The sequence below is a fragment of the Brassica rapa genome, chromosome A09 (genome assembly GCF_000309985.2).
Source record: "Brassica rapa cultivar Chiifu-401-42 chromosome A09, CAAS_Brap_v3.01, whole genome shotgun sequence".
Classification (NCBI taxonomy): domain Eukaryota; kingdom Viridiplantae; phylum Streptophyta; class Magnoliopsida; order Brassicales; family Brassicaceae; genus Brassica; species Brassica rapa.
The window spans coordinates 27,356,574-27,460,411 of NC_024803.2; the positions used below are offsets into that span (position 1 = coordinate 27,356,574).

Consider the following 103,838-nt stretch of genomic DNA (forward strand, 5'->3'; position numbering starts at 1 on the left):
ATTATTTAATTAAACACTTCATAAAACCAAATCAAACTTGAAAAGTGTTTACTATACACAGAAATAAACACATATAGGTGAAAACTAATTTTTGAAAAAAACATTTTAGTTTTCCAAAATCTAACCCTAACAATACATACAATACTACAACATATGTTTGCCAAACTCCTAAACCAAAGTATTTCATGATTCACTATTTCCACTCATCTATCTTCAAAACAAATCAATTTTATCATATCTTAATTTATATCTCTTAAAACTGTTTATAATTACTTGATTTTTATTTTTCACGCATCAAAATATTTTTTTACAAGATTTAAAAATTATTTTTAAAATAAACTGGTACCAGACGACTTACACTTCAGTCGTCCAGACGACTTCCAACATCTCAGACGACTCAGACGATTTACTGAGGCTATATTCGTAAAAATGGCTTCTATTTTTTTGTTTGGTCACAAGGGGCTGAGCTGTAATTTCACTAGGTTTTTAGGTTAGTTTTGCATTTGATTCAAATTTGGGTATAAGTTTGGGACTAAAATCAAGTTGTGGGTTAGTTTTGGCAAAAACCCCTAAATGTGACATGGACAATTTCATTTAATTTTTATTTATATTTCTCGTAAACCTTTTAGAATATGATAGTAAATTATGCATCACCAACAAATTAAATCTACTCAAATATGATATTAAATAATATGATAAAATATATAATAATAGTATACCAATTTCTAATTATTATTTATTTCTATTTTTTTATAATTATAATTACTAAAAAATAGTTTTCAGTATTTTTACAATTTAAAAAAAATAATCGGAATATTATTAGCTTCTTGTACTTTTTTATAATTATACAAATTTTATATCAACTTTTTATTAATTTTATACAGGCTGATTTAATATATTTTCTCCAAAAGAAATAGATAAAAATTTATCTGAGATTATAATTTTAAATCTATACATATCTGTTTTCAAATATAAGTTTAAATAAATAATTTGTTTATTTTATTTAAATTTATGTTCAATTATATCAAAATTTATATTAAAATATTAGAAAGAAAGTAATAAAATATAAATTAATTATAAAATTTTATTTTAAAATATAATTTAAATTTAAAAAAAAATTGCTGCACATTGTGCAGGAAAATACTTAATTTATAGAGAAATAAATAACATTCCTCTATTTTTATTCTATATTTTGATATTGCTATTTTATAAAAATACATTGAAGCAAATTACATTTTTAATATATAAGAAAGATGGTCTATTAAAGAAAGTTAGCAAAAAATATTAAAGATGGTCTATGAGGAGACATTGTTATTTTTTTTTAACACAAAGAGAAGACATTGTTAATCAATTGATGTTGATGACTTGTTCAGTTTCAAACGTTTTAATGGAAGTAATGGTAACAACCCAAAATCAATTCCAGTTCAATTGGTGACAGCTTGTCCTGTGGAAGAGTTGTTAAACGGTGATGTTTTGGGTTCGAAGAACGCCAAACACACCAACAACCTAACTATAGGGTCAATGAAGGCTCATAAATAAGAGATTGGAGTCGATGCCCTGCATGATCAGCCTGGGATCCATAGGACGGGTAGTTCCCACGAGACGGATTGTTATAGTAATATGTTCTACGGAACAAGTGTAATATACACGGATATAAGAAGTGGAATAAAGATTTAAAATATAACTTATATAAATAAAACCAGTAAAACTCGATAATGTTTTTGTATTTGATGTTAAATCAACCCATCTCATTGCCTATCACCTTAAACTTGTAACGATTGCATTATCAAATATCATCTGAGTGTCCTTCCGAAAATATTGTACTAGTGTCCTCAAGTAAATTCAACTTCGTCCAACAGAAAACAATATAACTATATTGATCTGATTTTGCGAACCTCCAAGACCTCTCTTATCGTCGAGAGATGATGATAGATCATAGAATTTGGGAACCTTCAAGAGATGATGATAATGAATCATATATAGAAATGAATCATATCACAAAAAAAAAATCTTCATAAAAAAATGAATCATATATATAGAAGATAGAAAAACAACTTCGGATTTATTATGACGTATACATGTATATATTACACAGTGAAGCACGTGTATGATGCGAGTGTGTGTGGGAGCACAAAGGTAAATGCGTGTAGCTATGGAACACCGTAAGTACTGTGAAAGCGACCAATGGAAGTAGCCCTACTGATATATGAAATGGCATGTCCTATCAACTCATGTAGGTCCTTCTTACGTTTTTGATCTAACGGCCGTAATTGGTTCCTTGGTTTCATAACCTATCATCGTACACCGCTCACTTCCGACTCCTACCCTTTTCTGTATACACTGCCATCTTTCTTCTTCCTTTCCATCTCCCTATGCATTTAATAATAATAATATAGATGTGTTTAGTATATACAGTATGTATATAAATAGTATTTATTCTTGTCGACATTGAAAATCTTTCCTATACGATCCCACTGTATATATCGCCGACAGAAAAAAATATGATATACAGTATTTATACTAAATACATATGCCGGCTGTAGAAATAGAGGTATCGCTTTTAAGACTCTTGTGACCATTTCAAAAGCGCATATATATATGTTTTGTGCCCGAGTTTAAAAAAGAATGTTCATACACAAATTAATTTTAGTTTCGATTCCCATTGCAAGTGTGTGTGACTGAATAAAAAGCATACGACATCCTTTCGTAATTTCTAAAACTCGATATCAATAGATATAAAATATGAAACATTAATAAGTTTTGTCATGCCATACTTTCAGCAGATGGTTCATCGACTCACTCTACGAATAAAATCTTCAACAATACATGTTTATTATAGGTTATCTTAAACAGTTCTGTATGTACGTGAACGAAAGAACCAAATGAAAACGAATTAAACACGTCAGCGGATAACTGCAGTACATATTTGACGCAGATAGCACACACAAATATAAGAGGAGATACAGGTTGATACCCGACGCTGTCCCGAATGCACAAACTAATAGGTTACATATATAAAACTAGCTAGCCACTAAATTAACAAACTCAAATTACTAGTAATCCTAGAAATTTGATTGTATATCGTTTGTAACTTTGGAGTGATCAAAAGAATAATATGTCGGCGAACTATATCCAAAAGGACTTCTAATCAACAATTAAGACAATAGGTTTTATTGAATAATATACCATAAGCTATATAATCTCGTATACGAATTTATTTTTCCTTCTATGTTTATTTTCTCTTAGGACATATGATTTTCGCAAACTGTGATATAAAACCACGTAATGTTTTCTTAATCCCACATAGCCGGGATTTTCTAGCAGCTGAGTCCCATGTTACTAAAAAAAATTCAATAATGCACCTATAATCGAAGCAAAGAAAAAGGAAGAAAAATCCCAAAAGAAAAGACGACGGTACTAATCTATTTTTTTTTTACTAATCTATTTTTGTATAAGTGTACTGATGTTGTCGTTTCCAACGTTACCCTCGTTAGATAATGCACGTGTTTTCTCGCTTACCAGGTTACTATTATCATTTTCCTCTAGATATAAGATTACAATATATATTTACTGTTTGTGAAAAAAATTTCCTCATTAAAAACACTTCGAAAGATCAACAAATTTGGTATGCAGTAATTTTCGGGTGAAAAGGTTCTTCCAATTCTAAAAAAAAGGTTCATTTCTAATTTTAATTTGTTAATCGTTTATATAAAACACAGATAATAAAAAACGTAAACCACAAACAAACACGTATTATTCCTTATTACAATTTATAGCTGAACAAAAACAGAATCACAATTTTCCAAAGGAGGAAGTGAATGTCAGTTCGAAAATTATATAGAGGTGTGTATATTGCCCTTTTTACCCTCTCCGATATGCAATTCCAGCTATATATATCAATAAATAAAATACAGCAGAATCAGAAAGCCCTAAAAGCGCGTCCTGTCATTTTTATCAGGTGATTTCACTGTCTACCTTGACGTATTATCATTACTCAATCTAATAATGAGGCTAAAGAATATACACAAGGGGAAAAAGAACACTTAATTAAGAGGAACTTACGCGCGCCACAGCTGACTGATATTTAGTGATACGAAGTAGTATACTATTAGGCGATTCTTTCTAATAAATTATTAAATTTGAATTTTATAAAAAATAATTTTATTAATGAAATGTCAAACAAAAATATTATCATTTTACATAAACTAATACTAATACAATAAACATAATTTTATTTTGAAGTTTACCGTTTAGAAATATTAATTAGTATTTTAACATGTTTACCAAAAAAAAAATTAATTAGTAAAATAATTTAAACTTTTTGAAATTATTTTACATAATTTTTTAAACATTTGTTTTATTGAAAAGAAGTAGTATATTATTAGGCGATTCTTCCTTTTTTTTTTTGAAAACCTCAAACATTTATTACTAGGTGTTCTGCCCGCGCATGCGGGCATAGTATTTTTATTGATATTTATTTGTTTATAACTATTAAATCAAAACTAACATAAAAAATTATTAATTATATTTTTTAAAAGATAAATCAAACATTAAACTTTATATTTTATAATAAAAATATTATTTCAGATGAAACACAACATTATCTTATGTTTTAAAAATATATTTTATTTTTGAGAATTTTATTATATTTACTTATAGTCAATAATCAAATATAACATATAAATAAAATTTTATTAATATATATTCATTAGCTTTTATCAAAGTATAAATATATGCTTATTATTGTGTTAAATTTTAAAAACATTCACATATATTTTAGAAAATATATTTGTTTGTTTGATTAGCATTTAATTATAAATTTTTTTATATCTAACTATAGCTTTTATAATAAAATATTATTTTCAGATAACAACAGAATATATCTAAGAATTATCTTATGTTTTAAAACATGTTTTTATTTTTGAAAATTTTATAATATTTATGTATAGTCAATTATCTAATATAATATATAAATATAATATTATTAATAGAAATTCGTGTTAAATTATTTATATTTTATATAATTCTTATTATTAATTTTAATCATTTATTTAATCAGATATATTTTAAATTCATTTTTATTTTTGACTAATTTATATAATTTATTCATTAAGAGTATAAACGTTTTGATATAAATTTTAATCACTTTTTAATAAGATAGATTTGAAATTCGTTTTTATTTTTTGACTAATTTATATAATTATTCATTAAGGGTATAAACGATATTAACCGGTCTAACTTTTAACGTGAGAGCTCTGTTACAAAATTTTTTTAATCAGATATATTTTAAATTCATTTTTATTTTTGACTAATTTATATAATTTATTCATTAAGAGTATAAACGTTTTGTTATAAATTTTAATCACTTTTTAATAAGATAGATTTGAAATTCGTTTTTATTTTTTGACTAATTTATATAATTATTCATTAAGGGTATAAACGATATTAACCGGTCTAACTTTTAACGTGAGAGCTCTGTTACAAAAATTTACTTCGCAAATAATAGTATAGATAAGATTTTTTTTTTTTTTTAAAGCTTCTAAGTGAATTTATAAGACCTTTTAAATATACCACCTCATACTATAATATTTTTTGGCTTTGAAAATATGGGACTTTTTTTCTTTTTGATAATTGATAATGTGGGAAAATTTCATAAGATATTTACCATTTGAGCTGCCCTAAAATCTAGTTTATACAATACACAGATATAAGTTTGTCTATAAGACGTGTAGAATATAAAAATATGTTCGTATTTCATACGGTAATCTGACACTAATAAACTGGATGGTCAATTTAATGGAGTGTCATTTAGTAAAAAATACTATAGTTCTGTTTTCAGATTTGTTGGACAATAACAACGTACTAGATTTTGACCCGCGCTTTTAAAGCGCGGGTTTTTTTTTTAATTGATAAATATTTAGTAAATGTCATATTTTATATATTTGTGTTTTATTTTATAAAAGACTTAAATTTTTTATTTATATTTATCGTATTTCATTTTAAATGACTATTTATGTTTAAAAAATTAAACTTTATTTCTTTAATGAATTAAGTTGGTATAACTCTGATAAATTAATTTTATTATCTGGTTAATATTTTAATAAAAAAAATTATATACTTTTAATAAAGATTTATACTTTTCAATGAAAAAATCAATTTTTTAATGAATGCTTAAATTATACTAGGTGTTTCGCCCGCACGTGCGGGCATAGAGATTTATAACTACTTATTAATACATGTATTACTAATTAAAAACTAATTTTAAATTGTAATTTATGTTTTCATTGAAAATTCTTATGTATTAAAAATTTTTAAAATTCCTTTGTGCACTATATTTATTTTTAATAAATAATATATAAATCTTAGAGATCACTTGATATTCTCTTTCAATTATATAAAAAAATAATAATTTTACTTAATATTTAGTTATGTATTTCTGTTTTTAAACTTTTAACCATTTTATTAAAATATATATTTTTGCATAACAACACAATATTGTTCCAAAAAAGGATAACAACACAATATATATAGGAATTATCTTTTTATTTTAAATATATTTCTAAGTTATGGATAATTTTTATTTTTATCAATTGTAAACACTTATCTAATCAAATAAACACTAAATTCGTTTTTTATTTTATCTAATTTATTTATTAAGGGTATAAATGATATTAACTGTGCTAACTTTTAACTTTTAAATTTTAATATAAATAAAAATTCGTTTTTAATTATATTTATAACTGAAAATATGTTTTAAGATAACAACACAATGTAAAAAATTATCTTTTTGAAAAAAATATATTATTATTAAAAATTCGTTTTTAATTATATTTATAACTGAAAAATATGTTTTAAGATAACAACACAATGTAAAAATTTATCTTTTTGAAAAAAAAAATATTATAAATAAAAATTCATTTTTAATTATATAGTTAATTATAGATTAATTCATTAAGGGTAGTATATATATTAACCGCTCTAACTTTTAATGTGAGAGCTCCGTTGCTAAAATTTACTTTGCAAATATTTATTTAATTTATTTATTAAGGGTATAAATGATATTAAATGTGCTAACTTTTAACTTTTAATATAAATAAAAATTCGTTTTTAGTTATATTTATAACTGAAAAATATATTTTAAGATAACAACACAATGTAAAAATTATATTTTTGAAAAAAAAAATATTATTATTAAAAATTCGTTTTTAATTATATTTATAACTGAAAAATATGTTTTAAGATAACAACACAATGTAAAAATTATCTTTTTGAAAAAAATAATAATATTATAAATAAAAATTCGTTTTTGATTATATAGTTAATTATAGATAAATTTATTAAGGGTAGTATATATATTAACCGCTCTAACTTTTAACGTGAGAGTTCCGTTGCTAAAATTTACTTCGCAAATAATAGTATAGATAAGAAAATAAAAAAAATAATAATTAAGAATAGTTGAAAAAAAATTATTTGAACTTCGACTCAATGGCTCCAAAGAAAAAAAATGTGAGAATTGGATCTGATTTTTTAATCAGTCCAAATGGCTCAAGAGAGATCTGATGTGGGCAGGATCCAAAAAAATGACCCAATATAAATGTGTTATTAATATTACTTGATTGCACTTAATGAAACATGCAATGTTAGTAAAAAAAAGAACATGCTAAGGTAAAAAAAAGGATCCTGCTTTAATAGTATAGATGGTCGTAATACAAAATTCGTAAATTAATAAAATAATGATTAAATCCTTTTTAAAATTAGTAACAATATTTGGTAACATATTCTAACAATAGTGAGGAAAACGTGGTTATTATAAAATTTATCCGATTTCTTAAAGACAGACTTTAACTTTGATAGATGAGAATGAAATAATAAAAGATGGACTGGATATATAACTATTTAAGCACTAATGTTTTGGCAGATTGAGAATGAATGTGTTATTTCATTAAGGTTAGTAGTATAATCTGCTCTCTCAATTGAATGAGAGTATTGACAATTTGACATCTTGTCGTTTGGGTCTAAAATGATTTTATCATTGTACAAACCGATGAATAACGTAATCATTTACTCAATGAATGAACCATATAATAGTGTATTAGTGTCTTGTGTATAACATGTATTGTGTTCTACTTTATCGTGTAGAACATGTTTTGGTCTGTCAAATATAAAGTTGGTATATTAGTGGTTTATATGTGGCGAAATAAATATAGTTAGGTAAACATACGGTTATAATAGTTAGCTAAACATACGGTTATAATTTGTTATAATTTGTTATTGGGCTAATAGATGGTAAGACCAAATAAGTGTTACTTAAATGAAAGGGTGCAGTAACCTTGTATAGGTAGATTTTTTTCATAATGTTTCTCTTTTAATAGAATAGATTGTATCAAGTGGTAAACTGACAAATGGATTTTATTTTTTCCGAACAAAAAGTATTTAACCATTCTTATTTGGCCAGTCAAAATGCTATCATTTTTAAAATCTATTAATTTTTTAAAAAATACAACAGATGTATGTTTTGGAGTTTTTACACATAATTAAGAAACATATTAAATTTTGATTATAAATGTATTATTATTGTGATTAATTATTTCCAATAATTGAACCAATTAAAATTCAATAAACACCATTATTTTTTTGAAATTTACAATTGACCAATATTAAATACATTGAAAACATAAAAATATATATTTTTATTAAACATTTTTTTTCCTAAAACATGGATCATTTTAAAACGGATGGAGTGTGTTATTGATGACTAAATTCTCTATAAGAAGATGGTAAAAGTCCATATGAAACACTAAACAATTCATATGCATGGGAGTAAATTTAACTCAATTGATACCTATGTATTGATTATCGGTTTTGAATAATTTAAAGCAGTTTTGAGACAACATGGCCACTATGGGTTTGGGAGGAACACTGGTATTTTTTCTTATGACGGTTTTGGGAGAAACATTACTGAACTTAAGGAAGAAAAATGTGGTTAAGTATTGGGGGCAGTTAAAAGTGACCAGTCTGATATCTAGGTGAGATGAATAATTAATATATAAATACAAATATCTTTTCAGATAGGGGCTGAAGAACTTCATGGCTGATACAGTAAGACAAACTAAATCCAAATCTTGTAAATCATGAATGGAAGAGATGATAGAATCTCCGACATAATGTATAAATGCCTTTCAGCATGAATTATGAAAGGTATGTGTGTGTGTTTGTAGGGTACTTATCCATAACATGCGTTTATGATTTATTTTCTCTAGTTTTATCTTTCTATCTCCTGTTAATGCTAGACGTGGTGGACGAATATTTATAGAAACTTTATGATCTAAGTCGTGGGATCGAGTTTTGAGTACCGGGATCGAATCGCTCTAGCTAGTTGTATAGGATCTTAGGTAGGGTTAGGCAAAATATTTTGATTCGTTAATTATCCATTTCGATTCAAACAAAAAAAATCTGTATATCCGTAACTATATGAAACAAAACAAATACTAATGTATAATATTTGTAAAAGACGGATCAAATCACGAATACTAACATTTTTAGGAACAAATATTGGATCTGATATGTTATATACATATATTATAATTATTATATTTTATTTAAGTTTTATGATATTTTATTTATTAAACTAATTATTTTAGTTATTAAAGCTTTTAAAATAAATGGATTTTTTATTTTTATAATAAAATATTACTATTCTATATTATTTTTGGACTTTTTGTATTTTTTTAGTTTTTAAGACTTTTATTTTATTTATAAGGATCAAATTAGATATATAGACACTCAAATATCCGGATAGATGTGAAGCGGATCAAATCAGATAATTGATTATTCGGATGAAACATATCTGATTACGAATACTTCTGAAAACCCGGATTTTTGATTTGTGTCCACCTATTATGGACCATCATGGCTGACCTAGAGGGTAAGCCACCCAAGCGATCGCTTAGGACATATAGTTTTAGAAGACATATTTTTATTTTATTTTATTTTATTTTATGTTTTTCATATTAAGAATTTTTTGTTAGTATTTGTAGTAAATAACAGATTTTTCTTTGCAGGTTTCATATATAAATGGGTCAAATGTTTGTAAGTTCGTGTTTTATATCAATACTATTAAAAGGGAAGGAGTTTTAAAAAATCTACCTATCAAAGTTGTTTGGACCCTTTTATTTAACTCATTATTTTTTGGTCTTATCTTAAACTTAGACTAACAATATGTTAACATATATTTCTCTAACAATAATTTATTCAATTCCATTATTTATTCAAATACCACTCCTAAATCTTAATCATTACTATTACTATATTTACCATTTTGACTTTTAATTGTAAAAGCATTGAAACTAATGTTTTATATTATCACTTTTATCATATAATATATAATTTAAAGCAAAAGAAGTTACACAATATATATGTGTACATTTTAACTTCCTCTTTCTTTTATAATAACGTAATCATATCATATATAAATTTTCCCACTAAAATCTCATATTATATACTAAACTTTCAATCGTCTATATTTTGATAGATATTTTCATATTTAAAAATGAGTTTTCTAAAAATATTTCATCAACCATGTTTTTCTACAATAACGTTAAAAATCTATATCAAAAGGTTGTTGGACCCGATATGGATGTAATAGGTCCACATCTATTCGGGTATTTAGGATCCTAAAAAGATTCGAAAAATCTGAAAAATATCTGAAACACGAAAATTACTTGAAACTTCAAACAAATACCCAAAAAATTCAAATACCTAAAAATTCAAAATCTTATTCAAAATCTGACACTGAACTGAAAATACACAAAATTTTATCCAAATACACAATTTTTTTTTAATTTGAAAACTTACCTGAAATCAAAAACTATAATCGTAAACCAAAAACCTAAAAAAATATCCATAATGCCGGAAATATATTCGATATATCCAAATATACCTAATAAACACAACATATTTATGATCGGATCTAGGGTAGGACCGGACTCAAACAAAGACATGTGGGTCCAAAAAAAACCCCACTAGGTTATCTTCTCTCGATCTGAACTAAACCTATATTTCTGGGTCGGTTAGGTTTTTTTTTTGATCCGGATATAATTCTCATGCCTAAAAAAACTTACGTAAAAGTGTACCTATAAAATATCAAATAAACTAATTCATAGATTATATAACTGTTAAAAAATATATTTTTTGATATAATAAGACTTTGTATTATAATATAATCCAAAAAACCCGCGCTTTTCAAGTGCGGGTCAAAATCTAGTATACTATTAAACTTTCATTCAAAATACGAAAAAGCATTTGGAGTTCAACGGTTTAGAAAGTTGTTCATGTTTTTCATATGGTAACAATATTCTCCTCTTTGAATTCTAAAACTCGGCCGAGTCACCGGTTTTGAAGCCGGAAAAACGCGTAACAGAGGCCACCCGACGCCATTTTGGTTACTCGCCACAATAAATCAGTAAAGATTTAAACGGTCGATTTAACATAACTAAACGCTATTCCTGGGATTAATAACCGAAGAATAACAAAAAAAAATTGTGTAAGCCCAATCAAAAAGATAGACTTTTGGTTTATTACAGCCCATTAGATTTTACTCAAGCAAAAAAATCATATTATATTTATAGTAATCATTTTTGTTGATGAGTTTAACAAAGTTTCGATGTGGAAAGTTTACACTTCGTAAATATAAAAATCTTAAATATTATTAATGCGTAAACAATTATAGAGATTTTTCGTATAAATTATTTCCTTTAAACTCAAGAATACATAATATTCTAAATCTTGTTAGACCCCTAAAATCTTGCTAACCACGATTTACATTATATTGTATATTTTAAAAATTATTAATAAGAAAACAAATAACAAAATTTAGAATATTATGTTTTCAAATGTCCAAAATATCGTTAATAAATGACACAATTTTAATTGAAAAGTAAGGAATTTTAGGGAAAAAATATGTGTAACATGTTTTAATAGTATATATAACTTTTAACTCTTTCAATAATCATGACATTTGTGAAAAAAAATCGTAGTTTATAGAATTTTTACTGGTAAATATATTGAAAACGTGTGTTATTAATAATCCTTATTTTCAATTTGTGAAATTTTTTTATTAACAAACTACTTTTCTAAAATTATGATTGACTATAGTGAAATGATTATTAATTAATATTGCTATGTAGTTAATTTGATAAAATTATGTTTACTAGTAGTCATTTAGAATTGAATTAGTCATTTAGAACTGAATTCTTAGCTTCGGCTAAGGGACGGTTTTTAGTTTTTCTTAGATTTTTACTAAGAAAAACTAAGAACCATCTCTTAGATAAGAGATATAAGAGCACCATTAACCAAGGGTGCTTGTAGGGTGCTTAGACTTTTTTTAATTAAAAAAAAAGGAAAGAGATGAAGAAGAAGAAAGAGGAATGCTTAATTAGGCATCAAAAGTACATGTTGCTTGCACTATGCGCAGAATGCTAGGGTTAATGGTGCCTTTAAGAGCTGTCTTTTAGCCGAAAAATATAAAAAAAAAACAAAAAAAAATGTCAAATCATGAGTTAAAAACCCTAAGAGCATTTCTAACCCATTGCTATTTTCACCTCTATAATAGCATTTAGAGGTGAAATTGCTCCAACCCATCTCTATTTCTTCCTCTATAATAGAGATTTCTATTTTTTCCTCTATTTATAGAGGAAGAAATAGCATTCCTCTATTTTTTACTCTATATTTTAGAGATTGCTATTTTAGGGGAATACATTGAAGCATATCTCACTTCTATTATAGAGTTCCCCTATTTTAAAGATGAAAATACCAAAATACATTGGAGATGGTCTAACTAAGAGACTTGGGTTAATCATGCCCTAAAGAACGTAAGAAAGGAACCGCTTCTTGTTCCTTTGGTTGTCGCATCTGTTATGTATCAAAAAGAAAAAAAAAACCTAAGAAAGAAAGAAAAACCTAAGAAAACAAAACCGTACAACATGCATGATGAGGTAAACTAACCTGTATAACACAACTTCTAAAAGGTTAAATAGTTACTAGAATCTATTGCATACTAGTATCATCCTAAAAGTCAAATACATCACGGATGACCAATAAAATAATTTGAAGCTGTACATTATGTTGACAATGAAATCATCATTAATTAATGATTAATAATTTAATATTGTTATTATTTTTAAAAGAATTTGAATGGTAAAAGATAACGAATGCGACGTTAGTAGCTAGCACAGGATATATCTAATCTGATATATGGAATATGAGTGATATGACCATGAATGTGTATATAAAATAGTACAGCGGATTTTAAATATCAATTATCTACCATATGGGTTGGATGTATAATATTATAAAAATGGAAAATGTACTGATATAAATAGTTTAGTTACATGGAGGACGCAACGAAGTTTCGAAACTCGGGAGGAGCAGCAAGCAATACATATTAAAGTAGGGCACGAGTCCCCAACGGTAATAAAAACATAAATCAGGGGTAAAATAGTAAATGAATCGTGTACTTTTTGGAAGAACAAGTTGCTTTAAAAATGTTAAGCGAAAATAAAAAGACCCGCTACGTTCGGGTTCGGGTCAAAACAGCCATTGTCGTTCTTTTATTTCCTTTCGTTCCGATTCAAATAAGAGAGAGAGAAGTAAGTTTCGAGCAGAGAATAACAATAATAGTATTAGCAGAAGCTCAGCTCCGCCACCGCCACCGGAGAAATCATTCTCAGTTCCAAACAAACAAATAAAAAAAAACCCGTCTGTATCTTTCTTTCTTGGGTAGACATGTTGTGCAACAGTTGAGAGCAGTTGCATGCCCCTCCCCACCCATAACTTCCTTTCTCATTTCCCGATCTTCGCATTAATCATACTCCTGGGAGATCTCACGACACCAAAACCCAGCTTAAAAGAAGAAGAAGAAGAAGAAGATCTACTTGTTCCAAACGACACCTTCTCCTGTCGTTTTAGTTAACGCCGCTCGAGATCTGTGTCTCCTTCTTGGCTTTTGAGCTATTGGCGGTGCTGGGTTTTCTCTGGAAAAATCTTTTTTTTTTATATATAAAATTTCTAATGGGAGTTAAGGGTGGGATAAGTGGATAGTTTACAAAGTAATGAAGGAGTGGAAGATTAGGAGAAGCGGCTTTGAGGTCGGCGAGACAAAGATTGCGAGCTTATTTGGCTGATGTGTGTTCTGTAAGGAAAAAGAAGTAGTAGAAGAAGAAATCTGTTTTTTTTTTTTTTTTTTTAATTAGGGTTTTTGGATTTGTGAAAAGATTTGGTGGGTGGTGGGGAGAGTAACAATTTAAAAAAAAAGAAGGTTAGAGCTTTTTTGGTGTTTCCTCGTCATAATTACATTTGGGAATCTTGGATCTTTGAAGAAACAAAGTTGGAAAGAAAGATGAGATTGTCTACTGCTGGGTTTAATCCTCAACCTCATGAAGGTACTACTTATTAATCTCTCTCTCTCTCTACTTGCAAATGTAGAAACTTTGGATTTTTAACTTAATTTGGTGTTTGTGTGTAGTTACAGGGGAGAAGAGAGTTCTAAATTCTGAGCTGTGGCATGCTTGTGCTGGTCCTCTTGTCTCCTTACCTCCTGTTGGATCCAGAGTTGTGTATTTCCCTCAAGGTCACAGTGAACAGGTCTTTCTCTCTTCTCTTCTTTTCCTGCTTTGGATTCTTTTTGGTTTTGTTAACATTTTGTGGTTTTTTTCAGGTGGCTGCTTCGACCAACAAAGAAGTGGATGCTCATATACCAAACTACCCAAGCTTGCATCCTCAGCTTATCTGTCAGCTTCACAATGTCACAATGCATGTGAGACACTTGTTCCATGAGATGCTTCTTCGACTGTGTTTATTCTGTTAACCAAGAACCTGATTCCTTCTATTTCAGGCTGATGTGGAGACTGATGAAGTCTACGCACAAATGACTTTGCAACCATTGAACGCTGTATGAGACTTTTTTTACATGACTTTAACTTCTTTTTTTTTGTGTCGGTGTTGTGAACTGTTTTTACTTGGTTTGAATACAGCAAGAACAAAAAGATCCATACCTTCCCGCGGAGTTAGGTGTCCCGAGTAGACAGCCTACAAACTATTTCTGCAAAACTCTGACTGCTAGTGATACCAGCACTCACGGTGGTTTCTCTGTGCCTCGCCGAGCTGCTGAGAAAGTCTTCCCTCCCTTGGTAATAGCTCATCTTCTCCTTACTCTCAACTTTTCTTTTTACTTCTTTCTAACCTTTTGAATTTCTGTTGTTCTTACTTCAGGATTACTCTCAGCAGCCTCCAGCTCAAGAGTTGATGGCGAGAGATCTGCACGATAACGAGTGGAAGTTCAGGCATATTTTCAGAGGTTAGCTTTCACTTAATGTCCACTAACTGAAGAACAAAGAGGTTTTATTGACTCTGCTTTTGTTTCTCCCCGTTTCAGGCCAACCTAAAAGACACCTCCTTACTACTGGTTGGAGCGTATTTGTGAGTGCTAAAAGACTTGTCGCTGGTGACTCTGTTCTTTTCATCTGGTTAGAATCACTTTTTTTTTCAGATGCTATAATGTAACTTATGAAAAAATGGCTGATGTCCTTTTGTTGTTAACGCCAGGAACGATAAGAATCAGTTACTTCTTGGTATAAGACGAGCCAATCGTCCACAGACTGTCATGCCTTCGTCTGTTTTGTCAAGTGACAGTATGCATTTAGGCCTTCTTGCTGCTGCTGCTCATGCTGCCGCTACTAATAGTCGCTTCACCATCTTCTATAACCCAAGGTACAGGTTCTTGATCCCATATGAATGCTGCAGCTAAGCGTTCTTTCTTTTGCATTTTTTTTTAAAATAAAAGTTGTGTTCAGGGCAAGTCCTTCAGAGTTTGTGATACCACTGGCTAAGTACGTGAAAGCGGTTTATCACACTCGCGTCTCTGTTGGCATGCGGTTTAGGATGCTGTTTGAAACCGAGGAATCAAGTGTTCGTCGGTATGTGAATTTCATCAGACTTCCTATTTTTTTTAATCTGTATTCATCAGTCTCCTTCTCAAGAACATCCGTTTGTTGTCAGGTACATGGGTACAATAACTGGCATTTGTGATCTAGATCCTACTCGTTGGGCTAATTCTCACTGGCGGTCCGTTAAGGTTCAGTTCAAACACCAAAACTATCTTTGCTTTCTCGTATATACATATGTCATCATCATCTTGATAATGTTGCAGGTTGGATGGGATGAGTCAACTGCAGGAGAGAGGCAACCGAGAGTTTCCTTGTGGGAGATTGAGCCTTTGACGACATTCCCTATGTATCCGTCTCCTTTTCCTCTCAGGCTTAAACGTCCATGGCCTCCAGGTCTCCCATCTTTTCATGGTATTGTTAAAATTTCAACACTTTGATTCATAACCCTTAAAAGTCTTTTATATCTTCTAATCTTGTTGCCTCTCTCCTTTTGTTTATTGTAGGACTTAAAGAAGACGATATGAGTATGGGTATGGGTATGAGTTCGCCGCTTATGTGGGACAGAGGACTTCAGTCTCTAAACTTTCAAGGAATGGGAGTAAACCCGTGGATGCAGCCTAGACTTGATGCTTCTGGCTTGCTTGGTATGCAGAATGATGTTTACCAAGCAATGGCTGCAGCTGCTCTTCAAGACATGAGAGGCATTGATCCTGCTAAAGCTGCTTCACTTCTTCAGTTCCAAAACCCCTCGGGCTTCTCAATGCAACCCCCTTCCTTAATGCAGCCACAGATGCTACAGCAGCAACTCTCTCAGCAGCAGCAGCAGCAGCAACAACTCTCTCAACAGCAGCAGCAACAGTCTTATCTGCCCGTTCCTGAAACCCACCAGCCTCAATCTCAGTCAAACACTCTTCTCTCTCAGCAGCAGCAGCAGCAGCAAGTGGTGGATAATCATAATCAGTCAGCCTCCACTGCTGCTGCTGTTTCTGCTATGTCTCAGTTTGGTTCTGCTTCTCAGTCCATGACGTCTCTGTGTCAGCAACAAAGCTTCTTAGACACCAACGGAGGAAACAACAATCCTATGTCTCCGCTCCACACTCTTCTCAGTAACTTCTCTCAAGACGAGTCATCTCAACTGCTCAACCTCACTAGAACAACAAACTCTGCTGCAATGACTTCTTCCGGTTGGCCATCAAAGCGTCCTGCAGTTGATTTATCATCGTTCGGCAACAACAGCAACACTCAATCCGTAATTGAGCAACTGGGACAGTCCCACAGCACAAGCAACGTTCCTCCAAACGCTGTCTCGTTGCCTCCATTCCCCGGTGGTGGTAGAGAGTGCTCAATAGAGCAAGAAGGAGGAAGCCCCTCAGACCCACATAGCCATCTTCTCTTTGGAGTCAACATAGATTCATCTTCCCTCTTGATGCCAAACGGAATGTCAAACCTTAGAAGCATTGGCATTGAAGGTGGGGACTCCACCACTCTTCCTTTCACAACATCTAACTTCAACAACGACTTCTCCGGTGGTAATCTTGCAATGACCACACCTTCTAGTTGTCTAGACGAACCAGGGTTTCTACAGTCCTCTGAAAACCTCGGTTCTGAGAACCAACAATCCAATAATACCTTTGTGAAGGTTAACTAAAGTTTCTTTTCCGTTTCCTTTTCTCCCCAAAGTGTGTGCATGTGAGCTAATGATGGGGGATGTTCTTTGCAGGTGTACAAGTCAGGGTCTTTTGGACGATCACTAGATATAACGAAGTTTAGCAGCTACCACGAGCTGCGAAGCGAGCTTGCTCGCATGTTTGGCCTAGAAGGCCAGTTAGAAGACCCTGTGAGATCAGGCTGGCAGCTTGTATTTGTCGACCGAGAGAACGATGTTCTTCTCCTCGGCGATGACCCTTGGCCGTAAGTTAATTACTTCCTTTATTATCCACTTTGATCTCATCACCCTCCCACTCATCTAACTTTGTGGTTGACTATAGGGAGTTTGTGAGCAGTGTGTGGTGCATAAAGATACTGTCACCACAAGAAGTGCAGCAGATGGGGAAAAGAGGCCTTGAGCTTCTCAACTCAGCTCCTCCATCCTCGAACAACAACGTCGTCGAGAAGCTCCCGAGCAATAACGGGAACTGCGATGACTTTGGGAACCGGTCAGACCCGAGGAACCTTGGTAACGGTATTGCATCCGTTGGGGGTTCGTTCAACTACTAGAGAAGAAAAACCCCTTTTCTTGGTAATCAAGTTATTATGTTTTATCAAAAATAGTATTTGATCTTCTTAGTTTTAATTACTAGTAAGCTAAACTGTCTTTATTACTTACAAAAAGGGAGCTTTGCGTTGGCCTTTGTGGAGACAAAAAAAAACTAAAACTATGTAATAGCTCTTATCTTTTATGTCGTAATACTGTAATTATAAGATCTTTTTGGTCTTTTTCTTATATGAATATTTTTTTTATGTCATTATCTTTACTCACTACTTCTTCAATCAATATCTGATAGTGAAGTGCTGTTTTTTGGAGCTATGTTAAGACTTTGTCTGACTAAGTGGCCCACATGGAAAGTGATATGGGTCCCAGCTCCCTTATTGGTTTTGTGTGAAACACTGAAATATTCCGACCCGCTATTTAGGGCTTTACCCTAAAATTAGATCTTGTTTTGCGTCAGCACTAAGCTTTTCCTCATGACACGTATCGATCCCTAGTTCGTACTCGTAGGCTTAGTTACTAGGTCATTAATAATATATGCCCTAACGGTTATAGGCAAACGATTTGGTAGTAGGTAGGTACGTAGTTGAAATATAAGGAATATGAAAAGAATGATATTGTAACATGAATACGTTAACACGAATAACTTCAAATAAACAATGGAAATTACGGACGTTTTAATATCCAATCAAAATTGTAGTGAATTTGAAGATATCTTGTTTTTGTTTGTTTCTGATTATTGGAATGGATGTTTGGTTAACTATGAATAAAGCATCATTGGAATAATTGAAGAACTTATGATTTGGGTTGGTGTTTGATTGTCCATTAGGAGAATGTAGTGATCATTTAATGAGAGAGCATGCTTTTAAGTCAAATAAATAACAAATCTGATAAAGAGATATTTGTAAGTATATGGTTTTGATGTGTGGTGTATGAATGTGATTCACATAATATCTTTAGTGGTGTGACGATATATTCTAAGTAAGAAATTGAGAATGGTTGAAAATAATGTTGGGTGCATGTGGTAGGGACATATGACATAAGTTAGGGCACTTTCATGAGCCCTAATTAAATAGTGTATGGTGACCCATCATTTTGAAAGTTCTCACCTATTCTTTTCTTTTTGACCCATTTTTAAAATGAATTTTCTTATTCTTTTAAAAGTTGTTTCTTTCCTCTTACAAAATCAACTATTAGTTTTATCTTTTCACAGGATGTTGTAGCCATTCATTAGGATGTAAAGAATAGATTCAAATGTAGATCTAAGAACATGTTGCATGTAGCTTTTGCCTATATACACATAGAATCATTATATATGTCATAACTATATATTGTCAGTGTTACTGGAATTTTCACGTTGCTATATTGATTTCATGGTATAATCAATTCTTGTATTCTTTATAAAAGTGGATCAATCTATAATTGATATTAGTGGAAGCCCGTTTATTCAAGTAGTTTTGCTAAGAATTCATTAATGTTGTTACATTATGAAATCTGAATTTGGGACTCTAAAGCGGGTTACTAAAACTCCACATTAATAAAAAAGTTTATATGAAATTTTTGGCATGGTAGTAAAACAATCATGCATGAATCTTATAAGACATCTTATAGTGATGCATTCAAATGTGAATTAGTTGTATAGGAAGCTATATACTATTTTTATTATTAATAATTCTATAATAAATAATTGCCATGAAAATTAACAAATTTAAGCCGGAATTTGAAATTCCAAAAGCATTTTAACACTTGAGCTTTTTGTAAATGAAATAATATTTTTGCTCAGTAGAAAAATACCGTACACAAAGTCTATAAATAACAAGATCAAGTAATATTATATGCAATGGTTTTGTGTCTAAAAGACCATTTACTTTGACCCAAAAACTATTTAATAATTGAAAAAGTTCATAAAAACTGTATCACTGTATCTTACATCTATTTGTTGACTAGGTGTAATGTATTAGAATTAGATTGCCAAATTTGAATTGAAGAAATCCAATTGGATCACATGTTTGAAATATGAGATAAAGAAGGATGTAGAAATTGATAAAACAAAGTTCAGAATAAAAGTACCCCGTAGTCAAATGGAAGTATTCTAATAAAATATATAAAATATAGACGATATTAAAAAATAAAAAAGAGTATAATCAAAATAAGCTTTTAGCAGTAAGTGTGTGACTTTTGAGTGGATTATGTAAGTTGTTCTTGTGCGACTAGTTTTCTCATTTATCTCCATTTAAAACGACGAACATAAAACGTCAAATGTGATATTATTGATGGACGAAGTACTTTTTGAACAAAGTAATAAAGGAACTTTTTGAGTCATACGAAAATAAATTCTATGTACCATCCTAAGTTGTTATGATGGGATTTATGCGATGGAGAGATTATTAATAATCAATATAAAACTTATCTGATTATCAAAATTAATAATGTAAAAAATATGAACTGGTCTGTTGGACTTTAGAGAGACGTTTTGAATAATTTGAGTGACGGGTTTAATCATTGATGGAAAACCAAAGACATAATCATCCAAGTTTCAATTTTATTGTTTTTACTGATTAAGAGGTTTTGGTTTGTAGTCTAGCCATATCGTAAGAGTATCTTCAACTTCATTTGTCATTATCTGATAAAGTAAAACATTAAAATAATTTATTTATTTTTGTTATTTATGTTACTTTTTATTTTAAAATGAAGGATTGAAATAAAATTCAATTTCATTATAGAATTATTCCATTAAAAACATTAGAAAGCATCTTCAGTGCATTTATTTCATTGTACTCTCCAACTCTATTTTTTAATAAATACAAAAACAAATGAACTATATATACTATTAAAATAGAATCCATCACAGAATTATGTCCTTATTTTTGAAGATAATTAATTACCATGGCAGATAGGTCTTTACTAGGCATCAAAGTCTCAAATCGAGTCCCCGCTGTAAATCATATACTATTCGCTGATGATTTACTTTTCTTCTCTTTGGCTAATGTGAAAGAGCAAAAAAACTGGAAGAGATTTTCACGACTTATGAAGCGGTATCAGGGCAAGTAATCAATCGTAGTAAGTCATCAATTACTTTTGGAAAAAGGGTCTCTCCTGAGATTAGAAGCCTAACATTCATAGTAGGAGATGGATCAACAACTAATATGTGGACTGATCCGTGGATCCCTAATCGTCCACTGAGACCTTGTTCTGAAGGTATTCAAGAAGAAAAGCTCAACGCTTATTTTAATGCAATGGGAAGTGATTAGAATGAGGCAAGACTCAAACAATATATGGTTCCAGAAGATGTAGACCAAATATTAGCTCTCAATATAAGTTCAAAAATAGTTAATGATCTAGTTGGTTGGCATTATAATGAAGATGGGATATATATGGTGAAGTCAGGCTATTGGTTGGGAACACACCTTCCTGATAATAACATTCCAGAACCGATACCAGGGGATCCTCAACTAAAGCATAAGATTTGGAGGACAAAGTTACCAGCGAATATAAAACATTTTCTCTGGAGGATCCTCTCAAAAAGTCTTGCAACATGAAGTGATCTTAAAAGAAGACATGTGATACAAGAGGATCAGTGTAGGAGATGTTGTCAAATTGAAGAAACAGAAGATAATCTTTTCTTTGACTGCGATTATGCTAAACGTATCTGGAGAGCTTCAGGCTTTATGAATTTGGCAGTTATGGGATAGCATGCAACACTGGAAGAAAAGATAGAGGCATGTCTATCAAGCTGTTCATCCATAAGATTAACTAATTTTCAAGAACTCCCTACATGGATTCTATGGAGACTATGGAAGAGCCGCAACGTCCTTGTCTTCCAGCAGAAGCAATTGAATTTGAAGTCTGTTATGGAATATGCCTGTAATGATGCTTCAGAATGGAGACCGACGGGTGCAACACATATAACTCAAGGAGGTCAGAACAGTAAAAGACAAGGCTTACGATGAGAAGGTAAATGGATAGGACCCCCGAAGGACTGGATCAAGTGTAACACATATGGATCCTTTATGAATATAGGAATACAGAGTACTGTTGGATGGATCATCAGAGATGAGAATGGTGTGTATAAAGGACCAGCTCAAGGTACTGATAAAGGGGTTAGGAACCCGCTAGAGAGTGAGCTACAAGGTATACTAATGGCTCTACCACATTGTTGGGAATTGGGATTTCGTAAAATCGTACTGGAAAATGATTGCAGCAAAGCAATTGGTATAGTCAAAGGTAAAACATTACATTTCAGTTTCTATAACTGGATCAGAGAGATAAGATGGTGGGTAATGAGATTTGATGTAGTATATTTCCAATGGACATCAAAAGAAGCAAATAAGTGTGCTTATAAACTTGCGAGAAGTAGACTTCCACAAAACGGAGTTTTTGTGTTTCATAACTGTACCAATGATTTTATCAAATCTTTTATATGAAGATTATGTAAACTCAAGTTTTAATTAATAATAAATCAAGATGTTATAAAAAAAAATTTACCATGCCGCTGCTTTTTAGAATATCTATACTATTATTTGCGAAGTAAATTTTTGGAATCGAGCTCTCACGTTAAAAGTTAGAGTGGTTAATATCGTTTATACCCTTAATGAATAAAATCTATAAATTAACTAAAACATAAAAACGAATTTAAAACTATTTGGTTAGATAATTTATTATTAATAATAAAAAAACTTATCCAAAATCTGAAAGATATATTTTAAAATAAAAGATAATTCCTATATATTTTGTGTTGTTATCCGAAAACATATTTTAATAAAAATTTAAATACTAAAAAATTAAAACTAAAAACACACAGAAAACATATAACTTAATATTATTCAAATAATATTAATCATATTTTATACTCAATTATTAATTTTAATAAATAATGTTTTGATAATTTTTATTACATGTCAATATAAAAAAAATTTAGTTGAGAGGTTTTAACGTTAAAACCCCATAAATCTTCTATCTTTTACTATATTATATTAAAATAAATATAAATTCATGTATATAGTTTTATGTATATTTTTATGTATTTATAAATTTTTTGAGGATTATTTTACATAATAATAGATATTTTATTAAAATAAAAAACTTTAGCGCATATAGAAAATTTAATATTAAATTAATTATTAAATATTTAAAAAACATGAAAATAACTTATTCAAATTTTTTAATTGATAATATATTTCTTTATAAAATTTTATAAAATTATTAAGCCCGCAAGTACGGGCAAAACACCTAGATTTTTAATTAATTGTGGCAACTATAATTTCAACCAATGGAAAATGAGAGTTTTAAAACCAATCAAAGTCCAGCAAATATTATCAGTCTCGACCAATGTCAAGGCCCATCGAAGCCCTATATTATATGAAGGTCACTAGGCCATGCTTGTGTATAATCGATTAATACATACTTTTACCAGCGAGGCCCAATTATTATTGTGTTTTCGTCAGAGTTTTGGATATTTTTTTCTGGCAAACAATTATGTTCTCTTTTTTTGCAAAAAAATATTTTGGTTGTTAATTATTTGTAAAAAAAAAAAAACTTAATCTGCTATATGATTTTGTCATATCTCTATATAAAAATTGGTTTTTCAAAGTTGCTAATCAACATGATCGCGACACATGACAAATATATATTTTAAAATTGTGACATGTATTAATCTATCTCATAATTAAAAATATATATACTAAAAACTAACAAAAACAAATTTTATTAGCTGGCAAGTTTTAAAAATCTTATTATATAAAGCTTGGTTCTTCAAAGTTGCTAATTAACATGATCACGATACATGACAATTATATATTTTAAAATTATGACATGTATTAATCTATCACTTAATTAAAAATATAAATATACTAAAATATCAAAAAAAACAAATTTTATTAACTGGCAACTTTTAAAAATAGTTAATATTAACTGAAAATAATTATTTGATAGAAATTTTATTTTTCTAAATCCTAGACAACATATAATTGTAAAATATTATGTAATATTAATTTTCTTTTCTAAAATCCTAAGAAACTGTAAAAGTATATTTGATAGTTGTTTGACCAAAAAAAAGTATATTTAATAGTTGTTTTCCTTTTTTTATAAAAACAAATCCTAAACAAAAGAAATTTGTATCATATTTTTAAGTCCTAACCAAAAAAGAATTGAAAAAATTTATTTGATAATATTTTTAAGAGAGTACTAGAACTTGATCCGCACGCCCGTGCGGGTGTTTGATTTAATTTAAGTGTTTAGTAATTAATATTTTTAATAGTTCACTAAGGTATATTGGACCAATTATCTCTATATTAAAAGGTTTGTATGACTTTTAAACTAAAAATGAATAATTAAATTCTTGTTTTTCAATTTATTGTTATAAACCATAGTTTTATTATATATTTGTCTTACTAATTTTTTATTTGATTATTAGATAATGAATATATATGTGAAACAACACATATAAATATTAAATTGTATTAAAACTTAAATATTCACATGTATACTTTACATTTGAATTAAATAATTATTAATATATTAAGTTGATTTTAAAATTTTTAAAAAATTAATGTAAAAAAATATTTAAATATTTTTTATTATTTTTTATGTGTATGATAAAATAGACTATACATTCAAAACAAAAACGTCTAACGTGATTTTAGTATGTTTTTGAAGTTTGGTTATTAAAGCATAATTATATATAAATATATATATTAGTTTAAATATCTAAATTGGAAGTAGGGTTTACTGTTCTGCATAAATATACAAATGTACATAGATACTTACACCAAATTGATCTTCACATTCATGGTTAGTGTTATGGTTAAACATATATTTTATAAATATTCGAAATGTACACAAATAATTGGGGAAATTTTATGTTTACCGTTTTCAAGCTACCACTTTTCATCTTTACCATCATTAAAAAGATATTTTCAAAAGTATATTCTTCAATAAGTGGCAAAAGACTCTTATATCCTTGTTATTTATATATATAATAAATCATTATTTAAATAAAAAATTAAAATCATAGAAATTTTTTTTTATGTTTTCGAATTATACTTTTTCAAATTCGAACATTTTTATAATTTTTTTTTGAATTATTTTTTTGATTTTTTTTTCGAAAACTTTTTTTTTATTTTTTTTCAAATTTCTTTTTGAAAATCGAAAATTATGTTTGAAACTTTTTTTTTAAATTTTTAATATTTTTAAGTATTTATTTATAGATTTATTAAAATCCTAAATTTCAAATTCCAAAAACCCTACTACCTCTCAATTCTAAAACCTACGTCTAAATTAGTTAATTTTAAGGGTATAAGTGTCTTTTACCCTTCATGATAAGTGAAGGTAAAAATGGTTATTGTAAACATGAAAAGTAGTATTATGAATGTGATATTTATGGCAATTTCCCTAAATAATTACACCAAATTTGTGGGCCATAATCTGTAAGAAATAGTTAGTAAATTTCATCATGTGTACAATTTAGACTTAGTATAATTTAGAGTTTTTGGTATATTATTAAAGTGAAATAGTCCTTGAAAAGCAATCAGATTTAATTATGTAAAAGAAAAAATCGGTTTTTTTGTTTACTTATCACATGGCTATTATGGGTATGGTAAAAATAAACAAATTATTTGTTTTATTTGTCATAAAGCTAATAATTGTTATGATGGGTAAAAAGGAATAAAAAAGTTGTGGATATATTATTATTCTAAGTAATTAATGATGAAATTACGAAGAGTGGAAAAATAAAAAAAATGTAATAAAATTGTTCAAAAGAAAGTTTGTTCTATTTCATATTTCAGTTTTAATAAAATTGATATTTTTTATATTTCTAAATTTTAGTGTAGATAAGAAAAGGTGATACTGATACAAATACAAAATCACTGGATTACTTAAACCAGAAAAAACGTATGAATCAAATATATAAACACTAAAACAGAACCGGTTGTCTATATGCACCAAGGTACTTACAACCAAATTAGTAAATATATAAAATGTGCATATGGACAAAGAGGTCGTGTATTGTTGTAATATCTTGTATATTAAAACAAAAATCATGACTTTGTTAATGTGTGATTTTTTTTTGTTTGGACCATCATCTCAAAATTTTATCAATTTTTACATAACTTAATCATCATATCTTTTTCTTTTATTTAAAATACAAATAAATATTGTTTAAAAAAATTCTAAGAAAATCTTTTCGAAATCAGGATAAATTTATTTTCGAAAATTAATTAACTTAAATTTTAATTAACATAAATATAATTAGAATTCAAATTCAATTTATTTTATTGATGAACGAAAATTAAATCATATAAATATTGTAATTATATTTTAATGATAATAAAAATTTGAATTGATTAATTTTCAAAATATATTTTATAAAGATTTTGTTAGAAAGAAATATCATTTCTGTTTCAAATAAAAATATTTACTACAAAATTAGTTTGTAAGCACAATATATTATAGTTTCTCTTTTAAAAATATTTTTTGTTGTTCTTAACAGTTTCTCAAAATATTTGTTCTCTATTATGTAGGTCCAATTTAATTTAATTTTCATATAAAAATTTCAAATTTAGAAATAAAACCAGAAATTATGTTGGTAAGTTCCATATTGAGAAATTCCCTAGGATAGCCATTTTTATTTTTTTTTGTCACAAAAATAGCCTTCAATGAGAAAAAATAACCAAAAGAAGTTCACTACAAGAAAACACAAGTTTTACGAGGGCAGTTTTCTTCGTGACTTCGTCGTAAAAGCAGTGTTACGAGGAATTAGCGAGGAAACCCGTTTCGTCGTTATACGTTTGTCGTAACGCATATATCCTTGCTAATTCGTCGTAACGTAGCGAGGAAATAATTCCGTCGTAAAAGCGAAGAAGAATATTTCGTCGTAAAGACCACGTAAAGTTTCCACGTAAGGACGTCGCTAAATTTCCTCGTAAATACCTCGAAAGCTATTCCTCGTTAAAGCCACGTAAATAACTCGAAAGTAAATACTCGTAAAGTAAACGTAAATACCTTGATAGCTTTCTTCGTAAAGACCACGTGAATTTTCCACGTCATTTCCTTGTAAACATTTCCTCGTAAAAACCTCGTTAAGCTTCCACGTAAAGAAGTCGCAAAATAGCTACGAATTTACTTCGTTTCGTTATAATTATAATTAAAAAAATTATAATTAAAAAAATTATAATTAAAAAAATAATTTAAATAATTTAAATTATTAATAAAATTAAAATTCTAAAAAATCAAAACCAAAATATTTTATATATAAATAAGTTTTGAATTCATAATACAAGAACCGAAATTAAAAAAGAACTAAGGGTCGTTAATCGCCCGGTAGAATTCATCACTCCTCGCCATTACATCCGCCTCGGCATGTGAGTCGTCGGTTGGTGACTACCCGGCTCACTGAACATCTCTCTGTAATGGGCAGTAAGTCTACCTTTTCGAACCTGAGAAAAAAATTTAATTTTTTAAATTTTCGTCAACAGTATATTTTCCAACATTATCCACCTAATCAACACTAAATAACATAAGATCCGTAAACTTATCTAAATTCCCTATACTAACCACCTAATCTACCTAAACTAACCAAATTATAGAGGAATTAGAGAGGCTTACCATTGCAACGAAACAGGGAGGAAGTGGAGAGGAAGTAGAGAGGAAAGAAAGAGTAAGCGCTCGGGGTGTATATATAAGATTACGTTACGTCGTAAATTCCTCGTAATTTTACGACGAATTACAGAGGCCCGTGTTTTTTTTACGACGAAACATCGAAAGATTACAAAGGCCCGCGTTTTATTATACGAGGAAGTTACGAGGAATTACAAAGGCCCGTGTTTTTTAGGTACGAGGACGTTACGACGATTTTGCTTACGTGGAATTACCGAGGAAAGCTTCCCTATAAATATACCCGTAACTCTCCTTCTCAACCCACACCCAAACTCCCAAATCACACCCTATCTCACTTCATACTCTCAAATCCAATCCTATTCAAATTATAAAAATTTGAGAAAAAAGGAAGAGAAGAAGATATTGGAATTTATGTTGGTGAGACTTAAGTAATATAATTGCTGGAAGTCTTGCCACATGTAAATCCAGTATATTTCTTCTTTTTTTTTTTTCTAGTTTTTACGGTACGAGGTGTTTACGACGATTTTGGTTACGAGGTGTTTACGACGATTCCGTCCTACGTGGAATTAAAGTGGGCCGCGTTCATCATTTACTTTACGTGGTATTTATGACGAATCTCTCCTACGTGGTATTTACGACGAATCTGTCCTACGTGGTATTTACGAGGAATTCGTCGTAAGTTCGACGTTAACATACGAGGAATTAACGAGTATTCCGTTTAAATCCCTAAAATCCGAAACCCCAAACCCCAAACTCCATATTCCTTATCTTCTACTTCATATATTCCAAACTCTATCTTTATTTTCATTCCAAACCACAATTCCTTATTTTCATTCACTCAGAGAGTCTTACGTGGAATTAGCGTGCCCCGCTTTCTTTATTTTTTTTAATTTCGTCGTAAACTCCTTGTGGCCTTACGACAACCTTACGACGATTTTGGCTTGCGTGGAATTAGCGTGCCCCGCTTTCTTTATTTTTTTTAATTTCGTCGTAAACTCCTCGTGGCCTTACGACAACTTACGACGATTTTGGCTTACGAGGAATTAACGAGTATTACGTTTAAATCCCTAAAATCCGAAACCCCAAACCCCATCTTCCTTATCTTCTACTTCATATATTCCAAACCCCAAACCCATCTACCCTTGAACCTCAATCTATTCTTTCACCTCAAACCTTATTTATAATATATTCCAAACCCCAAACCACAAGTCCTTATTCATAATTAAAATAAACTTTCACATTACCTTATTCATAAATCAAACTCCCACATTATCTTATTCATAAAACAAACTACATAAAATCAAATACATCAATCGGATACATCAACATTCTCGTCATCACTAGAAACATCATCATTTTCATTAAACTCGTCTTCAACAGCTTCGTCTGTGGCATCGTCGGTAAGATCTTCGTACTCGTGATTATACGGATCAATGAGAAGGATGTCATCAATTTCTTGTTCAGGTTCCTCGACTTCATTTATCTGTTCTTCTTGCAATGGTGGTTCTTCTCCACTGATAATTCGTCCTCGAGGTGTAGCTTTGATCACAGCTAACCAATTTATACCTGAATCTCTCATTCGAGGGTATGGAAGGAAGCTAACTTGGTCTGCTTGTGAAGCTAAGATGAAAGGCTCGAATTTGTTGTACCTTCGTCCACCGTTGACATCAACTACACCGAATTTGTTAGACCGAACACCTCTGTTGACGACGGGATCGAACCATTCACATTTGAAGAGGACGCATTTCAGCTTCAATATCCCTGGAAATTCGACTTCAATAATCTCCGTCAAGATCCCGTAGAAATCTATTTCCCCTTTCACACATATTCCATAGTTACTGGTCGCCCGCTGTCTACCATACTCATATGTGTGAAAAGTATAGTCTCGTGTGAAATTACGACGAAAATTAATTGGATGGCCAAAAAAAAACGTGAGCTACCTACCAAGTTGGTGGATTCAAAATTTCCTCGTTAAGTACACGTAAAGTATTTCGTCGTAAAGAACTCGCGAAGTTTACTTGGTATTTACGAGGAAATAGTGTTTCCTCGTAAAAGCCACGTCAATTTACATCGTCTTTACGACGAAATTGTTTTGTCGTTACCTTACGACGAAATAACGATGCTTCTCTTTTTCCACGTACTTTCCTCGCAAAATCAACGTACTTTTACGAGGATTATTTTTCCACGTTAATTATCCTCGTTAAACTTACGTTTTCTTGTAGTGGTTTTATAAAAAAGGTAAAACTACATTTTTACCTTAAGGTTAACTAATATAAACTTAAGGTTTAGAGTTAAGGGGCGGGTTTTTCGGAATATGGTTTCAAATCTTTATAAATAAAAAATAAATATTAAAAATTTCAAAATAAAAATGGGCTATTTTGTCATTTTTATGGCTATTTTGTGACAAAAACTTAAAAAAGACTATTTGAGAGAATTTCACTTCCATATATTCACTAAAGCTAATAATATAAAATCTTTGTAACTATTTTAATAATGATATAGTTTAATTTTAAATAAAATTATTATTATGAATTGATATATATTCAGTTATCGTTTATAAAATGAAAAATAAAAATTCTATTTTATTTTTATATATTTTATAATAATAATAAATCATGTTAAAATAAACTATTATATTGAACTAAATGCGATAAATTAAATTAAATTGATAAATTTATAAATTTATTTTCCTACATATAAATATTTATTTTAAAAATATAATATGTTGACAGAACGGCTTAATATTCGCAAACTATATAATACATGTATAAAAATTTTATATATCTAATTTTTTTGTATATACAATAATATATTATCTAAAATGAATGAACATAAAAAATATTTGTAAAAGAAAATCCAGTTTTGAAAGACGGTGAGTCAGAATTTAGTATAAATTAAACACAAAATAATTTTCAGATATGTTGTTTCATGCATATATTAATTTTTTCAGTAACTAAATGCAAACACAATAAGATAAATATATAATAAGAAGCTATAAATGCATGTGACGATTTTAAACAATTGATTAATTATGACATATAAACTATAAAATTATTGTATTTGAAATAGTTATGTAAATATTTATATATATGATTAACGTTAAAAATGTATACCACCAATGATCTCAAACGACATATATAAAAAAATCTCAAACGACATATATAAAAAAAATCATAAAACTATAATAAAATGATTTATTATTTTATGGTTTTTCTTAAATTAAAACATCAAACAAAACCCGTTGCAACGCAATGAGCTCATATCTTGTAAAAAATATTATAAACTAAGAGGAGAAATTTATAAAATTTTCACAATATAATGGTTAGGTGAATTAAAAATTAAAATTTTCAAACTATAAGAAAATATTTATTTTTAAAATTTATACGAGGACAAATATATAACTTTGTAAATAATTTTCAACATCTAATAATATTTTTAAAACACAAACAATCAACAAAGTTGTAACTATAATAGATAATTTATACTATAAAAACAACATCCTTTATAATTACAAAATATTTGTCATATTAAAAGCAATAAATTTCGCACTTTTAAAGTACATATCAAAATTTAGTATATATTATTAAAGCAAAAAGCCAGTAGGGATTATGCCCCCGTGTTTTCAAGTTGTTTACAAGTTTCTGCCATTGCCTTTTTCCTTTGAAAAATAATTTTCTTCCTTATTAATTCGACCAATCAGAATTAATTGCGCTTTTATGACATATCCACAGCAAGAACAATTTAAACCCAAACAAATTAGGCCCAGTTTCGAGTAAGCTCATGTGTTTTTAAAGCCAATAAAAATGGATGTTCAACCCATCCAAAGCATCTTGATAATCAATAACCCTGAAGACAAATAAAGGATGGTAAGTATAATAACAAAATTAACCGTTAAACAACATACTAATATATTCTTTCATACAAAATTTTAAAAATAAAAAGATAATTTAAAATAATTTTTTTTTTAAAAGTAAATAGATTCTCGAATACAAACCTTCAGAGTTTTGATATTATTTAAGTCTATCGATAGTGGAACATCATTTGAATGTTTTTTCCATTGCTTTTCTCAATCGATTTCTCAAGGCCGGATTTTCAATGCTTCAATTCTTATTCGTTCACTTAGAATCGTTATAATCTCGTAGGATTTCACATGCAAAACAAAAGAGAAAAAAATAGATCTCGATAGTTAGTTCTAAAAAAAATAAGATTTAAAGGTTAACTATTAATCAAAAAGGAAGACATAATATTATATCTACCATTTTGTTGTCTTTTGAAAATTCTTATGACTTTGTTGTATAGATCGGAAAGGTGAAGTCAATAACTGATGAGTCTCGTATTTGTTGGTTTTTATCATTTGTTTATAGTCATTTTAGTGTCCAAGAAGTGGATTTAGGGGTCATTAGGTGTTGCATATGTATATTTTGCATGTAAATAGGCTTGGATGCACAATTAGAAGTATTGGGGAAAAAATGAGGTTTAATATGCACATTCAGAAGTTTCGGGGCCAAAGTAGAAGTTCACAAAACCACAGTGATCAAACGTGCAAAACCATAGAAGATGGGTCTTGGAGCAACGAGGAAGACGAAGTGTTCGATGGGTGTCTTCCAGCTTGCTCGTTCTGACGTCCACGGTCCCGAGCCTCGATCCCCGAACCGACCAGCACGAATCGAGGGCTTGAGACGAACAGACACTCGCTGTATGAAGAACAGCTCTCTCGATTCCACCTTCTCGGCTCGTGCGACGACTTCAACGGAGGAGACAGCTAATCCCAGAGCTCCTGTGAACGCGGCTGACGACGGCGATGCAGCAACAATCTCCGGTGGTTCCGACGAGCCGCAGCAGCCGCCATTGATGAAGCTCGAACTCGAGCTTGAAGAAGATGAAGCAAACGCGTTTTGGTTCAAACACTGCGTCTCAAAACGCAGTCGCGGAAAATGGTGTTTTTCGTTTTATCTTTGGCATTTTTTTTTTTTTTTTTTTTTTTGGCTCAACAACGACTTTCATTATCCAAATTGTGATTACAAACATTTTAACCTCATAGAAATTTAAACTTCACATACAATACCAAGATCTAGTACCACCTAAAAACACTTAGATGGATCCTACGCTACCTAATCTCGAAAGACATTGTATTTTTCACCACGATGAGAACAAATTCACCTCACGACTCGAGATAAACCGTCTGTTAAACCACCTAATTCTACCACTAAAACAAGATAACAAAGCCATTCATAAGCCGTTAAGAGATCCTCATAGTCAAGAAAAACAAATGAAGACCAAACCATTGGTACCAAGAGATCGGAGTGTGGTGCATGCCAACGACAGCAACACCAGATGGCGCATGCTCCCAATATGAGAACTCTGAGTGACACAGAATGTGATGCTTTGTAACCTTGCTGGGGGGAGGGGTCGAAACAGCATCAACCGGAGCTCCTAAACAAGGGCAAACCAGCCAATTTGAAGCAAACGCCCATCCCCAAAAAAGCCGGGTTGAAACTTCTACAAACCCGCAATCCAGCAACTCTAAACAGGCATAGGAGGAAGCAAATCTACCAGATTTGACACTGAATCGATACTGCAAATAATTTGCTTCGAAACATGTACGCCACCAAGACCCTAACTCTCCCGTTGACCAGTCGAAGAAAGCTACGGTTTTTACACGTCCTGCCTCCGAGAACCGGAGGAAAGCCTTTCCCGGGAGTGCCTTCACGCCGGTTACAACTCTGCTCGTCCAACTAAAGCTTCTATTCTCCAACCGCCAGTTAGGCCATAGACGACCTTCCACAGTTGTTGGATCCTGAGTAGCACGTGAAAATCAGAGCCAGTTCAGTCAACACCCATCAACTGTATGCACTATGTTCACGCCGTCGAGAGAAGAATCCCTCTACGTTCATTTGGCGGTAATAGAGACGATGATGATGCAAACACCGACATTGCACCACGGCCCCTACACGTGCCTCACACCTTTTGGATCTGAACTTCAAGCCATCTCAACAGGACCAGCCTCTAGATCTGCCGGTGGGATGACGAGACACAAAGTCACGCGCCTCCATCTCCAGGAAAGAACCACCAATTTGAAAGGGAAAACCATCGGCAAGTTCCAACCAAGCCCTAAAAACGCCGACCCATCCTGCAACCTCCTTAGTACCAGAGAGACGTCTTCCACCTGCCTAGCCGTGCTCCGCCGCGGTCAGAACTGAGTTAGGAGTCTCAGCCGCGCTCCAGGATCATTCGCATATCGTCAGGGTCATAGAAGCTCGCAAGGAGGGCAAATAGAAAAGAAGAGTAAAGGAGAGAGACACCTCCGACGCCGGAAGAGGTTACCGGACGCCGGCGGACTGCGATGAATTTTTTGTTTGTTTGTGGTGGCTGAGAGAGGGAGTCGAGAGAAACTAGGGTTTATCAGTTTCCAGCCGCATTTGATCTAATTTTTAAGAACCTATATATATATATATATATATATATATATATATAATATGTTTTCATAAGCCAAAAACCTTCTATTTTTATCATCTATCTTAGAGCACCTCCCACGGCTCTCTGCTCAGGATCACGTCTCGTCGGCTCTTATGGCAGAGGCCCTAGCAGTAAGAAGCGCTCTCCTCCACGCGATTGATCTCAACTTCAACTCCATCTGGCTCCAATCAAATTCTCAAGTGTTCGTTGCAGCGTTATCATCAGGACGACATCCGACTGAGCTCTACAGAGTGCTCTCGGATATCGCCACGATCTCCTGTTCGTCCTTCTGTTTCTGTCGCTTCACTTTCATCAAGAGAGAATTTAATGGGCTTGCGGACTCATATGCTAAGGTCTGCTTACATTCTGGTCCAAGCCATTGTAATTCTTGAACTCTTTTTCTAATTAATGCAATTTAGTTGTCCAAAAAAAAATCTTAGACCACCTCCAGTGGGGTTCTTCCCATTGGAGTTATTAATATATGAGTTATATATATATGTATAAGTAATTGTGGAGTACACAATTTTTGTGGAACCCCATAGGTAAGGGTTCTTAAAAGAGGGTTTTAAGAATCCTTAAGAACATCATTATCGAGGGTTTCTTAGGAAAGAGTTCTTAGGAGAATATAAGAAACTGTTTCTTATATTTCCCTAAAAACTCTTTCTTAAGAAACCATGGATAATAATGCTCTAAAAACCTTTATTTATGGGATTCCACAATAATTGTGGATCCACAATTATTTACAGGTATATAATATATACATACATATATATACATAATATATATTAAGAATCTCAATGGGAAGATCTCCCATTAAAGATGGTCTTAACTTTTTTAGTTTTCTTAGTTTTATAGCAGACTTTAACTTTCAGAAAAATCTTTTGAACTCTGTGATCGTTTTGTATATAATCATATTTTCGTTTTTTTTTTTTTTTTCAATGCTGAGTAGATGTGCAATTGGTTTTTAGAGTTTCAAAGGGAACTCATGGCTTGTTGACTTAAGATTGTTAGATTTAGAGATTTATCTAATGGTTCTTCATCTATTGGTGTTCTTAATGCTGAAATTAGAGTCATGAACTAGTTTATGAACTTAGGTTATTTAACGGAACGAATGTGTTTAACTAAATGCTTGAAAGAACTTTAGATGAGCAAAGTGTCCTTAACCAACGGAAGTTAATGTTATTGCGCTTTGTGAACATATCAAACCTAAACTTATTGCTTGTTTAGAATCTGAAACTCAACGGAAGTTAGTGTGGAGGTTTCTATAACATAGAGAGTTAGCGCTAAGAAAGTAAGTTGATTATATTATCGTGTTTGAGTTCGAGACATTTCTTAATATTTTCCCTTACTAGCATAAAGAATTAGTGCTACGGAAGTAGGTTGATTATATCCATGTCTGCTTGCTTAAATCCCTGCGATTTCCTCTTGCCCAATGCTTCTCTTACATTGTCACTTTCTGCATATTTACATCATTTTGCATTGTTTCATTTCTGCTTAGTTTTATAAACCAATACCCTTTTTCCTTTTTAGTCTTAGCCTTACTCTTATCTCATATACTCGTCGTGTAACCACTGGTCTCTGTGGATTCGATCCTGAAGTGCTACATCAACATACCATTCGATTGTGATAGTGTGCACATCATGTTAATTGGTGTGTGGTAAAATGCATAAATCAATAACCTTCTCCGACTAATCGTTTTTAACACAGATGGCTTCAGATTCGACATGCAAACATTACTGAAATGAAAATGTTTTGATATCCATCGATGACATAGATTTGTAAAAATAGAACTACTTAGTCTATATAATCATAAATAAAAGTAAGAGAAGATTACTTGGTACAGATCGGAGAAAGTAGGTTGTCGATGAATTTAGAACTCTCAATCGTCTTTTTTAGTTTTGCAGAGAGATTTTTGGTTTTTTTTTTCATCGAAGCATTTTGTTTTTACAAAAATCAATATGCTCATGTTGCCAGTAAACAAAAACTCCATCTTGACTTAAATGGACTCATCGTTTATCCACTAGGCCCATTTTGTATAGAATATATTTTTTTAAAATCCATTAAAAAGCATGCTTTCTTTTTTAAGTATAGATGTTACATTTAAGAATTTAACAAATTAATATAATAAATATTACTAATAACAAATAAATTATATTATAATTTATAAGAATAAAATTTTGTTATTTTAAAACTGATAACACAAGAGTATACATATCATGTCCAACATATACATATATTACTATAACATAAAAATCAACAAAATTATAAATAGATTAGATCATTTTAAATAAAAATACATAATCTTATAATTAACAAAATTTAACGAAAATTTATTTAAAAAGAAATAAATTATGCGCTTTAAAAGCACGGATCAAATCTAGTTTCATTTATAGATTAAATTTATTTTTTACTTCACTGTGAAGTGGAGAATGAAGAGAAATTGAACCTTTCCTTAACATCTAAGAGAAATCTCTTTATGAGCTCTAAGATTTATATTAGCTAGATATAATTGTAACCGCTATGCTAGTTCATAGTTGGTGATGCGATCTACTGTTTATTATAAACAGATCTAACTATTTTCAAATGGATCATTTAATCTGCAACACATAGAATTATGATGAATGATCTTTTCTTAAGTTTGTCGGATCATTTAATCTGCAACACAAATGGTTACAGCAAATGCTTCATCACATCTAATAACGTTGATCACTGGGTTAACAAGACCAGAGGTACTCATGGACTTTCTAAAGGCCCATAAGTCAAATCCCAAATATATCAGTGTATATAAGGCCAGAGCCCCAATGTTGTTTGGTTTGCGTAATCTGTCCTACATAGTTTGTGTATCAGTTCTGATTTCATTTGTTACTCCAGGCAATAGCAAGACCTAACGTAAGACACAATCTTTCCATTATCTTTTGAAACCTATGAAACACAAAATACATCATTATATATATCATACAAAGAGATTCTGAGAATCCAATCCTGGTTTACTCAAATAGACAGAAAAGCATGACTCATCATGAGAGCCAACCACAACATATCTTGTAACTTGAAGCCGGTATTTGACCGGTTTCCCGGATATATTCAGCTTCAGCTGCTGCCTTCTCGGCGTCACGGGCCTTTCTAGCTTCCGCAGCAGCCCGTTTCTCTTCTGATCTTTGCTTAGCCATTGCGATTTTCTTCACTATCTTTGCTTCAGCTTCAGCTTTCATCTGCTGCACTTTAGCCTACCAACATACCAATGCTTTTAGCAGTAGTGACATATAGTGTGAGTGATCAAGACATTAAGATTTATCCGAAAACGTATCACACAAACCTCAATACGTCGCATCTCTGCTTCAAGTTTGGCTTTCTCCTGACTCTCCCAAGCTTGGATCCTGATCTCCTCACGCTTATACCTAAAAAACAAAATGTTTTTAGGTCTTTTTACTTTATGTTTCTTCACAGACAAGCTACTATTAAGGTCGTAAGAATGCAAACAGACCTTGCATTATGTTTTGATTTCTCTGCTTCTTCCCATGCACTCGCTCGCTTACCAAACTCAACCCTCTGAGTCTCCTCTGCATCCACATTGTTGTTGTTGTTGTTATTCTCCTCTTCCTCTTTACTTGCCCAAGCTGCGATGTTTGTCTTCCCAAGCTGAACTCCGAGAGCTACAATCTCTCTTCTCGTCCTCGCTTTCATTTCCTCCTCAGATAAGTCTCTTCTTGTGTTCTTAGACGGCCCTTGTGACACAGAAGACTCTACTTGTTTGCCTCCTCTAGGAGTAGACGGCAGAGAAGAAGTAGGGCTGCGAAGAGGAGTCGTTGCATCAACTGGTGTGACAGATCTTGAAGGTTCTTGACTCGGTATTGGCGTCATTTCAGTCCCCATATCTCTCATACATACAGAAGCAGGACCAGCTGCACACATTACAACACTTGTCAAAATCAGTTAGAGCCATCAATCTTAACAAAAACTAGCTAATTTTATTACCTGTTGTGTTATCATGTGATGAAGCCTTTGTTAGAATTGGATGTGGTGCCGTGGGAACCAAGTTAGGGAACTTCTCGAACCCTTCAGCTTGTGAGGATTGGCACGGATCCATCCTAGACTTGGTATGCTCGTAGCCTGTATTATCAGGCACAACCCTCACAGGCATCCGGTTCCCTTGACCGTTCTTCCTCAAAACCATGTTCTGTCTGCTCAATATCCACTTCTCAGCATCACTCCATTTGGACGGCACTTGTCTCGAAGGGTATGCTCTTGAGGCATGGCTCTGAGTGGAGCGCTCTCCTCCACGAACACCACCGTGAAACTCGAAGCTTGAAGAGCTAGCGTTACTGTCATAATCAAGATTTTCATCTTCTTGTGGTCTCAGAGTAATACTCAAGTCAGCCTTTTTAAGTTGATGTGGTCTTGGTTGATCAGTTTCTCTCATACCACCTTGATTACTGCTCTCGGTTAGGTCCAAAACTGGCGCATTCCGTAGTTTAGCTACTTCTATATCTGTAGTTGAAGCCGCCACTAGAAGCCACACAACAAGAACAGAGCAAAGACACAAACTTTTAGTCAAGTAATGAAACAGACTAGCCAATTAAAGACTTAAAATTGAAAGAAAGAGCATAGAGATGAAACAAGAACAGGGCAAAAAGACAGGCTTTAGCCAAGAACAGAGCAAAAAACAGAGACTTTTGGTGTTTCTTGGACTAAAGAAAAGGATTAAACTATAAAACTGAGACATGGAAGACGAGAGAACAAACCATGATCATCTTCGTCTGAGTCGGACTTGGAAGCTAACAAGCTGTTCTTGGAGAATTCTGTGTCATCTGAAACCTGAAGACGAACAGGAGATGTTCTTGATGAGTTATTGCTAGATCCTTCTTTCTTCTTGTTATTGTGGGGACCCATTAGCTTCATTCTCAGCTTCGTTGGCGAGATCATGCTCTTCTGCAAGATATATATAAATGAAAATTTTCTTGATTTCTTGAACTTGAATTCAAATAGTTTAAAAGGAGAAACAAATTAACTTTATTTTGATAAACTACTTCACTTAATGGAGGCGAAAAAGGGTGAAAATATCTGAAATTTAACAGTAAACACACAAACACACACAAAAGTTATCTCTTTTCTCCCAGGAATTCTTCTATAGAGGAATCTCAATGTAACATAATGGATGCTAAATCCTAATGCATATCCAGTATTTTCAGTGAAGGGAAATAAAAACATAAAAGTAAGAGTGCAATATTGATAACAAGAATACAGACAAGTACAAAAGAAAAGAAGATTGAAGACCAGAGAAGTGTTGTACTTGAGAAAGAGAGAGATAGATATGAGTTAATTAATTTACCTGCACCTTCTCTATCCTCTCGTACTCCATTGCCAATGCCAAGTCCTCTCAGTCTATCTCTCTATCTTTTTATATTGTTATACTGATATGTATGAAGCTGAAGACAAGACGAGCCTTCTTCTCACTCTACTCCCTCTCTCCTCTCGAGTATTAATTAGAAGAAGAAGAAGAAGAAGAAGAGAGACAAATGAGTGTTTTCTAGCTTATTTTTATTATTTTTAATGATTGATTTTCTTGTATTTAATATTGGGAATTGTTTTGTTGTATTTTTGTTAGAAAAAAAAAACAAAAGAAGTGAGAAAAGGCGACTGTGCACGCCGGTCCACATTTTTCATTTCATCATCATACACCGTTTTGATCTTGACACGTCACCTAACTCATCTTTGTATTTTTAATTACAGAATATTTTTGAGTACTTTTGTTCTCTTCTCATCCACGAATACATTTTTTTTTTGTTTCTACCAAATTTAAATCTGGAAAACGACTTCAATTAATTTTCTTATATTTGATTTTCTTAAAAACCAGTATATAACAAAGTTTCTTATGATGAGTAAGAAAAATAAGTAGTGGATTTATGATAAATCGAGTATATAACAATGTTTCTTATGGTGAGTAATAAAAATAAGTAAACGATTTGGATTTTTAGGTGCAATTTTCTCATTGTAATGATTTTTTTTTGAGATACAGATATAACAAACGAGAAAATTTTGAGATACTACATGCCAAAAAGAAAAAAAATTATGATATCTGAAAAGCCTAGGAGTAGATTAGTGAAAGTGGATTTATTATTTACATCTGTCGATCTCGTCACTAGCCATAATGAACTTAATCATTTCTTTTTCACTGTGAGCTTTATTATTTTTGGGGTCACTGACTTACTAGCTGTGAACTTAATAATTAAAAATACAGAAGCCCAAATTTGAAGAAAGAACAAATTATTTGTATATATCTGGTTAGGGTAAGTGGAATAAAATTCCAAGAAACATAAAATGAGCCAGCCAAAAAAAGCTTAGCATTCCATCTAAAATGTGGTTACAAACTTACAACACTTTTTTGAGCATCCAACGCTGGAAACTCAAAATTAGTATATGAATCATAAAAGACTATCAATTTATTTAATTCAAAACTTTTGTAGAATGAACAAAATATTATTTTATAGACTCTAAAATTCGAACCAGTGTTTTATTTTTCTTTGTATTAGTATATTGAATACTTAAAACTTTTGGAATGATGTGTTTTACATTCTGTGTACTATTGTGATAGTTACTTTAGGAGTAATAACAGTAGATACTATATCTTTTATTGAGTTAGTAATTATGATAGTGACAAAAAAATATCAGAGCAAGCTATTATGATTTCTCTGTTATTTTTTTATATTTTATTTTTTGGCTTAAAAAGAAACCGAAGAAGTGGTTGTGCGTAACAAAGAAGAGAGGTATCACAGTTTTGTAAGAGAAATTGCACCCAATAACTAAGAAAAAAACCAAAATTCACTATCTAACTAAAATCCCATCTTTTCTTCTCTTTTCTCTTCCTATCTCTCTCTAAAAATCTAATTTCTCTTTTTTTTTTGGTTATTCCCTAAATAAGCCCGTTTTTTAAAGGTTTAAAGTTAGAGAGAAGAGAGAAGTTAGATCTGCTTTGGTTTCCGGCGTTCGGTCGGCGCGCGTCCGTGCCGGCGCCGGAGTCCTTTTCGTTTGTCGTTTGTCGTTCTCCTTCGTTCCTTCTTCGCCGTCCTGGTAACGATCGCCTTGTCCAAGCTCTGGTACCGGCTCCTTTTTTAACGGTGGGGCGGTTTTGAAGTAACGACGCGGTCGTTGGGAAGTCTTCGGTGGAGAGAGAGAGCGGCTTGCATGTTCAGAGGTGGTGTTTTTCCGGGAGGTGGAGGCTTCCGCAGATCCACCGTCGCATCTTCTAGCTTCCGGGAAGGGAGTCTCCTTTAGATTCGCCTTCGCGGGCTTTTGGTTACGGAGAGCGGAGGCTAGCAAAGCTCCGCGCTGCCGTTTAGGAACCCGGTGTTCTTTGGGTAAAGGTTACTAGGTTCGATTGGTATCAAGTTTGGTGTGGTTGTCGTCAAAGGTGAGGTTGGGTCACGGCGGTTGAGATCCCGGTAGAGGATGAAGCTTTCCGGCGAGGTGACGACTCTCAAGGAAAGAAAGAGATGGTTTCCCGCTCGCGTGTCTAGGGTTTGAAGTCTGTAAAGTCGGAGGAGATCTCGAGTTTCGATGGATCCCTCAGGCGTGATGACATTGCGGTGAAGAGAGGCTATGGGTTCGTTGGAGGCTTGTCGGGGTCAGAACTCCGACGAACGAAGATTTCGATGGTGTTTATTCTGGCGGCTTTCTGGCGGGGCGGTCAAGTTGAGGTGGTGATGCCGCGTGAAGCGTGAAAGGAGCAGATCCCTCCACGTGGCGAGCCAGTCTCCTCGACGCGCTGGCTGTCTGGGTCGCGCGGTTTCTAAGTTTGGACCGAGGGCCCGTTTAATCTTTGCCTTTTGCCCGTTCTCGTTTGGGCTTATAGTAGTTTTTTATGTAAGCGGGCTTCTGCCGTTGTCTGGACCCGGCCCATTGATTTAATATTAAAAAAAACATTGACGGAAAAGAAAAAAAAAAGAAGTGGTTGTGTGTAGAATTCTACGTTGCACGGAAGCTTCATCGGATGTCCGCTTCCCGCTTCGGAACCGGAATCGGAACCTTGTGGAAGCTTACGGAATCTCGCTTCCAAAACGCTTCTAAAATATTCTCTTTAAAAACATATTGGAAGCTTACGATTCCGTTTTGGAATCACGCTTCCATTTTTTTTTTAAAACACAATGTCTTATATCAATAAGAATATAAAATTATAGTTTTTAATTTATATATAATCTAAATTTTAATAGTATTGAATAGAGAGAATAGAAATATACAAATATTAAAACTAATACTATAAATTATCTTTATGCATTGAGGTTTTTATTAAAGATAAATCATATATTCAAATATATTATGTCAATTAATTATAAAGAATTACAAAAATATAATATTATTTATTTTATTTAATTTATGTGTATTTTCACAGTTTAAATATGAAGTTATTTCAAAATTATTATAAATGAATAAATGCTTTATTTTAAATTTAAATCATATAATTTTTAGTTTTAGATTTTTAAAAATAATCTTACATATGTATATATATTCCAATTTTTAATTTTTAGTCTTACATATATATATATATATATGGATACGCTTCCAACACGTATCCACTTCCTAATTTTTTAAAAAATCTCGCTTCTACGCTTCCATACGCTTCCGCTTCCACGTACCCGATTCCGTTTCCACGTAACATAGGTGTAGATTCTCAAGGCAATGTAAATGATACAAGATCGGTACTGAAACGTAAAAAAATCGAACTGACACTTTCTCCACTTTAGGGCATTACGTTTCTCTGTCACTTTGACCGTTGACCACCTCGTTTCTTATTCTTTTTCATGAACTTATGTATTTTTTCATTATGGAAGTTTTGATTAGGATAATATTCCAGTGGCAATTATTATGTAACCAGAACCGATATATTCCGTTGACCACCTCTGTCTCACTACATTTAACTTTAGGTTAAATATTCATTGGTATTTTTCTTTTTAACTCAAAAAATTATTTCATTCATGAAAATATACAAAATAAAATACATAAATCGACGAAATATGAATAAATCTCTAAAACTAATAGTCCAAAAAAAATATAATACTAACCAAAACAACCAGTGCCGTGCGAAGGTTTTCGGAGGCCCGAGGCGAGTTCAAAAATATATTTTACATGATATATTTTTAATAATATATATATATACATAACACTCAAAAGTTTTGAATTATTACATAAACGTTTTCTAAATTTTCTTCACCAAAATTTTATAAAATAAAATTTTTAAATCATGAACAAAAAATATGAATTTGTAATATAAATACAAAGATATAAATTTTTGATTGAAATGTTGGTAGTTGTCAAAAATGTAAATCTTAGCATTTAAATTAACTATAATAACTAATATATTGAAAATATTATATTTTCTTTATCAAATTCTCATAAATATGTAAAATAAATCTAACTCATAGCATATAAAAGAAAAGACCAATGTGATCAAATATTTACAGTTTTTTAGAAGTAGAATCTTTATAGTTTTATTTAAAATATAGCAAAAATGATTACCAACCTAGTTACTTTAAACAGAAGTCCAATTTAAATTCAAATAAAAATAAAAATCTAACTAATAGAATATGTTAACTACCATGTAAAAATATTTTTTTTTGTAATTTGGGGCCCTAAAATTTCTACAAAATTTGGGGGCCCTAGGCGAATGCCTTTTTCAAATGCCTCTAAGCACGGCTCTGAAAACAACCAATAGATTTTAAAATAGTAGATAAGTAATATATAGAAAAATAATAGAACCTAGAGCTGTGACTGATATGATGATCCAATTTATTCACCACCTTTCCATAGAACAATAAAACACTGAAGCTAAATTAAGGAGGAGAAGTCTTGAGCGATCCCAACCCTGAAAGGAACATCACCAAGTCAAACTAGAACATCAACATCAAAAATAATCGCAAGGTCGAATCTACAACAACTCCAGCAACTACTATCCATTTGAAACTTGCATGACCGAAATTCTTCACCAAAACTAAAGTACAAAGACCGAAAAACTTGAAACTTGAAAAAACGTCAAAAAAGACCACCAGCTCTTACACGCAGACACTCGCAAGACAATTAAGTGACCTACAGAACAAAGACTGTTCACCTCCTCGCAAGAAAAGAACTGTGAAAAGAACTGAAGAACAAGTCAACTACTTCGTCTAGAAACCATATCCCATATTCACAAAAGAGCAAGAAAATATATAGTAGATACCTCCACAGCGAACACAAATCACAAAAACGAATCCAAATAACGAGCTTCGGTTGAGACGAAGAGACCATGACAGCAAGAATCAAACATAAGAAACAGTCCCACGACTTCAAGCTAATACCAACTTGTCACAAAATACTTTCACCCACACTTAACGACACCAAGAGAAGGGAAAAAATCCCACCATTAATCTAGTAGATCCGGATCTCTGGTTTCAACATAGGAAAAGAGACGGTCAGATCTGAAACCATACACCTCACCAGTATCTGAGATGCTTCAAATCTACAGCTGAAACTATGAAGAGTATAAACCCAAGTAAAAATCGCATACACAAAAATAGAACAGACGAGAATGAAAAGAGGAGAAACCGACGCTGATGCTGACAGAGCCATAGAAACCGATCTCCAACAAACGATACGATATGGCAGATACTTGCTCTCGACGACTAGGGTTTCACAGCAGATCACGTAGTTTTAAAATGATGGATGTATTTGTGTGTATCCATTGGTATCTAAAATTTTACCATGAAATAAAAACTATTAAACGTTATTTTATACTCCTACCGAGCAATGGAAGTGGATCTGTGCTCTACCGAGCAGCAGTACAACTCACTGGCCGCTTATATTATTCGTATGATTATAAGTTATAACAAACAAGCTGTGAAATATATAACTATAGCTTTTTATATACTAATATAGGTTTATCGGCTCGTAAAATTCAAAACATACGAATCATATAAACAATGGCGAGCGTGTACGTATTGTGAGGCTCAAGCTCAGCTAGATTCCTATAGACTAATCTTGTTTTCCTCATAGAGAAATCTATTTTAAAATAGTATTTCCTTAAGGTCATGCCTTTCCATAGAAAATAATCAAACTATACATATGAGGCTGATTACTTTCTTTTCTATATATATATATATATATATATATATTTAAATGGACATGTTTTTTTTCAGACTTCAACTGATCGTTATTATTCATGGAATGAATTCGACCTGGTTCAAGGTTGTTAGTTTAAGTTTATATCTTATATGGCTGTTGTTACTTGTTATTGCCTCGGGCCCGTGGTATGTCCTGTTTCTGGCTTCTGGCTCTGTTGATATTATGTATTAGTCGGATTTTGAACTCTTGGCTTTATATGCTCCGTTCCTCATCAACTGATCTATGAAAGATGTCACAGATCGCGAAGGAAGGACTCATGGCTTTTATTTATAAGAAAACGGCGAAAGGAACAAAATACATCATCATTAAGTATATAAACCCTTGCATCACCACGATTCCCACACTTTAGACGACAATTCCACTTATCATAGCAAACTGAAATACGATTTAATTGGTTGAAAAGTGGTATGATCATCAACAACTGGAACCGTGACGAATGGTTTGGAGCATACCAAATAAAGGGCCTTTGGAAGCGCCGATGTGGAAACCCTACAACATTTGAAAACAAAAATGTCGAGTTCTTTACTTTTAGGATCTATTGTTGCAAATTTATCGAGATCGACTTTGTGTCTCATGATGAACTGGGGGGCTTGGAGATTAGATTACATCCTTCAAACAAAGCCCATCAAATAAATCAAATTCGGCCTAATTGACTAAAAGGCGATAAAAAATTATGTCGACTTAGAAGAAAAAAAAAGTCGGTTGTAAAAGAAAAAACTTAGTTCAAAAAGAGACACTTTCACAATCACACATAAATCCACACAAAAACTAGGATTTATATACTTTTACTTGTTCTTGGTGAATTCATGGTTCTTGAATGATTTAGTCGCTTTTCCTTGTAATCATTCTTTTATCTATCAATAAACATTTTTAAAATAATTCACCATCAAATTTATGTTTATTTTTGGTAATGAATTCAGATTCACTAGTATATATGAAAGGTTTATCTTATTTTTCCGAGTGTAAAGTATTTTTTTTTCGTTTCAAAATAAATGATTTTAGTAAACTTTCTGATGTTTTAAAACATATAATGTTTTCATATTTCAATGTAATTTTTAACTTTATCAAAAATCATGTAATCAATAATATTTTGTAATCTATTTTGTAATTGGTTAAATAATTTTTAATTTATACTTTAATTTTATTTTTAAATAAAAGACAAATTTCTTAATAGTTGTGCAATACACTAAAATACTTAGTATATTATTAACTACGGGGTTAAGATATGTAGCACGATACTCATGTTAGTGTGCCATAGATTAGTGTCCTTATAATCAACCATTTAGTGTGTTTCTTTTTTCTTTCCATAATGTAAATTTTGTTTTCAAATGTGAGGTTACTGAAATTCAAATTTAAAATATAACAAGACAGAAAGTCTGAAACAAGTATTCCCCAACTGATTCTACATACCACAGTTCGTTAATTTTTTCACTTTCAGTTCTTATTGCTGTTTACTGTTTTCAACATCATCATATCAATAATTTTCTTTGGTTGTTACAAATAAAAATGTACAGTCTATTGTTTGGATGGTTGCACATGGAGTGCCTATTTTGTTTCTCACATGTGTTAATATAAAGTCGAAACGTACACGTAAATTCAAACATAACATGTATTTTTAATATAGTCAAAACTTTATAACATGTTTTTGTGATAGATTTATGACATGGTTCTTGCCTCTGGTTGTTAATAAACGTGAGCTATATCGTCCAGTTGTCGTTGATCCATGTATGAATTTCATAGAAAGTGATATTGGTTGGACTCTCGTAGAAAGATATTTGACCGCATTTAACTTTATTTTTCATTCGTTTTTTATAGTGAAATGAACATTTGGATCTGCTTTTGCCATACATATAATCAACAATGATGTGATTGTGATGTACATACTGGTCGCTGATTTATTTCATTTTCTCAATTGAATAATAAAGGTAGCCATTTTTTTTTGGTCAACTACGAAGAGAATTGTACTCACCAAAAGAATGTTCAAACAAAATATTAAATATATACACAAACGGCCATGCCATATAAATGGGCTTGTTGAAATGGTGCATCAATTTGATTTTAGTGGTCGGTGTATGGGATAAGTCAAAAAAGCTACCTTGTACATTTCATGGCACACACTTTTTGACATTTTTCATTTCACATTGCTATTACTAACTTAATCAATAAATGTGAATTTAGTTTAATTTTTTTTTATCTTTTGCAATATGTTCAAAACCACGAGTTTGACTTGACAGTAGAATTTAGAAATGGAGACGCAAAACATATCTCCCAGTGGGTCCATAGAGTAACTACCCAAAAGATTTTGCCAAGCTTAATTACATAGATCCCCTATCGTCTTCTATCGAGTTATTTTTGGAACCTAGATTAGCTTTCTTTTATGGGGATCTGTAGGAAACCTTTGGATGGACACATAAGTTTATAAGGACGAAGAAGATAACTCATAGTATGATGTGATATGCATTTTGTTTGCTTTCTCTTGATCTCAAATGAAAAATATCATGAATGATCAAACGATTTTGTTTCAAACACTTTCTCCATATTAACAGTCTAGAATCTTGTCTACTTTCTAAGAAGTGGAATAATACTATTTCTTAAGTTTCTCATATAGTTATTGATTGATAATGTAGTAACCAAAATTTATTAAACTGGATCTTTATTAAGAGTTATTCTCCATATATTGTCCCTTTCTTTCCTCTGTTATTGAAGAAACCTTTGTGTCAGAACCTAAAAATAACTATAGTTGAACATGTATTTTGTTGTTTTGTTGATAGCTCACGATGAGAATGATCCGTGACTAGAAATGATTACCGTGACTACAAATGAATATGAATCTAACCATACGAAACCAAGCCTTTTGAGTGGTCTTTTGAGTGGTCTTTTACTATATTATTTGAGAATGATTTTCTGTAGACTTTCTATTAAAAATCTGACTAATGTAGTAATCAAAATTTCAACCATAAAATAGTTTTACGATGAACTGCTTTTTCTTTCTTTTGTTATTATTTTAACAAGTATATCAGGAAAAATGCAAAAAGATAATAAAGCAAAGGGTTTAAATGCTAAACTATAATTTGGCAAAGACACAAAGATCCCAACTTAAGATTAAAGGTTTAAACAACAACAACAAAAAGAAGGTTTTAGTGCATCTTGAAGAGAGCCGTTTTCTCATTTCCGTCTCTCTCTTTCTCTCTTTGTATCCTCATCTTCTGATTTAGATGCTCAGCCTAAAAAGATTTAATGAGAAGGCCAAGTAATGTTTTTGTTACCTCTTCATAGGTCGATAGGGACTCTCAAGCCATCATGCGCAAGTTTTACCGAGATCCCTTCCCTAAGAAAACCAAACATTGCAACAAATAAATAAGATTACACCTCTCTTTCTGTGGATGGTTTCTTCTGATACAGTTTTCTACCTTTTAGACCATTCATCAAGAAACTCATTGTCCTTGTGGTGATCAAACTCGTGAGTCATTCCGATTAGAAGAGCCCTTTTGGGACTCAGTCTTTTGATCGTCTCTAGTGTCTACATGAGAACAAAAGTAAGCATGCATAAAACATAAAAGAAGAAAAAAAAACACCTTCAAATTAAGCTAACCTGCGGGAAACATAAGTGGGTGTTGTGGGATCCTGTCTGGAACGTCACGATAAAAGAAAGAATGTGAAAACATCAGAAAAATGGAAAAGCAAACTTTAATGCATAAGGATGATATGCGTTACCTTATATAATGTATCCAAGATAAGAAGATCCAATTGTCCACCACCAGATTTTGATATGACTGTATAATCCAAAGGCAATAGAGTCTAAAGTTATCTTGTGTGAGAGTATCAATAACACACACGCTCTAAGAAATTTGTTACACACACTTACCATACTCAGTGCTTGGAGGAAAGCGTGACACATCAGATATATACGCCACTCTTGATTTTTCTCCAAAAAGGAAACCAAGGCAGACGTAGTCTTCTCCATGCATCACCTAAGAGGCATAAACAAGATTTGAGTCTCCGGATAGATCAAGCAGGGAGACATGAATCACTATTTCTAACAGAGGGTTTGAGAAACTAACTGGAAGTGGCGTGAATGATAAGTCTGAAGCTAAAAATGGCTTCTCACAATCTTCTTCGATTACTCTCCAGTCCAGCTGTGTAACCCGCCTAACTTCTTGGCCTTCTTTAAGTTTCTTCTGAACCAGATACGGGAACTTCACAGCAAGACTGTTATGAAGAAAGAAAAGAAGGCAATTGTCGAAACTACAGCTTTCAAAGTCTAGAAGGTCAAACTGAAAAAAAAAAAAAAAGACCATGAAGATGTTATTATTACCTGTCCATAGCATATTGGCTTACGAAAATAGGAGTAGGATCTATATCATTGGTAGGACTAAATGGTTGCACGGAGCGTATATCATCCAGGCCAAGTACTGCATCAGCATGCTCATGGGTTAAAATGATCTGCAGGTCATGTAAAAAAAAATTAGTGCTTACATGCATGCACTCGAGAATTGTAATTCAAGACTTAAAATTTGCCTCATGTTAGCTTTCTTCATACATTATCTCAGGCATGTTAGATCCTTTTCTAGGCACGAAACAAAATATTCATGCACGACTTACAGAATCAACTTGAGGAATGTTGTGAAGAGTGAACCAACGAAGGACTTGTTCCCTGAAGGTCTTGCCAACGTCGATTTGAATGTATTTATGTTTGCCATCACTTTGGCAATAATCAATTAGAAGTGAAGTGTTTCCCCTGCCAAAACAAAAAGGACACATAACTCTTGCACTGAAAAGAGAATCTCGAGTCTAAAATAGGGAGGAATCAGCTAACTATAAGATGGATCATCAAAATCAAGCGCCACACACAATCTTAAAAGTAGGACGCAAAGCTAGACTAATTGAATCAAAGGAACATAACCAAGAATTAAACAAAATTGATGAAACCCAAATCTCAATTTTAAGGAATGTTCAATGTGATCACCGACATGCAAGAAGCAAAAATAAAAAAAAAACTAAGATAGCAACTCCACACTCGAAGGTATGTACAATGTACCTGTAGTTAGGGTTTTTCTCTGGCGGGATCGAGAGAGACTGCGAGCAGACGTAGCAGGGAGGATCTGATTTCTGGATCAAACACATTGCGTTAGGAACCGCGCTCGAACATCCCGTTCCCAGGAATATCAGAGCCGATCCCTCGCCACCGTTCTCACTCGGAACCGAACCGTTCATCATCGGAATATGTATGTTTCCTGTGAGAGAATATGGCAAAGGAAAAACTCGATAGTAATAATAAAAAGAGGTAACAGAAGAAGAAGGGTGTCTTGTCGACGACGCAAAGGGGAAGGAGATGAAGATCAAATATATTTTATTTTATATACTAACGGTTACGTTTGTCACGTGGCGCACTCTTGACGCCTCTCAATGTAACTCCTGCTCCTGGTGGTTGTGGGAAATTGGATTCCTTTTCATATAAACTTCATGTTAATACCTTTTTCAGATAAATCTTGACAAATTTTCCTCATTTAAAATAAATATTTTATTATTTCTTTCCCTGACTAAAATTTATTGTATGATTTGTTAACACTTTCGGATTTTTAAGACTTTTATTTCTTTTGTCTACCTACTTAAATTGATAAATTTAATTAAATTTCACAAAAAAAAGAGGCAAATTTTCATCACAGCTCATGCACCAGCCGGGAATCGAACCCGGGTCTGTACCGTGGCAGGGTACTATTCTACCACTAGACCACTGGTGCTTCTTTGTTATGCCTCGCTATATACAGAATATAAATGCAAACTCCATACATTCTCTTTATTTTTCCCAACACCTTCTCGTGGTGACACGGTGTCACTGACACCCTAATAGTAAAGATGATTCAAGTTCTTCCAACTTTCAAAATCGCTTTCTTTCCGTTACTTTGCTCTGTGAAGAACACTACGATTGAGTGACAACTAAAAATTTGTGAAGAAGCAACTCGTTTCCGTTTATCTAATTGATGTTGAATCTAAGGCTTAGTCGCCTTCTTCGTCGACCCTTACTCCGATTCTCCAACGGCGAAACTGACGCATCTATCTCCACATCTTCCTCGGAAACTCCTCCCTCATTGAGAGAAGGAGTTTCTCATCGCGAAGATGACCACAACTCAGGAGAATTCACGCAATTGGGTTTCGGAAAGTCGCCGCCTTTGAATGTCAGTGAATCTGGAGAAATTCGAAACCCTAGCTTCAATAGCTTTGACGAGATAGACGAATTGGGAGGAGAAGAAGATGACGAAGAAGATGAAGAAAGCGTCGACGAACGGGACGATGATGATTTTGCTGTTCTGGAATCTTTCGGGAAGATCCCACGATCGAGAGAAGACGTGAACACTAGATTCGAAGTCGAAGAAGATGAATCTAGGCATCCTTTGGTGAGAGAGACGAACCGATTGATTAATCTGAGGTCATCTTGGAACCCAAAGCACGAAGGCGAAATGAGGAATCTATTAAGGAGCCTTAAACCTTCGCAAGTCTGCGCCGTTCTACGCTCTCAAGACGACGAGCGTGTTGCTCTCAAGTTCTTCTACTGGGCGGATCGTCAGTGGCGGTATCGCCACCACCCCGTTGTGTATTACTCCATGCTCGAGGCTCTCAGCAAGACCAAGCTCTGTCAAGGTGCGAGGAGGGTTCTTGTTTTGATGAAACGTAGAGGTGTGCATCGAACTCCTAAGGCGTTTTCGCTTGTGATGGTGTCGTATAGTAGAGCAGGTCAGCTGAGGGATGCTTTGAAGGTGTTGACTCTTATGCAGAGAGCTGGTGTTGAGCCTGACTTGTTGGTCTGCAACACGGCTGTTGATGTTTTCGTGAGGGGGAATAGGTTGGAGAAAGCGTTGCGGTTTCTGGAACGTATGCAGGTTATTGGTATAGTGCCAGATGTGGTGACTTATAATTGTTTGATCAGAGGGTATTGTGACTTGAGTAGAGTTGAGGAAGCTGTTGAGCTGCTAGAGGAGATGCCTAGTAAAGGATGTGCGCCGGATAAAGTTAGTTACTATACCGTAATGGGCTTTCTTTGCAAAGAGAAGCGGATTTTGGAAGTGAGAAACTTGATGGAGAAAATGGAGAAAGAGCATGGTCTGGTGCCGGATCAAGTTACTTACAATAATCTTATTCATATGCTCACAAAGCATGGTCATCCGGATGAGGCTCTTTTGTTTCTTAAAGAGGCTGAAGGAAAAGGCTTTCGGATTGATAAGGTGTGTTATAGTGTTATAGTTCATGGATTGTGCAAAGAAGGAAGAATGTCTGAGGCAAAAGATCTGATTAACGAAATGCTGTCAAAGGGACATTGCCCTCCCGATGTAGTAACTTATACAACAGTTGTCAATGGCTTCTGTCGTTTGGGTGAGGTGGACAAAGCCAAGAAGCTGCTTCAGGTGATGCATTTACATGGGTACAAACCAAATACTGTGTCGTACACTGCTCTGTTAAACGGGATGTGCAGGACGGGGAAATCGTTAGAGGCGAGAGAAATGATGAACATGAGTGAAGAGCAATGGTGGAGTCCAAATTCTATTACCTATAGTGTACTTATGCATGGGTTTCGTAGGGAAGGGAAGTTGTCTGAGGCATGTGATGTGGTAAGAGAGATGGTGCTAAAAGGCTTTTTCCCAGGCCCAGTTGAAATCAACTTGCTGCTCCAGAGTCTTTGCCGGGATGGGAGAACACACGAGGCCAGAAAATTCATGGAGGAGTGTCTGAACAAAGGGTGTGCTATCAATGTCGTGAATTTCACTACAGTGATTCACGGTTTTTGTCAGAACGATGAGATAGACGCTGCTCTCTCACTGCTCGATGACATGTACCTGATCAACAAACACGCAGATGTCTTCACATATACCACTTTAGTTGATGCACTGGGAAAGAAAGGTAGAATAGAAGAAGCAACGAAACTTACGAACAAGATGCTTCATAAGGGCATAGATCCCACCCCTGTCACATACAGGACTGTCATCCATCGATACTGCCAAATGGGAAAGGTTGATGATCTCGTGGCTATACTGGAGAAGATGCTGCTGCGGCAGAAATGCAGGACAGTGTATAACCAAGTCATTGAGAAGCTTTGTGGTTTGGGAAAGCTCGAGGAGGCAGACAAAATTTTGGGTAAAGTTCTGAGGACAGCTTCGACATCTGATGCTAAGACATGTTATGTGCTTATGGAAGGGTATCTTAAGAAAGGTGCACCTCTATCAGCATATAAAGTGGCTTGTCGGATGTTTAACCGTGATCTGATACCTGATGTTAAGATGTGTGAGAAGCTTAGCAAGAGACTGGTTCTGGAAGGAAAAGTTGAGGAGGCAGATCAGCTAATGCTACGCTTGGTTGAGCGTGGTCGTATTTCTCCCATTCCCTTAAAACAGTCCATGGTATCATAAGCATCGTAACCACAAACTTCTTGGTAGACTGCTTGAGGGCTCATGCGAAAAGAGTGATGGAATATAACTACATGCTGTTGTATTTCGTCGCTGGTTAGACACGACTTCCAGGTCTCAAGCCAAGCACCTAGGCTCTCACTCCGGAGCGGTCAAGGATTTGGTAGTTGATGCTCTTGGCTACCAGTTATTCTGCTTCACATACTCCTGGAAGCGACCCGTTAACTACTCACTGTTTCAAATTTAAGTGAAAACTTACTATCAAGTTTTAATGTCTCTGTCCTCTTAAGTTTTTCTTACTATAGTTAAGGTCACCGATTGTTTCTCTGTGTTTGCATTTGTGTCCGCATGTCATAATAGTTAGAACATTGTAATATGGGATACGCAAACGAAAATGCAAAGAACCAATTGTGGCCTAATTCATGTTTCTTTCTGATTTGTACTTTACTTAATAGCAAGACTATAGGTTGTTGACACTTCACAGTCATGCAATGCTAAGTATACCTCTCTATTTGTTGACACTTTGATTATTCTGAGTAGTGAGTTTATTACAGACTGATGTTTTGCTGGTTGCTGCTTCTTCATTGGATTACGTAAAAGGTGCAACTGAGAAAGCGTGACTGTAACACCAAAGTTTCTGGGCATTTTTTTTTTTTCCTCTGGAATTTTATTGAAAGAATAACGGACAAAGCCCAAGACCAACAAAAACACAAAAGGCCAGGAAAAGTCAGCATAAGAAAGACAAAGCCTAAACAACAGGCCACTTCACAATACAACTTACGGGCCTTAAGCCCAAAGAGGAACAGTAGGGGAAGATGCCAGCTCCACCACCACGTGTCCGGACGCCCGGCGCCCAATGAACACGCGTCACGAATGGAAGGCACGAGCTCCCTCCGGAGACAAAGAAGCGGCAGGATTGACCTCCGCCGTCAGCGGCGCGGAGAAGAAACGGATCGGATTCGTTCTTCACAAAAACCCTAGACGCTCATCAGATATATGCTTTAGAAAAGATATACAACCTACGTCAATCAATCCAACAACCGTAGACTTACGATGGAGGAAGGAGAATCGGTCGGACTAGAAACCACGAGAACCATAGATCAAAAAAAAAACGGGATGAATCCGATGAAAGCCGCCGTCAACACCAAAGCTAGTGAGACGCGGAGACTATAGCCAGCCGTCCTCATCGGAGAAGAAGATGAGAACGCCGGAGGCAAAAGCCGGACGACCACCGTGGAACAGATGCGACGCCGGAATCAGAGATACGGTCGGATGCACCGAAGCCGGAAAGGAAGCTTAAACAGAGGGCGATTCAACACCAAAGCCACCGCCAAAACAAGACTGCTAACTCTCTCTCTGAAAGATTTTGGAGAGATAAGAGAGAGAGAAAGCGTTAGTTTCTGGGCATTTAGGATGCTCATTTAATCTGAAAGTTTTTTGCTATTATAATGTTGAGAAATATTACATAGACGATTTTACAGTCGATAATTTAACCACCATATGAGAATACACGTCTGACTGCGTCACTCACGTCTAACTGCGTCACTCCGAGCCGCACATTTAACAAATGGGAAGTTAAAAAAAGTGAAAAGCATCCATTGTCTAATGGATATGACATAGGTTTTCTAAACTTTTGGTATAGGTTCAAATCCTATTGGACGCAATATCAATATAGATATAAATATATTGATATTTATCTATTATTTTCATTTTTATATAAGAATATTTTTATTCTGTTTAGAAAATTTATAAGAAATAAATATTATAAGAAATAAATTCTGAATGCTTTAAGATTTAATATTAAACATATACATATATTAGTTCTATACTTCTATATATTATATATATACTTAACGTAAATATACTTCTATTTTTTATAATTTCTCCTGAAGTACAACAATATATTGAACTAATTCAACAAGTCGACGCGTAAGATATCCAGCATCTGATGTGTGGACCGCAATATCTACAACTCCTTTACGGGCTCCATAGCAAAAAATAATATATTCTGTTAAAGACAGTTCTTCGCGTAAATTGCTTTGAATAGGTAAATCAATCATTTGTCTTTGGGGATCCGACATTAATCCTCTCGTACCTACTAACTGATGTACTTGAGATGCATTTCCTCTAGCTCCCTAATTGTGTAATGAAGACCTCTTGTAACTTTTTTTTCCATAATCTGTATAATTTGCAATTTCTGGGGTTTAAATTCCACACCTTCTGGTGTAAAAGAAGTAATGAACCTTAAACCACTAGATTAAGGGTTACAACATCAATTATGAGAAGAAAAAGTAAATATTTTTGGTATATCTTTACACATCGCTTTATCATTAAAGATATGAATTATTTTCTGTATTTGGATATAGTGAAGTTGTTTGGTTTCTTGTTGCATTAGAGCTCTGTTATTGTATTTTTGTATTTTTTTGGTTTATTTTGCTTTGGGGTGAACCTAATGTGTTGAAGGTACTTATAAGACATCACTTTCGTGATAATGCCTGTTTATTGGCTGATTCTGATTATCTGATAGACTCAAAAACGAAATCTATATTGTAAATATCGCTACTCTTCTTCAGAATATAGATTCTACTTTTATGAAGTATTCTAAGATTTCGAGAAAACGAAATCTGGACTTAATTTGAATGTCTATAAAAAGTAGAAATTGCATTTTGTACTTAACACGAACGTATACAAGAAGTAGAAATTGCATTATGTATTTTTTCATGATTCTACAAAGTATAGAAGGTGCCTTCTACAGATAAAAAAAATTTGTTTTTACAAAAATTAAGGAAGTTTCAGTTAAAAAAATATTCCAAAAATATTATAACTTCCTAAAACGTGTTCTGGTCGATTTTCTATGTCAAGATATAAAAAAAAAATCAAATTTGCCTTTATTCTTCATCAATCTTATGATTTTTTCATAGTTTATCTTGTGATTTTCACAAACTCTTGTTCTATGATGCATATCTATACAATATGTGGTGTATGGGAGAAATTTAGGGTTCGGGTTTTCTTTTGTTCTTTTTTTGTTACCATTTTGTTTTTTCTTTTCTTTTTTTTTATTATTATGCTTAATTGTTTAATATGAAATCTATTATTATGTTAAATTGTTTTTTTTGACAACACATTTTTAATTGTTTAATATGAAATATATTTTTATGTTTAATATTATTATATTTAATTTTTTTTTTTGACATCACAATTTTTTTTAATTAAACCTTTAACATTTTCATTATTATATTTAATTGTTTAATATGATTAATCAAGGTTAGTTTTGGGATTATAAAAAAAATTATACTATTAGGACAACTTCATGTTGATATTATACTATAAGGACAACCATGTTGTTCTTTTATACCATTTTGGCAATTTTCTCTATTTTTAAAACCCGACCAAAAGATGAAACTAGATAACTATTTAGGTCACAACTTAATATGATTTGATCCAATTAAACTTGTTTCAAAATCCTTATTTTTATGTTTTTTTGAATATATATATATATATATATATTAAATATGTTACAAAGATCTATCTATATTATTATTTTCAAAGTGATTTTAATATTTATTTGATTAGATAAGTGACTAAAATTAATAAAAATAAAAATTATTCATAATCTAAAGATATATGTAAAAAGAAAAGATAATTTTGATATATGTTGTACTGTTATCCAGAAAATATCTTTTAGTAAAATGGTTAAAATTTAACAAACAGAAAAAATAACTAAATATTTAGTAAAATTATTAATTCTCTATAATTAAAAAGAGAATATCGAGGGATTTATAAATTTATTTATTATTTATTAATAATGAAGTGTACAAAATAATATTAAAAGAGTCTATTTATAATTAGTTTAAAAGTATATGAAAAGGATATGCAAAAAATATTCTTATTCATTTAAATTTTGAATTAATTAATTAACCATTGATTTTACAAATATATTCATGATATATTTTACAAATATATTCAGTATATGAAAAGGACAATGTGTGGAATATCCCCAATTAAGATCCAAATTTGCTGAATGCCCATAATTATGGATAACCCAAAAAGAAGTAACCTTTTGACACTGTGCGGACGAAAATGCCCTTATGATTTGTCGAAAACAAGTAACTCTAGATTTATCAGCTAAATATTTACATAGCATGTAACAATCTATATACCAACTAACATATCCGCTAATAATTTCAGTATCATCTAACAATCTATGTATCAAACAAATGTATCAACTAACAAATCATATATCAGTTAATGAAACTATTAACAATTAATTAGTTATCTATTAAATAGCTCAAAATCTATTTGTAACAGCTAACACTTCATGTATCGATTAAGAATCCATTAAAATCCAAATAATAGCAGATAAGTAATAAAATACTTACTAACGTATATATTATCTAAAAGTTGATTGTGATTCGAAATTGGAAACATTGGAATTGGGGTGAGATAATAAGATTAGCATTATGTGTGTCAAAAGAATCAGAATAAAAAAAAATTTGTGTTGAATTAAAAAATGATTTGAAGAATTTGTACGAGAGATAAAGAGATTAGAACACATAAAAGAGAGAAGAGAGAGAGAGAGAGAGATAAGTGTATTATAATCATTAAAAATATTTAAAATAAACAAGGTTATATGACAAATTACATGGGTTTCTGAGTGTATCTACGCCAATTACTCTATATTTAATACTGGTAAAAGATATCAATGTTTTAACATATTTTCCTATTAAAATAAAATTTACAAGGTTAGTCCATTAAAAATCACACATGTAAAAATCGGGTGATTCTGTATTTATAAAAGTGATGAAGCATTAAACAGTTAGGATGTGGCAATAAAATCTCTCAAAATTATGGAAAAGTATTTAATTGGTAGAGATTGTAGCTTTTATTTTGTTTGCTTTAGAATATATTATTATGTAAGTTTTTCTGGTGTAGCTGTAGATTTTACTGCTGTAGATTTATATCAATAGCTTTCAAAGTACTAAATATAAAGCTTTAGAAAATTGATTCCCAAAGCTAATATATTTTTGTTTTTTAACTTTAGGGCTGTAGCTTTAAATTATTTATTTAAAGCATGATTGATAAACCAAACTGGCTAGCTGTAGAAAGAAAATGAGCAGTGAAAAACACTCACAACACTTACCAATCACCACTTATATCTATTTTCTCTTAGAAATTATTTGAAATACCATAAACTAAATATTACTTTTCAAATATACTTTCAATAAAAAATGCTCTAATATTTTTAGTTTAAAATTTAATGATTATTTATAGGGTTTCTTATTTATGGATGAGACTGGTTTTATAAACTTTATAAATAATTTTTAAACATTTATAAATGATTTAAGAGGGTTAGTTTAGTATTTTTCACCACAAATTTAATATATTTATGAAAATAGTTATTCTTTAAAATTAAATATTTTATAAAATTAGAATTTCCATTTTCTCTTTCTTTTCTATTTTTGTATTGCTAGAAACTCCTTACAAAAATTTCTACCCACCAACTAGCCTACCAGGTTAGTTGTGGATGCCCACAGCGTGAGAACTGTTCAATCTCTTTACAGTACTGTTGAATGTTCTGTGGTTAGTTAGTTAGCTTACAGTTACAACTTTACAGCAAAAAAAAAAAAGTTTGTAGAAACTTGATGGCTTTGATTGAACTATCATCCAGTAAGTTTTGTTTTTGTTACTTTATGGTTTAACAATAGGAAGTTAAATTCTTTGGCCTTGGAAGCCTAAATGAACTAGATACCGTTCGTTTAGTTTAATCACAAACAACCTTGTTGAATCCTTCTTTTACTTCCCTAGGAATCATGCAGCCACATTATTGGGGTCTACCGGTGCTAAACCATGCCATTAGAAATGCAGGATTATGTTGTTCCTCTAACGTTCTTCTGTGAAAACATAAACATTTATATAATATTTCCTTCTTTTCTTCCATACTTTTCAAAAGCTGTGTTTTGCATTTCATCTTATGGTTTATTTATTGACATCACTGAAGTCACTCTGCGACAAAACACCAAAATTCATTTAGGTTGTATCCTTTAGCAACTAAAATATCTACCTTATTTATGTATTATTTTTTTTTCACCTATCTCTACAAATGCAAATACTGTATGTGTTTTTTGTGTCATTTAGGTTAAGTTTAAATGTACACTGTTTTTTGTCGGCTTATGTTTGCAATCACTTACCTCGTTGGCTTATTACTTTGTCATAGGATGTACTACGCGTCGTCAAGAGAAAACACATTGGTTATGGCCATACATTCTTTGTGCTTGACCTAGACCGTGTCTTTAAAGATATTTTGTATTTTTTTTTATACAATCGCTTATCGCTAAGCTTATTACTTTGCGTTAGTAGTTGGGACGTATTACGCGTTTGTCAAGAAAAGGCACATTGGATGACCATCCATTCTTTGTGCTTGACCTATAATTTCGTCTTTGAAGATCTTGTGTTTGGTATGATCCATTGGTATAGCTTCTTGGTAGGCTTCAAGCAAAGAAATTTTAATTAACTAATATAAACTCTGTCCATGTGATGGACATGATAACTACATGGTGTTGTATTTGTTGTTAAGTTGATAACAATTAATAATATAGATCATGGTGTTGTATTTCTTCTTTGATATTCCTGGCGTGTGGAAGCCGGGTTAATCAGAACTCGTTATTCTGTTTGTTACTCGCAATTTTGAATATAAGTGACACCTTACAATCAAGTACTGATATAAGTCTCAATCCTCTAATTAAGTTCTACTTTAGTTAAAGTCACAACCGTTCTTTAAGTTTGTTTTCCAATTGTTACAGTCAATTATTTATTTTATATTAGATTGTGATTTAATCCATGTTCAAACCCATATGAGCTCAAGTTTATATATTAAACCTCATATAATAAATGAATTGAGGTAGCTTATGATAAACCCAACTCATCACGAGTATAAGATAAGATGACTAATTTAGTTCATTTTGACACCACTACTCATAAGTCATAACAATTGAAGTGATAAATAGTGAGGTATAATGTGCATTGATTGTATGACTTCTGAAGTGTCTTTGCTTTCTTTTGGGTAATAGTCCTCCTATTACGTAAAAATAAAAATAAAATCAGGTATCAAAGCAACTTTAATAATATAGTGTAATTTTCCTTGATTCTATTTAAATGTTATAAAGGAAGGTGGAACGATAATCTCTAATGAAGATAGGAGAAAAGATCAGAATTGAATGAGCAAGATTGGGGTGTAATAATTACAGAGAGATTGCAGAGATTAGAATAGTGAATTGGAAAAGTCGGAGGTGAAGGCGACGAACATTCTGCGTAGAATAAGATAGACCTATTATTTTTGTTCAGCCCAGATTTACTGGACCTGTTATATTTTTTGTCGACAAAATAAAAGTGATGTGGCAAAACAGAGCTTCATGATTGGCCTGAATAAAAAATCCTACGTGGCACGCTCGTTGCTCTCCTTATTCAGCTTTTAGTAGTGTTAGATAATTTATATGTCACTATATTTAATTTATAAAATTAAAAAATGAAACAAAAGCTCAAGTGTTAAGATATATATATATATATAGTTTTAACTCAAAAAATACCAACCTCATGAATTAGTTAAGCTTTAATGTAACTTGTGATCTAAATTAAGCTTGATTATTAAGTTCATTTATAAATGAGCCTAAAAGATGTCCATACTTATGAAAAATTTAAGCAGAGTTGAGCAAGCTTATGAACTTACGGCTTATTTTGACGTTCTTAATTTTGCGGAGATGTTTCATTATATGTCATGTTAATTCTGAAAATGTTTTAACCACCAGTAAAATACCAACATTTGTTGTGGTTTTTCGGTTTAAGAAAATTTCATTTTCACGAACTGTTTAAAAAGAAATTGAGATTTGATTTTGGGGCTAAGATAAATACTGAGTCTAAGAGATTGTAAATTTTTTTCAATTCACATAATCAATAGACAAACCCTAAACAGGTTTTGCCTCAATACATTTTTGCTCTTGATTTTCTTTGCTTGCTCACGTTAGTCCACGTTAGTTCATAATGGCTATAATGTTTTATTGGTCTTAGTTTGGTTTGATGCATTTGAGAAGGCGTGGCTATATCTCTATAATATTATTTGAGAAGTCACTTTCCTATGTGTCGCTTTCACGTTAACTCTCACGATGGTTGATTACACTGATACCGAAATCACTTTCCTATGTGTCGCTCTCACGTTAACTCTCACGATTGTTGATTACACTGATACCCTTAATGAATTAACTTACATATAAAATACTATTATTTTTTATTTTATTTAGTTTCCTTTTTAAAAATTTCGAAAATATACACATATAATAAAAAAGAAATTTTTTATAAAGTAAAAAAAAAGAATTGAAAAACGAAAATATATGTATATATAATATGATTTCATAAAAAAGGAAAGTTCACAAAATAGTAATATTACATTTAAAAAATATTTTTAAATAACATAAAATATTATTTTGAAATAATAAAATACTTTCTTTATATCTATATTTTCTTAGATGAAAATTATAAATTTCTATATAACATGATTTCATTAAAAACAATTTACACATATAATCTTGATATTAGAAACAGAAATATTATTTCTTCTAAAACATAATTTAAACAATACAAAAAATTTCAAATTAATAAAAATATTTTTATGTACCTATATATTTTCTTAGATGATTACATAAAATAATTAAGTAACATAAACTAATATATGTTTAATTATCTAAAAATATTTTATAATTAGTAATATTGAAATTTTTTATTTATTTTTCATAAATTTAGTTGACTATAATATTTTTCAATTACAGGAAATTATCGAAAAATTATATTTTACTTATATAATATTATTTTAAATACAATCACAATTTTTTTACTGCTTATTTTTAAGAGTTTCATAAATTTAGTTGACTATAATATCTTTCAATTACAGCAAAAAAAATATCGATAAATTATATTTTACTTATATAATATTAGTTTTAAATACAATCACAATTTTTTACTGCTTATTTTTAAGAGATATTAAAAAAAAACTAAAAAACAAATTCTAAAATAAACATCATTTGATCAAATAGTTACAAAATAGTTTAATGAGGTAGATATATTATATTTTATGATTATTAAAGTTATTTTTTCTTAATATTAAATATGTTTTTAAATTTTAAATTTTTTGTTTGTGGAACTTAATAGAACCGTATCAAAATACCAAAGCAAATACGGATTCTCATTTTTAAGATTATTCAAATAAATTTTAGTTTTCATTCAATAAATCAAAGGTATAAAGTTATTTAGAATTTTTAAAATATTTTAATTATTGTAAATATTGATATGTGTACATGAGCTTTCAAAAATGTATCAGCTACTTACGCATGTAACTTCACATTGATCATCCTTTATTTTCTAATATTTTAAAAAAAACATCAACATATAATTTGATAAATGTTATGAAAATACATGCACATTTGACTTAATTATAATAATAAAAAATTATACTTAATTTTTAATTTGAAAGAATATATGTAACTCAATATACTCACAACATGAATGATTCGACTAATCCAACTTATATCTAAAATCATAGATTTAACTACGATAAGATTATATAATTTTATAAGAATAGTAATATATTTTATAAATATAAATCATAGGACAACTCAAAAATATTAAAAAGGAAAATAAAATATTAACCAACTGTTACAATTTAGTTCTTTTGTAAAAAAAAAAATATATATATATATATAAATGAGACTTCAGAATATTATCGTTTCATTATATTAATTTATGTAATTTTGAATCATACACTTTAGTTTATTTTTTTATTTCATTCTAAGCACAATATATCTTAAGTTATACATAATCTTCATAAAATATATTTACATATCTAAGATAACAACCACATAAATGTAAATAAGAAATTAATTAAAATTTTAATATATAGAATAAAAAATATTACAGTTGAATTCATATATGTAATCTAATTTACCCAAATGATAACTAAATCGACTAAAAACAACAAAACCTATTAGATATAACATATATAAAAATTAAAGTAATATAATATTATTAATATAAATGATACACATAAATTATAAATTAATTTAATATTAAATATAAGTAGCAATCAATTATTATAATATATTTACTTTAGCAATATTTATATCCGTGCATGAGCACGGGAAAATCACCTAGTAACCAATTATAAAAAGAAAAAGAAAATATTTTGGGAAAGGTAGGATTTAATGGCTAAGGACAGAATAGATATCTTACACATCGTTACAACATTAAAGGTATCCATTATTTTCTGTATTTGCTGTATACAGAAGTTTTTTTTTTTTTTTGGCGTAAATTTGGCTGTATACAGAAGTTGATAGGTTGCTTGTTGCATTAGCTCTCCGTTATTGTAGTTTTGCTGGTTCTTGTTTGATGTATTGACGCAGAATTAAGCCCGTCACTCATTTTTTTATGTGAAACTGGTGATGTTGAATGTACATATCTCGTGATAGTGGCTGGCTGATTCTGATAGTAAGCCAAATTAAAGGTGAAAACTGAGAAAGTAAAAGTAAAGACACCTCCTCAACTACTGTTTTTGTCGTAGGATTTTTATGATCTTCGAACAAAAGATCATGTCCATATACTCCCAGTCTCCCATACACAACCATTCTATTGCTGTTTGTTTTTTCATGTAAGGCGCGCTACGAGACGTTCTCGTTTTTCTCACGTTGAAAACTCTGTTAATTACCATATAGTCCCATACACAATCATACTTGAAAGAAAGTGTTACTTTCAAGAATCTTTTGTGAAAAAAGTATTTTTGGAAAAAATATGTTGGTGATGTGATTTGTTGTTTTGTTTGTAATGCTAAAATGGTATTTACCCGGTTTATGAAAGCGATTAGATTTATTATTGTCCTTTAGCGGAGGATCTATCTACAGGGTTCTACCTTAGACCACCACTATCCCTGTTTCTTAACTGGGTTTTTAAAGAAAACTAAATTTTAACCCGTACACCCGTGCGGTTAACATTTCATTTATAAATATAAAATTTTATATTATTTTATACATAATAATTTATGATAATATATTACTGTCATTTTAAAAATAACTAAATAGATGATATATAGTTCTAAATATTAAAATTTATCATATGTTAACAATTTTATTTTTTGCAAAATTATTACATAATTTATGAATATTAATCATTTCAAAAGGTGAATGATATTTTAGTCACTTTAAACGGTGAATGATATTTTATTTATTTATCTTAATGAAAGTATTTTTTCAAAATATATTGGTTTACCAATTCAACATAATTTTAATATGTTTGCAAAAAAACATAATTTTAATATGTAATTCATTAATTATTTCTATTTTAATATAATGTAGAATATACTTATAAAATTTATAAAATTAGTGAAAAATTTCATTATTTTATTTATAATAAAATTTTAATTAAAATTAATTTATAATAATATTATACTACTAATTGTGAAATTAATCAGTGTATTAATTAAAAGAATATTTAAATTTTTTAAAAAAATTTGTTTGTCTTTTTCTCAACATATTTTTTTATTCCTATAACTAAAATTTAAATTTATAGTTAAAATGGATTTGTTATTAATATCCTTATTATTATTTAGAAATGTTATACATTAAATAAACTAATGTAAACAATAAAAAAATTATTTGAATATATGAACCTAGACTTCTAGTATGACTATTTTGTAATAGATAAAAATGATATTTTTATTTTAATAGAAAAGATAACTCATTTAATTAAATCTAAACTAAATATAAAGTATATTACCGATCCTAAAGTAAGAATTTTGATGACCGATTCTAAAGTGGGTTTTGGAAACAGGTGTCAGCCAAGCATGGATTCTATTTTTCTTTTCTTTTCTCTTTTCTTTCTTTTCTTCTCAGTCTTGTATTCTCAGTCTCGTGTTCAATCGAAACACACCAAGAACAATTGAAACCCGTAGTCGGGTTCCCCATCATCATCACTTCTCCGTCTCGTCTTCTCTGTCTCGTCTTCTCCGTCTCATCCTTCTGCTTTCTGTAAGTGTGTATTTTTGTCGATGAGGGTTTTGATTGATCTAGTGTTTAAAGCTCAATCCCTTTTTTTTTTAATTTTGCTATCAGGAGATCGAAGAGAGGAAGATGAAGATAATGACCTGGCCTTAGGCAACGAGTTTACTATTGGATATACTTGACTTACAAGATAACTACAAATCTAGATTATCTTAGCTGTACATATTCTTAGAATATGTTGAGTATATTACTTTGTCATGTACTTATAAATATTGTACGTTGATCATTCAATAAAGTATCATTCTCTCATAAGTCTTATATGGTATCAGAGCTCTGATCTCTCAAAACCTTTCTTTTTCTTTTCAAAAATGTCGTCTGAATCCAGCGCCGCCACTGCTGAACGCACCGCGGTTTACAACTCAAGTGATCCTAACAACTCACTTCTCTCGGTGAACATGGGCAACATCACCAAACTCACCAACACAAACTATCTCATGTGGAGCAAGAAGATCCATGCTTTACTCGAAGGTCATGAACTTCACACCTTTCTCGTTGCACATGACTCCATCCCTACGCCAACTATTGAAACAGATGGTGCAACAGAACCAAACCCTGCATATATCACATGGAGGAGACAGGATCGCTTACTCTACAGTGCGGTCCTAGGTGCGCTCTCCCTCCCAATCCAACCTCTTGTTGCCAGTGCCACTACCACACATGAGGTATGGAGCACGCTTGCTAGTGCGTTTGGTACTCCAACCAGGGGTTACATACGACAGCTGAAGTTCCAGATCAAAAGCTGCACTAAGGGTTCCACAACCATCAGTGAATATCTACGCACTATGAAAACGAAAGCTGATGAACTCGCGCTACTAGGCAAGCCAATGGATCCTGAGGATCTCATTGAACAAGTCCTTGCTGGACTTCCGGAGGAGTACAAACCTGAAATAGATGCTACCAATGGTCGTGACAATCTCATCTCCTTTACGGAGCTTCACGAGAAACTGGTAAATCGGGAAGCGATGATACTCTGTGCTCAACCATCATCTCCAGCCTTCCCAATCACGGCAAATCAAGCATCTCGGTCCAAAAGCAACAACAACAACTGGCGCAATCAAACTCCTCAACATCATCAGCAACAGCAACAATCTCAGGGTCAACAACAACAACAAAACCGCAACTACACAAGGCAGTCTCGTCCTTATCTTGGAAAGTGTCAAGCATGTGGCGTTCAGGGTCACAGTGCTCAACGCTGTCCCATGTTCCGTGTTATACCAACTCAGAATGCACCCTCCTCAGGACAGCAATGGCGTCCCAGTGCCCATCAAGCAGGTCTCAACACGATGAACCCTGAAGGCTGGCTCATGGACAGTGGAGCAACAAACCACGTGACATCAGACTTCCACAACCTGTCACTTCACAACCCATACACGGGAAGTGATTCCATTGTCATTGGCAACGGCTCTGCACTTCCAATAACACATACTGGTTCTTTTCGCTCTCACACTCCTACTCGAGACTATACATTTAACAATGTCCTTTGTGTGCCGTCTATTCATAAGAACTTGATCTCAGTACATCAGTTCTGCAATGATAATCAAACCTCTGTGGAATTTTTCCCTTCTATGTTTCAGGTGAAGGCACTGGACACGGGAGCAACCCTGCTGAAGGGACTGGCTAAGGATGGTAGCTACGAGTGGCCTTATTCAACTCTAGGAGCTTTTTCTGTTTCAAAATCATCTTTGTCTCATTGGCATCATCGCCTTGGACACCCTGCTTTTCCAATTCTTAAAACAATAACATCTTCGTTTTTACCTTTGGTTTTATGTAATGCCTTGGAGTCTACTCCTTGCAATTCGTGTTTATTGAATAAGAGCCACAAACTTCCTTTCTCTACTACTACAATCTCTTCTACTCATCCTTTACATGTCTTGTTCTCAGACGTATGGACCTCACCAGTCCTAAGTGTCGATGGCTATAAATACTACTTGCTTATTGTTGACCATTTTACTCGTTACATGTGGTTTTTCCCTCTTAAACTGAAGTCACAGGTAGCAGCAACCTTCACTCGGTTTAAAACTCTGGTGGAAAATCAATTCAACCAACGTCCGTACTCTATACACTGACAACGGGGGAGAATACATTGCTCTTGCCTCCTTCCTGTCAACACATGGTATCTCACACCTTACAACTCCACCACACACGCCAGAACACAATGGCATGTCTGAACGACGTCATCGTCACATAGTGGAGACTGGACTAGCACTCCTCACACACGCCAAAATGCCTCCTACATACTGGACATATGCATTTGCCACAGCAACTTACCTCATCAATCGCATGCCAACAAAAACACTCGCTATGAAGTCCCCATACTCTCAGCTTTTTTCAGAGGAACCGCATTATGCAAAACTCCGAGTGTTTGGTTGCTTATGCTACCCGTGGCTTCGTCCATACACATCTCACAAACTCGACCCCCGCTCCCTTCCATGTGTCTTTCTTGGGTATTCTCTAACTCAATCTGCTTATTTATGTCTTCACTTACCAACTTCACGGCTTTATGTCTCAAGACATTTCGAGTTTTGTGAAAATAACTTTCCTTTTCCGAGTTCAACCTCATCTTCTGCTCACCAGGACGAGTCTGAACCCTCTTGGGTTCCGACAGTGACTCCACTAGTCAATGATTTCAGGTCACTCACGGCTCCTCCAGCACCAGCTATGCTCACGTGTGCAGATCCTTTGCCGATGAACACGACATCAGCAGCACCGGCTCACGGTGTGGCAACAACATCAACAACACCTCCTGATCAAATCACGACAAAAACGACTCAACCTGAGCCTCCTACTTCATCGCTGGAACAAGTACCAACGAACAATCATCAAATGGTCACTCGAGCAAAGAACAAAATCGTCAAACAGAATCCAAAGTACTCATATTCGGCTCATCTAGTACTTGCCAGTCTTGACCCTCACACGGTGACTCAAGCACTAAAGGACCCTCTATGGCGAGACTCTGTCAGCGCAGAATTCAACAACTTCATACGCACTGACACGTTTGAACTAGTTCCACCCTCGTCGGAACAGAACGTTGTTGGCTGCAGGTGGCTGTTTCGAACCAAGTTCCTCCCTGATGGCACCATTGACAAACGAAAATCTCGCCTCGTCGCTAAAGGCTACACTCAACGTCCAGGCATTGACTTTCATGAAACCTTTAGTCCGGTTGTGAAAGCTCCAACAATTCGAATCATCATCAGTGTTGCAACTACGGGGGATTGGCCGCTGCGACAACTTGACATCAACAATGCATTTCTCCAGGGAACTCTCGATGAAGATGTTTATATGCAACAACCTCCAGGCTTTGTTGACAAGGATCGTCCCGAGTATGTGTGCAAACTCAAGAAACCAATATATGGCCTCAAGCAAGCCCCGCGTTCTTGGTACAATGAGCTCAAACGGTTCCTCCTGCAAGCTGGATTTCGCAACTCACTTGCTGATGCCTCTTTATTCTTCTTTAAGGATAAATCTGTGACCATGTATCTTCTTGTGTACGTTGATGACATAATCATCACAGGAAGCTCTCCAACTGCAGTCCGGTCATTCATTGATCTCCTCTCCAATCGCTTTGCCCTAAAGGACCTTGGAGATCTCTCCTACTTCCTTGGCATTGAAGTCACCCGCTCCAGTTCTGGTGTTGTTCTCTCTCAGCGAAAGTACATCTCTGATCTTCTTCATCGAACTCTTATGACATCTGCAAAGCCCACTGCTACTCCTATGTGTTCTTCATCGTCACTGACTCTCACAGATGGAACACAGCTGTCTGATGGAACTGAGTATCGTACAGTGGTTGGTGGTCTGCAATATCTCTCTCTCACTCGACCGGACATCTCATTTGCGGTCAGCAAGCTCTCGCAGTTCATGCACAAACCCACAACGACGCATTGGGAAGCAGCAAAACGTGTTCTCCGGTATCTTGCTGGCACTATAACAACTGGTCTCGTCTTCAAGCGTCCCAACTCACTGTCTCTCCATGCCTTCTCCGATGCTGATTGGGCTGGCAATCGAGATGACTATACCTCCACTGGAGCTTACATTGTATTCCTTGGACAGCACCCCATTTCGTGGTCAGCTAAGAAACAGACGAGTGTCTCCAGATCATCTACTGAAGCTGAATACCGGTCTGTTGCTAACACCTCTGCTGAAGTTTGCTGGGTCACCTCACTTCTTAACGAAATAGGTGTTCCTATACCTGCTACTCCCACTGTATATTGTGACAACATTGGCGCTACTTATCTTGCAGCAAACCCTGTCTTTCACACCAGGATGAAGCACCTTGCACTTGACTATCACTTTGTTCGCAATCAAGTTCAGGCCAAAACACTGCACGTCACACATGTCTGCTCCGCTGATCAGTTAGCAGATGCCTTGACCAAACCCCTGCCTCGTCGTCGGTTTGAGTCTCTGTTTATCAAGATCGGACTTGTAAATCGCCGTCCGTCTTGAGGGAGCATATTGGATATACTTGACTTACAAGATAACTACAAATCTAGATTATCTTAGCTGTACATATTCTTAGAATATGTTGAGTATATTCCTTTGTCATGTACTTATAAATATTGTACGTTGATCATTCAATAAAGTATCATTCTCTCATAAGTCTTATATTTACAACGTCAATGGCCTTAGGCAATGAGTTTCCCAGTTCGACTAATGAGAAAGGTCGTACTGGTTACTCCGGTACGCATCAATCAGACAATCACTCTGTCTTTAATTTTTTTTTAAAAAATTGGATTTTTATAATGTTTGTTGAGTGAAAAATTTGTAGGTGTAGCAACGTTCTGCAGGGTGAAGTCACTATCTTAATTAGATGAAGCAATGTTGCCTAAGGCCGTTGACGTTGTAAGTCACTATCTTAATTAGGATAATACGATGGATGCTTGTGTTGAATGCTTCTGATGAATGGTTGTGATGTTTTAGTGTTACATTAAGATGAAGACTTTGAACCCTATTACTATTGAGATGTGGTTAAGTTAGGACAAACTCTTTGTTTTCTACAGAGAGCTATGGCACGCTTGTGCTGTTCCTCTCGTGACAGTCCCTTGTTTGTTGCTGGTCTCTTCCTTTTGCTCTGTTCTTGAGTTTTAATCTTTATCATATATCATCAGAAACTGCTACTAGTTTCTCTGTCATTAGTATATGTTTCTCTCTTTTGCTCTTGCAGCGTTCTTAATTTCTTATTCAATGCTCCATGAAACAAGATGGTCACTTGTAGGTTGGTTAATCTCGCCTTGTCAAGCCGGAAGAAGAGAGAGCGGTGACAAGGTGAAGCCGGAAGTGGAGACAACGGTGAAGCTACGGCTGAGGCGGTGAAGCCGAGGAGTACAGACGGAAGTTGGGCTAGTATCATTTTCTGGTTTTGATTGTTTGGTCTCTGAAGTTATATCATTCATAAGAGTGATTAGGAAGTGTTTTTGGATTATGAAAAGACCAATTTTTTTAAGAATCTTTGATTAAGAAACTTTCATTGGAGGACAAAATCTAATAGTTTTTTAACTAGAGTTTTTAAGTACAAATAATTACTTGACAGTTATTTTTGGATTCACCCCCTAAGATGAACCTATAGGTTCACCAACCAATAAGATTTAGTTATTTTAAATCTGATATCTTTTAAAAAAGAAAACAAAATATTGTCAAATTATATTACGTTTTTAAAATTAAAAAAATTATAAATAAATAAAAATAATAGTAGTTACAAAAAAAAATTAATACCATAAACAAAATACTAAACTCTAAATCTAAATCCTAAACCCTTTGGTAAACCCTAAACCTTTTGATAAATTTTAAATTCTTGAATTTAAAAAAAAATATTTTTAACACAATCAACAAAACACTAAACCCTAAATCCTAATCCTAAACCCTAAACCCTTGGTAAACCCTAAACCCTTGGATAAATCCGAAACTCTTGGATCAAATCTTAAACTTTAAGATTTATGATTTATTCAAGAGTTTAGGGTTTACCTAAAGGTTTAGGGTTTAGGGTTTAATATTTGTTGGCAGCGTTAAAAATACTTTTGAAAAACAAATTCTTTTTTTTTAGATTAAAAAATCTTTTTTTTGTGATTAATACAATTTTTATTTTAAAAATATAATATAATTCAATAATATTTTGTTTCCTTTTTTAAAAGATACTGAATCTAAAATGACACAATCCTATTGGTTGGTGAACCTGTAGGTTCACCTAGGGAGTGAACCCAAGAATAAGTCATTACTTAAATAATCACTAAGAAACTCAATTGGGATTATAGGGTTAATCATGCTCTAAGATATATGATATTTACGTCAACATTTAGCAGTTAATGCCACATAACCTTCAAGGGGTAAGAGGTTACTTGTGGACGTACACCGACAGAGATAACTGTTCAATCTATTTTCAATACTGTACAATGTATAGTGTTTTCTGTGGTCAGTTGGCTAACAATTAGAACTATACAGCAAAGAAATGGTTTGTAGAAACTCGACGACTCTTATTGAGCCATCGTTTATTAAGTTACTAGGTTAAGACATGTGTCTTGCGCGAAATGAATGTTATATATATAAATTATTTTATATAATTTAATAGCTTAAGTAATTTATAATATTTTTAAAAAATTAAGTTGTCAATATTTTTTCAAATTTTTTATCAAAAAAAATTGTTCAAAGTACTTTCAAAATTAAGATATTTATATATTTTCTTATATGACATATATTTAATTTAAAATAATATATATATATATATATATATTTATTTTTAATACTTATTAAATGAGACTTTCAACTTATATGATTTTTTAATTTGTATCATGTCATAACAAAAATTTTAAACCATAGATCACAAAATTTGAATGTGAAACTTTTAAAAGTTTTAGTAATTTATACTCGTTTTTTAAAATTCAAAATATAACATATAAAGAAAACTTTTAATTTTTATTAAATGGTTACTATGGTTGTTTTTTTTAACGCTGATTTATTACGATCTTACAATTATGATATAGGAAAGATTACATCGACGATTCGACAACCGACAATACTACCTGCCTAATGAAGACCTACACCTAACTGCGCATCACCTGAGCCGTCCTATGAAGATTCACGTCTGGCCAGATTTACTTGCACCATGTTGAAAATCCCTTGCAAGCCTTTTCCTCTGTAGTCTGCATAATTGTTTAATAAACTGCTCTCTCCGGGACGTGAAACCTGGATTTCTTGTAATCTGCAATAAATTGTATAGTCTGGGATTCGAACCCCAGACCTGGATGTAGAAGCCTTTAAACCTTAACCAATAGGCTACGGTGCTTCTACTAAAGCACATTAATAATGTAATTATGGTTAGTTTAAAAATTAAACAAATATAATATAAGACACTTATTTTTATCAAATCTTTATTTTTTAAAATCATTAATTGTCATATATATTTTAGTCATATTAGGAAATTTCATAATTTTATTTATGGAAATAATAAAGCACATTAATAATGTATTTATGGTTAATTTAATAAAAAGTTTATTATATATTTAAATAGACCAACCTATTTCTCTAAGGATTCTAAAAATCATTCTAATGATGACATGTGGCTACAAAAAAATGTTGTAATATTTCTCGAATAATATATAAAGGATTTGGCATCTTATGTATTGATAGTATACCCTTACAAAATTTAGCTATGGCAAATGGGTTAAGTGGAAAAAATTTAACCTTTAAGGTTAAACAATAATATATATTGTGTAGTTAAAAACTTCTGTGACAAAAAAAAAGTTTAGTCATGGAAGCCTTAGGCGAACAAAAGTAAAAAGATCCCTCTTGTTACTTTACCCATAAACAACATCGGTGAATTCTTTACTGCTCTATGAATCATGCAGTCACATTGTTGGAGTCACCCGCTTCGAATCCATGCCGTTGAACTGATGGGTTGTGTAGTTCCTTAAGCACTCCTGTCAAAACATAAAATAATTTATAAAAAGTTTCATTCTTTTATTCCACTCTTTGAAAATGCAATGTTTTGCATGATTTGAGTTTTGCATTTCAGATTATCGTTTCGTTGGCATCAGTGTGATCACTCTGCAACAAAGCACCAAGAATCCTTCCCTTTGCTTCACCAATATCTTCCTTAGGCAACCTAAATATCATCATTCTTTGTTGTTTTCTCTCACATCTCTTCAAATGCTGTGATTTTGTGTGATCTAGGTTAAATTTAAACTGTGTGATGTTTTTGTCTGCTTATGGTTACAATCACTTACTTCATTGGCTTATTACTTTGTCTTGGATTGGGATATACTTACGCGTCTTCATGAGAAAACATTGGTTATGGCCATCATTTCTTTGTGCTTGACCCTAGACTGTGTCTTCGTGGATTTTGTGTTTGGTATTATTCAAAGGCCCACTTAATGCTTTTTTTTGGCTGAATCATCTCCCATGTTCTGTTACTTGTGTTTGTCTACCATTTTGCACTAAGATGTTCGCCTCTGTACGCTCACATGTTTATTATTAGGTTATTGTTGGTTCAGTTTGTCTTCTAACAAACCGAGATGAATTTATTGGTTGACTGAAGCTCACATTGTTCTTCTAATTTCTTTTGTTTAGACTAATATTCTTTTCGTTTAATTTTCTGAAGATAAGTATACAACTATGTTTGACCACCAAATATATACCATTTTGATCTTGTACGATGTACCATTTCATTGACTCCAGCAGTGCTTAGCTTGATATTTCCAGTAAACAAAACATAATTCCAAAACAAACACTAGTTCCAAACTGTAGATTTCTTTTTCGCTTGAAGAGTTAAATGAAGAAAAGAAAAAGAAGTACATACGTTAAGCATATATATGATGGGACTCATTACTCCGCACTGAACTCAATTTGATCGTTTAGCACCAATTTTGTTTTTTTTTTTTTTGCAATGGTAGACCACTCAGACTCTTCAAATATTTATGTAAAAGTGATCTGATCTTCAAACTATCAAAATAAAGATGTGATCTTTGATAACTTAGGGGTAACATCTTTGCCACATAACTAGATTGAAATCCGCGCGGATGCGCGGATATATTTACAATTTTATTATAAAATTTGGATTAATAATTTAATAGTAATGTAACTAATTTTATCATTGAAATTTTAATATTTTAAAAGATATTTTTTATCGACAGGTTTTTGGATTGTTCAAAAAGTTATAATGTTCCAACTAAAATTGACTTCATTAATATATAAGTTCAAAAATATAAGAATAATAACCAATCAATTTGTTTAAGTTTTTAATAATATTCGATTATATATATTTTTATTAAATCATTCTAGATTTTCTCAGTTCAAATAAGATATTAATATCTATATATCAAAAACAAACAGATTTTTAAAATATAAATTTTTAAATTCGAATATCTATTTACATAAATATATTATATTAAACTATTACTTTTTTGTTACAGTACTTTTAAGCCTTCATCATTATATAACAAGATATGAGCCCATTGCGTTACAACGGGTTTTGTTTGATATTTTAATTTAATAAAAATTATAAAATATTAAATCATTTTATTATAGATTTATGATTGTTTTTTGCATTTGTTGTTTGAAATTATTTTATAACTAAAACTCGTTTTCACATATAAGTTCAAGTTAATATTTGTATTTTATAATCATGGTGTATAAATGAATTGTTATAAACTTTGTACATATGATTAGAGTAAATATTATACCTAAACGTTTAAACTGAATACAACCTGAAATAAGAAATTGAATGAAAAGTAAAAAGAAATGAAAGTCAAATACACCAATCAAGTGAATGACAACATTATACATGTTTTATATACTAATTTAATGTTTTATTAAATAAGTCTTTAAAGTTTTATTTTGCTAGGATTTTTTAAAAAGGAAAACATTCTATTTTATAAATCTCTTTTGTATTTACAATAAAAAATAAAAAATAATATTAAATACTTCTTTACAATTTTGTTTAAGATTATAGAAAAGGAAAATTACTATCATATAACCAATTACGACTATCTTCTCTTTAAAATTTCAAAAAAAAAATTGCTATCAAATAATTATTTTTAGTTATCAATATATAATTTTAAAAATTACTGTTTTTACAATTTGTATTAATACCAATTTTATATTTTTTTTGTTAATTAAATAATTTTTAGTATCATGTTCGTCATTAAATACTCTCTTAAAAATATTATCAAATAAAATTTTACAATTCTCTTTTGGTTAAAACTTAAAAATATGATAAAAATTTCTTTTGGTTAGGATTTTCTTATAAAAAAACAAAAACAACTATCAAATACTTTTTTACAGTTTTTTTTAGGATGTTAGAAAAGGAAATTAATATTATATAAACTTTTATGATTATATTTTGTCTAGGATTTAGAAAAATAAAATTTCTATCAAATAATTATTTCTATTTAATATTTTTTTTTTAAGTTCCCAGTTTTGAAATTCGTTTTTTCAATATCATTAATATTTTTACTATTTTTCTTGTTAATTAAATAATTGTTACTATTATGTTTATTATTAGTTTTTTAAGGAAAAATTATTATTAAATAAAATTTTACAATTCTCTCTCGTCAAGATGTAAAAACAATTTCAAATAATTGTTACTATCATGGTTAAGATTAGTTTTTTTTTGTTTTTTTAGAAATCTCTTTTATTTATGATTTTAGGAAAAGATGAAGTTATTTCACATAATTACAGTTTTTATTGACACATTCACAATCTAATTTGTTTTAGTTGACACATGTCACAATCATATCATGTGAATATTTGAAGTTAATTTTGTTTTATATTTTTTTAACACAAAACTATTAAAAAGTAAAGTTAGTTAATTATAAGAAAAATAAGATTACTTTTACATTTTTGTTTTATTTAGACTTTTAAAAGGGAAACTAATTATTTGATAATTTGTTTTTTTAATATTTTTATACAACTATTTTATTTTAATGGAAAAAATTCTGTTAAATTATTTATATATTTTGTCTTATACATACAAACACATGTCACAATATTATCAAATTATATTTTGCAATTACATTTTTATTAGGATTTAAAAAAAAGGAAAGTTACTATTAAATAATATTTATCATTACTTTTTAATAAAATTTGTTTTTGTTAATATCTTAGTATATATATTTTTAATTATGAGATAGATTAACACATGTCACAATCTTAAATTTTTTAAAAATCTTATTTGGTGAAGATTAAAAAAGGAAAAATTATTTTACAAATCTATTTTATTTATGATTTTAGGAAACAAATGTTATTTTCACATAAGGCAAGTTTTTATTGACACATTAACAATATAATTTTTAATAGATACATGTAACAATCATATTGAGTCAAATATTTGAAGTTTTTTGGGTTTATAATTTTCTAAACACAAAATTACCTATGAAAAATGAAATTTAGTTATTTATAAGAAAAACAATATTTCTTTTACAATTTTATTTTATTTAGACTTTTAAAAAAGGAAACTTACTTATTTTATAATTGTTTTCTTTAATATTTTTCATTAAAAGTTTTCTTGTATTGGTAGGATACTATAATTCGTTTTAGTTTAATTTTTTATAAAGTTAATTTATTTTTAATAAAATTTTCTGTTTAACAAATTTTATATTTTGTCTTATACGTACAAACAAATATGTATCATATTTTTCATATTCACACATACTTATATATGACAACACATCATAATTGAAAAATAATTGTGTTAGCGTCATAAAATGTAATAAGATGATAAGAAAAATTGAGTTGTATCAAGAAATTTAAAGAAAATACTTAGGTAATATTTTTCTCGTAAATAATATTTTATTTTTGAAAATAATATGTGGAAGCTAAAACCTAAATATATTTGTGAAATATTTGTAGCTATATGTTGGTTTATAAATTACTAACATACAATTATCTATAAAAAGGAAAGTTTGTTATTTATGGTAAAATAATAGTAATACTTTTAAAAATTTTCTTTTTTTTAGGCTTTTAAAAAATAAATATTACTTTTTTATAGTAAGTTTTACTTAATGATTTTTGTTATATAATTTCTTGTACTTGTAGGATTTTCTAATTCGTTTTTTATAGATTTGTTTTAATTAATATTTTTCTTTTACAATTTTCTTTCTTTATTATCTTTAAGAACGAAATTTAAAAAGGAAATTTTGTTATTTATAGTAAAATAATAGTAATACTTTTAAAATTTTCTTTTGTTTAGGCTTTTAAAAGATAAACTAGACTTTGATCCGCGCACCCGTGCGGATGTTATTCATTTGCAATGTCAATTTTGTGTTAGCAATTTTCTTGATATAGTTGTATATATGTAACCATGTTAATTAGGGATGGGTTTTTCGGTTTAATTCTGAATTCGGCTTGGTTTATTTTGGTCTAGGAAAACTTTATACAAAGTCAATCCAAATTAGTTTAGTTTGGTTTGTGCTTGTTTAGTTCATTTGTGTTGATTTTTTAGTTTTTTTCTAGTCCAATTACAAAAATATAAACAAATCATCATTTGACACGAAATCATTATTTTTTTTTTCATTTTTAAACATAAAGCCAAACATTACAATAAGCATGTAGAAAATGTAATCTAATAGTTTGATGCTGTTATCATTAAACCTAAGATCAATATCATAGGTAATTTTTCAATTGTGATATTAATGTAAGAGATTCATATTCTTTTATTTTATTTTTAGTTGCGTTTTTCTGTTAATTTTGAAGTAAAATATAAATTTATTTAATTTTTTAGGTTAAATGATTAAATATATAAAATCTTAATATTATTAGTATATTTAATTAATCTAATTTAAAAATACTTCAGTTTTTTGGTTCAATTTAAAACCAAACCATTTGGATTGATAAAATCTTCAACGAAATGATTTAGATATATACTTTATAAGTTTGGTTTGGATCGATTTGGGTTCGGATGGGTCGGTTTGGTTTGGTTCGGTTCGGATCGGATTTTTTGCCCATCCTATTGTTAATTAATACTTAGTAGTGTAATTTTTCATCACTTAATAATGTATTCTATGGTGATAAAAAAAACAAAGTTATAGATTAACATAAGTTATTCTTGTTAGATATATATCTTGTGTTGACAAAAAAATATATCTTGCAAATGGATAATATACATTATAGGAATATAATAAAAAATTACAACGGCAAATATCTTTATTATTGTTATTAATATCATAGCTTAAATTTATGGGTTAGTTATGTTAAGTTAGTAAGATGTTCAATAATTTTAGGAATATTTACTTGATTTCTTATGTACTATATCGATAGAAAAAATTTAATTTTTGAGTTAATGTTATGTCTAACTAAATTATGATTTGCTTGTTAGTGGGGGTAAGAAGTTAATGGGATTTTTCTTGCTTAGTGTAATATGCCGTGGAGTACTATGAATAATTAGTAAAGTTTTAGAGTTACTACCAGTGGCATTACATTGTAATTATTTAGGAAAAATAAGGGTCAAACCTTATTTGTACTCTTGTTTTAATAGTTTAGATATTACTTATTTTATAGTTAGTTTTACTTAATGATTTTTATTAAATAATTTCTTGTACTTGTAGGAATTTCTAATTCGTTTTTTTCTAGATTTGTTTTAGTTTATATTTTTCTTTTACAATTTTCTTTCTTTATTATCTTTAAAAACGAAATTTGTATTTTTGAAAACAAAAAAAATTACTTTCAAATAGATTTTTACAATTATTTACTTGTTTAGGATTTAAAAATATAAAAATTACTATCCAATAATTTTAACAATATGTAATTGTAAAAGACTATGTAATAGCAATATAATCTTTTACAATTTTCTTTTGTTTAGGTTTAAAAAAAAAATATCACTTATTTTATATTTAGTTTTACTTTTTGATTTTTATTAAATAATATCTTGTACTTGTAGGATTTTATAATTCGTTTTTTTAGATTTTGTTTTAGTTAATATTTATCTTTTACAATTTTATTTCTTTTTTATCTTTAAAAACGAAAATTATATTTTTTTAAACCAAAAATTACTTTCAACTAACTTTTTACAGTTATTTACTTGTTTAGGATTAAAAAAGTAAAAATTAATATCCAATGATTTAACAATATATAATTGTAAAAGACTATGTAATAGTAATTGTTCTTTTCCAAAATTTTTAAAAAATCGTGAAAAGATATATTTAAAATGATAACTTTTATTTTCTAAATCTCTTTTAAATCTTAAGAAAAAAAATCATATTTTTGACACATGTCGCAATCTTAAAAAAATTATTGACATATGTCGCGATCATGTTAATTAGCAACTTTGAAGAACCAAGCTTTATATAATAGGATTTACATTATGTTTTTCAAGATTTCATATATTTTACTATTCTTATAGCAATATTTACTATTTTAAACAACATATGAAACCCCAAAATATTATATTATACTTAGGTGCAAAAACTTATATATATATTTGTAAAATAAATAAAGAACATATATACCTATGATTATGTAAATCTAATATATACTTTTAAAATAAATATATTTACTATTTAAATATATCTTATTTTTGAAATTGTGGTTAAGATCGGTTACAAAAATCTACTTGCAAATATGTAGGGGAATAAAATTCTTTTTAATTTTCTTTAAATATTATACTTTTAGTTGATTATGTTAAATAATAAATAAGATATATTAAATGTCTAGTGAATTGGTCTAACAACATTCGTAAATAAAAAATAAGACTCTAAATTAATAGAATAGATATAACTATAAGTGTTTGAAGCCTTGCTTGCAGACACAAAAACGGGACCGTTAGGCAAACCCTACAACCTTACATAAAACTCTTCCACGAAACGTCTTCTTCGGCGGGGCTGCTAACAGAAAAGAAAAATCAACATCCTCTCAATGAATGTCTCGGGTAAGTCGAATCACGTCTTGTTTTGTCTTTGAAGTTTCTGTTATGTTATCAATATTATCCTGTTGAATCATGTGCTGTACGTTTTAGCCTTATTTTTGATTCGATTTAATTATCCCGTTGAATCATCCGATTGGTTGATTCGATTCTTAGATCTCTTGTCCTGTCTTTGAAGTTTCTTGTTATGTTATCAACATTATCTTGTCCTATTTTCCATTCGATTTGATTCTGATTTAGCCCTATTGTTGGTTATACAGCTGATGAACGAGAGGACTCGATGTCTATTGCAAAACCAGTAACTCCTACTCTGAAGACAAATCTGAAGAAGCAGACGAATAAGAATAAGAAGACATGTAAAAAATAAGAAGATAAACTATTTTTTTTAGATTGAATGCTTTGTGTTGATTATGAGCTTTTTTTTTCTTTTTCAGTCTCTCTCTTAAGTAGGACCGTGCTGCACCTGTGTTCCAGTAGCAAAACAAATCTGAAGAGGCAGAAGATACTTAAGGAGAGTAAAGCAAATTTGAAGAAGCAGAAGAAAACTGAGGTTATATTCTGTGAAACTCTTGCATAGTTACATTGATTGTTAGAAAAGGAAAACTGCAAAGGTTAGATTTTTATTTGTCCTTGTTGTTTTTGTCTATCAAGAGAGAGAGAAAAAAGAAGGAAGATTCTTGCTGTTTTGGATGTGAAGAAGCCTACGAAAATAATGATGAAACCATTTTCGTTAAGGGATTTCAACATTTGCGTCCTAGGGATGAAATCAAGAATGAATTGAGCAACATTTTTGGTTCTTGTGGAAAGATAATAAGCGTTTTTGTTCCCATGCACTGTGGTACCTGTGTTCCCTTGGGGTTTGTCACTTGTTCCCTTTTTTTGAATTATTTTTGTTTCGTTTTATCTTATTCTTATCATATAAACTAAAGATTGTGTCGTTTCTTGATAACAGATTTGCTTTCATTAATCTCTTAAATGGCAAAGAGAAGGCGTTGAAACTAAATGGAAGTTACATGGGAGGAAGAAAGCTTAAGGTGATGATTGCTACTGATAGTGATGAATACTTCGGGTTTGATGACTTTGATGGGTGTGACCTTTGTGGAGGGCCAGGCAAGGTCAGATCTCGCAGGTAAACCCCCCCTCTCTCCGATCCATGAATTTGCTCTTGTTATTGATTCTTTTTTTTTCTTGATAACAAAGTAACTTTTTCTATTGATTTTGCAGGCCGATTGACATTGATAAGGTTTCTTTCGAATTGTACCACTGAACCCGAGCTTATTTTTATTATCTAATTATTTTGTCTTATATGATTTTGACTCTGCTATGCGTAAATCAAATTATGTAAGAAACTCTTTAGTATGGAGACGGTGGTTTTCTGAAATTTTTGTTGAAAAATGATTTGGTTAAAAATTATGTAAGAAACTCGTGGATCTTAGTTTTCCACAACCTCTCAGCCGAAGTTAATTCTGTGTGGGTAAATTCTCTTTTGCAAATCTTAGTTTTACGAAAGTGAATCGAACGCTTGCCTCTTGTTTTCACATCACTATAATTTAAATTTTCTTGTAGTTATGCAATATGAACATATCTTTGCTTTCTAAAATAGTAAACCATAAATTTTGCTTTCTAAAATAGTAAACCATAAACTTTACTATAACAGCTACTCTGAGTAAACTCAGATGTTGATCATTACATCTCAATATTGTTGTTTACTACAACTATAGACAAGCTTGCTAGAATCAGCAAGACTAATTTCAGAAAATGCCATCAAGCGTATCTTGTATTTCATGGACTCCCACTCTTCTCAACATCTGTTCCATGTACCTACAATTCAGTTCATTCAAAAGATTGGTATTTGGCAAATGTGTATATGTAATAAAAATGGATTAGCTAATAATTTATCTTCTTAACAAACCATATATGCTAGTGTGTCATTTAACTATTAAACTAGAGTTTATCGCGCACACCGTGCGGATATATTTTCATTTTATAAATATTTAATTTTGATATTATTATATAAATTTAAATATACAATTTATATATTAGTGCTATGTATTTTATAACTCTTTAATTTTATTGTTTAGGTTTCTTATTACTTTATTAATATAGGGGTTTGTTTTATACATTTTACCTTTTTTATTACGTTTTCGAGTTTTCATAATTTGAAATAATCAAATAAAAAATATTCTTTAACATATGATTTTTGAAAATATATAGCTGTAGAAATAAATTTTTAACATATGTTAATAACTTCATTTGTATAAAAAAATCTGACATGATTAACAAATTTGAACCCGTTTTAGTGGTAGATGATAATTTATTTAAATGAAAGCATTATATTACTTAATTACGAAATTAATTAATGTAATATTTAATAAAAATTATTTAAAAATTTAGTAGGATTTTGTTAGATTTTTCTCAACAAATTTTGTTATAACTGAAGATAAAATTCAAATCTATAGTTAAAATTAATTTATTATTAATATTCTTATTAATTATTATGTCATATTATATGATTAATGAAATGATCCTAGTAGATTTTTAAATAGTAGATAAAAATGGTAGTTCTCTTTTAATAGAGAAGATGTTACCAAGAATTTCAGAAATTTTACTATAAACACATTGTTATTTTTATATCACTTATAGTATTTTTGTACATATTTCTCTTTACATTGGTTTCTCTATCAGATTAACTTTAACAAACTCATAGGCAACTTAAAATAAAGCTTCAAGCTAAGAATTATTTCGTATAATTGTATATATGTTTAAAGTAAGTTTGAGATAAAAAAAACACACATCCACTAATACTACGCAACAAGGCGTGTTAGGCTTTGGTCATGGCCATGTCCATGGTAACAAAAAAGCAAACCAAAAATGACATCATCTTGTCAGTGATATCGTTTCTTTAAGAAATGTAATCTAATAAAGCTTTCTAGTGAGTGACAAAACTATTTGGCACTGGTTAGTAGATATGATGTTCATTTTATTTGTAAAGAACTCTTCTTCGTCATTATCCAAAGTCTCCTCCTGCTTTTATATAATTTATATTTAGATTTTATATAATTTTGTTGTGAACTATTAGCTTAGATGTATATCTTTATATATATATATATGTATTTATGTATTGTTATTATAGGTTTTATATTTTGTATTTTGGAGAAAATGAAACAACGAGAGAGGGTGAGAGCTAGAAGATGATCTGATTCTTATTCAGCTTTTTCATCTTTCACCTACATCACTACAAGAAATAGGGGGTTTGATAGCAGTCAAGGATAGTGGGTTTGCCTTTCTACTGTGGTTGATATACCTTTTAATTTTAAATAATGTTTGTATATTTAGAAACATTATAATAGAATGGTAGATAGTGTCGACACCAGAAAAATTGTCAGTTTTTGCAAGTTATTTAGAAGATATCAAATACCTGGAAGAAAGCTTTACGAACTCGAAAATCATTCATGTACCAAGAATGCAAAACACAAAGGCGGATACCTTAGCACGCAGTGTGAGACAACAGCCATCTTTCGTCGTTCATATGAATGAAGAGCATCCGGTTTAATATTCAGAGTCTATATGAATATGTTGATGTTGATGACAAAAAAAAATGGATAAATCCAAACTTATAGTTTTTCAATGGAATATTCTTCATTTTATCTTTCTATTTAGTAATATTTAACTCATGAATTTCTATGTGTTTTAGGTTGTTTCCGTTAAGAGTTTTTAAAATCTATATACAACCATGAACTCAACGTGCAGATGAACCACAAACGATTTTTTATATTTATCTATTTCTTTTTAACTAAACCATTTCTCTGTCCAATCATCCTTTGATGAGCTCTGTGTTTTCTCTGATATCACTGGATATGCTTACGGCAAACTTAAATGCCGAAATAAGCTGTACAATGAAGAAAACCTGAACTTCTTGTTCTATAAGTTTAACACAAAAGCAGAACTAATTTCAGAATAAAGCAACAAGCATAGTTAGATACAGTAAATCTATGTTGTTATTTTCCAACCCCCTTTCCGTGCTCGATGACATTTACCTGATCAACAAACACGCAGATGTCTTCACATATACCACTTTAGTTGATGCACTGGGAAAGAAAGGTAGAATAGAAGAAGCAACGAAACTCATGAACAAGATGCTTCATAAGGGCATAGATCCCACCCCTGTCACATACAGGACTGTCATCCATCGATACTGCCAAATGGGAAAGGTTGATGATCTCGTACTGGAGAAGATGCTACTGCGGCAGAAATGCAGGACAGTTAATCAAGTCATTGAGAAGCTTTGTGGTTTGGGAAAGCTTGAGGAGGCAGACAAAATTTTGGGTAAAGTTCTGAGGACAGCTTCGACATCTGATGCTAAGACATGCTATGTACTTATGGAAGGGTATCTTAAGAAAGGTGTACCTCTATCAGCGTATAAAGTGGCTTGTCGGACGTTTAACCGGGATCTGATACCTGATGTTAAGATGTGTGAGAAGCTTAGCAAGAGACTGGTTCGGGTAGGAAAAGTTGAGGAGGCAGATCAGCTAATGCTACGTTTGGTTGAGCGTGGTCGTATTTTACCCCTGCCCTCAAAACAGTCTGTGGTCTTATAAATATCTGTTTGGATTTACCTTCATTATTGTAACCAGAAACTTCTTGGTAGAGTGTTTGAGGTATCAAGCGAAGATGGATGGATGGAATAGTAATTCGAACACTAATAGCAAGACTAGAGGGTTGTTGACACTTCACAGCTCATACAATGCAAAATATACATTTCTAATTATTGATCGCTTTGATAATTCTGAGTAGTAAACACATTACAGACAATGATGTTTGCTGGTTGCTGCTTCATATTTAGATTATGTTAAAAGGTGTAACTGAGAAAGCGTGACTGTAACACCGAAGGTTTCTGTACATTTAGGATGCTCACTTTCTCTGAAGGTTATAACATCAATTATGAGAATAAAAAGTAAAATCTTTTGCAAAAGACAGGATTCAATGGTTAAAAATATAATAGATAAAAAGTTGAGGCATATTCTTGATGGGGGTATATCTTTTACACATGGCTATATCATTCAAGATATGGCATTATTTTCTGTATTTGGATATAGTGAAGTTTTTTGGTTGATTGTTGCATTAGAGCTCTGTTATTATATATTTTGTATTTTTTCGTTTATTTTTCTTTGGTGTGAACTTGGCGATGATGAAGGTACTTATCAGACATCATTTTCGTGATAATGCTTGCCTCTTGGCTGATTCTGATAGTAAGCCAAAGGTAGAAACTGTTGCTGGGAAAGGGAAGGTAAAGAGAGGGCACCTTTTCGAATGACTGCTTTTGTTGTAGCTAATTATACTGCAAATAAAAGATCATGTCTTCTCTGCTTGTCCTAACGGTTTATATATACTGTTACCTTTTTTTTTTGGAACTTACTAAGCTATTCCTATTTTGGCGTGTTGCTGTTTGTTTTTTCCATGTGAAGGGAGAGAGAGAACGTAACCCTTATGTAAAACTCGTTTTTACCCTGCTTTCTGTGTTACCACATCCTTCCAAACACACACATGATCGAAAGAAAGTTTTTACTTGCAAGAATTTATTGTGAAAAAATGCGTTTGGAATAAAATATTGCTTTGGTGATGTGATTTGCTGTTTTGTTGGTAGTGATTAAATGGTATGATCCGGTTTATGACACGATTATAACTGTTGTTGTCTATACGTGGAAGACTTGTCTAGTGGATTCTACCTTGGATTTATGATACTAGACTTGGTCGTAAACAATATTTGTGCTTCAGGTGGCAGCCGACAAAGTAAGAATAAATCTCTTTGATTATTGTTACAGTGTACAGTCTTCTATGGTCAGTTGGCTTACAATTACAGGTACTAAAAGTTTTCAAACTTTTTTAGAAAAGATAGTTTCAAGAAGCTAGTCAACGGCTCTAATTAAAACATCATTTAGTAAGTTCAATGGCATTACCAGAATATGCAGTAAAACACCAAAAATATTTCGTTTTGCTTCATATGTACAACTCATGGATATGTTAAATATCTTGTTTTTTCCCCACCCATGCAAATACTGTGTTTTTGTGTGATCAGGGTTAAATTTAACTGTGCATTGTTTTTGACTGGCTATGGTTACAATCGCGTACCTCGTCGGAGTTGGGACGTATATTATTCCGCGTCTTCATAGGAAAGTACATTGGTTATAGACATCCATTCTTTGTGATAGACCTAGAATTTTTTTTTTGAAGATTTTGTGTTTGGTATATAGCATTTACATTTTTGTAACCACAAACTTCTTGTGGTACACTGTTTGAGGCTTCAAGCAAAGATATTTTGATTGAATATAATTGTGTCCAGCTGCATTGTAAGTCCATGATGTTGGAACAACTTCCAGATCCCATGCAAAGCGACAAGGGTCTCACCCCATTGGGGTGTGATGGGTTTTGTTGTTTGATACTTCTGGCGTGTGTAAACCGGTTTGACCATGTTGCTCTCTGGTTTGTATTTGAACGTGAAGCAACAAGATCAGAGGTTTTTTGGTTGTTTTGTTGGTTGCTGAATTGATGCTTCATAATTAGATTACGGTAAAAGATGGCAAGTAGATATGAGTTGTTTTTATTAACACTGGTCAAATCGTCAATTATCTCATTATAATCTCTAGCTATGATGATCAATTTCACGGACAATGTAGAGAATGGATAAGTCCGGTTCGGTTCGGTTTCAGAGGATGCTGATGGAGTTGAGGCAGAACAAGGCGGTGTTTATGTTTATCGGGATGTGACAGTGGCGCGAGGTCTCAGAGTCAAGGCTGCAGAAGACAAGACTTTGTGGCATCGCAGATTGGGACATCCTTCCTTTGGTGTTTTAGGATTTTTACCATTTGTTTCTGGTGTTCAAAACAACTCTGACAAGTTTGGAGGTTGTGAAATTTGTTTCAAATCAAAACAAACTCGCGGGGTGTTTGCCGAGAGTTATAATAAAGCATCTGTTCCTTTTGAATTGATACATGTTGATTTGTGGGGTCCGTATCGGGAGAAATCGTCATGTGGTGCTGCGTATTTCCTTACAATCGTAGACGACTTCTCGAGAGCTGTCTGGATTCATCTCCTGCTCGAAAAGTCTGAAGTAAAGAAAGTGTTACCGAACTTCTGTCAACTTGTTCACCGACAGTTCGATAGACATGTCAAAACCGTACGAAGTGATAATGGCACGGAGTTCATGTGCCTTACCAAGTATTTTGCGCAGAGTGGAATCGTTCACCAGACTTCATGTGTAGCAACGCCACAACAAAATGGACGAGTAGAGAGGAAGCACCGCCACATTCTCAACGTCTCCAGATCTCTTATGTTTCAATCAGACCTTCCTATCAAGTTTTGGGGGGAAAGTGTTCTGGCTGCGGCGCATGTTATTAATAGAACGCCGTCGAGCCTTCTGCATGGGAAGACTCCTTATGAATGTATGTATGGTAAGGCCCCATCGTATGCTGATCTGAAGACGTTTGGTTGTCTCGGCTTTGCACACAACCTGCAGAGACACAAAGACAAGTTCGGAGCGCGAGGCAGGAAGTGCGTGTTTGTAGGGTACCCGTTTGGAAAGAGAGGTTGGAGACTGTACGACTTGGAGAACGAGGAGTTCTTTACGTCACGTGATGTTGTTTTCGACGAGTCAGTGTTCCCGTATCAGACTGATACAAGTGGCGCGAACACAGCAGTCCCACAAACTGTGCAACCTGCACATGAAACTGAAGAAATAGAACCACTGATCGCTTCGAGGGGGAGCGACATTGCTGAGTTGCCAATGACTATGACCCCTACGGAATCCGTGGAGTCTGCACCGCACCTGTCGAAGAGCCACCAGCTTCAGAAACAAGGACAGCAGACACGATTGAATTGGAGAATGAGTTGGTGGAGGCCACAGGGACAGAGGCAACTGCGCATGTTGAAGAAGCCGCAGTGACCACAGAAGCGGTGGAGGAACTTGGAAGAGGTCACAGAGTTCCAAAGCCATCGGTCAGGTTGCGAGACTACGTCACGTACAACGCGCAATGTCACCCTGATAAACACTGCCCTCGTTCTGCCTCAACTCCATCAGCATCCTCTGAAACGTGTCCAGGTAACACCTCATCATATCCCATCTCTGCATACGTGACTGACGCCATCTTCTCGGAAAAGCATCGTGCGTTTCTTGCAGCTATCAGTGCAGATGTTGTGCCACGCAACTTCAAGGAGGCAATCCTTGATCCTGTGTTTAAGGAAGCGATGGGAACGGAGGTTGCAGCGCTGGAAGAGCAGAGAACGTGGGATGTAACCGACCTGCCTAAAGGGAAGAAAGCGCTGGGATGCACTTGGCTTTACAAGTATAAGTACAATGCCGATGGCACAAAGGAGCGACCCAAAGCAAGGTTGGTAGTGCAAGGAAACAGACAAGTGGAAGGGGTGGATTATGAAGAAACGTTCGCACCAGTAGCGAAACTCACGACGGTGAGAACGCTGTTGGAAGTGGCGGTTGCAATGTGCTGGGAAGTTCATCAGATGGATGTGCAGAACGCTTTCTTCCATGGAGATCTACATGAGGAAGTGTACATGAAGATGCCCCCTGGCTTCAGTTCGAGTGATCCTAAGAAGGTGTGTAAACTGAGGAAGTCCCTGTACGGTTTGAAACAAGCTCCGAGATGTTGGTTTGCAAAGCTGACAAGTGCGCTGAAGGAGGCTGGTTTCAAGCAGTCGTACTCAGACTATTCGCTCTTCACCTACATCAAGAACGGTAAGAGTTTGAGAGTGCTCATCTATGTGGACGATTTAGTGATCACGGGAAGCGACTTGGATATGGTGACGAAGTTCAAAACGCATCTGAGCAAGTGCTTTAAGATGAAGGATCTTGGTAGAATCAAATACTTCTTGGGCATAAAAATCGCAAGAGGTGCTGAGGGTATGTTTCTATCTCAACGGAAGTATGTTCTTGATATAATAAATGAAGCTGGTCTTCTTGGTTGTAAGCCGGTCTCGACCCCGATGGAACAGAATCATCGGTTACTCTCTGCTGATGGACCATTCTACACGGATCCGGTTCGGTTTAGACGATACGTGGGTCGGTTGGTGTATCTCACAATCACCAGACCTGAGCTCAGCTATGCGGTTCATGTGTTGTCTCAGGTAATGCACAAACCAAGATCGGTGCATTGGGATGCAATTGTGCGAGTGTTGCGCTACCTCAAGGGTAGCCCGGGTCAGGGGATCATGCTGAAGTCTACAAGTGATCTTTGTGTTCGAGGTTTCTGTGACGCCGACTGGGCATCATGTCCAAAGACGCGACGATCACTGTCATCTTATATTGTTCTGTTGGGAAGTTCCCCTGTCTCGTGGAAGACTAAAAAACAAGATACTGTGTCGCACTCATCAGCTGAGGCTGAATATAGATCGATGGCTGCGGCACTGCGAGAGTTGAAATGGCTAAAGAGGCTTCTTGGAGACTTGGGAGTTGCACATAAAAAGCCTATGGAGTTGTTCTGTGACAGCAAGTCGGCGCTATACATTGCTCAGAACCCGGTGTTTCACGAAAGAACTAAACACATAGAGGCAGACTGTCATAGTGTAAGGGACGCAGTGCAGGATCGTCTCATAGTCACGAGGCACGTTCGAACTACTGAGCAGCTGGCTGATATAATGACCAAGGCATTGGGGAGTTCGCAGTTTCATTATCTTCTCAACAAGTTGGGTGTTCGAAACTTACACGCTCCAACTTGAGGGGGAGTGTAGAGAATGGATAAGTCCGGTTCGGTTTGGTAGACGTAGAAGTGTTGAGGTGATAAGGATCGAGATGGTTGGAGATATGCATTAGAAGATTGTGATAAGGATTGTAGAAGATATTGTGCTTGAGTATATTCTTGTAACAAGCACGTATATATATGTGTAACATAAGACGTGAATAAACAACAAGTTCATACAAATCAATCTCTCTTAGTTTACAGACAATGATTACAAGACGTAGTTCTCCGTGTAACACTAAAATTAACAGACAGTTTACATATACGATATTTTCGATGGACAATCTCTCTTCATAGCACAAGTCCACAACAAAGGGTTCTACCTACAACACTATAGAATTTCCGATAAGCTTTGAATCCGTATAATCTATAAAAGTTGCTTCATCTAAGAATCAAATCCCTAACTTTGTGTAGAAGCATTTAAACCCTTGATTACTAGACCTATGGATTCCACAAATAAGAGTTGTTTATGCATCTGAGAAGGCGTGACTGTAACATCAAAAGTTTCTCTTTACATTTAGGAAACTGACTTTCTGAAGGCATATGCCAATCATAATAACAATCACGAAATAAATAAATAAAGAAGTCTTTTGGAACAGCCGAACAGGTAGGATTTTAATGGCTAGAGCCTATAAATAGATATATGAAAGCTTTTAAAAGTTGCGTTCCCACAAATAAAAAAGAAGAGAAACATTGATGCTTATCGTTCACGGGTATATCTTACACACCGCTATATCATTAAATGTATCCTATTATTCTCTGTCATTTGGATATAGTTGTGAAGTTGATACCTTGCTTCTTTGCATTAGCTCTCCGCTATTGTATTTTTGTTGATTTTGGGTTGGTGTAGGTACTGACGCGTAAGTACTTGTAGAATTTAATCGTATAACCATACATTTCTGTGGCGAAAACTACATATTGCGTGGCTATATGATGATATATCCACTAAATTTTGGCTATAAAATCGTGAACAAAAAAATTTCGTGCGAACCTGATGATGTTGAATGTAGTTATCTCGCGATAGTGCCTACGTGGCTGCATCTTTGGCTGATTTTCATAGCAAGCCAAATATGGAAACTGTAGCTGAGAGAGTAAAAGTAAAGTGGACACCTTCCTCAACTACTGCTTTTGTCGTAAGTGTTTTATTATTCTGCAAACAAAAGATCCTGTCCAAGTAACGGTTTTCAACTGGTGACTTCTATTGGAACTTAGTAACGTACTGAGCGTGTTCTGTGTATTATTCCACGTAGATGCTAAGAGAATACTTGTGAAGCTCACCTTCTTACGTTGCATTCTCTGTTACCATGCATATATATAGTCCCATACACCATCATACCAAAAATGTGTTACTTTTCAAGAATCTTTTTTGGAAAAACATGGTGGTGATGTTAAGTGTTGTTTTGTTTGTAATACTTAAATGGTATCTACCCGGTTTATATATGAAAGCGATTGTATTTGTTTATTTGTCTTTTAGTAGAACTTGTCTAAATGATTCTAATTTCTAAGCTTCATGGGATTAAGGCATCATATAGCTGAAAGACTCCTCCAATCTCTTAAAAATATAAAAAATGATATTTACTATATAATTTTATTTATAATAAAATGAACCATCTTTTCTTTTCTCATTTTTTATTGCTAGAAACTCTTTTAGAAAATTTTCTACAAACCCTCTGGCTAAACATTGTACAGGTTAGTTGTGGATGCACATTGTTCAGTGGTTAGTTCGTTTACGGTTACAACTTTACAGCAAAATAATTAATAGTTATGTAGAAACTCGACGACTTTGATTGAACCATCATCCAGTAAGTTCTTTCTCATTTTATTGATTGAGAACCCTCAAAGAGTTAAGCTTTGGCAAATGGGTTAAGTTGAAAGGACTAACCTTTATGGCTTAACAATAGGAAGTTAAAATCTTTAGCCCTGCGATCAGGGACGGTTCTGAATGAGATAGCGGGACTTCTCCATGAAATTAGTCACCTCATTTCTCTCTTCTCAACCATATCTTTTGTTGTAATTTCTCGGTCTGTAAACTCTGTGGCTGATGGTCTTGCTAAGTGTGCTCTTGTAGGCCTTAGCATGCAAAACGTTGTATGATCTCTTTAAGTTAATCAGGAAGAAAACCGTTGACCAAAAAAAAAAAACCTTTTGTTTAGTTTATTCATAAACAACCTTGTTGAATCTTTCTTTACTTCCCTGTGAATCACGCATCCACATTATTGGAGTCACTTGCTGATAATCCATGCCATAATTAGACTTGATGGATTATATATGTTAATATATAGCATCACTAAGTTTAAATCAACTCTATTATAGAGTTACTCTATTTTGAAAAAAAAAAAGAAAATAGAGTAAGTACTGTATTTATAGAGTAAACATATTTTTTACTATATTATAAAGTGAAAAGCAGAGTTGGTTTGGACCTAATTTACTCTAAACTATATGCTCTTAGTACTTTTCTGTAAAAACATAAAGATCTATACAATATTTCATACTTTTCTTTCACTCTTTTCAAAAGCTATGTTTTGCATTTCATCTTATGGATTATTTATTGGCATCACTGAAGTCACTCGCAACAAAACACCAAAAATCGTTTAGGTGTATCCTTTAGCAACCAAAATATCTTCCTTATTTTTCCTCTCACCAATCTCAGTAATTACTGCATGTGTATTGTGTGTGATTTAGGTTAAGTTTAAAATGTACACTATTTTTGTCGACTTATGGTTACAATCACTTACCTGTTGGCTTATTACCTTGTCATGGGATGTACTACGCGTCTTCAAGAGAAAACACTTTGGTTATGGACCTTATGGCCATACATTCTTTGTGCTTGACCTAGAATGTGTCTCTGAGGATTTTGTGTTTGGTATTTATTCAAAGGCACTTAATGCTTTTTTTGCTGATTTTTTCTAATATTTATATTTATACAATCTCTTATCTCAAGGCTTATTATTTTGATGTCGAACATCTCCAAAAAAAACTGTATAACTTCAAATATAAAGTTTTTTGCTCTCCAAAAATGAACTTAAAAATTTCAAATTTAGAATTTTGAGAAGTGAAACATCATTTTTGAAGTTTCACTACTCAAAAATTTAAATTTAAAGTTTCATCTTTTTATTTACATTTTGATCTTTATAATTAATTACACATCACATTTATGATTTTTCAGTATTTTCTCATTTACCGTTTTAATCCTTAAATTTTTATATATCATAAATATTTCAAATTTTACACTTAAATTTAAATAAATATCTGAAATAACATTTATAATATTTTAAAACAAGAATTAGAAAAACTAATATTACAAAAAAAACTTAATAAAAAACTTTTTAAAAAGGATACATGAAGACATAATTATTACACAAATTTAAATATGATAACAACACTAATAGTCTAGTAAATTTGCTCCGGAACCTCCAAAATCTCTAAAATATTGTCCAAAATATTTTGTGTAATCGAAAATAGAGTATTACGAAAATAATTTTATGGAATGATGTGATATTTTGCTTGTAGTTTAATATTTAATTATGTATTTCTATTTATAATTTATATATTTAGTGAAGATCTTATTAATTAATATTATGGTAATATTTTTATATATGTTTTAGTTATTTATAAAATTTTTATGAATTTTTATTAATTATTACAAATATAGAGACCATAGTGTAAAATAAAAATAATTTTGAAGTTGAGTTTAAAGTTTTGCTTTTGGAGAAGAACTCTTTGAAATTTCAAATTTAAAGTTTTACAAATTCTAAAATAGTCTTTTTGGAGATGCTCTTAGTAGTTGGAAGTATTACCTTTTTTCAAGGAAAAGCATAGTAGTTATGGCCTAGATTTTTAATTTGGGTACATCTGAACCGAATTCCAACTAATCCCCAAATTGAACAGTAGTGACGACTAGTCCTGTTCTGGATTTTTAGAGAAGTAAGACATGACTCCATCTTCGTATGGCCAAACAAATGACAACTTAGTTTTTTTTTGCAACTCATAATCGGCAGATTTACACCTTGCCTGAAATTTTCTTTTTACCACTAGACTACCATTGCTTGGTTTTGACCTAGAAACTTTTCTTTGAAGATATTGTGTTTGGTATGATCCATTGGTATAGCTTTTTGGTAGGCTTCAAGAAAATAGATTTTCAGTTTTTAACGAATATAAACTGTGTCCATGTGCTGGAAATGATAACTACATGGTGTTGTATTTGTCGTTAAGTTAATAACAATTTCCATATCCAAGCGAAGCAACTAGGGTCTCACTCCATTAGAGTGTTGGATTTCTTCTTTGATACTCCTGGCGTGGCGTGTGGAAACCGGATTGAGCAGAACTAGTTATTTTAGTGAACGACTCACTGTTTTGAATATAAGTGACACGTTACAATAAAATACTGATCATAAGTCTTAGTCCTCTGAGTTTTAAAGCCGAAGTTGTTCATTGGGTTTGGGTTTCCTTGTTACAATCAATTATTTATTTTATATTAGGTTGCAAGCTAACTTATGATCTTTTTTTTTTGTGCACTGTTTTTTTTTTTTTTTTTTTTTTTGTGCACTCAAGCTAACTTATGATCAAGATGAACATATTGAATATCATATAATAAATGAACTGAACTAACTCATAGAAAAGTATGAGCTCATCACAAATATTAGGTAAACTGAGTGAGCTGCCTTATTTTGACACCCCTATTCACAATAATTAAAGTGATAAAATTAGTGATGTATAATGTGATTAATTATATGACTTATGAAGTGTCTTTGTTTTCTTTTGGGCAGAATACCGCTAGTCTGACTTAAAAATACACATCAGATTTCAAAGCAATTTTTTAAACATAATATAATTTCTATTGTTTTTTCTGAAATTTTAGATAATGTTTTAAAAATTAACTATATGTTATTATATTTAATTTATAAAATTGAAACATAAAACAAAAAGCTCAATTTTTAAAGTTATATATATATATATATATATATATATATATAATTTTAGCTCTTACAAGACCAACTTCATCAGTTAGTTCATGTTCATTAAATTTGCTCATATAATTCATGATCTAAATTAAGCTCGAACGTTAAGTTCATTTAATAAGTGAGCCTAAAAATGTTTGTGGTCATGAAAAACTAAGCAGAGTTGAGCAAAGTCATGAACTCACACCTAATGTTGACATTCTTAATTTTAAGGAGTTGTTTCATTATATGTTATAATGTGTTGTTGGTCCTGGTTTGATTCATTGCAATTGAGAAGGTGTGACTGTAACACCAATTATGAAAAGAAAAAGGAAATATTCTGGGAAATATAGGATTTAATGGCTATGAACAGAACATATATCTTACACATAGCTACATCATTAAAAAAAAAAATAGCTACATCATTAAAGGTATCCATTATTTTTTGCATTTGCTGTATACTGAAGTTGATAGGTTGCTTGTTGCATTAGCTCTCCGTTATTGTAATTTTGCTGATTTTGGTTTGATGTATTGACGCAGAATTAAGCCCGTCATTTATTTTTATTTTTGTGTGAGAGCCAAAGTTGAATGTACATATCTCGTGATAATGGCTTCATCTTTGGCTGATTCTCATAGTAAGCCAAAGTTGGAAACTGTTGCTGAGAAAGTAAAAGTATAGAGGACACCTTCCTCAACAACTATTTTTGTCGCAAGTTTTTATATTCTTCAAACAAAAGATCATGTCCAATTAAACGGTTTTCAGCTGTTGCCTTCTACTGGAACTTAGTAACTTACTGTTGCTATTTGTTTTTCCATGTAAAGGCTAAGAGAGCTCGTTTTTCTTACGTTGCATACTCTGTTAGTTATCATATAGTCCCATATCTTGTGAAAATTTTTTTTTTGGAAAAAATGTTGGTGATGTGATTTGTTGTTTTGTTTGTAATGCTTAAATGGTATCTACCCGGTTTATGAAAGCGATTAGATTTGTTCTTGTCTTTTAGTGGAGGATCTATCTACAGGGTTCTTCCTTGGATATATGATTTACGTCAACATTTAGCAGTAAATGCACAGAATCTTCAAGGGGTAAGAGGTTACTTGTGGACGTACACCGACAGAGAGAGAACTGTTCAATCTATTTTCAATACTGTAGAATGTCCAGTGTACTCTGTGGTCAGTTGGCTAACAATTATAACTATAAAGCAAAGAAATGGTTTGTAGAAATTCGACGACTCTGATTGAACCATCATTTATTAAGTTATTTGGCATCTTATGTATTGATAGTATACCGTTACAAAATTTAGCTATGGAAAATGGGTTAAGTGGAGAAAATTAACCTTTATAGTTAAACAATAAGATATATCTTGTAGTTACAAAAATTTAGCCTTGGAAGCCTTAGTAAAAAAAAAGTAAAAATATCCCTTTTGTTACTTTACCCATAAACAACATTGGTGAATCCCCTTACTGCTCTATGAATCATGCAGCCACATTGTTGGAGTCACCCGCTTCGAATTCATGCCATTGAACTGATGGGTTGTGTCGTTCCTTAAGCACTCTTCTTTTAAAACATAAAACATTTTATAAAAAATTTCCTTCTTTTCTTCCACTCTTTGAAAATGCTATGTTTTGCATGATTTAGGTATTGCATTCCAGATTATTGTTTCAATGGCATAAGTGTGATCACTCATTCACTCTGCAACGAAACGCCAAAAATCCTTCCCTTTGCTTCACAAATATCTTCCTTAGGCAACCTAAATATCTTTATTCTTTGTTGTTTTCTCACACATCTAGAATGCTGTGTGTTTTGTGTGATCTAGGTTAAATTTAAACTGTGTGATGTTTTTGTCTGCTTATGGTTACAATCACTTACTTCATTGGCTTATTACTTTGTCTTGGGGTATACGTATTACGCGTCTTCATAAGAAAGCACATTGGTTATGGCCATCCGTTCTTTGTGCTTGACCCTAGACTGTCTTCGGGGATTTTGTGCTTGGTATTATTCAAAGACCCACTTAATGCTTTTATTTGATGAATCATCTCCCATGTTCTGTTACTTGTGTTTGTCTACCATTTGGCACTAAGGTGTTTGCCTCTGTACGCTCACATTTTTGTGTAATAGTAAATAAAATAAACATATTATTATTACTGGTTCAATTTGGTTTCTAACAAACCGAGATGAATTTATCGGTTGACTGAAAGCTTACCTGAATCGGTTATGCATGCATAAACTCTGGCCTCGCTTTGGTTGTTCGGTTCATAGAAATTTAGAATGCCCACTCCTAGTCAATAGTCAATACATAGATTCGTTATACACGAACAGTGACTAATCTCTTAGTAATGACCGGCCTTCAAATTTGCAGAAATCTTGCAATTATTTTATGTCGAATTAGAAATCTTGACTCTCGAGTTATTATTGTGGCTAAAGGAAATTATAAATTTATAATCTACTTTTTGTTAGGGCTGAGCGGTTTATTCAGCCATTCTAGAATAAAAAATAGAGAAAACATATATATTCTTTTGTTATACAATAATACATTGTTCTTTTTTTTTAAACCATTTTTAATACATTGTTCTTCTTTCGTTTATTTAGACTATATTCTTTTCGTTTAATTTTCTGAAGATAAGTATACAACTATCTTTGACAACCACCAAATGTATACCATTTTGATCTTGTACGATGTACCATTTCATTGAATCCACCTGTGCTTAGCTTGATATATTTCCAGTAAAAAACATAAGTTTAATTTCCTAAACAAACACTAGTTCTAAACTGTCTAATGTATAAGAAACCTACAAAAATCGAAGATAAGTTTTATAGATTTGTTTTTTGTTTGAAGAGTTAAATGAAGAAAAGAAAAAGAAGTACATACGTTAAGCATACATATGATGAGTCTCATTACTACGTACTGAACTCATTTTGAGCATTTATCACCAATTTATTTATTTTGGCACTGGTAGACCACTCATCAGATTCTTCAAACCTTTATATAAAAGTGATCTGATCTTCAAACTTATCAAAATAAAGATTTGATTATGATAACTTAGAGGTAACATCTTTGTCACATAGCATTACAGCTCTCACACACATGCTTGGAACAGCTAAAAATTAATGAATTTCCTTGATTCTTTTTTAGATCACTGAACATTTCTTAGTTTATATATTACAGTTCGTTTTTAATTTTTATAAATGATCTAACTCGAATCATAAGGGGAGCAAATCTTATAACAATGGTTGTTTTTGTATATGATTTTCTTGTATTGTATTGAAATATTGTTTAACTAAGATAAAGCTGTCCCCTTTCATGACCACCTGATCTGCATTTTACCTGTAATGTTCCTATACCATGGTCTGAATATGATGCATGGTCTTTGTGTGTTCTCTACTTAGTTATTATTTTCAAAAACAAACAATATTCACCAAATAAGTCCAACATTTAATAATTTCTTGGTGATTTAGGACTATACACTTGATGTGCATACTTTTATATATAAATTCGTTGATTTGATCCCAAACAAAATCAGCAACTCAACCATACATAGATGGTCTATTAGTATGCGGACTTTGGGAGACTAAGCAACTCATATTCGAGTCAATCTCACAACACTAAACATGTAGGCCACAACGCCACATAGATATGAGACCATGTTTTGGATCCTATTTGAATACTCGGAGAGAATCAATCCATAATCTACACCCTCCTTTAAAAGATTAGTATGAATACTTCTATAGACTCGGAAATACACCAAGTTGATCAAAAAGAAAATCAGCAAGTAGCCGTCAGTAATATAAAACTATAACAACAATAATAGGTTTCCACAATAGTGCCCGTTTCAAGTGCTAGCCCCAAAATAGAATGTTTTCCTAGGACCTCAGCGACTAGTATCTTTCCTACTTATTAGTTATTAAAAGTCAATAATAATGTAGCAATTATTGTATCCATTGAAGTCTATAGATTGAACTTAAGCTATGCTTAGTAACTCATCTTAGGCGATGATTGGCTATTTGTAATAATTATTAATGGATAACCTAATGCCCAATATACCAAAACAATTGCCTACAGATGAAATAAAATAAAAACTGGACATCACTTGTATAGAACGATAATTTAATGATCTGTACGTTCGGGGACATCAGTTGTAGAAAAAAAAAACTAACATTAATCGTTCTTAATAATTAATTAGTAATAATGATAAGCATGTGTTGGAAAGTAAGAAGGATATGGTTTTTTGGTAGGGAAGAAAGTTCATTGACATCAAATAATAGCATGCATTGTCCCCTCCAAAGGGTATTATATGTCATTCCTGCACCCACTTCTCTTCAGTGGCATATTAATAATAGATATAATTGTGTAAATAATCCTTTACCTAGCATATTAGGAGTAGGAAGTGAGTGTCATCAGTTAGCCGGCTTACTAGCTACCTTCACTTGTCAAGAATAAAAATGAGATTTAGTCAACATACTTTAAGTTTCTAACAATATTTCCACTACACAAGAATTATAGACAAACCATATTGGTCACTAGACATGTCACATTGTCTAAGATTATTGTATAAGAGCTGGATTTTTTTTTGTCACTGTTGGTTTTTAAATATTTATAAACATAATTATATTCTAAGTAATATAATAAATTTTATTATAATATATAAATCCAAGACGTAGAATTACCTCCTCTTCCAGTTGTACATCTGTATGCATAATGTTCCATTATACATATATATATATTGGAACACATACATTATACATCTATATTAATCTATAAACATTGAATGTAAGTGAATCAAGACTATTTCAGTCTTTGTGAGTAGTTTGGCAATACAACAAACGAACACATGATACTGGATTTATAAATATCATAGTAAGATATTTTATGAGGTAGGGTCCAAATTAATATTTTAGAATGTAAAATATTGAAAACACTTTAAGCTTAACATATGAGATTTGTTTTTGGTTCTACACTCCACTAGGACTACTATCACCCAAAAATACTGACGATCTAAAATTATGATTTAAACATTTTGAAGAGTCAATCAAGAGAAAATCAATTATACAGCTAACACAAAAGGGAAACAATTAAATCATGTCTTCAAGAGTAGGGACTCCAAGTGGCAATAGTGTATGTTAACTGATGACCAAAAATCCAAAAACCAAATCATTTTAAATTCATGTTGAAATGATCAACAGATGTTCTCCTACTTCTTTTTTTATTAACGTGGAATATCATGAGCATATATAGAAATGAAAGTGCATCCCATAGATATACCCTCTCTCCTGGTATTCATATGGGGCAAAAACAAATGTCCAAATCCATATAAGATGTATGAAATTTAATTTCACATAATAAGTGAATCGAACCTGAAGCGTTCTGGCATACCAAATCCTTCTCTTTATCACTTGACCACAAAATCCTGGACCTCCTATTTATAATCTGTTAGTAACATATTACTTGTGCAAGCGAAAAAAGAAAACAACTTTTAACCAAAAAAAAAAAAAATCTCAGTAAAACCTTCTTGAAATATGGCAAACTAAAGTTAATTTTCCTTTTACCACCAGATGCAGTAATTAAACTACGGGTTTAAAACATAAGTTGATAAAAAAAAGTTGGTCTTCTAATCTATCTCAGTATTAGTAAAGGTTGGTTCGGATCAATCATGGGATTAGGGTCCATGTCCAAACCCATCCTTGAAAAAACAAAATCTGTATCTATATACACTACAAGAAAACACAAGTTTTACGAGGGCAGTTTTCCTCGTGACTTCGTCGTAAAAGCAGTGTTACGAAGAATTAGCGAGGAAACCCGTTTCGTCGTTATACGTTTGTCGTAACGCATATATCCTCGCTAATTCGTGGTAACGTAGCGAGGAAATAATTTCGTCGTAAAAGCGAAGAAGAATATTTCGTCGTAAAGACCACGTAAAGCTTCCACGTAAGGACGTCGCTAAATTTCCTCGTAAATACCTCGAAAGCCATTCCTCGTTAAAGCCACGTAAATAACTCGAATGTAAATACTCGCAAAGTAAACGTAAATACCTTGATAGCTTTCCTCGTAAAGACCACGTGAATTTTCCACGTCATTTCTTTGTAAACATTTCCTCGTAAAAACCTCGTTAAGCTTCCACGTAAAGAAGTCGCAAAATAGCTACGAATTTACTTCGTTTCGTTATTTTACAGAAATAAAAAAATTATAATTAAAAAAATAATTTAAATTATTTAAATTATTAATAAAATTAAAATTCTAAAAAAATCAAAACCAAAATATTTTATATATAAATAAGTTTTGAATTCATAATACAAGAACCGAAATTAAAAAGAACTAAGGGTCGTTAATCGCCCGGTAGAATTCATCACTCCTCGACGTTACATCCGCCTCGGCATGTGAGTCGTCGGTTGGTGACTACCCGGCTCACCGAACATCTCTCTGTAATGGGCAGTAAGTCTACCTTTTCGAACCTGAGAAAAAAATTTAATTTTTTAAATTTCCGTCAACAGTATATTTTCCAACATTATCCACCTAATCAACAATAAATAACATAAGATCCGTAAACTTATCTAAATTCCCTATACTAACCACCTAATCTACCTAAACTAACCAAATTAGAGAGGAATTAGAGAGGCTTACCATTGCAACGAAACAGGGAGGAAGTGGACAGGAAGTAGAGAGGAAAGAAAGAGTGAGCGCTCGGGGTGTATATATAAGATTACATTCCGTCGCAAATTCCTCGTAATTTTACGACGAATTATAGAGGTCCGTGTTTTTTTTACGATGAAACAGCGAGAGATTACAAAGGCCCGCGTTTTTTTATACGAGGAAGTTACGAGGAATTACAAAGGCCCGTGTTTTTTAGGTACGAGGACGTTACGACGATTTTGCTTACGTGGAATTACCGAGGAAAGCTTCCCTATAAATATACCCGTAACTCTCCTTCTCAACCCACACCCAAACTCCCAAATCACACCCTATCTCACTTCATACTCTCAAATCCAATCCTATTCAAATTATAAAAATTTGAGAGAAAAGGAAGTGAAGAAGATATTGGAATTTATGTTGGTGAGACTTATGTAATATAATTGCTGGAAGTCTTGCCACATGTAAATCCAGTATATTTCTTCTTTTTCTTTTTTTTTTCTAGTTTTTACGGTACGAGGTGTTTACGGCGATTTTGGTTACGAGGTGTTTACGACGATTTTGGTTACGAGGTGTTTACGACGATTCCGTCCTACGTGGAATTAAAGTGGGCCGCGTTCATCATTTACTTTACGTGGTATTTACGACCAATCTCTCCTACGTGGTATTTACGACGAATCTGTCCTACGTGGTATTTACGAGGAATTCGTCGTAAGTTCGACGTTAACATACGAGGAATTAACGAGTATTCCGTTTAAATCCCTAAAATCCGAAACTCCAAACCCCATATTCCTAAAATAAACTTTCACATTACCTTATTCATAAATCAAACTCCCACATTATCTTATTCATAAAACAAACTACATAAAATTAAATACATCAATCGGATACATCAACATTCTCGTCATCACTAGAAACATCATCATTTTCATTAAACTCGTCTTCAACAGCTTCGTCTGTGGCATCGTCGGTAAGATCTTCGTACTCATGATTATGCGGATCAATGAGAAGGATGTCATCAATTTCTTGTTCAGGTTCCTCGACTTCATTTATCTGTTCTTCTTGCAATGGTGGTTCTTCTCCACTGATAATTCGTCCTCGAGGTGTAACTTTGATCACAGCTAACCAATTTATACCTGAATCTCTCATTCGAGGGTATGGAAGGAAGCTAACTTGGTCTGCTTGTGAAGCTAAGATGAAATGCTCGAATTTGTTGTACCTTCGTCCACCGTTGACATCAACTACACCGAATTTGTTAGACCGAACACCTCTGTTGACGACGGGATCGAACCATTCACATTTGAAGAGGACGTATTTCAGCTTCAATATCCCTGGAAATTCGACTTCAATAATATCCGTCAAGATCCCGTAGAAATCTATTTCCCCTTTCACACATATTCCATAGTTACTGGTCGCCCGCTGTCTACCATACTCATATGTGTGAAAAGTATAGCCTTGTGTGAAATTACGACGAAAATTAATTGGATGGCCAAAAAAACGTGAGCTACCTACCAAGTTGGTGGAATCAAAATTTCCTCGTTAAGTACACGTAAAGTATTTCGTCGTAAAGAACTCGCGAAGTTTACGTGGTATTTACGAGGAAATAGTGTTTCCTCGTAAAAGCCACGTCAATTTACATCGTCTTTACGACGAAATTGTTTTGTCGTTACCTTACGACGAAATAACGATGCTTCTCTTTTTCCACGTACTTTCCTTGCAAAATCAACGTACTTTTACGAGGATTATTTTTCCTCGTTAATTATCCTCGTTAAACTTACGTTTTCTTGTAGTGCTATTTGTACATATTAACCCTTTTTCCTTTGCTCAAAATTCATGCAG

At 32.2% G+C, this 103,838-nt stretch overlaps 5 protein-coding genes, 1 long non-coding RNA gene and 1 other non-coding gene across 13 annotated transcripts; 3 read left to right on the forward strand and 4 right to left on the reverse strand.

Annotated features, from left to right (window-relative positions):
- Positions 1–13,528: 13,528 nt before the first annotated feature.
- Positions 13,529–18,409, forward strand: LOC103840407 (auxin response factor 6). Of its 2 annotated transcripts, none has more exons than XM_009116917.3 (14): positions 13,529–14,438; positions 14,528–14,640; positions 14,714–14,812; positions 14,891–14,947; positions 15,030–15,185; positions 15,268–15,352; positions 15,431–15,521; positions 15,601–15,765; positions 15,849–15,971; positions 16,054–16,129; positions 16,205–16,352; positions 16,445–17,580; positions 17,662–17,852; positions 17,930–18,221. In XM_009116917.3, exons 1-14 carry the CDS (start codon positions 14,396–14,398, stop codon positions 18,156–18,158), a joined length of 2,712 nt encoding a protein of 903 aa, XP_009115165.2. In that variant the 5' UTR covers positions 13,529–14,395; the 3' UTR covers positions 18,159–18,221. The 2 variants fall into 2 exon arrangements, with proteins under 2 accessions (XP_009115165.2, XP_009115164.2); XM_009116916.3 differs by having other exon boundaries at positions 14,396–14,438; positions 14,522–14,640; positions 17,930–18,409.
- A 16,735-nt stretch (positions 18,410–35,144) lies between these two features.
- On the reverse strand, positions 35,145–40,437 carry LOC103840410. Of its 5 annotated transcripts, XR_004451971.1 has the most exons (8): positions 39,551–39,695; positions 38,964–39,150; positions 38,197–38,727; positions 37,706–38,123; positions 37,538–37,619; positions 36,056–37,448; positions 35,901–35,957; positions 35,145–35,813 (listed from the first exon to the last, which is right to left on the reverse strand). XR_004451971.1 is itself a non-coding variant. In XM_009116918.3 (6 exons), exons 1-6 carry the CDS (start codon positions 39,578–39,580, stop codon positions 37,239–37,241), a joined length of 1,458 nt encoding a protein of 485 aa, XP_009115166.1. In that variant the 5' UTR covers positions 39,581–40,437; the 3' UTR covers positions 35,145–37,238. The 5 variants fall into 5 exon arrangements, 1 of the variants encoding a protein (XP_009115166.1); XR_004451970.1 differs by lacking the exon at positions 35,901–35,957; XR_004451969.1 differs by having other exon boundaries at positions 35,145–35,957.
- Positions 40,438–48,290: 7,853 nt separating this feature from the next.
- Positions 48,291–50,761, reverse strand: LOC103840411 (putative hydrolase C777.06c). Of its 2 annotated transcripts, none has more exons than XM_033281381.1 (10): positions 50,743–50,761; positions 50,408–50,603; positions 49,972–50,107; positions 49,685–49,812; positions 49,431–49,578; positions 49,235–49,340; positions 49,084–49,142; positions 48,962–48,997; positions 48,780–48,889; positions 48,291–48,697 (listed from the first exon to the last, which is right to left on the reverse strand). In XM_033281381.1, the coding sequence occupies exons 2-10, from the start codon at positions 50,584–50,586 to the stop codon at positions 48,640–48,642; spliced, it is 960 nt and encodes a 319-aa protein (XP_033137272.1). In that variant the 5' UTR covers positions 50,587–50,603; positions 50,743–50,761; the 3' UTR covers positions 48,291–48,639. The 2 variants fall into 2 exon arrangements, with proteins under 2 accessions (XP_033137272.1, XP_018510107.1); XM_018654591.2 differs by having other exon boundaries at positions 50,737–50,755.
- A 223-nt stretch (positions 50,762–50,984) lies between these two features.
- Positions 50,985–54,246, forward strand: LOC103840412 (pentatricopeptide repeat-containing protein At5g41170, mitochondrial). The gene has a single exon (XM_009116921.3). The coding sequence runs from the start codon at positions 51,351–51,353 to the stop codon at positions 53,766–53,768; it is 2,418 nt and encodes an 805-aa protein (XP_009115169.2). The 5' UTR covers positions 50,985–51,350; the 3' UTR covers positions 53,769–54,246.
- TRNAG-GCC lies at positions 51,040–51,110 on the reverse strand. The gene has a single exon. It is a non-coding gene; the product is annotated as a tRNA-Gly (tRNA).
- Positions 54,247–55,480: 1,234 nt separating the features above from the next.
- Positions 55,481–62,186, reverse strand: LOC117128611. The gene is made up of 2 exons (XR_004452000.1): positions 61,951–62,186; positions 55,481–61,886 (listed from the first exon to the last, which is right to left on the reverse strand). It is a non-coding gene; the product is annotated as an uncharacterized LOC117128611 (long non-coding RNA).
- A 16,598-nt stretch (positions 62,187–78,784) lies between these two features.
- Positions 78,785–82,110, forward strand: LOC103840414. The gene is made up of 6 exons (XM_009116922.3): positions 78,785–80,702; positions 80,957–81,052; positions 81,131–81,246; positions 81,348–81,553; positions 81,649–81,825; positions 81,921–82,110. Exons 1-6 carry the CDS (start codon positions 80,690–80,692, stop codon positions 81,961–81,963), a joined length of 651 nt encoding a protein of 216 aa, XP_009115170.1. The 5' UTR covers positions 78,785–80,689; the 3' UTR covers positions 81,964–82,110.
- The last annotated feature ends 21,728 nt before the right edge of the window (positions 82,111–103,838 follow it).

What these genes read in the sequence shown, in the direction of transcription:
- LOC103840407 (XM_009116916.3), top strand. Translation starts at nt 14,396, where the DNA reads ATGAGATTGTCTACTGCTGGGTTTAATCCTCAACCTCATGAAG. An exon ending in TAATCCTCAACCTCATGAAG is followed by an intron (nt 14,439 to 14,521) that starts GTACTACTTATT and finishes GTTTGTGTGTAG; the next exon opens with TTACAGGGGAGAAGAGAGTT. An exon ending in GAGGAATCAAGTGTTCGTCG is followed by an intron (nt 15,972 to 16,053) that starts GTATGTGAATTT and finishes GTTTGTTGTCAG; the next exon opens with GTACATGGGTACAATAACTG.
- LOC103840410 (XM_009116918.3), bottom strand. Translation starts at nt 39,580, where the DNA reads ATGGAGTACGAGAGGATAGAGAAGGTGCAG. An exon ending in AGAGGATAGAGAAGGTGCAG is followed by an intron (nt 39,151 to 39,550) that starts GTAAATTAATTA and finishes TATATCTTGCAG; the next exon opens with AAGAGCATGATCTCGCCAAC. An exon ending in CAGAGATGCGACGTATTGAG is followed by an intron (nt 37,449 to 37,537) that starts GTTTGTGTGATA and finishes GTATGTTGGTAG; the next exon opens with GCTAAAGTGCAGCAGATGAA.
- LOC103840411 (XM_033281381.1), bottom strand. Translation starts at nt 50,586, where the DNA reads ATGATGAACGGTTCGGTTCCGAGTGAGAACGGTGGCGAGGGATCGGCT. An exon ending in GAGAAAAACCCTAACTACAG is followed by an intron (nt 50,108 to 50,407) that starts GTACATTGTACA and finishes TTGTTTTGGCAG; the next exon opens with GGGAAACACTTCACTTCTAA. An exon ending in CTTGATGAATGGTCTAAAAG is followed by an intron (nt 48,698 to 48,779) that starts GTAGAAAACTGT and finishes TGGTTTTCTTAG; the next exon opens with GGAAGGGATCTCGGTAAAAC.
- LOC103840412 (XM_009116921.3), top strand. Translation starts at nt 51,351, where the DNA reads ATGTTGAATCTAAGGCTTAGTCGCCTTCTTCGTCGACCCTTACTCCGA.
- LOC103840414 (XM_009116922.3), top strand. An exon ending in AGAAGCAGAAGAAAACTGAG is followed by an intron (nt 81,247 to 81,347) that starts GTTATATTCTGT and finishes TTGTCTATCAAG; the next exon opens with AGAGAGAGAAAAAAGAAGGA. An exon ending in GGTACCTGTGTTCCCTTGGG is followed by an intron (nt 81,554 to 81,648) that starts GTTTGTCACTTG and finishes TCTTGATAACAG; the next exon opens with ATTTGCTTTCATTAATCTCT.